The following is a 144,179-nucleotide window of genomic DNA, read 5'->3' as shown; positions in this document are numbered from 1 at the left end:
TGGAGGAGGTGGGTCCAAGCAACTAGAGGAGGCGGAACCAAGACGTCTGATTCCTCTACAATGTGATTGGTTATCTCCCTGAACCATCATCAACCATCATTGCTCCTTCTGCCATCAGAACATTTTTGTGTAAGTGAAACTCCCATGAGCTTGCCTGCAAAGTTGCTGTTCGGTAAAAGCTCTCGGACTGGGGTGGTGGCATGCCAGGTCATTCTGCGAGATGAGCCCCAATCGATAAAGCGTCTAAGAACCTATTAGCCTCCCTGAAGCATTTAGCTCAAGCTGCCTGCTCCCACCTCACCCCAGGCAGTCAATAATGTCTGCCAGTATTATGCGATTAGCAGCACTGTCCCATGTGAAAGTTTCACCTGTGATTTGTGCGCCCTTAGGAGAAGGGAAAAGGACGTTTTGGGATGCGCTGGAGGTAGGAGTCAGAGTCTTGCGACTGACAGCACGATTAACATTTCACATTGGCGTGCGAGTCCTGCTCTTTCTATGTGTGACTGTTTGTGATAACAGCACAAGTCTTAATACCAAATGAAATCCTGTGAGACAGTACGCATGTACTATTAATAAAAGACGTCACTATGAGGAATGCGGATTTGCAGCAAGTTCCAAGCTATAAATCTAAAGTAAACTTCTCTAACGTGAGTGGTATGACTGAGGGAAATCATTAAAAATATTCCAGGTCCTTAAAAATTCACTGTCTGTCTATTATTGGAAATACACTGTTTGGTATTTTTACTGTCATGTATATAGTTTTATAATAATAATATCCATGATTTATTATTGCAGTTTAAATCATATGAAGAAAGTGCTAATTCACACAAGTCTTTTTGGTCATTTAACTTGTAAAGCTTGCTCAAAATTCCATGGGGACAGTGACTGTTTTAAGAGAAACATAACTGGAGAATCTGCACTTTTTCTCCTGGCCATTCAGTAGTGTTGGAATCCCAAACAATGCACAACCTTCAGTGTAACTTCAAGGTCAGCAAACATGTAACACAGAAACACTGAGACTAAAGTTTCTGTGCTGGAAAGTGCAGTAGATGGGTGGGGCGCAGGGGCTGCCTGGATGAATCTGTCTGTCTGTGTATCTGTCTGTCTGTCTGTGTATCTGTCTGTCTGTCTGTCTGTGTATCTGTCTATCTATCTATCTGTCTGTCTGTCTGTGTATCTGTCTCTATCTATCTATCTGTCTATCTATCTATCTATCTGTCTGTCTGTGTATCTATCTATCTATCTATCTATCTATCATCTATCTATCTATCTATCTATCTATCTATCTATCTATCTACTGTATCTAATCTATCCATCTGTCTATCCATCTGTCTGTCTGTTTATGTATAGCTCTCATTGCCTATAGAAATGCTTTCCCTGTATGAGTAGACATTTTTATTTACCTTGGCTCGTGTTTTTCACAGGAGCCCCTCTTTGCTCCAATTTAAAGTCTTCAGGCTCGACTTTGATTCTAAATGATACTTAATTAGGTAATTGACATTTCTGGTTCAGCAAGTCTGATTGTCAGGTATCCAAGCCCATTTCATTTTCACTTTGCGGTGAAAGATTATGCTCACCCAAAACATTTAAAGCTTCCTGAAATAATGAATCTCCAAAATCCTGTTTGCAAATTACGCAATTACTGAGTTTGGCTTCGGTTCGATTAAAGTGTAGCAGATGACATGGGGAAGAAGGAGATCTTGGTATTTTTCCATTCTTAATAAATATGCATCTTAGTGAAGATGTCATTTTGCAAAGTATGTACTTCGAAAAGTATGTTCCCTGCCCGAAGTATCGCACCACTAAATATACACTTTAGCAATAACTATGCATGTACTTTTCGAGGTGTTTACTCAACATTTGAGCTTCAAAATTAAAATCCGACTTTCATTATGAACAAAGCAATGACAGGCTTTTTTCGAAGCAGACTTGAGTCATATGGTGTCCTCAGAAAGTCTCCAGAATTTAAAGAATCCAGTTTATATAAACACTGCAAAAGTAGGACTGAAAGACTCCATAGGGATGACAAACAATTCGCAGATGGCCGGGCACGGAAACACAGGCCAAGAAAGGAAAAATAAAGCTCTTAACTGTGGACTGCAAAGATCACTTCAGCCAACACTGACTGAGCCAGCTGCCAGAAGAGCAGCCCAGTCTCCAGACAGCAGCCGTTCGAAGACGCCGTCAGTGCTGTTTACTGCGGCAAGTTCCACTGTGCCAGTGCACAGCTGGCCCTTAGCTGCAGTTCCAGTGTGCGACGCCAGCACTCGGCCGAGCTGCGGGGGGCTCAGGGCTGGGCTGGAGGGGGTTCCTACCCGCCTGCCACAGCCAGTGTAGCAGCAGGAAAAGTTTCCCCTGGGGGAGCACCAATGGGGGCTTCCAGCTGGCGTGTGTATAAACGGGGTCGGGGTCAACACTGGGGAGGGATTCTGGAACCTTTCAGGCCTGTGTTTCCACGCCCAGATGTGAGGATTGAGGAGATCAACCAGGAAGTTAGGTTGATGTTTACTTCTTAGACACTCTAATGATGCAGCTACAATTGTAATTGAACAGCAAATAGAAATTCAATTATAGTATAATGACCAATCAGGAGTGGTAATTTCCTGAAATTATTCTGGGCTTTTGGAATCTTTCAGTCCTTTGTTTCTGTGCAACAGATGTAAAGATTGAGGTAGATGGTAACCCTGAAGTTATGCTGTTGTTTACTTCTTAGACACTTAATAATGCAGATACAATTGCAATTAAACAGCAAATACAAATGCAATTACAGTATAATGACAACCAGGAGTGGTCACTTTCTGGATCGATTAAGGGGCCTGTTTAAAACAGCAGTCATTCAACAGGGATTTCAATTTGACTCTCAGATCAATCGGTTATGCATGTGAGGAATCCATATCTTCATCTTCATTGTAGTCTTGGGCTGCTTTCAGGAAATAACAATTAGAGAATTATGAGTGAGGCCCTTGTTATGTTTGGATGTCAGATAAATTCAAGGCTTGTGATTGAATTTAATGTACTGTGCCGTGCGTCTGCTGACGACCAAATTCAATTTCTGGGCCGGCCGTGGAACGAGGTTGCGAATCCTTGCCAAACGTGGGCACCTGAACGGCTGGGTGTCACAGCCAAGAGCATCGTAATGATCTCAGTTTTAATTGTCACCAGCTGTGACCTACAAGCTGTCACTGATCAGTAAAGTTAATATTGTCTTAGAATTTACTAGAAGGAAGAGGACTATAGACTTGGGTATGGTTCAGGAGGCACCTTTGCAGCCTTATACTCCCAGGGTTGTGGATTTGATTCCTAAAGACATGTCCTCTTGGCTGTTTCCATTTGAAAAGCTTTAATATATGAATATAATTTGGGCTTTTGTTGATAAAGTTTTATCGGTTTTGTATTTGTAGGTAAATTTTATCACAATTGGTCATCACTGAATTCTTAATGATGCTCGAACGTTACCTGAGCACGAACCTTCGATGCCCCCATCGGTCATGCCCCATGCATCCTGGGATACATGCCAAGTCCCCCGTCCCCTTGTGCTGCATGAGGAAGCTGTGCCCCCACATTCCTTCTGCACTCATTCCGATGGCTGTCTCTTTAACTAGGGTGCTGGCGGGGCAAGAAATGGCTGCTCTGATCTTCCACCGCTGTCCCCGGCACCTCGCCGCTTCTTGTGTTTCGGTCCCAGGTAACAGACATAGTCCCTTCCCTCTCACACACAACCCCGCAGCCAAAGCACGGATAAATGCCATTTCCACCTCGCACTGTTTAAACCCAAAAGTCCGCTTTAACGGCAGCGTGCTCGCGGTGCCGTCACTAATAGCTCTCCAATCGCACGCTGCGGCTGCCGACATCAAACAGAATCACACTCTGTTGTAAATACCTCTTTCGGGGCGGCTCGTCCCGCAGGCTGGCTCTGCTGAAGGTGGCTCAGTTTTTAAGGCAGCATCTACTTCCAGGGTCACGCTGGGTTTTATGACGGTTTCTAACGTTTTTATATACGCAGTTTTCTATACCATGGTGACTCAGCAGGTTGCACCATTGCCTCAGACTTCCAGGGTTCGAATCCTGCCCCTCCATGTGTAGAATTTGTAGGGTCTCCGGGTGTTTACTCTTATACTATGCAAAAACATAGAGCTAGCATTAGTGCGTGCCTCATTGGGGTAAAATGCACTCCTATTGACCAGAAAGGTTATGGGTTCGAATCCCCCCTGTTAATTTTTATGCCTAGTTGTTCCAGGGACTGCTTCCAGGAAAATGTTAGTTGCTCTGGATAAAAGTAACCCTTAAAATGTGTGGATGGATTAATGGATGGCTTTTTGCTGGAAAGGTGCTCGTTTCCTATGGCAATGTAACAGCCACTCTGCTTTCTTGAAACAAACTCAGCAGAAGTAATTATAACTATCAGTTGCTGAGATCCACGTCCCCGGTGTAGCAAGATACAGGATGTAAAATGAGGAGACCACAGTGTCACCACACAATCAGCTCGCACCTCGCTGCACAGTGAAGAAAGGAGGACAGACAATGAAGGAGTCGTTTCAATCATCCCCTCACTCTAATTGGTTGTGTGTCCCTGTAATGAGTTTCCTGCCCTTTCGGTTTCCGTGGTACCCAGATTACTCCATGCTCAGGGACAATTCAAGAATTTTTTAAGGTGGGGTGCATACTGAGGGGCCAACCTTATCATTAGCCAATGATATGTCTTAAATTGGTGAGTGACAGGGGAGATTGTACTCAGGGGGGCAATCAGCTTTCAGGTGGGCCAATGCAGCTGTGGCCCCGCCCACGTTTACACCCCTGCTCACACCTGTCGATGGGCTAATGGTCCACAGGGATGCAGCCAGTTGGTGAATGTGGTGAACCTCTTTCCACCAATGGGGAGTGACACCGGCCCCTAGATGCATATGAGCAACCAATGCTAGCAATTTTTTTTATTTTTGGAACTGAACAGATGAGCTCTTAGGATGAATTGAATAATTCTAAGGGTTGATATGGCTCCTTTTCACTGGGAAAATTCTTGGCAAAAAAAAAAGACCAACGTTCCACTCAAAGTAGACCGGGGAGGAGAGAAAACATCATTATTCTGCTGGCTGCTGTCTTTAAAATGAGGCATTAAAAATAACATTAAAATGTATGTCTCTGTCGTGAAGGGGGGGGGGGGGGGGTGAGTTCTCAAGTTTCACTTCATTGTCCGTTGTCAATTGGATGGGGATGTGTCACCACAGCCCAGGAAGCTCCGACTAAGAGAGTGTTCTTCACATGCTTCCGGTTGGACTGATGGATTCTCAAAAATTAGGTCACAGATCATTTGTGGGAAAAACAGTTTATGTTGTTATGAAATGCAGAGAAAACCATCACATCCTTACGGGATGTTGTGCTAATTGTCTTTTAAAGGTTTTAATCATTATTCTGGTAAAATTAGAATGAATCAGCACTGATTTTTGATCTTTAACTCTTCATCTTTAATCACCTCGCTCACTGGGAGCCAAAAAGCTCAAGAATTAAAAAAAAAAAAACACAAATTCCCCCCCCATAAATGGAATTTCTGAGTGTGTTAAACATGCACGACTTTAGAGGTTTATTAATGTCTGTGATGTGCGATAATCCGTACCTTCGCCACCTGTTGCTAAATGAGCAGTTTCATTATTTCCTTTTTTGGGTGTCTATGTGATGCGTAAGGCACGGGGGGCGGGGGGGGGGCGGGGGGGTGAGTACGAGGTATATAATTTGCATGACCTCCCCATAAATATATTTCTCTCCACAATGCATCACAGCTGCAGGCAATTGAAACGTCACGTCAATCAAAACAGCTGCTGAAGGCTTAGCGTGAGCTGAACAGCCATCCCAACCTCCAGCGACGGCACTCTGAACTGAACTCAGTCACAGTCTCCTGAGACGGACGTAGCATTTATCGATTGCACAGAATTTTCACTGAAACACGTTTGACCGTATCATCTATATGTTGGTAGCTTAGATTTTTTTAACCCACTTAACGCTGAATGTTTCGATAGACAATTGCACATTAAGGATGGGCATTCCAGTTACCAAATTGTCCAGAGGTGTGCTTGCGTGAGTGAATGCCGTGCCCGCGATGTGCCCATAGCCTTCAGGATAGGCTCCGGAACCCCTGCAACCCTGAATAGGACAAGCGGTTTCAGAAATTGAATGGATGGAAGGATGGATGGATGGATATTCCTTCCAGTGCATCCCACAGTGCCCCCCTCCTCCAGACCCTGATTAAGATAAGCAATTACAAGACAGATGGAAGATGGATGGATTTTAGGATAAAAACCTTACTCAAGGATATTAGAGCACCCCCCCCCAGAATCCATAGTACATAGACTCCCAGCTGCCCTAGTTATCAGAGCTGCCTCACAGGGATGTTTGTAGCTGCGGTTCTTACCACCACTCAAACCACACATTTCCAGAAGGCCCCTGAGGTTTGGGAGCCCCCAGTTGGTCAGAAAGAGTCACTACACTGGGGGGAGGGGAGTTACTTTTGGAGTAGGGTCCCAGAGACAAAAAAAACTCTTCCCTGGGTGTGTGATGGTGGTGGGGAAGGGTCCAGGGTGGTGGGATATTCATAGAAGAGCTCCGGATATCATTGATAATGTCAGGCTGTACAAAACTCCGGAATATGCCGGAATATGAATAAGTCCTCTTGTACCCGACGCCATCGACACCGTTCAGTCTGTCTGACGTTCCTCCCGGGGCCCGGCACCGTTCCACAAGCCGAGACGAAAGTAATTGTGGATCCTTTTCACGGGTCGGGTCAGCAAAATCATTTTCGCAGCTGTGCTACTGTAAAGATTGCTTTGGGATAGAGTGCTGACTACAGAACCAGCCTCGGTGGTCGGGCCGCGATAAGAGTGACATTCCGCTAGCCGGCCGTTGTCCCACGAGAATCCAATTTAATTTGCTTTTCCCTCTCATCCGTCGCAATTTCATAAAGGGGAAAAAAAAATTATGCAAGATGCCTACACTTTCGTAGAATATCAATCAGCGTGGACGCCTTTCTGGTTTTGTCTAATCTTGCCCATCCATGCTCAGCAATAAGAAATGCAAGTCGGCAAACTTTTGTGTTAAAAATTAGAAAGTTAAAGTCCTCATCTGATTTTTATGGGGGTTTGGGCCCTGCGGCTTAGACAAGATGATTAATGCAGATGTTTTATTATTCCTTTCATTTGAAAAAGGATGCGCAGATCTTAAATGTGTGTGGGGAAACAGGCTAGATCACTGAGGCGAGGCTTTCACACATAAAAAGGTTGGTGTACATGGGCGTGACCTAGTTTAAGGGTGTGAAATTTACAGACAGCCACTGATGTCACTGGTAAATAAATCTGGACAGGAAGTGAGAAGGACAGGAAATGACACCAGGCTCCCGTTTAGCGTAGGGCTAACCCTTGTTTTGGTTGTCTGTGAGGGTCCTCTCGTATAATAGGCAAGCCATGTTCAAATCAGATGTTTTCGACTATTAGTCAACTCTGTGCATCATGGAAGAAAGTCAGTCGGGTAGCAACGACGTTGATTGCATTTCCATTCCATTTATCACGTACACCACAGTTCCTGCTAAGTGGATAGACCTGACCACCAATAACTCGTCGGCAAGGTGTACCTTATCCAAAATCCCTCGGCACATCAAAAATCCAGGTACGCAATACACAGTCTGAGCATATGGCCAATAACAAGGGCGTAATTGAAAGCTGGAGAAGAGGGACTGAATGAATCTGTGTAACAGCGTTAGTGAGTTAGGCCTGATCGTGCTGAACAGAGCCTCGTTTAATGGAATACAAATCAGAAGCTTCAATAGCTCACAACAGAAGGACAGCCATCTCCAGGGAATATTCCGGAAAATAAATTCATTACGGCCTGGAGGGGCCCTCTTGCCAGGCCTCGGGCCGTTGTTTACCTCTGCTCATTTGTGTCATTACAGGGCGCTATTCCGTCGGCGCCATTGTGCTTTCAGCCACTTATTCTGCCTTTAATATCCAGCCGGCCTCCTTTTCATGTCGGGACAATTACGATATGTTAGCGTAGCCTCCGATGAGCACATGGCTAATGCTCTCCTTTGAACTTCTATTTTTTGACTTTTATGTTGCCCAAGTCCACAGATACACAAAAGGAGCGACGGGCATTTTAAAAAGCTTCTCAAACGTGCGTAGATTCCGTGCATCCGTTTTTTTTTTTGTAATTGTTTATTGAGTCTGGGTCACAAAGCCTGACCCTGGGGGTTTGGAAGTGCACACGGGGAGGGGAGGGGGGGGGGGGGGGGACGGCTGCTTGGAACCAGGATACGGCACGTCCATGCAATCAACTTCTAGGGGGATATTAAGAGATGCCACTACTCCAGTACATGGGCTGTAAGAATAGGGTTGAGTACCCCTTGGACTCCCCAATGACATCAGGTAAGACGAGACACTTCGGGGCTCATTCAAACTGGTAACAATGGCTGACTGTGTCATACATGCTTAGTTCAATACAGTATAAATATCACAGGCATTCATAATGCTAGAAATCAGAATAAGATTAGCATCTAAAATAGCAGTATACACAGGGCAACATAAAACAGACACAGCATTGGGTCGAGCAACTGTCGCTGCTCCCAGAAAGGTCCCCGCATGATGTCACAGGCTCCGCCCCCTGTTGGCTCCATTGAAGCACCATTCTCCAGACCAAAGACCGCTCCTGCTGTGAGCTCCTCCTGCCATGTGCTGAAGCCACGTCTTCACACGACAGAAGAGGTCTGTCCATGTGCGCGCTCTACATCCACCTCCAAATAATAGGAATTACAAATGATTAGAAAAATGTTTTACATTGCATACTGTCAGTGTTCTACATGACATTATCCGGGACTGAGAGGGTAGAAGTGTGTTGGGTCTCAGAAAGGCGATGGATCAGGCCATAACATAAAAAGAGTTTAATTATAATTTAGGGTTGAGAATAAGGTTCAGGTGTCTGAGTTCGTCTCCTTACACATGGCAATCTGGAAGAAGGAAGAAGACGATAAAGCACCAAAACACCAAACCTTCCCCCTCTGCGTCAAATTCATGGTGTATGTTAACCCTGTATTCTTGTATTTTTGCTTTCAAAAACAGTCATTTTGGGCATCAGCAGACCCAGCAGTCAGATAACAGGGACACCTACGTATCTATGACTGTATAAGTCTACAATAACAGTCGTGACTCAATCACATCAAAATTATTAAACCTGAAATTACCTCTCATGCCGACTGGATGGAAATTTGCAGAAGACATTTCACAGTCAATCTCCTGGCAGAAGGGCAGCAACTCATGAAAACGCGGCCTAAGAAGTATTTTGATGTAGTCTTTTAACTCATCCTGGCATCCGTATACTGATCTGAAAAATCGGGACATAGCCTGAATTTCTTTTTCTTTTTTTAAACAGACGAGTGCTTTCATGGTAATCAGAAATGTTTAATCTCTCGAGGAAAGCCTTAATCTTCTCCGGTCCAAAGAAATGAACACGGACATCCGGGTGAACAAGTCGCCCAGGCACTATTTACATTTCTATGAGTTCCGAGAGTCGAATATGTGCTTTTGAAGTGAGGTTTGACGCACCCCGGTGAAGAGTAAAAAACAGATGGCTTTGGTGCTCAAGGCATCGATCTTATTTGCCTTCATCCTTTAGAAGCTCTGTTTTTTTTTTTCTCTCCCCAAAGTGGAAGGCCGTCTTCAGATTTGGGGATTTTGAAAAATGCTTTAAGAAACAATTAGCGCCTCTGCTCCTCTTGAGTGTGCAATTGGCTATTTTAGGGCGTCTCCGAAGTAACACTTTCCCCAGAATGTTTACGGCGGGTTAGCTGGCAGCTTTCAGAGATCATCCCAAAAATTTGCAGACCTCTAGGCCTGGCAAAGAGGAATCCCTGCCAGGTTAAATCAGAGCTGGGCATCATGGCCTAAATTATACATCACGGTATAATCTAAAGCGAGGGAGGTAATAAGGTAACAGTATATATCGCGGTATATTGTTTTTCTTAAAATTTCAATGTCAATGCTTAAATAATCAAATCACAGGTATGGCAACTGCATGGCAGTCATCACTGTGTTCTGATCAGTATAGGACATGTTTCACATACATACAGGTATTTTAAGAACATCTGGTAGCGCTTTACAGTAACTGCACATTTATAATGCATTTATAGAACATTCTGTGCACCTTCATAATGCATTCATAGAACATTCTGTGCACCTTCATAATGCATTCATAGAACATTCTGTGCACCTTCATAATGCATTCGTAGAACATTCATAAGAAGCATGTAAGTATACCTTGACATCCTAACATACCTTAACAACTTAAAAATACATTAATGTCCAACATTATTTTGTAGCAACAAACATTATACAGATGGTATTTGATACAAGATATTTGATACTTTTTTTTTATAAATTAGGCTTTGTTTTAATGATTTTAAGGTAGGTTAATGATTTTTGTAGGTTAATGTAAGTGTTCTAAGCATGTTTAAGGCAGGCTAGGCTAGGCTATGGTGTTTGTTAGGTTAGGTGTAGTGTATTAAAATGCATTTTCACCTTATGATAGTTTTGATGGAATGTAACCCAGTCATAAGCCAGGGAGAGGCTGCAATCGTATAATTATATAATGCTTTCTGCTCGTTGTCTAACCAATTCCATATAATGGACGTTCCGTGGGTCTTTTTACCCAGCTCCACTGCAGTGTGTGTAGCTATTTCAGCCTAATTCTTTGTTTAAGCAGAACGGCCTATCACGTTTTCTACATGATTCGCTGGCATGGGCTAACGACGACAGAGTACGGTATTGGCAAATTCATATTGTTATATTTATACCGTTTATACCAACCAACCTTAGTTTGAATATTACAGTCAACTATAATAAAAAGCACGACTTCATTTTAACACCAGGGAATGAGGTAAAGGTCAAAGAGAAATTAAGATTTCTCTCTTTGCGAAGTTCATTGTTGTAGTGCTTTTCCACAGGTACAATCGGAGCTTTAATTCCGTAACTAAGCAATAGATTATTATTCTGTTCTTTTACTTCATTTTGTCCTGATGGTACTTTAAGTCTCCGAAGGAAAACTGATTAACTAGAATTCTTGAGAACTTTGCAGATGGTCCTGCAGCGTGAGCCAAGAACACTGTGACACCATTACTGAGAAGCCCGTCGCCTCGCGCATGGTGCGAGAAGGATGTGCGGTGCTGGCTTCCAGAGTGAGTCCTCGTCTTCGGAGCCCGAAATAGGCCATCGAAAGCATGCTTCATCAATTACGCTCAACCCTTTTTTCACCTCCGTAGGCTAGTATGACATGCTGAACGCTGCCCGTATCTATCACAGGAATGCAACACCCAGATGAGTGGTTATTTATGCTCAATCTAATAAATAAAAAAGAATGAAAACTAGCTAGACGGCATCAGCCCCCTTTTAAAAGCAGGAAGATTATACGATATAAAAAGCTAAATGCCTTGCCTTAAATAAACAATGCAAATTTGCACCAGTTTTATAACAGAACAGGTAATCTTTGTAAGGAATAGAATACATAATGATGGCATTAAATTGAATATATTTAATATTTCATAATTGAAATTAAATATTTAATTTCATTTTGACACACAGAGACATCTCTTCGCTGTTGCAAAGATTCATCTCCACGAGGATCATTTATTTTCTGTTCTATTTTTGTTTCTATGGCTCCAAATGGAATATAAATGTTTAATAAAATGACTAATGCAATTTTAATATAAATCTTGATAATACTGAGACTAGTTGCATGACATAGTTTTAAGTGATATTGTCAACTTTAATAGAGTATAGACCTTTCTATGACATTCTTGACTTATTTAATTTTATTTTTCTCAATGGTGGATAGAAATTAAGTACATTTAAATTGTTACTGTACTTAAGTTCATATTCCACATACTGTATCTGTACTTCACTTAAGTAGATTTAGCTGTGGACACTTTTGACTTTTACTTTGCTACATCTTACAGCAAATATTGATACTTTACTGAATTTCAGCTTAGCGTTGTGTTTTACATTATCATCACATCACTGTCTTTTAATCAGATGACGATGGCAGTAGATAATGACGGGACACACTGAGACTCGTCACATTTTTGTCCTGCCAGCATTCGTGCCGCGTAGAGGAACGCAATGTGTTGTCCAAGTGACTTAATATTGCCATAAAGAGTGTGATATGCAACACAACAAAACAAATGATAGAGTATAGAGTAACATGAAATGATAGACGTTTTTCTATCGTCACTTGTTATATATCGTCATATCGCACAGCCCCATACACACGTATCATTGCCAGAACTGTGTGACTGAGAGCTTGAGCTAAGATGTGCCTATCAGCATTAATCATTGTAGCTGTTAATTACATAAACCGAATTTCAGTCACAATGGAATAATGTATTTCCGAAACTCTTACTCTATCATTTGTTTCGTTGTGTTGCAAACCACACTCTTTATGGCATGAATATTTCAGGTTTTAAATGTTTAGATTTGGAAAACACAACAGCATCATGCCTAAACTTTTGTGTTTATATTTTGTCAAATGTGCATAGAGTAGATACACATAATACCATATTATACTGTTCATCATTCAAGTACTTTTACTTTAGTACTGTAAGTATGTTTAGAAGCGAGTACTTCTATTTAAGTACTTTTATTAGAGTACTCTTTTGCCTGTTTTTTTGTACTTTTACTTAATTAAACTAAATGAGTACATCCCCCAACACTGATTTTTAAATATTATACTGCAAACAGTTTCAGCATCTTGATGCTGTGATGGCTCTTTAAAGTTCGACTTCATTCAATTGCAGAAAATACTTTTTGAAAAATTCACAATGTGAGCAGTAGGGGGTGTTGGGGGTGTGTGGGGGTGCAGCACGTCCACGTGGGGCGAAGTCAGTAGCCCAAGGGAGGCTTCGGCGTCTGCGGACTCAAACGCAAACACAGCTTAGAGCTTTGCAGACAGATGCATTACAGATAAGAGGATTAGGGCCAGATCTGACTTTTATTCTTCCTTTGAGTTTTCAGAGTTCCATCGTTCTCCTCGGGGACGCAGATGATCTGACGTTCATAGCGCAGAGCTTTGCAGCCCCTTAAAACACTGGGCCACTGACCACAGCTGCCCGAATGGATGGATTACAACCAATTACACCGTAGCTTGTTCTGTACCACGGTAAACATTCTGACTGTAATTAGAACACTGATTAGTCACGCATGTGTGGTTAGCGCTTCCCGTGATTGCACACGGTTCCTCTGGGCATTCCCGGTCATCTCCCACATCTGAAAGATTCACAGGTAGGTGGATTGGTGTCTCTAAATTGCCCAGAGCGTGCCCCCTGTAATGCACTGGCATCCCATCCCGGGTGTCCCCTGCCCTGTGCCCGCTGTAATGCACTGGCATCCCATCCAGGGTGTCCCCTGCCCTGTGCCCCCTGTAATGCACTGGCATCCCATCCAGGGTGTCCCCTGCCCTGTGCCCCCTGTAATGCACTGGCATCCCATCCAGGGTGTCCCCTGCCCTGTGCCCCCTGTAATGCACTGGCATCCCATCCAGGGTGTCCCCTGCCCTGTGCCCCCTGTAATGCACTGGCATCCCATCCAGGGTGTCCCCTGCCCTGTGCCCCCTGTAATGCACTGGCATCCCATCCAGGGTGTCCCCTGCCCTGTGCCCCCTGTAATGCACTGGCATCCCATCCAGGGTGTCCCCTGCCCTGTGCCCCCTGTAATGCACTGGCATCCCATCCAGGGTGTCCCCTGCCCTGTGCCCCCTGTAATGCACTGGCATCCCATCCAGGGTGTCCCCTGCCCTGTGCCCGCTGTAATGCACTGGCATCCCATCCAGGGTGTCCCCTGCCCTGTGCCCCCTGTAATGCACTGGCATCCCATCCAGGGTGTCCCCTGCCCTGTGCCCCCTGTAATGCACTGGCATCCCATCCAGGGTGTCCCCTGCCCTGTGCCCGCTGTAATGCACTGGCATCCCATCCAGGGTGTCCCCTGCCCTGTGCCCCCTGTAATGCACTGGCATCCCATCCAGGGTGTCCCCTGCCCTGTGCCCCCTGTAATGCACTGGCATCCCATCCAGGGTGTCCCCTGCCCTGTGCCCCCTGTAATGCACTGGCATCCCATCCAGGGTGTCCCCTGCCTTGTACCCTGCATTTCCTGGCACAAGCTCCAGGCTCCACGACCTTGTACTGGAAATGTGGTTATGATAAGCTGATTAGTCACCCTCCCATTTCTCCGCAGTCCCAAAAATAAATGTTTTTACGGTCTACTGCAGTATTGATTGCATGTATTACATTTATAAATATTAGTTGGCAAGCTGTAGACAGGCAGGGGTCAATGTGGTTATTAGTACAACTTGTAAAATGTCACAATACATATCAAGCTCAGTAGATGAGTGACCTTAAGCTGAGGACAGGGTCCCAGAGTAAGGAGAACCTCAATCCATTTACATCCTCCTGGTGACTCGGGACAACATGAGGAGGTCATGCAGTGTTGGGGAAGTGACTCATAAAAACATTATCTATTAAAAACAGAGGTGGAAAGTTCGGGTCCAGAAAGTAAAAATCCAGGTCAAGGTTTTGTTTCAACCAACCAGCTGAGTTACTCTGTGACTGTGACTCTTTATACTCAACTGGTCGGTTGAAACAAAACCTTGACCTGGATTTTTACTTTCTGGACCCGAACTTTCCACCTCTGTTTTTAATGGATTGCTTTTGTGAGTAACTTCCCCAACATTGAGGTGGTCTGACCTTCCTCCCAAGGCACCAGTTCTCCAAATATTTATCCAAATGGTTTTAATCATTGTTAATCGTGAGGCCAAATATCTCTTTACAGGAGATCACTGGAGCTTGTAAGAAGCAAACATCCAGTATCTCTTTAGATGTTTTTTCATCCCCGTGGCCTTGATAACAATAAAAAGCTCCCAGTTTTCTATGGGAAGCATTTATGATGTCGGACTTTACAGCTTTTACTCTCCACACATGAAGGTCTATGAAGGTCTTAGTCAATGTAAAGCAAAGGCTTTGTCGATGTGTTACATCCGGTTTGATTAGAGGGAACTCTTGAATCTTGTTCACCCAGATTATCAATATGCGCAATATTGTTGCCCAGTTGTACGAATGTCCTCTGGAGACAACCTCCCTTTCCCACAAGCGGTTCATCCTTCATGTTGAGGACTTCCCTCCTTCTCTGGGTCTCGGTAGAATCCCAAGGGCAGACATGGCTTTTTTTTGTGCCATCTGTGACCACGGTTTCCCACGAGGCTAATTAAGCATTGGCTTGTCCTTACTCCTCCACAATTCCTGCATGACATGTCGGATCATGTGCCTGGCAGTCCTGCCCGTGATAGGCAGATGATGAGCTCAGGGCACAGCTTGATTGGACAACCTTTGCACGTGTGTCTATCTTCCTTAAGGCTTCTGGAGAATGGACGGCCTTCCGGAGATGTGTATGAAGATACTCGTTGTCTATACTGGGCTACTCAGTTATTTCACCTTAAGCTCCAAATTACATCAGGGACACAAGGCCTACAAAGGTGCACTACCCGCAATAAAAATTATCCAGGGTGGTGGTGGGGGGGGGGGGGGGGGTGTCCTCTCAGTAAATTTCGCAACCAAGGGGTTAGTTTGTTGAGTGGGGTCAATTGCCCAGTTCAGATTGAACTGTGTTTTGGTCTAGATGCAGACCATAGCTCTCCAATTGAGCCCCTAGTCTCTGCTTATGTCACTCTGCAGTCAAACTGTGCATAAACACATGCAAAATATCATTAGCTTATAGCAGGGCTGGGTTTGATGTTTCTGTGGACTCACTCTAAAAGTCACTTTGATGCCACTGCTCCCCCTAGCGTAGTAACTGGCAAACAGAGGGCCCCCAAACATTGGGGCCCACACACAACTGCAGGGTTTGTGTGGTGGCAAACAGCGGCTCTGGTTGAGAGTACTGTCCTTATCATGACCCGGTGGACAAGTGGATATCAAAGACAGATGGATGGAATATCCCAAAAAACAATTTTGTTTGAGCCTGAAGTTTATCTGAGTTATGCTCGATATCTTCTTATGCCTGTCACTGTTTGGCAGTGTCCTTAATCTCCCATAATATCACCGTGGTACCAGGTGCCTCTGGCTTCAGTTGTTTCCTTGGCGACAGCGAGCTTGAAGATGATTCTTGGCAAACGGGGCTATTTTGTCAAGATCGCGCACGCCAAGGCGTCACTCAGGTCTTCGTTGTGCCGCGGCGTCCACATCCCTCCGCAGCTTAACCCCAGCAAAGTCTTCGGAGGACAGCTGGGCTGGGCAGGAAGTAGTTAAAACAGCCAGGAATGCGCCAGACTGGGCGCAAAAAAACCTAGAATCCAGTGAAGCGAGTCAACAGGCTTGGTGGTAAACACGAGTCATGAGAGGCTGCTCTTGAAGGTGAAGCGGCGTGACTGAACAAGGATGGAGGAATCTCCGCATGACTGGAGAGCAAATTGGGGGGGGGTCGCTTTGAGTTGACCCAGACATCCGGTGCGCAGTGTGTGATGGAGCTAATCACTTTGCGGTGGAGTTCCTAGCTGCAGGAAATGTCACCGTGTTTAGGAAAGCAGCTGCCGGGTAAAGCAAATAAACTAATCAGCCAGATGTGCTTCCCTCTGTATTTATCCCTCAACCTAAAAATAATCTCTAAAAAAAAGCTATTACTCTCAGAAGTCAGAGGGATTTAGTGTGTGGGTGCGGTGATGCTTCGTGGGCTAGGATGTTGTGCGTGTAACCAGAAGGTTGCTGGTTCAAATCCCAGGGCCAGCAGCGTGATTTCCCCTTTGGGCTTTTGAGCAAGATCCTTAACCCCCATTTGCCCCAGGGACTGTCTGACCCCGCTTTCTCAAATTGTGTCTCGCTTTGGACAAAAGCAACTGCTAAATAAATAATATGTTGTGGTTGGTGGCACTATTATAACTGAGCAAACACTTAAAGAGGAGACCTTACGGTTCCCCAACTGGTGGAACATTGGTCTTACCCATCAGACACACCAGAGCTTGGTTATGTCAGTTAAACCTCAGTGTCTCAAGCTAAAAACAATTGTTTCACGACTGACTGCGGCAGGGCTGCACATGTCCAGGTAATTTAACCATCAATACAAGCTACACTTGAAAGAAATCACAAGAAGGCATTTCATATAAGGGGTTTCCACTCGAAAAGGCAATTAGGCATGGGGGTGGAAGCAGACAGGCCACTTCAGAAACCATCGTAGGGTGCCCCCCCACGTCACGGCAAAAATGGCTGAGCTGTATACGAGAGGCTCGTACTTCAGGCCGTCTGGCGACGTCCTCATTTCCCGGGTAGGTCGCCGTCGTGGCGTCGAGTCTTTTGCCGCGGGCGTTAAAAATCTCCTTGCAGTGGATCGGGGGCTGTGGAGAATGAACTCTGAAATGCAGTGCATGTGCAAATTAGGAGTGATTTTTTCCGAGATAATTCTGCGGTGAGCTCCAGGGTGAGTGACTAATCCCATCAAATACGCGAGGCAGGATAAATCGTGCTGAAACGCATGTCCAGCTCCACCAATTAAACCGCTGATACAGTCAGCTGGTCCTCAGCGACAGTAATCACTAAGCCGAGCGTATGGATGAAGACGATGATGGCATGTCTGGGAGCCCCATTCTGCCAGACGTGAAAGCCAGAGTGTTCAGATAATGTGAACCTGTGAAATCCAGGTGATGTAAAAATAAATAAATAAATAAACGAAACTAAGCCCGCAAGCACGTTGCTGAGCACCAGGTGGCGTACTGGCCGAAAAACCCCTCTTGCATCTCCAGGTCTGTATTTTCACTATTTTACGACTTAAATCCCCTGTCAGAGGGGACACTTTGGGGGTGATTTTGCACATTCACAGAACATTAATTTGCTTACTTATAACCCACTGTGCAATACTGTTCATTTCCGAGCCATTATTACCGAATTCAGTACAGTTCTTTCCATGACATTGTTTGCGTTGTTACAGGTTATTGTCCATTATTTATTGGTGCTGTCTATTAATGGTTAGACGTCTTTTCACTCTCTATATGTGTGCATTGTAATACTGTAGGCCAGCAATATCATCCATCTATCTATCTATCTATCTATCTATCTATCTATCTATCTATCGGTCCGTTTGTCTGTCTCTCTGCCTCCCTGTCTCTCTGTCTGTCTATTTCATCATTTCTCAGTCAGCGATGGCCCAGCGTTTGCAGGAACCTTTAATACTGTGACTTTGGGGTGTTCTGTGTGGGGGGGTGTGCGTGTGACGATCCGGGGGTGTATTCCAGCTCCATCCATCTCTGCCAGTGCTGCTCCCATCGCTGGAAGAGCCCCCCCCCCCCCCCCCCGATCCATGTGGGTGAAAGCCCCATAATGACTGACTGCTTAACAAATGAATTCACATCCTATTTACTTTTAATGAGTCCCGTGGTGCGTTCAGTTACCGGGCTCATCCCACATTCGCCGCGCTAATTGCTCCATCCACTCGCGCTGGCGCCATGCCCTGACGCGGTATCATCCATCAGGACCGTGTCATAAACGCCGGATGCGAAGCTCTTTCAGAAACATCTCTCATATAATGATTCCGGAAAAGCTGCTTGCACCCGTCAATTGAGGGTCTGGAGATCATCCACCGCGGGGCGTGGCCCACGGTCGGAGGTCCGGGGGATAATCGTGCTGCCATCAGGGCCACTCAGCACCACAATGCCTGTGGCAGGCGCTACAGATTGCAGGTTTGGTATCTCGCAGAGGGGACCTTGAGGTCGCGATAGCGGTAATAGCGGAATCCACGGCTGTCCCATCCACCTTCCCGTCGGCAAGATTGTAATTAAAGGTGGAGGTTTTGCCCCTCCAGATTCGTCACGGGGTTCGTATGTCAGCCAATGTCAGGATAAGGAGGATGGGATGGATTCAAAGCAGAACCCCATACCTTGATATGTGGCACAGAACTCCTTGACCCAGTGCCCAGGGACCCCCAGAAAGTCCATATTTTTGCTCCCTCCCAGCATGCCTGTACTAGGTATTCGGTGTTTCTTGATTGGCTGGGAGCTGGGAGGGAGCAAAAATGTGGACTGTCTGTGGTCCCTGTGACTGGGCTGAGAAACAGCTATCTGTAGAATGTCATCACAGTAATGGCAGGTCTTTCAGCCCCAGAGCTGGTGGCCATCAGGAGACGGTTCATTCACGTTGCCTTGACGCAGCCAAACCCTAGAGAAACACCCCCCCCCCCCCCCACAGTTAAATCAAACTTTCCTTCACTTTGGTCCAGCACCCTTTCAACGTCCTTGTCTAGATTCATGCTTCATTCTTCCTTTCTTCTCCGGATTATTGAGTGTTTTACAGCTGGCTGGCCACTCAGGGTGACACGCTGGTGCTCTGTGTTCTGCAGAACGCCACTCAAGGCCTGGCCCTCCTCTTCTGCATCTTGGCAAAACTCGTCGCTGTGCGTGGAGGTCGGAGGTTCCAGTGGAGTGGAACAGAGAGCAAAGAATCAGCGTTCCCCCCCCCCCCCTCCTGCCAGTCAAACGCCCCTGACTCTCAATCTGGCAACCGTGGGCAGTCTGCTGGGAGCCAGTCAGCTGTAGCGGTGTGAGCGTCTCGTCTGAGAGCGGCAGAGGAACAAATAACCCTTTAAAGACAGCCCCAAAATTTATTCCGCAGCACTGTTACCTGTGGGAAGGACATGGGCAGTGTGTGCCTCTTGGAATTACTCCGCAACTCATTTCTAAAACGGGAGCCTGGCTCTGAAATTTTATTTATGAGAGCCTGTGAATTTCGCCTTGTGCCGGCGAACAATTGTTTTGGTAATTAAGACGCCGGCTATCAGCTATGTTGACAGCCTCACCTACCCGGTGGCCTGCGCGGTAATAACCAGTTGAGGTATCACCCGCCCACCTGATTCTTTATGTCTTTTAAATTTGCACTACGATCCTCCGTTACGTTTTTTTTCTCCCGGCACAAGCTAACCTTGACAGCGTTGCCGAGCCCTGATTCGACTGCTGTTCATTCATCCGCCACAAGAAATCGACGTGGGAGACCTTTGCGTTAAAAGGTGACGCCTGTGGGTGGCAGATTTCTACTTAGTGCTCACGAAAATGGTGGAGAACGTGTGTATTTGGTTACATATTTCTCAGTTTTTGAAGGAATAATTAAACATGGCCGCTCTTACAGGAAGCTTTTAAATGTTTTGTTTACTGTCATACAGTGGCCATTTGAATAAAGTTTTATTAAATGAAATAATAAAGAATAAGTAGCATTGCTGTGTATCTACAGTCCATATATGTATCTACATTTTAAACTCCCCCACAGCAGTAAGGGGTTATGAAGCCAATCAGAGGCAGGATCTCGAATCTAAGGTGCTTGTATTGTCCAACGAGGAAGGAGTTTCATAGTGAAGGGTGCATGTTGGCAATGTAGAGATGCCAGGTTACCTAAGTATGAGTTTTGTTAGAGCAGGGCTGCCCGTTCCAGTCCTGGGGGGCCACAGTCCAGCACAGTTTGCAGACTTCCCTGCTCAAACACATCAAAATCAGCTAATTTCCAAGTTTAATAGATATGTTTGAACAGGGAGATCTGCAAACTGTGCTGGATTCTGGCCCCCCAGGACTTGAAATGGGGAACCCCGACCTAGAGGAAGGTCTGGCAACACATGAAAAGCACACAAGCACCACAGATAGAGGGCGGCAGTTGGGGGGGATTCATGCCTTTGAACGTGAAGTGTTTATGTTAACTGTGAGCCAGTTAGATATGAGCCATTGTGCCAGCCTTTACCTGTATGTATCTACAAAATAAGCAAGCTATTAGTAAGTCTGGAGTTATAAGTAAAGATTAAGATTAACTTAATTGATCCCAGGAGGGAATTCTGGATATAATATGGAATGTAGACAGTGTTTGTGAATTTTGAGAGCATTCTGCCGGTGGGGTGGTGTGACTTCCTGTGCTTGGGGGGTAAATTTGGGCTTTCGAGCTTCCCTGCAGCAGGGGCAGGAGTGGTTATGAAGCCTTAAGGTGTTTCAGCAAATCAGAAGCCGGGCGTAGACCACCAACCTTACTCCCCAAAACTCGGGAAGATGAGTATGTGCTGCTCCTGCTCGGCAAGGAGACGCTTTTGCTGTGTTGCTGTCGCGCGACGTGCCGTTCGACGTGGGTGGGGGGGGGGGGGGTCCGAGGCATGGAGGAAGAGCCTCAACTCCTCGCTTACTAAGCCCTCGCTTCGCTAATGTCTTTAACGTTCCGCCACACACGCAATTTCTGTGATACCTGCCGTACTCAGAGCCCCCGTCTGGCACCCTGCCGATTTCAGAGAAAGCAAATCAATTGCCAGTTGATTGACAGCTGACGCAGCAGGGGAGCCTCATACAGCCCAAGCGGGATCTTCAACAAAGGAAAAGCCCAGTCAAGGCTACATCTGTGAGCCGCGGGAGAAGCCTTCAGGTCGCACACGTTCTTCATGAATCGCTGTTATTATTACTTTTTGTGCTATAGAATCTCAGAACACCTTTGGTTCCAAAACCACCTGCAGAGTACAGATTTTCTTTAATGTATCTGGATGTGTGCATGCGCTCAGGGCGGGTGCATGGGCCCAGATGGCGCATTCCTGGGTGCACAGCATTAATCGCCATGCATCCCCATGCTCACGTCGCCCCCTATCAGAGGGGAACGGCCGAACGCGCTGCGGTGGGATTTTATCAGTGCCGGCAGCCTGTCCTTCCTCGCCTGGCCGAGATACAATATGTGGTGCGGGGAGCCAAGGAGTACACAGCAGGTAAAGCTTGGGGGGGGGGGGGAATGGGTCCAAGGTGTGAGTTTGGGGCTAGAAGAAACCGAGTCTGGCCAAGGCAACAGCGGGGCGAGAGAGTGAGCGAGAACTTCAGATGGAAAGTGCTGGGCATCTCAAATGCTAACCCTAGTGTAGCCACTGGATAAAGCACAGGGGAACAGCCTTAAGCTGGAATTAGTTACTTTTATTTATTCATTACTCCCTGGAGTAAGAGTATGAGGCACCAGGGGAGTACCTGAAGTGGGCTACAGTGGTCCTGAAGCCTCCAGCTGTCCATGATGACCTCTGTCATAGGGTCACGGGGTCATGTGGGTGTGGCTAAAGACGAATCGTTCATTCCGTATGGTCACGGGGAGCTGGAGCAGTTAGGAAAATTGCAGAAACTACGTCTGACTGAAATGGCCCACCGGAACAAAACTGAAGTGAACCTCGACGTGTCTTTTCCGAAATTAAAAAAAGGAGGCAAGCTTCAGAACCACACGAAGGCATTGTTGCAGGCTTCCTTCGGCGTGCGCAGAAGGACCAGAGAGCCTCTCTCAGGTAAATTTAATTAGGGGCTATCTCATTTGTACAGCGAGAGACGTGGTCAATAAGACACCCTTCTGAATACAATCAGTTTGCCAGTACAGTCACGAGAGAGGGCGGATTCAGCTTCGCGAAATCTCCTCGTTCTTAATGAAATGGAGGGGAGGCATAATTCAGTGGGCATTGGGGAGGGACTCTTCAGAAAAAAGGCAAAATTATTCACCCGTTCCTGATGAAAAGGAAGCGAGACGTGGCACTCATATCAGAGGCCTCTGATAAAATAAAATAAAATTTAAAAAACAATAATTAAATGTGAACTATGCACGTTGAACAGCTGCCTAACTGAAGGTACAGTCACAGAGTTATGGCAGGTGGCCATAGTACCTTCATAGAAACATTCTTCATAAAAATAAACCTAACATTGGCCTCAAAGAATCTGCTGGAACAGGTTACGCATCGAGTGTCCGGCATAAGCCTCCAAGAAAGACTGTTCCCTTACAAATAAACAGTTCGGACTTCCTCTTCAGGAAACGTATTATATGTTTCAATATACTGTCAGGAAATCCATACTCCTTCGAATCTTGTCAGTCAAATTAAAATCCAGTTTAATCTTGGCCCAGTAAACCTCATTTCATGGTCTGCTTGAGGATGCTTATGTAATTCTGTAGGATGTAGCTTTAGTGGTATAAGTAACCACAAAGTATAAGTGTCCTAACACCCCAACAGTCTGGCGTTTATATTGTGTTATAATCGTGACACCAAAAAAAGAGAAAAGTCACTCAACTATATCTGAGCAGAGCTGATCCCCAGTCAGTCTCTCAGCATATAGATTAATTCTAAAGAGTTTCCAGCGGGCCACGAGTATTATGGTTTAAAATCAAAGTCTGAAGAAAGTCGATAAAAACTGATAACATGCATAAATAAATGGATGAAAACGTTTTTAAAGCCTGGATAAATTCTGGGCTTTTCCTTCCTCGTCTGACACATTTCCATGCAGAACCCGTCGCAGGTCAGACTGCGCAGCAGCGGAACTTGCAGCATGTTCACTGCAGGCGTTTAAGTGACATACGTGCATTTTCCCAGAGATTGGAACTGCGAATGCACATGTTTATAGGTGTGTGTGTGTGTGTGTGTGTATGGGAGATTAAATATGTTCACAGAGCATCGATTAATGCAGATCATCTCTGGCGTGTCATAGTTTCTTGATTTATTTTCCTCCGGAGTGAATCCTTTCATTTTCCCATAGGAATGAAAAAAAGTCTTAATCCTCACAGATATTATAGGCAGATTGGGTATAGTGAATGAGCACATCTGTACTACATCTGGACCTTAAATTCAGACTGCTATGGACCACAGTCACATTTTCATCCTTTGCAGAGAAAAAGAACATTTACCATTCGCTAAGGAGTCATAATCCATTAATAAACCCAACAAAACAAATGTTATTACTGAAATTTATGAAGGCATTATGGCGCCCCCTTCTAAATGCATAACGAACCATAGTTCGAGATTATTATTGAATGTATACCAATTAGGGCTGCCTATGCAAATGTTCAATGGCAGGGAAGTGAATTTATTAATTGAAAAATGCTCAATAGGAGGCAAGCCCAATAAATTATCTTAGCAAAGCATTATGGTCTTTTACTGCGATGGACATGCTTTGCATAGCAATTAGGGTCTCTGAAAATGTTTAGGCAGCTCACACTAAATATACAGCTCTGGAGAGAGTTCCATACCCTAGCTAACCAAGTGTGAAATAGCTTTGGGTAGGTAAGGGGGATAACCATTAATACTGATAAAGGGTTCTGGGTCTTCAAGGTAGAATGTAAGTTCACAGCGAGAAAACTGATTTATGTCATCTTCGCCAAAGGATAAAGTTAAACATCTATCAAGGATCTTAAAGACGAAGCGCGCACGGACCCTCGTGTCAAAACCGCCCCTTCTCAGCCAGCCCCATGCAGAGATACACACATCTGTTTCCCGAGTGGATTCACGTCAAAGCTCCACCACGCCTAGGTTGACGAGTCCATGCGGACCCGACACAATTACAGCCGTTTACAAGAATGAGACAGCAGGGGGATTCCTTTAAAGAGGCCCAGATTGTTATTACGGCAAACATTACCGGTGTACCCTTAACTCCAGTGTCCTCCAGACTGGCTCCATCATACACACAATTACCTCAACTGGGAAGAAAGTTTTTCTTTACCCTTCTTTTGTTTCACAGACTATGTTTTAACTGCCAATCACTACCAGATTCAAAGTTTTTCTTTATTTACTCTGGCTGTGTTTATTGTGGCTTCCACCATCATTACAACTGAAATGTTGAGCTTCTATAGGTTTTCTTATATACCACCTGATCACATTGGCTTGCCAGAGGTGGGAAAGTGACATTGGACTGGTTCATTGCTGGAATCCATCTTGTGACTGGACCTGATGTTTCAGGCCCAGTAGATGATACTTTGGGCTGAGTGAAGCTCCAGTGAAAAGGCAGTTTTGTACTACAGTGTTTCCCAATCGGGGACCCACAATCAGTCATGTTTTTGCACCCTCCCAGCTCCCTGCTTAGAGTGTCCACATTTTTGCACCCTCCCAGCTCCCGGTAGAGCAAAAACATGGGTTGTCTATGTGTCCAAGAGGCCCGGATAGAGAAACACTGCTCTACTCGATCCTACGAGATGTCGAGCGCAGAGCGTGACTCACTGTGCACATTAAAACTCCCACAGCACTCAAAGAGATGCCGTCAGCCTCGGTCTGCAGGCAAAAATTCCCAACTAGGTCAAACGAGGCAAACAGAGGCCAAATCAGTCACATGACCCAGGGATAGGCATTGCCATTGGTCTTGACTCTGCAGTACTTCAGGTTATTGGTCTGTTCTGCATCTGTGAAATCTGTACACTGCACTCAACATACCGATTCCCCTGCCCTTTGCAGTCATATCCACATGCTACTCTAATGCAAATATATTTAAGACGTCTTTGCACTGTATTTGGTGTAAATTTGTCGTTGCTGTTGGTTTTAGTTCTGTGTATATTGTGCAGTGCAGCTTTTCTACTGCATGTCTTGTGATAATGTCCAATACTTCACGTTTGGCACCAAGCCACAACAAATTCTACTCTGCTTGTGCATACTGGCAATAAAATGTTCAGTGTTAAGAGCTACCCCGCGACCCTCAATAGGATTAGCAGTTACAGAAAATGGTAACAGTTTACATGAGGGGACACAAATATTTAGTAGTAACTCAGTTACTACTGGAGTACAAGTGACAAACAAATCATGAACAAATATAGTCGCTACTTAAGATGAAAGACACATCATGATTCATTAATGATAAACACACATGACATCAGTATTTTACTTGTGTTATTTATGACTTGTTCCTTCAGTAGTTCGCTAAGATGTACAGAATTAACAGCTATAGTAACAAATATAATAACGGTAAATGAAGCGTCATGATTCATTAACGGTGAACAAACATGAGATCAGTATTTTACATGTTATTCATTATTCGTTGCTACAGTACTACCTTCATTAGTTCCTTCAGTATTTCATAACGGTTTATATAATTAACAGATATAGTAACAAATACAGTTCTTGCTTGACAATTTATTAATGAACAAACATGAGATCAGTTTTATAACTAACACTTAATTTGTGGTTAAATTCTACATAATACTACATTTTTTGTGTCCTCTCAAGTAACGTCTTACTCAAAAAATGGATGAATAGATGGATGATATGAGCTAATTTACCCCATAAAATGCCCACACACCAAACCGCCAGTTACTCCCTGCAGAATGGTCACAGTTTCTGTGATGGAGCAGAGCTCATTCTGAGGGCGGCACCCAGTGATTGGCATTTGGAGGTGTGATGGCTAAAGAAAGGGAGTCGCGCATTCCGGCTGTGCTTGGCCGTCGATTCTGACATATGTTCCCGTGGCTGTTCGGGGACTTTTATTTTGAAGGCTAAAGACGAATGGCATGCGCTCTAATTTCCTCTTTGGTAAAGGAGTCAAAAGGTCATACAGGTGGACTGTACATGTTGACATTCTTCTGCAAATGGATTGAGGTGTTTCCTCTTACTGTAGGACTCTACCCTCATCTGGCAGGTCTCTCTTCTCCTGCGCTTGATATCCTGATCTGTACGATGACAACTTACAAGCGGTACTAATAACGATATTGGACCCTGTCCAACCAGAACTCATCACCTACTATTTATACATACAGTCAGCGCTGCAGTACTCCATAAAAACATTTATTTTTCGTACTGTGGGGGGGGGGATGACTAACCATCTGCATCACTCAGGTTGTGGGTGGTTAAGATGCTCCACAAAAACAGCATGTTTTGTATATGAGAAAAGTGATTAGCACTGTTGCTTCATGCCTCTAGGGCAGAGGTGAATAGAAAGTAAAAATCTAGACGAAGATTTTGTTCCAACCAACCAGTTGAGTATAAAGAGTTAGTCAGTTGGTTGGTTGAAACAAAATCTTGGCCTGGACTTTTACTCTCTGGACCGGAACTCTCCACCTCTGCTCTAGGGTTGTGGGTTTGAATCCTACCTCCTGTGTGTGTATGGAGTTTGTGTTGTAAACTACCCTGCACTTTAAGGGTTTGTGGGCATAGGTGGTTCTAGACCTTATTTAGCAGGGCTTCAGGCTCCTATATTTTAGTTTCAGCAGTCCTGTTTTTGTATATATTTCATACTCCCTGCTTGGCAAATTTTTCACTGGGGACCCCCCCAGCAAATTTAATCATCGGGATGAAGTGGGTATGTCTTCAGGGTTAAAAGGCACTTCCAAGGGTCAAATCCTAGACTTTCCCCTGGTGGGGGTACGGTACCCTTTTCGGACAGTTATAGCTACCCTGTGCCAGTGAGACCACCTGTCCAGTGACATGAGAAATCGTGGCCCTTTAATCCAGGCTACCACCCAGTCCAAAAATGGTTCCTGAAGAAGCCATCTACGTCATGTGACATTTCGGAGATGAAAGGCTTTGAAGGGTACGTCTTTAAAGTGCAAGCCGGGGATCGAAAAAATGCTCACACCCGTCACCAGCCGGAGGCTGTGAAGATGAGCTTGACGCATTTTCTGCACGGAGAGACTCAGACGAAGCGACGAGTGTCTCCTCACTCTGCCCGGGAAAGCGGAGCACGGATTTTGAAGGGTACACATATTTCACCATTAATTATTAAAACACAGCTTACCTCCCGATACGCTGCCATAAAACCGTATTATCTATCCAGGATTGAAATGTCCTGACAGCTACTCCTTGAACTGTGATTATTCAATTGCCGCGTGAATCATGGGATTCCATTTTACAGACGGATGTTTACCGACAGCGTCCTTATCGGGGAAAATGATAATGTACACATGAGCAATTTGTAATCCGGTCTCCATAGCTAATTAAGAACGATTCAGGAAGGAGCTAATTACAGACCTAAAATAGCGGAAATTTGGCAGAGAGATCTGCTAAAATCTTACAGGGCCTGTTTGAACATAAGAGCCTCAGAGGAATGCTGTTGTGTTTCTGTCATGTAATACTGTGCCCAAAGACCCCTTGACCTCAGTAATGGCAAATACCAGGTCACCCCCACGCCCTCCCCCAGGAAGGGCAAACGGCAGGTCACGCTCCCCCCCCCCCCAACTTTCACGGTATCTTCATCGCCACCTGTCACCATGAGGCCTTCTTGCGTTGCCGGTATCCGAATCCGGCTAATTCTTCCCGCAAGCCAAAGGATTCAGCAGCAGTCGGACGAGACCGGCAAATGGAAGGAGAGGATTATGGGAGTGAACCGAGGCCTCTGGTAACGGTGCCCTTATCTGAGGTGGGAAGCTGTGAAAAAAGGATGGAATTGCGTTTACATTACTGAGACGGGGGTTGGGGGGTGTGAGCATGAGCACGCACCTGGCAGTGGCCGTCTCACCAGATCTGGCCCCGAGAGGCGAGTTTTATTCCGCAGAACCGCGGGGAGCAGGGAGGAGCGAGAGAGAGAGATAAAAGTGTCAATTTTATCTGGAAAAAAGGAAGGGAAAGCAAAAACAGGAAGTCACCCGCAGCAATGACAGACCTGGTCAATAGCTATGGCAGGTGCCAGATTGCTGCCGGGGGCAGTTTTGGGCACCAGGAAGGTAGTCGCAAGTGGAGTGAACGATCGTCACCAGCCGCACTGTGTTTTGGAGCAGAGCATCGCCGTCGTGGGTCCACTAAATTTCCGAAACACCCTGCCTGGGACAGAGTCCAACAAACTGACAGGTAGCTGGTGTCGGTGATGTCAGTCTGCTAGAGCCTCAAGCGTACGCGGGTCCCTGAGGCGCCGTCGTGACATCGCATCACATTTCCATTTATTTATTAAGCAGATGCTTTCGTCCAAAGCGTCACACAAGCGAGGCAGATAAGCCACATCACAAGGATACAGCTGCCAAAGACCTAACTCAGGTACTGTGCTGTTAGGCTGAGCTTCTGATGAGTGACCAGCAACAAGTGCCAAGTTAGCGCTGGTGCAAGAGCCGACAATACACAAGAAAACACAAGCCTGCCATGAGAAGAGCTATTCAAATTAAAACACCAAGCCTAGGTTCCGGTTCCGACAGTAAATTGCAACTGTATCCGGTGTTGCCAAGAAACTAAGACATAACCAATGAAGATGGAGCAGGTCAGTGTTTGGGTGAGTTAGGTGAGGTGATCCTGGTCCTGAGGCATTTGTTGAAGGGTAGAAGGATTCATTAATTAACTGAAAATCACTGGTAAGAAGGAAATCCAACTACTAATGAGCACTTATTGACCAGACACAGACGCCTATCAGCACAGATTACATTGGCCTATCCTAGAGTAAGTTGAGACTCTAATATACAATAAATATAATTAATATACCATATAAGATGGTATATATAAGACCATATAAGACCATATATTGGAGGACCATATTATTCTCAGATCTAAGGCTCCTCATTTTCACATAACTGGGTCAGAAATGTTTATAGCGATTACAGCACAATAACTCAGACTTTCTTATGAAATTTACTGATACTATTTTTTATGTTGTGAGCAGACAACCATTATCCCTGATTACATCTCAGTCAGGAAATGCTGTCAGACTGAGACTTTTGGTTCCTATCCCCAAATACGGAGGTTCCTTTGGTTGGACCTTTGGTCTGAAGTTCGGTCACCCTCTGGGACGCGTACATGTACCCTTTGAGTAAGTTACCCACCTGGGCGACTGCGATAAATATGCCAGTTGCACATAATGGGCTTCAGAATATGTAGAATGTAAGCGGTTTAAATAAGACTGTCAGCTAAGCTTATGAATACAGGAACGGCGAAAAGTCCCCACTTTCCCCTATGGGCACAATCCCTTTTAACGACAGTTAAATCCTTGCAAAACTCAAAGGAGATTAGAAATTTCCAGCGATACCTTCCGGGCTCTTTAACGTTCCATAATCTAGTCACCTGACAGCACCGTTTGCCATCATAACAAATATAACAATATCATTGTCATTATGCAAGTTTATTATAGTACACGCTTGAGGCTTGAGGCTTGATGCGCAGATTGGACTGGGCGCTTAATAGGGGTCGGATTCGCCCCCCCCGGCCGATTCCCATCCAGAGCCGACCCAGATACCGTAGGTGACATGAAAAACAGCCGGAATTTTGCTTCACAGACGACAGATGGGACTTCCGTTCCGGGCTGTCAGAAAGCTGTGCCTGATCAAAGGCCTCTTGGAGAATCGGAACGCCGCGGAGTATCACAGGGAACATCATTCCCACGTGAGGCGCTGCAACGCCATTCCCCCTCGCCCGCCGCTGTCACCGCTGACAGAATAGAGACGGGCAGGCGCCGTGCCGTCTGCCCCCTTCACGGTCACGTGCGAGCCGTGCACAGTCGCTCCTGTTCTGTTTACCGTTTAACCGGGACACACTTTCATCTGAGATGTCTTGTCTCTTTCAGCTTTTACAAAATCAGAAACTAGAAACACTGAACAAATTCAAGGTTAGGAACTGCACAGAATGATTTAACACCAAGCCCTGACCTAGTACTGTAACCGACCTCCGTCCTGCAATCTCTGCTGTTAAAAGGAGCTTCTCGTCAGCAACTCAGGAATAATTACATGCAAGCCGTCGTAATTTGCTTCCTAGGGAAAAGGCCAGCTGGACTGAACTGTCTGTGGGTCACCGAGGACTAGGTTGGGGAACATTGGTATATTCAATGGCACAGTGGTTAGCACCGTTACCTCACATCTCTGGGACCGGCATTTGAGTCTCCACCATGGAGACACCATGCTGTCGTGGGGTTTCCTCCGGGTTCTCCGATTTTCCCCCCTGTAGTCCAAAAACATGCTGATGTGATTTAGAGTTGCCAAATCATCCATGCGTGTGAATGGTGTGTGTGTCAAGTGATAGGTTGGCACCCCATCCTGGGTTATTCCTTGCCTTGCACCCATAACTTCCAGAATAGGTTCTGGAACTCTCTGGAACTCTGTGACCCTGCACAGGACAAGCAGGTTTAGAAAATGGATGGACTTTTATTTTTGTTTAATCACATTTCCCCACTACCAGTGAGGTTTTGCGTTTATCTTTGTTCCCCCAAGCCTGAAAACACTGTAATTAGTTACCACATGGGGCTCCAGATATCACTGAGGAAATCAATGCATCACCAAGGTGGTTTTCTTCTGTTTTTCTTCCTGGGAAATACCTACATCAGCATAATGAGAATGCCCCTGCTGATATCAGGGGGCTTGGTATCATAGATGTTTCCATTCAGGCACCGACTACATGACAAAATCAAACGAGTTAGGGGCTTTTTCATTTTAAGAAAAAAATGAAGGTTACCATGGACTACCTGTGCTAAATGCACCAATCATTAAACCCCAGGACGTGATTTAGCCAATGAGAACTGTTCAGAATTCCCTTTTGTCTCAGTATTCACGTAACACCCCTCTGTATGTTTCTTCCAGTTTGCCGGCAACTTCTGCTCATAATTTTGTAAACAGGTCAGCATTCATTAGGAATTTCTGCTTACCGTTTTCCCATTTGGATTACCTGTAGAGTGCCTTTGCTTTTTTCATTGTGCGTGATGGTGACGTTCACTGTCACAATACCCAAATGCCGTCTTTGCTGCATTTGAATTTGACTAGCATGCACTCATCCACACAGCAGACACCAGGTGAAGTTTGGTTGTTTAACGTGACGTTCAGTGTTAACACTTACGAATCTCATACCTTCTTCACAGGATGAAACAGCTCCGACTCACAAGCATCAGATCCTCTTTGAACAGCAGATGTAATGATGCGGCCTGGAACAAACCTACTAAATTAGCGGCTCTGTTTCCTCTGCACCACGCTATCAATTTCCTCCTCCATACCTGTGACGGCATATTTCATACCTTCCTGCCGTAGGTGGCTATTATCGCTAATGAGAAGTGCTAAATTAGCTAGCATGATGACAGATTGCTTAGTTTCCCTGGTTTATCCTACAGAGGGAAAAATAGAAATGTATGCAAGCTATAATGATGTGTCGGTTTTATAATTTGAGTTTGGAAATTAAACCACTTGGCCCAAATGCACATTTATATTTCACCGTAATATGTTGGCATTGAAATTTTGTCTGAAGGTTAACGAAATAGCTATGCGTCAAAGACTGATAATCTAGTCGCCTATTTCTACATATATAGTGCCTTATGGCAGGAGTTGAACCTACTCGTACCAGTAAAGGTAGGGCATCTACTTTCATCTTGTTTGGGGTGTAGCAGTTTGATTTTAACTAATAATGAAGTACAATTTAGTCATCGAGAGCGCAAATAAAATCTGTGTGTTTATGTTGCTCTGTTGACATTGTTTTTACTGAAATATGTATCAGTTTTCTGTCTGCATGTCTTTTTTAGATATAGATTGTTTTGAGTTACTGTGTATACTGGCTGTGTTTTTCTGGGCTGTTGTTTCTTATATTATTTTCTCAGTTTGCACACCTTTCTCATTATTTTCACACCTTTATTTAATTGTAATTCGACAAAATGTATAAAATCCAAGTCCTTCAATGCCGTGAAACACCAAGTGAGTGACAAGGTTTCTGAAATGCATAAGAACATTAATAATTCTATTATAACAGGGGACTTGGGGGACCAAGCTGGGGGCAGATTTAATAAGCTGCAAGTCTGCGTGTTTTGTTAAAGGCGGGAATGTCCGTGTCACTTGAGATGTGTTTTTGTCTGCGGCTGTGGCATGTAGGCGCCCTCTGTTATCGATTCACCGACAGTATCTGCTGAACAGCAATCGGTTTCCAGCGGATGTAATTGCATTTTATCGCATTTGCTGAAAAGTAGAAGCAAATTCACACACTCAAATGACCGAAATGCTATAATGATCACAACAGAGAAGTGTAATTTATAAGGTAATCAGCAGAAAGGGGAAGACAAGGTTTTTTTTTTTTACATGCACGCAAAAAAAAAACCAACAACAGATTACAAGAGACTTTTCAACCAAACTCACGTTAAAAAATTTATCACGCCCGACAGTGCAAGGAGACAAAGTCACAATTAGTTTTCGTGCTTGTTTGGTTCATAAAAGCAAGAACTCATTCCACTTTCCACTCACAGTGTTTACTGAAAAAAATCTGCCCAGACTGCATATAAGGTACAGAGAGTAAAAAAAGTCAGTATTTTTTTTTTTTTGGCCTGAAGGCTGATAAATAAATTGCATATTTTTGTCCGGTTCATCCTGTTCCAGCTCATGGTGTGGAATATTTCAGAAAACCTTTTTTTTCCCGACGTTCCAATAGTCCCTTGCAACAGGATTACTTCCATTGTTATGGATAGCTAACGGGGACAGGCTGGCTGCCTTGCACACGGCGGGTGTGTGTTTGAGTATTCACACTGTGTCCGCGACCTCGGGGCTCATTTTCGTTGCTTAGGCCCGGCTGCATGTTTGTGTGTGTGTGGTTGTGTGTGTGTGTGTGTGTGTCCAGCGTGCATGGAATTTCATCGCCGGTTAAAGGTGTGATTTCAGAAGCAAACTAGTCTATCTGTCAGTAGATGGGGAAAAAAAACAATAAGGGCTTTGCGTTAAAGTATTACCCTGATATGTAAGGGGAGATAAAAGTGAGAGAGCTGGGAGAGAAAGAGAGAGAGAGAGTGAAAGTTTTTACTCGACTCAGAAAACAACACAAAAGCTTTTTATGCTACCACCATGGATGTGACCACGGGAGGGATAGCACTGAAAGGTCACTGTAGGTCTCACTGGTTTTCTGTCAGAAAGACTGGTCATTATAGTTATAGTTGTTCTAGGTAGGACAGCGACAGATGTTCTTATTGGATCGAAAACTGGTTAACAGACAGGAATCAGTGAGTAGTTATTAGAAGCACAATGTTACAGTGGGCTTGCGTTCATAGTGGGGTACCGCAAGGTTCGATTTTAGGACCACTATTGTTCCTAACTTACATTAATGATATTGACACCAATACACACAGTAAACTGGTTAAATTTGCAGATGACACCAAGGCAGGTGTTGTAGCAAATACTGAACTAGCAGCGCAGAGGCTACAATGGGATCTTGATTCAATTAGAGACTGGTAGATGAAATTTAACATTGATAAATGTAAGGTAATCCATGCAGGGAGCAGAAATATAAAGTACAGGTATTTTATGGGTTCCACTGAAATAAAGGTAGCTGATTACGAGAAAGATCGCGGTGTGTATGTTGATGTTTCCATGTCCCACTGTCGCCAGTGTGGGGAAGCAATTAAAAAGGCCAATAGAATGTTGGGTTACATCTCTAGGTGTGTGGAATTTAAGTCAAGGGAGGTGATGCTACGATTATACAATTCCTTGGTAAGACCCCACCTATCAGGTTTGGTCACCATACCTTAAAAAGGACATTGCTGCCTTAGAAAAGGTGCAATGTAGGGCTACGAGAATGATTCCTGGTCTTAGGGGAATGTCTTATGAGGAGAGGTTAGCTGAGCTGAATCTGTTTAGCCTAGAGCAAAGGAGACTAAGGGGGGACATGATCCAGTGGCAAGTACTATGAAGTGGGGTTACTGGCTTATCGGGATAACTTGTCGGTAACCCCGCTTCGTAGTACAGGCCACAGGTCTATAAGATTCTAACAGGTCTGGATGCTGTTCAGCCAGATGGATACTTCAATATTAGTTTAAATACTAGAACTCATGGCCATAAGTGGAAATTAGTGGGAGAACATTTTAAAATGAATTTGAGGAAGCACTTCTTTACACAGCGCGTAGTTAGAGTATGGAATAGTCCTCCTGTTAGTGTAGCGCAAGCTATAACCCTGGGTTCCTTTAACCCTCTCAGGCTCAAATTGAGTTTTTGTTGCTAAAGGACAACCAAGACCTGCAGTGGTACTTTTGAGTAAAAAAAACTCATAAATTATGTATCTGGGGTAATAGGGTAGTTAGTTTTTAACTGTTGCAAATCAGCAACGCCACCCTGGAGAGGGTTAAATCAGAGCTAGATAAGATTTTAACAACTCTGAGGTATTAGTTAAGTTCTCCCCAAATGAGCTTGATGGGCCGATTGGCCTCCTCTTGTTTGTAAATTTCTTATGTTCTCTTCTATGATTATAAAACACAGGTAACTTAAGTGAATGTGCACCAGCCTTCATGCCCCCACAATCAGCTCCTCAGCCCAGCCACGTCGTGTTTTATTCAGAAATTTGCTGAAAGTTCTTTGGATCTCATCACGTCGTAGTTGACTGCGAATCGGCAGCACTTTGGTCCAGTCTGTGAGATGATCTCCCGGTGACGTCTTCGTCTTCCTTCTCGCCGATCCGACCTTGATCCCCGTTCGTGGTAAAAGTCTTCCTGCACAAGCACGTCCTGCTCCGGGTAAATGCGAGCACCTGACGGGCGGAGAGCCTCAGCGGATTTTACGGCAGCTGGAGATGCGTCATGAACAGAGGCTGTGCTCGGTCCTGCTTCAGCTGCCGATCGTGGTCTTGACGGCACCCGCCGCATTCTGATCTTAACCTGGACTCTGGCTACGAAATTCACACCGGATCCTCGCTGATGTGGTATTTATCATGAGTATGAAGAAGAAAACTAAGACAAGGCTACAGATCCACTCTCTATAGGGGACGGGGAGTGTTTCTAAGCAGAAATCCTCCAATGCAAAACCTTTGCAGGTTGCAGGAAGTGATTTTTAACATTCTGATGTATCTATGGACTTCTGTAATTTTCCTCCCACATGCTACCCGCCTTGCCTTTTGTGTTGCCCCCGGTAACCTGAGCCTAAGGGAAGTTTGGCGGCCCCAGCTCGGATCGGCTTTCCTGTCCCTTCCGAAACTATGACTCCTTTGATTTGTCTGTGCAGTCGACCACTACATCCTCTTCTCGCCCTGAATAGGAAAAGCTTTGTCATAAAAACCAGGTCGGCTCTTCCGAAGTCCCGCTGTCTGCTGATTCTCTCCTCAGACACAGCTGCCTATCTGAGTACACACCAACTCAATAACCTTAGTTCATAAGTCTCACAAAAAAAAAAACTCCGGAGGGACGAGGAGCTCAAGGCAGCTGTAGTCACTTAACTTTTCCCTTAATTTCCCTTATCGTTCACACCAGAGAGCAATGAAACTGAGAATATATTAATTTGCAATACTGCGATCGGACGCGTTTTGATTTCTTATGTAAATATTGAAGATTTGCATAGCTGTAAGGTAACTTTCTACAGCTGGAAACACTTCCAGTGTTCTTGTGCTTCCTCCCAAGTGAAAGACCTGCTGGTATATCCACTTATTTACCTGGTAATCCTCTCCAAAGTACTGTACACCTGAGAACAAGACTGGAAAAGCACCTGAGGAAATAATGTGCATGGCATGCAAATGTCGGCGTGGACCGCGCACTAATCTGTCAGAAAAATACAAGTCTCTTTTTGTGGAAATCGCTTATCGTGCTCGCCGAAGCTCTTTCAGTCCGTGACCTGGTAGCTTGAGGTCCTGGCATTTTCCTTTCTTAGTGCCAGCTGATGGGGACAAGGATACCAGCAATGGTGGAATGTTATTCCTGTTAGTCGTGCTTCAGGGCTATAGGGGTGCCTCTGGGGGGGGCTGGGTTTGGTGACACACCCTGTATTTCTCCTCCCCAGAAGCTATGCAAATCCTCACGACTACGTGTGGATTTATTAGAATGATAACTTGGTGATTTTTTATCGGCAGATGGCTCTGGGACGCGTTGTGAAGAAGCATCAGATAATAAATGTTTAATGTCACTTCTTATCGGGGGAAACGGACTTCAGAGCCGCAGCGTATGGGCGCTTTGCTCAAAAGGCTCGTTCACACGTTTTGTCATATATTTCAAATGTAAAAATCTGTGGCAGATAAATATGTATGTAGTGCAAGGTTGACGGAAACTACAATAAATTTAGGGCTGTGACACTCTTTGTTTTATAAATACAAACCCATATTTTCCCATAATGGCCTAGAATAGTTTGCATATAAGATAACGCATATCATTAAAACTGTAGTATCTATAAAGAATTCCAGGAAAGGGTTTCCGTCACTTTTTAAAGTTGTTTTAAGTTTCTTTTATGGCAGGATTGATTGAATACGCCAGAACGTAACGGGGAAATCATTAGCCATATTTACACTTTGATATTTCAAAAGATCACAGTGCCCCTTTCATTTTAGCCCCTCAAATCCTGACATTAAAGGGATTTAAAAATGGAGAGTTATCAAGCTTCCACCTAAAAGCCAGGCATCTGCTCACTTTTTGCGAAAAGCAGGGAGCTGGAGCTCGATTTCTCACACGCTGGGACCCCCAGATCTTACTCAGCAAGTAACAAGCGCGGCCAGCATGGCTAATTAGCTGGATCAGTGCGGCGCGACCCCCAGGCCCTCTTCATTGTTCTTGACCTTGAACCTTTGAACCCTTGGCTGCAGCATCAGAAAACCAAAATCGATGGCTTTTTGACTGGATTTTTCCATATTCAGAATGTCTTCAAACTAAACTGGTGACAAGATTCAGGTTAAAAATCCATCCTGTGCAGAGGAGTCAGGGGGCCCAGCATTTTACAGGGCCCCCCTGTAAAGCATTATTCATCTGTTTGGTAAATTCTACCATGTTGATGGTAGATTACAAGGCGACTCTGAGTCCTGTACACTTCGCCCATATTTTTGTGTCAGAACCTCAACAACCTTTAGAAGACTCCTGTGGGGCCACATAATCCGGTTACAAAAAAATTGCAGCCAGATATATTTCATGATCAGCAAGACACTGGCATTGAATAATATTACCCTGCTGGATATTTCCGGGTGAATCACAGGTCATATTTATTAAACGTATACCGTCGGCCATTTTGTTTTTGTGCAGCCCATATTCCCTTTAGTCAGCTTGTCCCGGACATGCGGAGGCGTGCCGGAATCATCTGACATGAGCCGTAAAAGCCGCTAAATAAACACGGGCCTTTACGCGACAGCGGCAACATCACGAGTGGGCGACCAGTTTGCAGCTGACAGCAGCGCAGCGGTGCATCGTGGGAGATCCGGACAGCCTGCAGTCCCTTTGAGATGCTGTTGCCTGTCAGCCGATGACCGAACCGCAGAGGTAGCGGGGAGCTGCGGAGCGGGCTGACAATGGATGACGCTGCGTGGATCCTGCCGGGACCGTGTCCTCCGCTACCGTACCTGACCGCGCCGAGTCATGTCCTTCCCTAGCTGTAATTGAAATAAAGGGAAAATCGCTGACAGAGACGCCGTGGTTTATGGCGCGACCTGCTGACGGGACGTTTATAAGCGCTCGGGAATGTTTTTGTCTGCCCCGCTGATAATAAATTCAGCACACTGCCCCCCCCACCCCACCCCATAGTGTGAACCACTGGAATAGGAAAACACACTCATCTCTGCCTTTAATGTTCGCACTTCACAATCGCATACCAACCAATTCAGGGATAATTAAGATTCATGAATTAACGTGCTTGTCCGCACATCATTATGGCTATTAATCTTATTTGCATAACGTTTCACTCAAACCCGATTCTCGCTTCCTGTAATGTGGGTCTTTCAGGACACGCAAACCATCTTGCATGTACGCACACACACTCACTTGAATAACTGCAAACAAAACGGGATGCCCAGCCGTTAGCAAGGCGTCTGAGGGCTTTAATATGCTAATTACTGTGACCTGCCTCGGATCTGGCCTTGCGGCCATCTGTCAGCGACTGTTTGGCCCTAAGAGAATCCAACCTGAGGTCTGAGAGGTCACATGTTCTTCCTCCATGCCCTCCTACGCTGGTCTCATGGCAGCTTGCGGAGGATGGACTGGAAAAGGCAGATACTAATGACCAATGATGGCTGACAGTCAAACACAGCGAGGCTAGGCCGAAGTGTCGCTGAGATTTATGCCGGCAGGGAGGTTGTCCGTGATGCGAATTCTCTCTTCGCTGTCCTTCAAGGAATGGAAATACCCACCCCTGGCCCAACATGTGGGAACTCGGTGAGAACGCCACAAATGTAACACAGAGGAGAACAGTCATTAGATACCACAGTGTTTTGTTTTTAATTTTTCATTCTTTCTCCTGAACATGGGGGCGACATTGATTTAAGTCGAAGGTGAAACCAGGATGCTACTCCAGCCGTCTCCCGTCTCTGCGGGGGTCTGGAACGAGCAGGAAAACTGGCACTGGTTCTCAAAAAATGAACGAAAACAAAACACGACCCAAAGATCAAGGTGGAGCTTAGTTTTGTTTCCAGAACACGCCGGACAGACTCTGATAAATTTTTAAAAAACGTCGCTCGCTTCGCTGCTGAAGCTCTCGCTCCCCTCCACCCCCTTCCCGGCTGCCCCCCGTTTTCTGATTCAGAGACATAACGACTTCCTCTTTAGTATTCTCTGTCGCCCCTCCTGTGCCGTTTCATTCTGGTCTGGAGTGGGGGGTTGCGGAGGCTCATTAAAAATCCGAGGCGCGGCATTTAGCGGCGGCCGGGGTACAGAACGTGCGCGATACCGGCGCGGCAATCATCAGGTGGATGATGAGCTTTCGTAGCTGGCGGCCTCTAGGCTTTGTGATGTAAAGCAGGCGAGGTGGAGGCCGTGCCGCCATGGCAGTAAACAACGCTTTCTCCTCCGACGGGGGCCGTCTGATAAGCACGGCCTTAAAAGGCTTGGGAAAAACCTCCTGCTTCCGCACCATCTTCGGCTCCCGTTGTATTAGTAAAAGAATAAAGGTCTTCCTGCACCCCTTCTCCTGCACCCCCACTCACAAAAAAAGCTATTTCTATCTCAGGCTATTAATGGGATTACATCGCCTGCGCCTGCCTTGCCCGTCTGCCCGGTACAATGGTGATCTTGTCCCGACTGTCAGGAAAGGGATTATCTGGTTAGAGTGCTGTAGATGTTGGCCTTACTTTGAATATTTATACATATTTAATGCCGTAGGACCCATGCCGTAGGACCCGTGCCGTAGGACCCGTGCCGTAGGCGTCCGTGCCGCGCCCGAGACCCAAAGATCAACGCTTTTTTTTTTTCTTTGTCCCGGTGTGATGTTATTAATAAATAAAGGCTAGCAAAGTTGTATCCATTTTAAAATGTCAGTATCCGCTTACGTGGGCTGAATGGCTGAGGCGGGGTCTGTGTGCTGCAGGACAGGACAGACACCTTTTAGTCTGTGGGATGATGCCCTTCCAAATGCTAAAACACTCCAGTTGTCTGCTTTTATGGCTCCGCTGTTGGTCCCTGGTGGGGGGTGGAGGATGCGGGGGGAGGGGGAGGGGGACACATGCACGATGATTTTTAATTTTGCCTCACTTATGGGGGGGTTGGCCTTCCTTTATGCCTCCTATTCAGCCAGGCTACGTGAAGAATGCACGAAACTGTCGTTACTACATCCTGAAGGCATTAACATTTAACATTAATCAAAAATTATGGGCGGAGGGGTCTCTCCACACCTCCCCAGGCTTTGATTGCCTCCTCCCACGTCTGAGACGTTTCAGGAAGATACAACTATTCCCAGAAGTCGTGGCGCCAGGCAATTCCACCGGCCCACCGCTCAACGCCGGCGTCCTTGTATACAGTCTAATCACGCTGCCCAAAGAGCCACTTCAGCTCACGTCATCAACTCCTCAATCAATGCAGTGGCCAAGAAAACAAGTGCATCAAGGACGACCAGCAGGTGGAGTAGTTGTGACAGCACTGGACTTGGTCTTCAGTAAGTCTTCATGCAAGCTACACTAACTAGTGTAGTTGCGTCACGTAGGTGTGGCAATAATAATAATAATAACAAACTGCTAAGGAACTCAATTATATAATATTGTGTTTTCATAACAATTGCTCCTACCAGTATTTTGACACATTATTCCCTGGGTTATACTTCCAAATGCATCTCTTGCACATGTAAATGCTTAAAGTGTGTCCATTGCGGTGTAATTTTATTTTATTTGTTGCTTCGCTGTTATTTATCGTCGGCTCCTGTACTTGTTATTGTTTCGTGTTTATTTGGCACTACGGTCTGCAGGAAGAATTTTATTGCACTATGTACACATGATAATAAAAACCTCAAAAACCACTTGCAAATAATGGTGGTCGTGTAAATAATATAGTTTTTTTTTTTTTTTTTTTTTAAACTCCATCAGATGGCTGCAGAGAACACACAGGCCTTGCTTTCGGATTGGCTGACCTGCCAGGAGCCTTGATTGCTCGGCTCGCCATGGTGGGGGGGTGACATGTCCTGATTGGTCAGCTTGCAAGAAAGCCCGTCCGGGTGGCAATCAGGATTCCAGGCTGTGGATTAACCTGGTGATCAAGATTACTACTGTATAACAGTAGATATACCAAGAGTGCACTTTCAATAGTCTCTGGTCTTTCTGGAGAGGATGTCATTGTGAATCAAAAAAAAAAAAAGATATTACGCTGGATTCTAATTTTTCTGAGCCTAAAATTGCCTCCTTCAGCAGTACTGCTAGGAAACATGAGTTATACTCCAATACACAGCCGTCAATGTTGAGAATGTCTGTTCAGGGTATGACTTTCTCCTTTAGCAGTTAATCGACAGCCTTCATTATTGTAAAATCAATGCTGGGACATAAATGCCATGAATTACTCTGCACAACAGTGGTTTGCCGACCGTGGTTTTATCTGCAGGGGTCATAAACGGCAGCGAAACCCCAAGCCTGCTTTATAAACATCTCAGCTGTGGCGATGATTCCTTTTCTCCTCAAAGCCGACTCGTTTCTCATATTCTGGTCTCTGACAAGAACGATTACGAGATCGAGGAGTGAGATAGCAGTGAAGTTGATATTGATAGACAACATTTAACCCTCTGATCCAGTGTTTCCCAATCCGGTCCTCTGGCACCTACAGACAGTCCATGTTTTTGCTCCTTCCCAACTCCCTTAAATGTGGACTGTCTGGCAGAAAGCTGAGAGGGAGCAAAAACATGGACCGTCTGTGGGTCCCCCGAGGACCGGGTTGGGAAACACTGCTCTAATCTATAGGATGAAACAAGCTGTGCGATGGTATTTGGGTCAGACCCCCCTGTAGGGGATAGGGATCAGCATTTATCATTATTGCCGGGATGAAGGTCTCATACTGACAGAGAACAGCACTGAGGGAGCGCACACACACGCACACACATAGAAGCGTTCCACCATACCTGCTCCCACACAAATTGACTTCTGACCCCGCTCCAGTGCACTAATATGTCAAACGACAGCATGTGAAACACCAAACCGTTAAATGCTGCATCCACAGCATAGTTCCTGCTCCCTGTCATCAATCTTCCCGCTAAATCAGTCCACCAAAGAGTCCACAGAACAATAGAGAGGAGAGAAGACAACCTAAGCGATGGAAGGATGGACGGTGTTCTCCGATTGCCCCTAACATGAGGCCGTGATCCGAATCCCTACGGCAGCGACTACAATAACTGCAAAATTGCTAAGGTCACCAAACACACTGACTGGCAACAGGAAGCTCCTTCAGTTTCCTGACCCCCCTTATAACACCCCCTGACCCCCCTTATAACACCCCCTGACCCCCCATATGTCCAACTTGGTTTCTTCCATGGTTCTGTGACAGAACAAATTCAAAATACTCTGGATCATAATACTAATTCATCAGCGACATTAAAAAAAAATATATCACAGCCCAGAACTATGAGTAGCAGTTGAGATAAATTAGCAAAATGACTCTGCGCCACCTTATATTGCAAGATCTGCTTAATTACCTGTGGGGGAATTAAAGACATCCTGAAAAGTTTGTTGGTGTATATTACAGGCAAATCACCACGTTTGACTGGAGAGAGGGAAACTAGGGGGGGGGGGGGGGGGCACCTTATCAGAATTTAGATTGAACAGACAACGAAAGGGCATCGGGGGAGAATTGGGAGAAATTGATTTTTGAAGGTGAATCATTTATCAGCCGAGGCCACGTCGTGGCCTTCATCCTTTTTCGGAGGATGAAGAGGTCAGTGTAGTCCACCGGTCGCCAAAGGATAAGGCAGGAAAAAAATAAGGTTGATAAGACTTACAATCCTGCCAGACTGCAAGGTCACACTACTAATGTCACGGCGGCAGCAACAAAACAGGCATCATAAAATATCATAAAAACAGACGCCAGAAAATGGATGGTATTATCTGAGTTTGTAAAGAATTTGATTATTGAGTGGATAATGGGGCCGTGCTTCCTGTAATCGGTGTTCCTTTGGGGATAGTGGTGGGGGCCGTGAGCTGCGTCTTTGTCGGCGGGGGGGTGGGAGGGGGGGGTTGGTTGTCTGCATTCATGGCTGTGTCGTAGGGCGGGAGTAAGATTGCATCAGTCAGTCTCTTCATTAAAAGCGAGCTAATTCTCCCGTCTGACTGCGGAAGCAGATGAGCTGTTTATTATTGATCAAACAGAGACTCTTCCAACAGCTCCAGTATGGGGTTTTCCTCTACCAGGATGCTCCGAACATCCCCATTTAACCCCCCCCCCCCCCCACCCACACAACAGCTACTTGTGAGGGCAGGGGGGACGGGTGGCCACCTGCCTTTCTCATACTAAATAGCCCACTTCAGGCTGCGTGTGATATGTCACGCAGTCTAAGGAAGGCGACACAAACCGCCTTCCCATCCTGTAGTAACCCTCCCCCACCCCGTCACAAACAGAATCACTCCGCTTTCCATACTTGCAGGTGGGCAGTAGTGGATTCCAAGCCGCTCGTTCATTTTTGTTTCAGAGACTATGCAGTTAAACAGTAAGCAATAATAAGAAAGAGTATGTAACTATGAAAGAGTATGTAGCTATGGAATAGTATGTAACTATGGAAGAGTATGTAGCTATGGATCAAACAGATTATACAGAAAATGTTGACCTAATAAAACTGTAGCAATATCAGACAGTTCACCAAACCCTGAGGAGAGTTTTCTGTCAGTTTTCATAAGATGAAGCAGTCATTGGTGTCTTCTCGATGGCCGCCGGGATTGTCACTGTCCCCGGCCGGGGGGGGGAGTTGCCTACATGGGGGTCACGGCCTTTGCCTGCTCAGTGTGAAAGAAACAACACGGAGCCACGACCAGACGCGCCATTAACCAACAAAGCCAATACAAACTCATTAACACTGGCTAATGGTGGCACAGGAGGTAGTGAAATCGTTCGGCAACCAGAGGGTTGCAGGTTTGAGCCCTGGTTCCTCCTGACCCCATCAAAGTGTCCTTGAGCAAGACACTGAAGCCCAAATTGCCCCCGGTGTGCAGGTTGGCGCCTCATGGCAGCCTTCGCCCCCAGCGTGTGGATGTGTGTGGATGCTGAATGTGAGGCATGTATTGTAAAGCGCTTTGAGTACTCGTAGGAGTAGAAAAGCGCTATATAAAATGCACTCCATCTACCATTTAAGGCAACGTAACTTGGACAGGATGGACGCAGTGAGGACCATGGGACACCGTGGACAGGATGCCAGTGCACTGCAGAGTACACATAAGAATGCCATTTTGAACGTAATATTTACGCACTACTTGGCTAGCTAGCACACCTTGTGAAAATGGAGCATGTCATAAGTGCTGCTGCTCAAACACTACGGTCAGCACGCCTAGCCTCGTCGCCCACGTAAACTGGAGGAGTGCTGCGGGTTAGGCCTCTGTACAACCTGGTTCTTCTCCTCATAGTGTGTACCAGCTTTGGGTCCAGCCTCGACATCTCAAGGTCTTAGTTCCCCGGGACAGGCTACTCATCATCCTGACCCTAATTACACAAAGAGGTCGTTGGTAGGGGATGTGTACTATATAACATTAGACACAGCGAAAGTAACTCTCATTAAGTCGCTGTATCCAGTGAACCCATTTTGGAATAAAAAGTGACTTAAATGGTGTAAAACCTTCAATCACGAACAATTAACAATCAAATCAGCAAAGCATTTATAATACCTGTTGATTAATCATGGTAGAGTGGCCCTCGACTACAGGAATCTAAAATTATGAACGCAAGAAAATGATGTCTGCAAGCACAAGGAAGTGACTTTATTCATAGCTAGTTACCCACGTTTAACTGGATTCTGGATCCTTGCTTCAACAGTGACCATAGCTCCTTACCACCAAATGGTCCGCTGACTTTACCATAAGCCGACGTCCATTTCTGCCGAAAAGCATGTTTCCGGGTCTCCAAGCACCTTAATGGGCTTTTCAGACAGCCGAGAGGGTCGTACGGGTCCGCATCTGTCTTTTCCATTTCGACTTGCTCGGTTGCTCATGCTGGATTTTCACACCCAGCTCATAAAAAGGGCTTGCATAAATCTGAGTAATGAATTGCCATTATTATTAAATGATGTTTGCTAATTATGACCCAGTTTGCGTGCAATCCTTAGCTTTAGGATTACATTAGTAACGGTAGCAACAATTAGAGAGGCTGTTATTTCCATGGTTATTTTACCAGGACATTAATCCTGTTAAAATAGAATCCAAAGCTCGCTGGTGCCCCCAAGTGGAAAAATTAAATCACTGACATCATAATTAAACTGATTTATTGCCATATGACTAGGCTTTAAACAAACACGCCGTGCTCCCGGTTTTGACATTCTCTATGCTATAGTTAGCTAATTAGTTCGTCATGTATATGTAAGCACGACCGGCAGAATTCTACATCATTTGGTCCGAGCTAAAAAAATAAAAAAAAAACCCACGGCAGCTTATACTTGCATTTTCGCTATCAAATGAACTAGTTTTGAACTGCAAAAGATCTGGAGATTATCACAGGTGAATCACATGGCAGGCAATACCAAGATACCAATACACAGTAACTGTAGATCTTTTATGAAGGGAAAAAAGACAAGTCTCCACGGAAATACATGCAACGCCTAGCATGCATGCATGCATCCATTCATCCATATATCTGTCTTCCAATCGCTTCTTGAGTGTAGGACTGCAGATATTACATGATGTCAACAAACGTATCATTTTATAATTATACTGTGACTTTGTCTGGCATTTCCCCCACACAAGAATGCGTGTTGAAATGTAAAAAGATTGGAATAGTATATTACAGGTACATTAATATTTAAGTAGGTTAGAATCAGCATTGCTTACTGCATAGGGAGTCGTGATGGGGGGTGGGGATGGGGGAGAGCTATGAGGTATTTTGCAGAGAAACAGAAAGCGATCGTATGCATTCATTGCGAAAAAAATCATTATTTATGTCTTTCCCATTTATTTCTTGCCTCTTGCTTTGCTTTCATGGACGTGTTTTTGAACACTTTCCTGAAGCTGCCTTGATTTATAACACCACCGCACACACAAACTGGGATCCTGGTTCTGCCTGCCACTCACGTTGAAAAACCGGTACGACAGGAATGACCCGGCTCCGCATTCGCCACCGCGAAAGACGTTTACGAGGCACGACACCGACACGTGTCGTACGGCGACTCTGGCCTCGCACCTCGCGATCCCGTGACGCGCCGGGGCAGAAAGGCGCCCGGGCGATGCCGCCACCCACCCGAAGCTACCCCGCCCCGTCGCTTCCTGCACGTCTCCCGACAGGCCGCAGCTGGCTGTCAGCCGTTACCAGTGAGGCGTTTACCCAAAGCCGGCGGTCGCTGCCCCACCCTCCCTGCTAGCTGCCCTTTAGGGCTGTTGCCATGGACCCCCACATGGTCACAGCACAAAAAAAGCTATTGAAAAAGGTGCTTTTTTCCCTTCCTGGTCTTTGATAAAGAAATGCATTAGTCGCAGAGCGGTTTCAGTCCTTTCAGACAGCTCAGAATAGGTCGTTTCTCTGCTGTCGCTATTTATTCCTACCTCTGAGTTCTATCGGAGCCCCTCGCCCAGACATTAAAGCATTAAAACATATGGCACAATTCATATAAACACTTTCCGAATCTTATCCGAAGTCTTTCATTAGTACTTCCTAGCTTATATTCACACTGGCGAGCCACAATGAACCAGCGTGTCGTGCTGGCATCTTATTCTCATCGCCATGGTAGCAGTAGTCAGACAGCGCGGACCTAGCTGGGCTGCTTGGACTTTAAAGGGAATATGTAGTGACAAAGCCATTTCCTCTTTCACTTAGCACCGGTGCTGATTGTCTGCCGGTCCGCTGGGCTATCTCTGACATGCGGCTAATGCGCTTTCTATTATGGGGCCGCCACCTAACCCCGGGCTCTTTTCTTCCCCGTCCTTCCTGCTCTCCCACCTAGCCCCCGCTGCCCCCACCCCTGGTGGCCGTTTCCATGGCGGCATGCTGCAGGGGCCAAATGGAGAAATCTTTAATGAAAGGCCCCTCGTGGGCTTTGTGCAGTGCACCTCTGCGGCCGCTCTTGCGAACTCACAGCCTGGGGTCAAGTTTAAATCACCCTCTGCTGAAGGTCACATCAAACCGGGGCTCGCATTAGCGGCACAAAGCACCTAAAATACAAAATATTACTTGAATTGTGCATGAAATCCCAGTACTTCTACGGCTTCCACTGCAACTCTGAACTACTTAAGAATGCCTCCAGATATATTTCTGTGCCAGCATATATTCTCCGTTTGTTTTTATACTCTTAAATCTTTCAGACACTTTCAGTATTGAATGAAATTTTAAGTTGCTGCCCAATCTATAGGTTATTTTATTTTTCTTCATGTCTCTCGCTGTGCAGACTGGCAGACAGTCACCGAGAAGCTATGAACATTTCATCTAAAACGGATTCGCAAAATTGTATCAGTTCAGTCTCCATCCTGAATTCAGACTGGAGCTGCAACGAGAGTCACATATCTTGTCCCGTAGTAGGATTCTCGGGGATAGGGTGGAGTGAGGGCTCAGTCACGGATCGATAAAGGAAGTGGCGATGTACTGCACGCCGCTGGTAATGGGCAGGCCTTCGTAGTGAGGGCTCAGTCATGGATCGATAAAGGAAGTGGCGATGTACTGCACGCCGCTGGTAATGGGCAGGCCTTCGTAGTGAGGGCTCAGTCATGGATCGATAAAGGTCGTGGCGATGCACTGCAGGCCGCTGGTAATGGGCAGGCCATCGTAGTGAGGGCTCAGTCATGGATCGATAAAGGTCGTGGCGATGCACTGCAGGCCGCTGGTAATGGGCAGGCCTTCGTAGTGAGGGCTCAGTCATGGATCGATAAAGGTCGTGGCGATGCACTGCAGGCCGCTGGTAATGGGCAGGCCTTCGTAGTCAGGGCTCAGTCATGGATCGATAAAGGACGTGGCGATGTACTGCACGCCGCTGGTAATGGGCAGGCCTTCGTAGTCAGGGCTCAGTCATGGATCGATAAAGGTCGTGGCGATGTACTGCACGCCGCTTGTAATGGGCAGGCCTTCGTAGTCAGGGCTCAGTCATGGATCGATAAAGGACGTGGCGATGTACTGCACACCACTGGTAATGGGCAGGCCATCGTAGTGAGGGCTCAGTCATGGATCGATAAAGGTCGTGGCTATGCACTGCAGGCCGCTGGTAATGGGCAGGCCTTCGTAGTCAGGGCTCAGTCATGGATCGATAAAGGACGTGGCGATGTACTGCACGCCGCTGGTAATGGGCAGGCCATCGTAGTGAGGGCTCAGTCATGGATCGATAAAGGTCGTGGCAATGCACTGCAGGCCGCTGGTAATGGGCAGGCCTTCGTAGTCAGGGCTCAGTCATGGATCGATAAAGGTCGTGGCGATGTACTGCACGCCGCTGGTAATGGGCAGGCCTTCGTAGTCAGGGCTCAGTCATGGATCGATAAAGGACGTGGCGATGTACTGCACGCCGCTGGTAATGGCCAGGCCTTCGTAGTGAGGCCTCAGGTGTGTCAGCGTCCCTGGGTGCATCAGACTCCACCCCTTCTTCGGGGACTTCATCGAGCAGTTGTACCTGTGAAACTTACAGCCACCTCCCTGTACAAACAGGCCAACAAACACCCAATTAGTCCAATAACATCAATTATTATTTTTATTACACTTTTACTATTCTATTATTAACAATAGTACTACTAATTCATTGTAGTGTTGCTTCTTAATAGCTGTCATTTAAAGAACCATATTTTTGTTTGATCACAAGTATCATCCGTGCAGGCTGAAGGCTTATGGCGCCCTAGGCAAGCTTATCCACTGGCACCCATGTTCAAAACAAAATGAAACTGGCTTGGTAAGTTGGCGACTCCTTAGAATATTGTGCCCTAGGCACCCGCCTATGCCACCTAATGAGGAGACCAGCACTGAGTATGATTCCCATGTATCTCAAGTAAATCACGAAACATGTGAATAATATAAAAGTGTGCCACAGCCCTCACCTGAAAATCCACGCCTGCATTGCTGAGCGCGATGCTCATGGTGATTGTTGACTTGTCATGACGTGTCTTCTGACTGGCTAGACCCTCTGCGCTGTGTTTGGCGATGAAGTTCACCACGGAGTAACTCTGGAGTGAGAGCCACAGAATGACAACGGGAGGCTTACCGGTCTCTGTGAATGTCTGTAGTTTTGTATAAAGGGAAACCAGGATGCACCAATTGCTGCAATCAAAAATGTCTAACAGAGGCTGGGAGGAACTCGGAATGTCCTTCTAAGGGAGTCATTGCACATGACCCAAATAAACCAATGACAATCATTTAACTGCTCATATGATGGTGCTTCATCCATTTTACAGCTGAACATTAGGCCTGCTGGCTAATTAGGTGAAGCAACCCAAGTGAGATCACATCTCCTCCTTGGACATTAAGCTTTAGCCACCCTGCTACTTGCTAACATGGCTTTCAATCTTCCCTAAAAACCAATAATTCACAAATCAAGTTTCTGAGCTATTACCCACCAACCCCATTTGTAGACGTCCCTTAACAAAGTTGACCGGGGCAGATTTTAGATTACACACACTTTGTTTTGAATATCTCTTCAAAACACCATCAGTCAGACATCTATCTCACTTCAGCCCAAGGGCATCATGAGTTACCTTTGTGCTGTACCCGAAGAAAACCTTTGCAATCACCGGCGAAATGAACTCCCAGATAAAGAACAGCCACTCCTTCTGGAAATTCATCTGTGCCATATGAATGTCGCTTGCCAGAAGGGGCTCATGCCCTGCTGTTAGCCATTTATCCTTCAGGGGGCGTGAGTGAGGAAATAACAGAGGTGAACACAACATGTGGCATAGTGCCCCTTTCCAAAGGCAGCCTCAATCTTCTGGTATCTGTAAGCCTGTCATCACGCTTCACAGCAAAGCAGCCACCACGCTGAGGATTACTGAGACTCCTGAAAACTTTCTACAGGTTTTAAGAAACCCCATTTGGCAGAAAGTTATGATTATAAAATAAAAATTTAAATGAAACACCCAGAAGACACATTCCCTTTTCAGCTCTCCTTTTCATTTATTTTTCTTCAGACACACTTTAATTTAAATTCTGTCTGCCTGTCCTCCATCTGAATGCATCCTTCAGGACCCCAAAAAAAGCCTCCCGATTCAAATTCAAATAAATGATTTGCTTTCTGCCCCCCAACAATCAGAAGCAAACCAGGACACTCAATCGCCGGAAAGGTCTTTGGCTAAAGCTCCTAAGCTAATTTCATAATTAGCCCCATAATTATTAATCTAACGAGACAGTTGTCCTTCCAGCGGAATATACTAACCTAGTTCAGCGTTGCTGACCATTTCCCAAGGTTTTCTGCCTCTCCGACGAGCTCGTTGCAAGCTTTCGCAGATAATACGGGGACCCGAAAAACATCAAAACAGGGTTAAAGAGACATACATACCAAGTAACGATAAGTATAGACTAGGCTGTAAAATTAGCACAGGTGACCTCATCAGACTGCATGTACCACTGATAAGACATATACCTGCTCAATGATGTCCTCTGTGAAAATTCTAGAATATTCAGGATGGATATATTTTTCCTTCCAGTCCTGTAATCATTAACATAAAAACAGCTAATTTTTCACTGTAAAACATAGACAAGATGCAGAACAAAGGCTCTTTTATCTCCATGCTCATGCACATGTAAGTGAAGTGATTAGTTCTGCAAATTACAGCTCCTTTGATGACAATATTAGGACAGCAGGTGGTTAGACGACAGGGAAAATGAAGCAGTCAAACACATTACAGCGGCAATGGCCCATAATGAACTTACCGCTGGGTTTTCAAATATCTGCCACAAGTCGCCGTTGTAATGCGATGTCTTATAGTTAACGGTGGAAATCAGTCTTCCAATTTTGTGGCGGTTTGTGACGTACATAAAAATGCCCTTTAAAGGAAACGTAAAATGCAGTACAGGATGAGCGTTAAAGTAAAATACAAATAATACACATTACATTACTAGCAGGGCATAACACACAACGGATGGATCAAAACATCAAAGCTGGTATTTGTAAACTTTGGCTACTTTGAATAAATCCCCTCTTACTCTTCATCAGAGAATACTGATTTTTATATTGTAATAATAATATTTAATACCAATGCCTGACCATACGCAGTTATGGAAAATGGATGGGAATTTTAATAATATTATTTTAGTATTTGGCTCACAGTGTTTGTCCAGAGAAACTTACAGTATATATATTTTTATATAGATGAATATACTGTATATTTCATATCTTTTTACTGTAAGGTCCAGGAGATGAACATAAGCTTTCAGAAACTTTTCAGGTTACAAATCCAATAACTATCTTATCTAGGTTGAACCATATCTAAATCACCATGGCATCCAGGCTGTTGTGGTCAACTTGGGGACATGATGCTAATTCTGACCAACAGGGTTGACCTCTAACCTTTGTCCATTGCAGACAGTATGGGGTGAATCTTAATATGCGTAGTTGACCATACTTGTGTTCTCTTGCACCCATTTTATGTCATCTTCCATTGCCGAAAACCAGTTCCAATACAATGAACACAAGCACAGAGGACGGTAAAAATCCCTGGATATCGTTCTCGCCCCGCTGCAAATATCAAGGATACATTGGTTGCATCCTTGCCGACCAAGACCAATCCCAGAATTCATTGCTCCCCAAGTTAGTTCTTGGAAGGCAAGTTAGCAAGACCAGTCTTGCCAAGACTACAAATACGATTCTTGGTACTGAGTTTCACCTTACTTTGGCTGATGAAACGACATACGTCTGGAGGGACAGAGACAGCGCCAAACCCGGTACCCCAGAAAACCCTGGCAAAGACGTCGAGTGGGAGCCTCTGGCCAGCTGGTGTGCCGTCCTGCACAAAGCCATGTCCGAGTCCATTCTCTCCAGGGTGAAGGAGCTGCCGTCTCTCAGCTCTGCTCTCAGCGTCTCCCCTTTTATGAGGTAGATATGAGCCACGTACGGAACGTTCCACACACCCCTGGCGGGAAATAGACAGAGGAAATAAAAAACTGAAAGAGAGCTTTAGCACCATCTTCATCCATAATTTATAGGTTTGGAAGAAAAGCCTTTTTATGGTGTCCTTCATATATATATATATATATATATACTGTATATATATGTGAAGTGCCATGCTGTTATGTTGTTTCATGAAACAAGGCCTATACTTTTCAGCATACTGATACACTGTCACTCAATATTTGGCAAAATATGCATGAATACGGGCACAATTTGTGAATGCAATTATTTTTCGGTCGTTACTTTCTGCTCTTTATTCTTCATTATCTGAAGCTTGGTGACGCCATTTCCAAGGCCTGTTTTCAGGAAGGCTGGGACACAGAGCTACAGGAGGCTTTGCAGCACAAACTGGATCGAGTGCTCCGCTCTCCTACCGTCCAGCATGCATGCGACACCCCGCACTCACAGAAACACTGTCGCTCACACGCGTCGTCCACGTACGATGTCCAGTTAGTCCTCGGACCTTGCGAAATAGCCATCCGCGCTTTGATGACGTCTTACCTCACATAAATACTTTGTTCCTCAGTTGTATCTACCCTTTCTAACCAGCCTGCTCGTTTAGGATTAATATTGGGATATTAATATTATACTTATGGAAAAGAAGGTAAAATCAGAAATGTAACCGATGTCTTTACATTGTGGGAGAAACTCTAAGTAGCCAATGGAATTTCAGTGGAAGACAGTGAGAATATGGCCACAGCCAATGGCGTCAGAGAGAGTTTGAGACAACTTAATATTTAACACAAGTCTGTTTATTGGGAAAGATGAATGAAGCCTAATTAATTAATTATATACGCCCCCCGTCCCACAGCAATGAAGCCAGATTCCAACCCATAGCCCAAAGGTCTCAGGGAACAACTCCCTCACCCCTTGTATTAAAAACCCACATACCTCTCTAGTGGGCAAAAAGCAAGTCAGACTCATCAGCTATTTTCTAATATTCCCTGCAGCAGCAAGAAGTTGTTTTACACTTGATTTACCCATAATGCACAGTAAGAGAACCCTCAGTTCTTCCCTGACATTGATGGGAAAATCCATGTTTTTTATTTATGAGTAGTAGGTGACTTCGGCTGGAGTGTTCAGTGCTGTTCTGTAGACCGTGTCTCATGCAGCCTAAATGGGTCGATGGGAGTCAGTCGTCACATGACGGCGCACCTATTCTGCCCGATCAGGAGCCGCAGGGTCCGATTATTTGTTAGCCTCACGTCGGCATCGACGCTGAGATAGTAGCCGCATTCCGTATTCCTGCGGCACAGGTCCCTGGGGAATGAAAGATTAACATTCATGCATGAGAAGCTGGTCCATTCTGAAGGTAAAAGAAGAAGAATTCCTGGCATGATAGCTTGAATTTCAAAGCACAAATCACACCCTTGGTGCTGATAGCTGAGTGTATCGCCTCCATTATCAGGGTGAGGGAAGGTCACAGAAAAATAAACACCGTCAGAAATACAGCGTGGCAGAAATACAGTCCGACCACTGAGCACCACGGTGGCCGGTGACAGCTTCAGGTCGTGGACCTGAAAACGAACGTTGAGTCAAACCTCATCAGTAGGTTTTAGATTAGTTTAATTCTATTTAATTTCACAAAAGATGAGAGTGAGGTGTCTTTGTGGCTCTGTTTAATTACACTGAGGATTTAGGGCTCTAAAGGCCGGTTGGCGTTCTCCAACGTTCTTGGTTTGGCCTTTGCTCCCCTAATGGCCACCTAGCAGAGCACTAGCCACAGTCAAATGAAGCTGACGTGTGGTTGCATACATTCCCATGGCCCGTGCCTCTGCTGAGGTCAACTGTTTGCCGGGGGGCCATGACTTCAAAGCTCTGGAAGACCTTCCCATTCTCCACCCAAAACCTCTGGATGTGTTCTTCATAGTAGGCTTCCTGGGCAGGGGATGTAGAAACCTCTTAACGGGTCACAATGTTTGTTAAAAAACACACAAACTGGAAAAATATTTTTGCATTATTCCTATTCTTACTGCAACCTCTTCTGTTTGTACGTTGCACTATGGTGCTGAAGGAATGTTGTTTTATTCCACTATATACGGTACCTGTATGTTTCCTTTCAAAGTAAAAGCATGAAGTGTGATAGAATTACAGTATGTAGGTGGTAAGAGGTCATCATAAACTCAGCTGGGGAGACTGTCCCAGGTCTCTCTGGGTAACACACTTTATGTAAGGCAGCTAAGAGCCTCATCTACGGACAACGAGGAGGAGAAAACACGACTTAGACAGCAAGCCAGTGCCTCATCATCCTCACTGAACAGCCGGGCCTCTTCTCACCCGCCAGCCAGAACTCCCACGTCCACTGCACCTAAGCTTTTAAACGGGTCATTCCCAAAATAACAAGGACCGGTGTGACTGTCACACCTGGTAGTGAAGATTGATGCCTTTTGTCGAGTTGATGTTAACAAAACATACACACGTATAAGTGTTTTCCACTTGGTTTCATTTTTCCATTTCTGGGAGCACAGAAAAGTACTGTAGCGTACCGCAGCGTCCGTATTCAGTTCTTTTGGCTGCATCCCAGCAGCCTTTGCTGCATGCATAACGTCAGTTAATGTTCAGTTTGCTTATTCACTCAGTTAATTCGTTTTATCGATGGTTATATTGTACTGGCAGTTCTGTGATTGATTCTGCCGTTGTACTGTGCTGTTTACGCTGAGCCCCCTGTCATGGTGGGATCAAAACCGGTAGATAAAATGACAGAACTCCTAGAATAAATCAACACAGATTGGCAGGGGAAGGCCTGAAATGGACGGGGGACTAAGTGTTATACCTCCCTTGCGTCCTTAGAGGTTCTGCTGGGAGAATGGTTGCTTTTCCTGCATTACTGCAGCTGCCCTGACAGTAACCCAGTTCCACACTGGGCGTTGGACCCCTAGTAGCCCTTATTGGACTATCGATGCCTAAATGCTGTCATCCAAAAGTATTCCTATCCACTGCCCCATATTGACGAGCCCCTAAATCACAATGCTGGGTCAGGCCGGTTTAGTATCCCTGTCCTCCATAGTGGGCACTGGCAGTTGGACCTGGCATCCAAAGCTATGGGCTTTACCATTGGCTAGGGACTTTGTTAGTTTCTGGTGATGCCGTTTGGACTCGGCGGTGTATCTTAATGGGCTGTTAGTGCATGCAGTGACTTTCAATGCAGTGATACACCACCTGCAGGAAGTCTTTGGCAGGCCTCCACTTTACGTAAGGCCTCCATGTAAAGCAGGCCTCCACTTTAACCTTAAGAAATGTACCCAGCTGTGGCATCAAATATTGTCCTTGTGCTATATAGTAATTTTTACTGTTGCGCGTGTTGTTTGTGTAGTCTCCATGTCAGGGTGATGATACTACCCCATGACAACTAGCGTGTTCGAACAGCGTGCTGTGAGTGTGAGAGAAATAATAAAAAGTGTAGTGCTGGTTATCAGTGTTTATTGGAGCAGATTTTCGTTTTACCAAAGGATCATAGAAGGACACAGAGAGAAGAGGGTTTACTTCCTGTTACCTGAAAACTTATCTTCATAATCATATTAGATCTATAATGAAAGGTCAGTGTTATGATGTTTGACTCACTTTGGAGCTGGATAGGTCTAGCGTATCCTGATTGCAGACACGGCAGCCATCCTTGTAGGTCCAGATGTTGGGGATGTAGTTGCCCAGCTGCTTAAGGTTCACCTATGAAAAAGTCCAGTTCATCAAAACGGTACTGTCAGTCTGAATCATTTGCCTTCAGAGAATGTTCTGGAAACAGGCATGATGTGCATTACTGATTTCAGCAGTATGCTGGAAAGTGACAAACTACATGCTCTGTGCTTTGCTGTTCTTCATCAACGAGGGTTATATGACATACATGACAAAATCCCACAGTCAGTGTACTGCACACATACAAGTCAGTTTACAGCCACATATTATATCTGAATTCACATCAGACTAAAGCTGTTAAATTCTCATTACTTATTTGGGATTAAATGCTTAGTTTAATGATTAAACTTATACAATGCAACTGTACTTTTTGTGACTTCTGCTCTGTGTATGTAAAATTAACATATTCGTTCCACGTCATGGAAACAAATGTTTCCTCTGGGAAACATTCCGTGTTCCTCCCACAAACCCGAAAACACACAGTTTCTAAATGGTCCATAGTGCATGATTGTGCCGATGATGGACTGGCTTCCCATTCAGGATCTAGGCCTCTGATGACCTCAAACAGGATACCTGATCAGAAGATGGGTGGATGTACTTTTCATTGCTATGTATGGTAAAGGGGTGAGATATATTCCCAGATTTCAATTCTTTTTTCTCCAAAAAAACACCCAAGTATTAATAGGTTCACAAATATTCCTATTTTCTATTGAAACCTCACCCATTGGATTGATCTTCTAGGTTGGTGTGGATACTGTTTAACAGCAAACCTACAAACCAGCCAGATCTGCTAACCCTCCTAGTGTCACTGTCATCCCTCCAACACGCTTGTGAAGCCTTCAGCTCACCCTGGTATTCCTGTTTCCTTGAATGACCACTGGCAAGGTGTCATAAATGGCGTTCCTGACCCGCGTCTCCTCCGGTCCACATTTTAACAGATCTTCACCTTAGCAGGAGAAGCAGACATTGACAGTTACATCACTTCAAAGGAATCAGAAATTCAGGGCAACGTTTCCTGGAATCTCATCTGAAAAAGTCTCTGAATCTGCACTCACCAAGTTCTTCACTTAAGGTCTGGAAAATCTCACACCTGTCATCCGTTGTTATGTTGAGACGTTCCTATAAATATGCTCAAAACAAATAATATTTTCCTTCAGATTCACTCTTGGTCAGATTCCCGTTTCTCACTTTCAAAAGTTCAACGGCCTTGTTACTGGTGTAGCATGTTCTGACGTTGCTACTTCAAGTTCCACTCACTCTCAGAAGCGGATCCAGGTACTCTCTGGTCTCCTTATTCTCCAGAGGATCCCAGGACTCCAATGTCCGGCGTATAACCCATCATGCCCAGACCGCTGAACTCCGGGATTGCAAAATAAATCTTATTCACCAAACTTGACAGACGAAGAACTGGTTTAAGCATGCAACCCAAGTGTTCCAGTTAAAGCCACTGTTAAATTTCTGAAAGAATAAAAAAAGAAACTTACTATCTGGAATTGACATGGTTCTGTTGAGAAATGATGGAACCATTATCTCTGCTTTTATACGGTTTTAACACTGGCTGAGTCCAATACTTCAATTCAGAGCAGTCACATTATTTTAATCCTTGACGTGTTCCTAGACTATAATGTGTACCAGCTGGTTGTGGCCTTCTGTTGAACCAGGATATCTTGGGAGCCATTTTTCCACTACGGGACGTCATGCCTGTCAGGCCTGATCTCTCTCAGGCCGGCTGTAGATCATCTCGCATTAGCTGAATGCATGAGGCCTCGATGACTGACCCAAAAAGCAAGTACCTCCTATTAGTTATGAAAGACATGCAAGCTGTTCTGGGAGGAGCTCTGAGGGTGGAAATCCATCCATCTTCTTACTCGACTGCTTTGCACAGAAAAAGGTTTTTTCAAGCAGCTTTCAGAGAGAACTTCCAAGGTCGAAGTTGAGAGACTCCCAGAAACCAGCCTCCCTATCACCTGTGCTCTCAAACCCACCTCCCAAGGCACCGAGGGGCCGCTTTCTGTTAAACATGACAGGAAATCCTTCAACCGGATGCTCGTTCAGCCAGACCTGCCACCACGACCTTGTGGTCGAATTTTCGGCATTTCCTGAGACAATCCTCAGGGCTTCCAGCCAAAATGATGTCATTGCTGTATGGATAAATGGGGGTCAGATAATAAAACGACCATCTAAACAAGCATTTGGCTTGGGAATCTTTTTGCCTGTCTGGCCACTAGCGTGAGAAGAACAAATTAAGGTCTGATACTGAAGAGGAACACCTGTGCTCATGACCTTTATGGTGCAATGATTTATATTCTATTTCTGGTAATATTTAAACCAATTTCCTTCATATTTTGTCAGTAAATGCTTTGGAATTCTTGTTTGAGACAGAAAAGAGACATGCTAGTCTAAGACACCAGGTGTTAGTACATGTGTTAGATCTTGCACAATAGAAGTCATCAGGCACCGGTAATGCTTCAGCAGCTCCCCCTAGTGGTCATAAAGGTGAAGGACATTAGCACTGCACCCCACCTGTCCAGAATCATGACCACAAGGCTGTCCTGTTTTCTTAGCTTCGACATCTCCTTCATAACGCGGCCCCTCCAACTGTTGCCTGCGGGCTGCCCCCCGTACCTGTGGGAGAGACTTCCTGGTGATCTCTCTCAGTTGGGGGTGGATGGCTATTTTATGAGGCCTCGGTAATCCCGGGGGTAAAGACCGCTACAAACATGGGCGGCTTTTAGGGTAGCAACCAAAACGGTTTCAGATTCAAGTCTCGGGGGTAACTCCATTGTCATTTTCTTAACAAAACAACAAGCCCAAATGACCTCAGTAGAGTCTCTAACTACTGTAATAGGCAAAATTGCAAGCGAAAGCATCTGCAAAGTATAGATTTCAGCAGGGATTTGACACATAATACCTCCAGAGGCAGAATAGCCATGACAGTTTTGAAGATATACCTCCGCAGAGTAGTTGTAGTAATTTGCCGACTGCATGAAGCAGAGGAAGCCGTCGCTCTCGGGAGCAGCGGCCACAAGGATCAGCAGTTTATCTGAAATCAACAAATAAACTTTCACCTCAAAGATTTACAGTGGAGATGGGGACTTCAAACTGAACAGTGCTGGCGAGCAAGTAGCTTAATGACCTATGTAATGTTTATCAGACTAAATTGGGCGGCTGATCCCTCCGCCAGCCGACGAATTTCAGTTCCGCTGTTCGGCAAAGATGAGAAAGTCAGGAGGTTCAGCACAGTGGTATTACTGAAAAAACAAACTGAGGAATGGGGACGCATCAGAGCAGATCTGCAGTCTTGTTTTTTTATCCCTTTTTTAGTCCTGGGTAGATTTCTCCCGAAGAGGGAGTACAGAGTCGAAAATGTGACTGCAAGCTAATCCAACGAGTCAGTATTTATACAGAAAACATGGCTGAAATGTCCATGTGTGGCTGTCAGGCTGGATGGAGGTCAGATCGGGAGGTGGAGGGACGTTTATTTGAACGTCTGGCTTCGTTAGTCTCCCAGAATGTTGAACGATCCAACATACACATCCCTGCTGGCAGACGGGGGCCACGTCTGCCATCGTCTGATGCCACCAGCTTAACCTTAAAAGAAGGCTGCAACTCTAATTATTGCTTACATTAAAACCAATTTATTTCTAAGCAAAGCAGCATAACCACATCTAAAGCAGACAGCATAGATGTAGAGCAAACAGCTCAATTTCTTGCAATTTTCATGTCCCTTTAAGTGTAAGTGATATTTGATATTTTTGTCTCCGGGGCAGGGGTGGAGGGAACACATGAATTCAAAGTGTGGACTATGAATAATCTTTGAAGAGCTACCTGGACTCAGTCCTAACAGACTGCAGACACAATCATTACACACCCCTCACAACCCGGCCGGGTCTCTGCCTGTAATGTAACGCTGCTTATCTATTTCCTGAAGGAAACCAAGGCAGCCCAAAGAGGTTTTTTTTATGGATGGATGAGTGTCATGACCTGCTTCAAGCCATGAATACAGAACAGCCTTTGGAATGACTTCTTGGAAATAGATTTTTTTCCCCCTTTTTTCCCTGTGGTATTAAAACTTCTGTTATTGTTAAAACACACTGCTGCTGATGCTGACATGCTTAGAACCGTGAGTCTGCACTGTGGTTACAGGGGCGGTACTGCAGGGGCTGTACTGCAGGAGCGAAGTATGAAAGCAGCTGCATTTGCCCAGCTAATGTAAGCGTAGCACAGAGGGAGCAATCAGTCTGTGTGATTTCACTGCATAATTTGTAAGTCTAAGACCATCCATCCATCCATCCATTCATATTTAGTCTATCTGCTCATCCAGGGCACAGTCACAGCCTGGAGTATTTTCCCTCCAAAAAACACCCTTGAATTATGTAACTGATTTACAGTAACAGTTTGTTACACTTAGAGCCAGAATGTTTTTGTGCAAAAAGATTTTTTAACTTCCTGGGCAGGTCCTTCATTGAGGTCCCCTATTATGCTGTTGTTTAAGTAAGTGTTAATTAGTATTGGACGGAAAACCGCTTGTAATAATAGAATGTAATTTTAGTTACTGGAATCACAAATAATAGCGTCCATATGCTGTTAAATTAATGAGGCAATTTAATACGGATGAAACCAACAGGTGTCTCTAATCCAGCAGAAACGAAGGTGGGGGTGGGGCGTATTTTTTATATAAAAGCGCGGCACGAAATCGGTGCTGCTTGTTTGTTAGATTGTGGATAGGCAGAAATTGTATATTCTTATATATTCTTCTTGTGGTGGAAGAAATTTCTGTTTTCATTCCAGTCCTTGTTATTTTGGTTTAGCTGAAATAACAAAAGCGTTAGTGAATTTGTCAGTAGCGACATTATTCGAGTCTTTCTTGCAAGCGTGTAGCAGCCGTAGCAGATTTATGTGCTGGGTCGCATCAGAGGCTGCTTCCGTAGCTACCAAAGACGTACATAAAATTTTATCTAAACTAAGGGAGTATAAACTGATTGCATGTTGCATGTTGCTGCCTATTTGACGGCATCTACAGAGTAAAGCCTTTACGTCAAAGAAAACTATTAAGGTTATTTAGGCAGAGCGTAAAAATGTAAGGGGTTACTATAAATTATTTTTACTAGGCGCAACAACCTCTTGCAATATAAAATTTTAATTGGACTACTTTGTTTCTCCACTTGAGACTGAGAATGTATGTTTAAAACGAGACCGTAATTCACAGCTACATTTGCTAGTACTGTTTTCTTTTATCATTTCATACCAAATCAAATGTTGACTTTGCATAAGACTTGACACGTCTCTTAAACAGCACTGGGCCACCATTCCAGCCGTGTTTCCTTACAGCCATTTGCGTTACTGTTCCTCTGGCTGGGTTTTCTACGTCAGTACCGCAGGTAGAATAATCAGCTAGCATAAAATATATTAAACGGTAATGAAACATCTTGGCCCAAAATTGTCAGGAAGCTAATAGCATCCATTTATTGAAAAACAAAAACACAAATTGCTACAACTACAACAGGAAGGGCGTTTACAGGAAATTCAAATTATCCTTACCTGTCGGAACCGCTACTTCAGCATCACCGTCGGCGTTAACAGTACGCAGTAAGCCTATTTGTGTGCAAAAACAAATAAAATTTGACCCTTAAAAACCAAACCTAAAAAGTCCGTCACCAAGCTTATTTCTGGTAATAAAATTTCATAGGCATCTTAACTACTTTAACACAAGTTTTATTATTTTGTTTTATTCTATTGCATTCAAGACGTGAACCGTAAACACAAATATTGCGAGGAGGAAGAGAGACTGTCCGTAAATAAGCAGCCAAAGTCACGAGTTTTCTGGCGCACGGTAATAGCACGGAGGTTTACAGGCGTGGTTCCCCAATGACTACAGACTGTTTTGTTCTGTATTATAAGAAAATAAGAAACGTGTCCCAGAATCCCCAATAAGGACAGAATGGCGAATAATGTATAAAACATAATCCTAGTGAATGTGCTTGGTAATGTTTTGCATAAAAAACACATTTTATTTACCTTCCATTATTTTCTTCAGTCTGGAACCAGAAAACAATTAAGTGTATACTGCTGTATATGCACCTCTAAGATTAGACATAGTTTAAATGTGGCCCCCAATACTTAAAATGAACAAAAGATCTCATCAACCAAAAATTGAAGTACCTTTGGATTACACTGGAAAGGAACATGTTTATTAGACAATGAGAACAGTCACATGTTTTAGCTATGATGGGATGTTTGGGTTTGCTTTACATCCACATGTGTTAAGCTGTGCCCATTGTATATGTCCACACGGTTACGGATTTTAGTTGAATATGACCAGAAAGATCATGATTCTGGGCTTTTTCGGCTGAACCTCAAATGGGGGGGGGCAGGCGGACAGACCCTCCGACAGATTAGGTCTCTGTGCTAAACCTCTGATGTCTTATAATCCTAGAAACATTCCTCAATATGACCCTATAGAATTTTCTGGAAGTGCAACATATTGTAAATAGATGAGACACGAGTAACATGTAACTCACTCAGGAGCACAGAAGCAATCATGAACATCCTTTTTTTTGATGGTGGCATTTGTGGTGCATGAACAAGGCAAAATCAAAGCTGGAATTATTTATTTGTATTTTATGACCTTATCAACGGACCAATCAGGGTAAACGAAGTGGAAAAACATAATTCTGCAGCTGATCTTCACTTCATCATGAGTGTTGTTGGTCAGCGTAGAACAGAAGCTGAAGTCACTCCGTAATTTTACAAGACAATTGCTCAGAGGAACTTCAAAGATATATGACACATTCTATGTTGATATGAACGGGATCAGTCATGCACTGATCAGATAAAGCAGACTCATGCTGCATCACACATTTTCCCATTTTAATTCACATACATGTTCAAAACCGATTCATCGATTACGCAGCTGTTTATGATGAGATGGGAACACAGTCACAAAATGCAGAAGCGGAGAACCTGCTTCATGAAGGAACACCAGGACATGCAAGAACATCACTATTCAGTGGGCCTTTTGCTGCATAATTTGCATAGTGCTGAATGTCACATTTTCTTGTCAGCAAAACACCATCTTTCCCTCAGTAGATCAGCTGACATACTTGACAATGCAGAAATGGACAGAGAAAGAACAGGTCTGTCCAAACTTCCAAATTTCCATTTGTGTAAAGAACTGAAGGGATATACGTCAGACTGAGAGACATGGAACTATGAAAGCTAAATTGGGTATGGCTAAGATCATAATTAAGCCATTCTGCTTTGTATAGCCTATTATTACTACTATTATACCAAACAACTTATTAACACAAACGCCGGTAACAGTTTGCGTAAGGCCATGTTTTTAGTAACTTTGCATTAGAAATCTGGCTATAAATATTAATCAAAAGGCATAACGCATTACAGCCATGTGTATTTTGCATTATGAATGTTTTTTGCAACACTCCTTCATACCTTCATAATGCATTATAATGGTCCGTATAAGCATTAAGGATGCTTTGTACTGCATTATGAAAGTATCTATAGTGCATTATAGATGAGAGCTTCAGAAGGCCTTCATAATGCATAATAAACATGGCTATAATGTGCTATGACCTGACCCTGGATGTGTAATGAAGGAGTTTGCATGTTCTCCCCAATGTTAGCATAAGGGAAGCTCCCTTTGTAAGATGTATGGCTCCTCAGTGGTTCTGAGGAGCCACTAAACTTGTCACCGTGTGTCTCCCCCACTTCCCGCACCCACCTTGGTACTCGTAGGCTCCCGTTCGCCATGACCACGTCAGGATAAGTCCACTATCGGAAATAGATGGCTCTTGGGATATTTGGTAGCTGAGTTCAGCTTGTACTCTTATGAGCTATTTGGATGAATCGAGGTTACGTTCCGGTATTCACATCATGATGCTAAACCTGAACGCAACCTAGACAGCACACACATGCAACCTAGACAGCACACACACATTCCCAGAGCTAGAAAGCTGGCCTGGAATCAGTAGAGATTAAAGTTTAATATTAATGCATGACCATACAACGGGCTGGGTTTGCTCTGTAACAGGACATGAACTGGGACACAACAGTATATTTATTATAGTGCTGTGACTGTAGTGTTTCAGCTTATAATAAACTTACTTTGATTAATTTAAAATAGAAAATACCAAGGAAAAAATATTTCTGCTTAATATATCTGACAGTGTTTGAACAGAAGAAATATGTTAAATACATTATAGAAATATTTATGTAAATATTTTACAAATTAGAATGTTTATATAATATCATTCATCTCTGCTTTAGTGCAAGTGCTCAAGTCCGAATACTGCGGCAGTAACCAGAATTTTCCATATACCGTATTAATGTTTTTTTTTAGCTCTGAAGAGGGTATCTTGCGCCCTCTTGTGTCTAACCATCATATTCCACAGCAAATGTCTGCATCGCTTCAGTACAAAGGCAAAATAGGCGATTTCCTATTTTGCTAATCGTTCGACTCCCACAGTAATCCCTGGTATTCTGCACTTGCTCATTCCTTAACAGCATTAAAATAATGATCTTAGAGAATGTAAGTAATAACATTTTGGTGTAGAATTAGCTTGCTTCCAGGTATATTTTTGGTAAGTTTGTGGCTGCTCACAGATCAAAATAAAAACCTAGAACGAAAGGAAAAATGTAATGAAGCTAAAGGGAACATCACACGCACTATGATGGAATAAAAAGTGGATTTTACATCAGTGCTGTATGAAGATCAACTTACACTTTACGGAGTTATCCCGTCAGTTATGTTCAAAAAACATAAAATCCTGAAACATGAATAAAAGGTTAATGCATTCAGGAACAAAATTAACATAAATTTAAGATACTACTTATGTCATCCTTCCTAGAACTTATTTAATCACAAGTAGGGTTGCAAAGGGGTGGAAAACTTCCAGAAACTTTCCATTTCATGGGGAGTTAAGCTGGGGAAGTTTTGGAAATATTCCAGGTTGGAAACTTTCCATGGGAATGAACTGGAGTGTATGGGAATTAACGGGAAAATTTCAAGAATTTTGCAACCCTACTGAGAAGACACGCAAGCCTAAAGCTACTTTTTGATGATCTGCCGTACGTTTCTGTCTTCGGGATCAGAACTCCTAATTCACTGGTTGCAAGGCAGCACATCTCGAGCCGGTACGAGAAACGGTGTTTTCCGTCACGTGAGGGAGCACAACGAAGGCAATCAGCTGCTACTTACTATGAGGAAACAGGCCCCCAACAGGACAGCCTTCATTTTGACGTCCAGATCTAAGGGGAAGCTGATGCCGAAACTATTCGCATCTGTGTAAATTTCACGCAGGGCTCCCGTCCACTGCTTCGAGATCCTGCCCACCATCTCTGTCTCGTCCAAGGACATGACCTGCAGATGTCAAAGAATCACAGGCATAATAAAGAGGGCCCTTTGTCCCATCTGTTACACAAGGCCATGTCAAATACCAGCGTGAGCACAGCTGATACCTAGAAGTCAAAACAGTACTTTGTTTCATTCAAAGAAATTTGGACTGTCAGGCTAATCTCATCTAATAACTTCTTTCATCCACAATAACTTTTATTGCAAAATAAATACACAAGCAAGCCAATATATCCTCCTGAGATCCAAGAAGTCAATTTTGTCTTCTGTAGAGTAAATTATGTTTCTGTTCTTTTCTTTCATATACTCAATTATGTCTGTTTTGTTAATTAAGACAGTTGGGATATTAAGATGACATCATACATGTAGGGGTGTGGCCTGGCCAACTTCCTCTTCCTGTCAAGTCTTTAATAGTAAACTTTTTCTTCCCTCTATATCTCAGGGAGATATATATGGGGGAAAACACTTTGTTCACGAATAAATAGTTAACCTCAAAATTCACGTCGACGCAGCACTTGCAACTCCAGCACGGACCGACGATTTTCAGCACAGGGTCCTTCTCTTGGTTCAGGATGGTGAATTTGGGGAGGTACGGGTGCCAGTTCTGGACGACGTAGCCGATGGGGACCCCGGGTGGCGCCTGAACCTCCAGCTGGGGACGAGCCGGACGTATCACACATCTGAACATGTGGGTGTCTCCCAGAACATCGCTGCCCATCCGATTTTACCTTCTGCAGACAACAGGGGCAGCAGCAACTGCTGCACATGAGAGGCCGGGTGATGGTGAGGATCTGCTGGCCAAAGTTGTCCTGGACGTGCAGCACGAAGGATCTCATGGATCCACAGCAGGACCGGTTACAGCAGCTGTTCTCCTCTGCTGCGTAGAACACGTGCTGTCCCAGGCTATTCTTGATCTGATACTTGTTGTTGGTCTCCCAGCCAAGTATAACTGAAAAAGTGATCAAAGAACTTTGGAGGAACCTGCTTGAGAAGCTATAACTTCTAACTAATGCTAATATTGACTTCAGTAGCTGGCAATCCAGACTATCTCACTGAACACACTCATGATTGCCCGCTACTAAGTTGGTCATGTTCATTTTTTTTCTTAATTTTCTGCCCACCACTACCACCCCTCTTCGGAGGACAACTTTATAAAGGTTACAATGTAAAGATATATAATTCCAGTGTGGCCATTCCGAACTCACCCGCCCAGTACCGTGATTATACACAGGAGGACACAGAAACGACAATCAAAGCAATAACAGACATTAATCACCATGGAGAAGGAAAGAAGAAGAAATAGAAATAATAAGAATAATAATAAAGGTGGGATGGAGAAAGCAAAGTGTAGGGGAATGTAGAGAACAAACAAGCATAACACACATAACACTTATTAAAAGGACGTCAAACTAAAACACAGTAATGGCCGGCTAATGATGACAATAGAAAATTACAATAACAATAATATCAACAACCATAATAATAATAATAATGTTACAAATAGGTATTATATATATATAATACCTATTTGTGGATTGCTGGGATTGCTGCGAGAGAGTGGTGTTGAGCTGCAGCGATTGTTTGGGATTGTTTTTTTGGAGTGTTTTGAGTGTTTGTGTGCTTTACCTGTTTACGTGGGTGGCTGTTTATTTCTATTTATTGTTCTTATTTCGGTCAGCGTGAGTGCTTGTCTGTCCTGTCTGTTAATCAACAGCGCGATTATTACCGACGGAGAGCTGCGGGTGTCGCGTGCGCGGCGTTTTTCTGTCCGCGTTTAAACTCCGTAACGAACACCCGCGGGGCGATTATAACTAACAACATCTAACGTCGGTATCGCTACCAAGCGTCGGAAAAGGACAGTTGCTCCTGAGCTTTGCTCGGTCGCCAGTCGGGGCCGGGAGGACATTTTCCACTTTTTTCCCGCTCCGGCAGTAGCCTGCTGTGAGGGGGTTTTTGTGGTTTTTCGACCTCCCAAGAGCAACTTCGATTTCGCCTTGTTTTTAGTTCATACTTGGTTCAGGCAGAAGTTCTTCTGGTAAGTAGTAGTAAGTTTATCAGGTTTAAAATTTTTAATAAAATAATAATTAAGTTCCGTTTTAACACAAGTAATAACTTATTTTAGTGTACTCCGCACGTTACTGCATTTATTGTTACGCAAATTAATCTTTATAGTTAAATACACTATATAAATTTACTGGGCTGGGAGTACGGGGTCATAGTGAGTTAGTTAATTATGGGGCCAGCTCAGTGTTGCGTTTGCAAGATGTTTGCCCTTCTGGACGTTAGTGTCCAGTCGGACTTCATCTGCGAGCGATGTAAGCTAGTGGACTCACTCATGGTCAAGGTTCGCGACCTTGAGGAGCAACTGGCTCGCATCCAATGCAACAGTGAGTTAGATGAGCTAGTTGATACGCCGTTTAGGGAGACGGTGTGTACGCCACTAACGGGGGGGAGGGAGAATGAAGAGCAGAGAGGTCGAGAGAGCTGGGTGACCGTAGGTCGTAGACGCAGGAAAAGGCGTACACACGTTACAGAGGCGGCATCACCTGAGGTGTCTGTGTCTAACAGGTTTCAGGTGCTTCCAGCTTTAGAGCCGGAAGGGACTGGGGAAGCAGGTGGGCCCTTGGGCACTGAGGAGCCCCCTCCCCCCAGAAAGAGGGAGGTTGTGGTAGTGGGGGATTCAATTATTAGGGGAGTAGACAGTTATGTGTGCACGCGTGATAGAGGGTCCCGTACGGTGTCTTGCCTGCCTGGTGCCCAGGTAGGAGACCTTCCAGATCGTGTGGACAAGCTTTTGGCCCCAGCTGGGGTGGATCCAGTTGTCGTGGTGCATGTTGGCACCAACGACATAGGCAAGGGTAGAAGGGCTGTTCTGCAGGATAAATTTATAGAAGTCGCCAATAAGCTTAGAAGCAGAACGTCCATGGTGGTATTTTCCGAAATACTCCCCGTGCCACGCGCAAGTGAGGCTAAGTTAGCTGAGATAAGGAGATTAAATGCGTGGCTAAAAGGATGGTGTAGGAAAGAGGGGTTTAGGTTTATGGGGCACTGGAGGACCTTCTGGAACAGGTGGGACCTGTTCAAGCCGGATGGGTTGCATCTGAACCGGAGGGGAACCAGTGTACTGGGAAGGCGTATTTGTAGAGTAGTTGAGGAATGTTTAAACTAGGGACTGGGGGGGCAGGGAGGTTAGTTAAGTATGTAACTGGGGGGAAACGGAAAGCCCAAAAAAATCATATTATAAGTAGGCACTGTAATAAGCCTACCCTTTGTTGTCTGTATTTAAACGCCAGGAGTATTAGGAATAAAATTCATGATTTAGAGGCTCTTATCTCATTGGACTCTTATGATATTATAGCAATAACTGAAACGTGGTTGAGTGATAAGGATGGACAAGAATATAATATGGATGGTTACACATTGTTCCGTAAAGACCGTATAGGTAAGAAGGGAGGTGGTGTTGCAGTATATGTAAAGGAAATCTTGCAGGCAAGGGAGCTTACTGATATAAGTAAAAGTACGGAAGCTATATGGGTAAAATTAGATGCTACAAACTCAAATAGCCTAATTGTCGGTGTTTGTTACAGAGCACCCAATGTAGCTGCTGAGGAAAGCAGATTGTTATACAGTGATATTAGGATTATGAGCAATAAAAATGATGTGGTAGTTATGGGTGATTTTAATCTACCGGGGATACAGTGGGACATTGTTGCTGGCTCTTCTGAAAATGAACTTGAGATGGTGGAATTAGTACAGGATTGTTTTTTTACTCAGTTTGTTAACACCCCTACCAGGGGAGATGCCATTCTTGATCTTGTTTTGTCTAATAACCAGGACAGGATTGGTAAATTAGATGTTTTAGAACCACTTGACAGTAGCGATCATAACATGGTTAAATTTGAGGTTAAGTTTAGTGCCCGAAGAGCAAAGTCCAAATCAAAAATATATAATGTTAGGAAGGCTAACTTCAATTGTATGAGATTAAAACTAGAAACCGTGAACTGGATGGAGTTAAATAACAAAACTGTTGAAGAGGCATGGGAATTTTTTAAAAGCACATTATTGCAAGTACAAGAGGACTTCATACCTGTTTCTAGCAAGAATAAATCTAGGAAATTGCAACCTAGGTGGTTTAATAGGGACATAAAGTATAAAGTAAGGAGGAAAAGGGCTTTGTTCCAGAGATGGAAAATAACTGATGATGACATAATAAAGCAAGAGTATCTAAATCTACAGGCTGAATTAAAAAATGACATTAGACGAGCTAAAAGGAATGTCGAAAGGAAGATCGCATTGGAGGCTAAGGATGACGTTAAAAGTTTCTTCCAGTATTTTAACTCTAAAAGAGCTCTAAAAGCTGAAATTACTAATCTGCAGGATAGTAAGGGTCTTATAATTGAAAACGACATTGACATAGTAAATGAGTTCAATGATAGTTTTGCACGGGTATTCACTGTCGAGGACACTAGTAACTTACCAGTTCTTATTACTAATTCAACATCGTCTATAACTAATATATATATAACTGAAGCTGATGTTTTGCAAAGCCTAGCTAAGCTCAAAATAAATAAATCACAGGGCCCTGATGGCATCTTACCTATAGTGTTAAAAGAGATGAGGGATATTATTTGCCGACCCTTAACATTACTGTTTCAAAAATCCTTATCTGAAGGTGTGGTACCTTCTGATTGGAAGCATGCCAACATAACGCCCATTTTCAAAAAAGGGGATAGAAGTAATTTGTCAAACTATAGGCCAATCAGTCTAACTTGTATAACTGGTAAAGTTATGGAGGCTATAATCAAAGAGAAAATGGTAGATTACCTGGACTCAAATAACATTTTGAGGGATAGCCAGCATGGATTTAGGAGAGGTAGATCCTGTTTAACAAATCTGTTGGAGTTTTTTGAGGAAGCTACTCAGGAAGTTGATGATAAGAAGGCCTATGATGTCATCTATTTAGATTTCCAAAAGGCTTTTGATGTTGTTCCCCACAAGAGGCTCTCACTTAAACTCAAAGCGACAGGTATTTTAGGAACTGTAGCGACTTGGATTGATAACTGGTTAACGGATAGGAAGCAGCGAGTAGTTATAAGAGGCTCGATGTCACAGTGGGCCTGCGTTCATAGTGGGGTACCGCAGGGTTCAATTTTAGGACCACTTTTGTTCCTAATTTACATAAATGATATAGACACCAATATATACAGTAAACTGGTGAAATTTGCAGATGACACCAAGGTGGGTGGTGTAGCAGATACTGAACTAGCGGCTCAGCAGCTACAGCGGGATCTTAATTTAATTAGTGACTGGGCTGACACCTGGCAGATGAAATTTAACATAGACAAATGTAAGGTACTCCATGTAGGGAGCAGAAATATAAAGTACAGGTATTTTATGGGACCTACTGAAATAAAGGTAGCTGATTATGAGAAAGACCTTGGTGTGTATGTTGATGCTTCCATGTCTCATTCTCGCCAGTGTGGGGAAGCAATAAAAAAGGCCAATAGGATGTTGGGGTACATCTCCAGGTGTGTGGAGTTTAAGTCAAGGGAGGTAATGCTAAGATTATACAATTCCTTGGTGAGACCTCACCTAGAATATTGTGTACAGGTTTGGTCACCATATCTTAAAAAGGACATAGCGGCCTTAGAAAAGGTGCAGCGTAGGGCCACAAGAATGATTCCTGGTCTTAGAGGAATGTCATACGAGGAAAGGTTATTTGAGCTAAATCTGTTCAGCCTCAAGCAAAGGAGACTGAGGGGGGACATGATCCAGGTCTATAAGATTCTAACAGGTTTGGATGCTGTTCAACCGAATAGTTACTTCAGCATTAGTTCAAATACAAGAACTCGTGGCCATAGGTGGAAATTAGCGGGAGAACATTTCAAACTGGATTTAAGGAAGCACTTCTTTACACAGCGTGTAGTCAGAGTATGGAATAGTCTTCCTGATAACGTAGTGCAAGCTGAATCCTTGGGTTCCTTTAAATCAGAGCTAGATAAGATTTTAACAACTCTGAGCTATTAGTTAAGTTCTCCCCAAGCGAGCTCGATGGGCCGAATGGCCTCCTCTCGTTTGTATAGTTCTTATGTTCTTATGTTCTTATATATGTATCATACACACATGTGATCATACACATATACACATATATTTCAATTCCTATATCTATAAGTTACTTTAAAGTAATAATAATGATAATGATCGCTCAAGCTGCACTGATTTGTCATTGGATGTGCTGGTAGATGATGCCGTCGGGGGGCGTGACCGTGCCGGGCCCCTCCCCACTGGCCCTCGAAGCCCTGGTGTCGTGTGAAATGTGGTGTCGGGCCCAGGGGAGCAATAAGGGCGTGCCAGGAGTGCCCCCCCTCCCCGCGCAGGGATTAGTCCCCACACAGCCGGCAGGGGCAGCCAACCGGGGTGCTTGGGGGCGCCACAGGCAGCCCGGCAGCAGAGGACCCCCCCCAGGCACAGACCGGAAGAGTCCCACCCCACCACGCACGATGGGGCCCCAGCTAGCAGACAAGGACGGGACAACCCCAGACCCACCGGCAAATGGAGAGCCGGTCCGGCCAGGCGGGGTGACCCCACCCCCCGGCCCCCCCCGGCCACCCCAATTAATAATTGGAGTCCAACTATGTTCAAATTATGTCAATTGATTGTTCTTACAGGCAGGCATCCTCTCCATGGAAACAGTCTAAGAGTAGATTTTTGAACTGAGTTTTATGTTTAAACTTTCTTTTGACTTCCAGTTCAGAAGGATTGTTTTCTTGGCAACGGTTAGTACTGTGAGAAGCATGCAAGATTTATTCATGTCTATTAATGTTAGTGAGGTCCCCAAGCAGGCAGAGTGAGGGGGAGGGTGGGGTGGTATGCCCTAGGTGTGTCTAAGTAGAGGCACACGTTAGTCTTTAGTGTGAGACACACTTTAATCTTTAGCGTGAGACACACTAAACCTGCCAGTGAACCCGAGTCGTGGCACAGCTAGGATTTCTTTGTAATTGTTCATTGAGGGTCACGGGTTTTCGTTCCACAGCCAGCCGGTACCTTCAGTGAGGTCAACTTTCTGATGAATGAGCAGCTGGTCAATCTGTAAGGATACAGGTGTGACGTGGTTAGACATGGCAGCGGCTGGCCGAGGGCGGGGTCTGGAATGTGGGCGTGGCCATATTGCCGAGCTTCTACCAACGTAGCATCATCAAGTGCTTCATCTAGCCCTACAGAATGACTAAAGCTTGACAGAAACAGCCATAAATCTGAATGTTAAACAAACAATGCTGACCATTACAACACTGAATACTTTTAAAAATTGTATTTTTGCTTATTACTATTAATGATGAAGACTCCACCCACTGCATTTTCATTGGATGAAACATCACCATAGCAACGACAGCTTCTGCTATAGCAACAAGCAGTACAAGTCACACCTGGGTCAGGTACTCCAGTCCTGGGGGGCAGCCGGGGGGGCGCTGGGGAATAGGCATTGGCACTGGTGCAGATGGGGCCACATAGCCTTGGAAAAATTTGTGGGGGGAGGGGGGGGAAGAGAGTTAAGGATATAGGAATGGAATGGGTGTTCAAGGTCAACCCCAGGAGATCTGAAATTTACCTGGTGGCCCAGGAACCTTGGAGGCAACAGAATTCGGACGCACAGCATTTCTCTTGGGGTGCCTGTCGACAGTGTTAACTGCCAACAAGAGTTTAAAATTAAGACCATTACATGGAGTAAAGAAAAATGTACTTGTAGAATGAAAGACGAGCAAAAAAAAAACAACCTTCACAGCACCTTTCTGCTGGGGCACAGGTGTCAACTCATATTACACTATCTGAAACATTATCTACACTGCGGGAAGGCAACAGATGTAAGATGATCCTCAAGCAGTCAAGACGTATTGGCGTTATACTCAGCAGGGGATCTGGACGGCAGCTCCTCGTCTAGCAGACAGTGTCAGGCCGGTTTATGTCGAAACACAGCAGCACGAGCGTATTCATGCACCTGGAGTCGTAAACCCCCTTCATCCAAATGAAGGACGATTCAAAATCCAGCAGCTCTTAGCTTGTTGGCTCCCAGATTGTTTAGTTGCCCAGGTAACGCTTTTAAGTCAGGCAATAATGAAAAACCGAGAAATCCGATAAATAACATCCAGCTGTTACATACAACTCTGTTTCCAAAATCAGAATGCAATGATTTGCTAATCTTATAAACCAACAATCGATTGAAAATGGAACAAAGACGACACATCAAATCTTGAAACAGGAATGTTAGTTTTATGACAAATATATGAAATATACTCTTTATCTGAATTTGATACCAACAGCACCTTTCAAAAACGTTGGGACAGGGGCATGTTTGCCATGGTGCTGCATCACCTCAGCTTTTAACAACACGCTGTAAATGTTTGGGGACTGAGGAGAGCAGAGCTGGAGTTTTGAAAGTGAAACATTGTCCCATTCAGGCCTGATATAGGAGTTCAACTGCTCCTTTGTCGTATCTTTCATTTCATGATGGGTGACAGGTCTGGACTGCAGGCAGGCCGGTCGAGCAGCCGGACTCTTCCACTGCAGAGCCATGCTGTTGTCATGCGCAGAATGTGGCTTGACATTGTCTTGCTGAAATATACAAGGCCTTCTCTGAAAAAGACGTTGCTCCTGGCAACATATGTTGCTCCATTCAGCAATAATGGTGCCTTCTCAGAAGTGCAGGCTATCCAAGCCCTGGGCACTAACGCAGCCCCACACCATGACGGATGCTGGCTTTGGAACTGTCCGCTGATGACAAGCTGGATGGTTCCTCTGCTCTTTATCCCAGAGGACGTGGCGTCCATGATTTCCAAAAAGAATCTGAAATTTTGATTTATCAGATCAAAGGACGGTTTTCCATTTTGCCCCAGTCCATCTTAAATGAGCTCAGGCCCAGAGAAGTCAGCCGCGTTTCTGGATCATGTTTAGATCTGGTTTCTTCTCTGCAAGGCAGAGCTTCATCCTGCAATTGTGGATGCAGTGATGAATTGTGTTCATAGACACTAGTTATTGGAAGTGTTTCTGAGCCCACGCAGTGATTTCCACTATAGAAGCGTGTCTGCTTGTAATGCAGTGCCTCTTGAGAGCCTGAAGATCATGGCAATCCTATACTGGTTTTCGGCCTTGTCCCTTGCGTACAGATTTCTCCAGATTCTCAATCTCTTAATGATATTGTACCATAGATGATGGAATTCTCAAATACTTTGCAATATTACGTTGAGGAGTATTATTCTTAAATTGCTACACTATGTGACAATGCCTAGCTGTGAACCTCTGCCCATCTTCACTGCACAGAGCAGTGAACCTCTGCCCATCTTCACTGCACAGAGCAGTGAACCTCTGCCCATCTTCACTGCACAGAGCAGTGAACCTCTGCCCATCTTCACTGCACAGAGCAGTGAACCTCTGCCCATCTTCACTGCACAGAGCAGTGAACCTCTCCCCATCTTCACTGCACAGAGCAGTGAACCTCTGCCCATCTTCACTGCACAGAGCTGTGAACCTCTGCCCATCTTCACTGCACAGAGCAGTGAACCTCTGCCCATCTTCACTGCACAGAGCAGTGAACCTCTCCCCATCTTCACTGCACAGAGCAGTGAACCTCTCCCCATCTTCACTGCACGGAGGCTATTTTTATACTCAATTATCTTACTGTCTGTTGGAGAACGCCGTCTCCACCGGGTCAAGAGATTCACAGCTGACACGTGGAGAAGTTGCAGGTCACCGGTTTATTCCCTGACAGATTGCAATCCGGGAGCGGCCGTCTGACATACATTCAGCATGTACAGGAGGGGGCTCTGCCATATGTATCAGCTGTATCCCTTTTAAAGCCCTTTGGGCATCTCCCCCCCTCTCTCGGTACCTTCCGTCTACTTGACAACCACATTTTTGACACTTGCTCTAGTTAGTCGGTTAGTACTTGTCCTTGTGGAAGGCTACAGATACGTAAGGGCCGCTGACGTTTTTCTGTCGCTCCCTCTATCGGTCCCGATTAGGTAACCTTGCCCTGCTGGCACCAGTCAGTTCTCGTTTCAGTTAACTGCATTTTTTAGAATGAACCCCCCCCCCCTTTCACCATGCCCTGCTTTAAACTATATTCTCCTTTTCCTCTATTCATTGTATGTTCTTTATAATTCTATTGAATCCCACGTCCCAATTTTTTTTAAACATGTTGCTGGCAACAAACTCAAATTGAGCATAACACATCGTCATAAAACGATACAACTCAGTTTCAACATTTGATATGTTGTCTTTGTTGTTTTCAATTAAATATGGGTTTATATGATTTGCAAATCATTGCATTCCGTTGTTTACATTTTACACAGCCTCCCGACGTTTTTGGAAACAGGGTTGTATAATAGAAGTCTTTCTCGTATTGCCTAAAATAACTGCAAGGCGTCTAACGTGCAACTGCAACGGGCAAAGCAGCAGTCGCTGTGTTTTATGGTTAGTAGCACAAGGTTGGGAGCCCACCATTACAACAAAGCAGCCCCGTCGTATTAAGCGGAATACACGTGCGCTGTACTTAGGCTGCAGCTAACTTTAAAATTTCAGTGTTGGGTTGAAACGTTAACTTTGGCTATAACTATGTTTTTCACACTGTACTTGAGACGCAAAACGGACAGAAAAACAGACCAGGTCCCCCGAATCACTCCTCTTACTCTGTGCGTCCATGGGAATGTCCTGACACGTCCTCTGAAAACATAAATAAAGACATTTTATCCTTTTATAAAGGTTGCAAAACCAGATTAACAAGTTTACAATTGCATTACCTGCATCTTATTGGTTTTTCATTTGGCAAATGAAAAGCGATGCTTCCCCAGCCGGTTAACCCCCAAACTCCATTAAATAATACAAAAATATAAAAATGTAATCAAAATTTACCAATAACAATATTCCCTAAAATGAATTACAAGCAATACGAAAAACAACAATGGATTCCCGGATTACATTGGAAACAGTACAGCGCATTGTAAGAAGTTGCATTACTCAGATGGAGCGCTGAGGGCGCATCGTTATAACTAAAGAACTGATACCTTTTTTTCCTCAAACATGCAGTTAAATAAGGTTCAGATTTTGGAATACTTACGAGTTGAAACAAGGGCTAAAAATGAGAGGGAAACCAAAACGCAGGGAAAAGGCGATGACTAGCGCAGGTCTACAGGGCTACACCTGTGTTACATGGCGTTTTAACACTGGAAAACGGTCAGAAACCTGTTCGGCAACGTCTGGCCGGCCGGCAGATAAAGGTCTGCCAGCGGCGACCAGAGGAAAAACTATAAAGCTCTCCAAGCGCCAGGGGGCGTGGCGACTGGAGTCCGGCTTCACCGACTCGATGGTTGCTAGATGTAACTGGCTTGACGTAAGAATGTTTAATGGTTTGTAAAGACTATTGATAACAATTAAATAAATATTATATATTCCCATGTAAATTAATCAGGAAAATGCGCAAAACAAATATCAACTTAAAGACTTAGTCCAATTTCTTTTGCAATATATTAAAACAAATGTACCTTTTAACAAGTATGTAAATCATGTATATAAATTTACTTAAATATTTTTATTTTAGCTAAATCAGTTGGTAAGCGGTATGGATCTGTGTGGAAATATCTCGGGTCAATAATGCTTATAATAACTGGTTTTTAGTAAAATATTATTTTTGTTCGGCAAAACTTCAGTCAGATGTATAACTATGTATTTCAGTCAATAACTAGCAATAAACAAACAATTGCTCTGTGTTTGGCGATCACAAAACGGCATAGCCTGGGCACCAGACGTATAAGACGCGTGTCATTTCATCAGGGGTTCTCAGAAGCATTTTGAAAGTGGGGGGGGGACACACACTGGAATAAAACTAATATTTTATGTTAAATGTGGGGGAGACACGTCAAGTTTAATGGCGGCGAAGCCCACGTTTTTCTTAAAGTGACTACGGACCCCATGTTGTTCTCATTTTAGGGGTGTTTTTTTTTCCGTTTGTGCTTATGACTGTCTCTCTGGTGCCAAATGTCAGTTAACACAAATTCATGTAAGATTTTCCTATAAATGCCTTATGGTGACGCCCACTAATGGCGAACAACATTCCCAGCTTGATCAGTAGAGCTGAAGGTCCTCGGGTGGACAGCATGGAGGTATAACGATTCATTTAGCGATTTATTAACACGAATTTTTATGAAAAAAGTCAGACTTTTTTTTACTCTGCATGCTTTATTCGAATTCTGTAAAAAGGTCATTTGACAATATGAATATTCTGTAGAGGAAACTATAGAACACCTTTCTCAAGGCATTCTACTGGGATAAGCAGACTAAATACATATAAAATATAACAGAAAATGGACTTTCTGAAGGACTCTATTTTTCTAATCCTCCATATGCGTTAATCAGCTGTACATCTTATCTACCTTTGGCAAAGCAGTACTGTGAGTCACATATCTGGACTTCAAAAACAAGCTTTTGCAATTCTAGGGATAGATCTCACTCACGTACATTTATGACGGCAGAGTGTGTTTGGAAGGTCCTGCACCCCACAAGGATCTATACTATTGTATCTGTGCAAAAGCTACATACCTGATGAAGTGGAACAAGATCAAAACACAATTGTATCAACACAAATGAATGACCCTGAAAACACTGTCACTAGCAACTCCCGAAACTTCAGAAATTAAATGAATAACTTTGGAAGCATCGCATCTTTTCCGGATCTGCAGTCCTGCGAATGGAGAAAAAGAATGCTTAGTCATTGTTGCAGAAAACAAAAACTGCTCGTGAATGCACAGGTGTGTACTGTGGTGTCGTGGAGAAAGAAATACTCACATATCCTCAAATGGACTCATCTTCAGTTCTTATAATACATAAAATCCTATAAACAAAAAACAAAACAGTCCTGAAAGTTCTCTAATGTAAGAGCGCCCAACTGGTTGGCTGAAACAAATTCTTGGTCTGGACTTTTATTCTCAGGACCTGAATTACCCGCCTCTGCATTTTAGTCACTGTGAGAATAGCAATGGGACAGCCATTACTTACGATGAGAAAACATGCTCCGAGTACCACAGCCTTCACTCTGACGTCAAGGTCCAGAGGGAAGTGCACGGCAAAGTTGTTGGCATTAGTGAACAACTCTTGGGCCAGGCCGGCCCAATGTTTGGTGATCCTGCCGACCACAATGGCTTCGTTCAGAGATTTCACCTGTGGACACAATGTTTAGTAACTGATTACACAGATTTACCCTTGAGATTAATGAGACTATCAAAGTATTTAAGGTATGCAGTATGTGTTTGAATGGACCGACAAATTAATAGAATGGTAATAACACTTAATGCCTTTATTCAAGGCGACTTATAGTAGAGGGAAGGGTTACAATTTACATGTGCTGGGATTTGATCAAACAACCTTCATGCTGCTAGTGCCACAATTGAGCTACAATAGCAGTGCATACCTCAAAGTCTGTGTCACATCCACATATACAAAATGGCCCAGTCAGTTTCAGTACTGGCTCATCCCTCTCATTCCTGATCATGAATTTAGGGAGAAATGGATGCAATTCCTGAGTGACGGATCCGATGGGGTTCCCAGGAGGACACTGGACCTCCAGCTTCATACAAATGGAGGACGGGAAAGAGACTTTGTGTGATGCATTTGGGTGATGCAGGCAATACATCATCATGTAAAATTGAAACGATAAAATGAGAATCATCGATAAACTGTCGGTAACATTATTGATAGCACATATCACAGAAATGAACACAATTCCAACTAATCACACATTTGATCTTTTAAGAACGGACAACCTGGGCACAACAAAAGTACTGCAACGTTGATTGAGTTAGCAGAGCCATACGCTGCCGTTTCGGTAACATCCTGGAAGATGGAAGCCATTACCCCGAAGAGACATCATTTAAAAAGGAAATTTTATGGAGAAACAAGGTAAGAATCAGAGGTTCAGTGGTACTTCTTGCAGTTTAAAGCCCAACATGCCACAGACTGGTGCTGTGCACTGTAAACTCAGGCAAAAACCTGTGCCAACAAAAACTGGAAATTCTGTGAACTTTTTTCACCACTTGAAATACTGGCATCCAGAAAAACATAAAGAATGCAGATGCTTACAGTCACAAACCCCAGCTATTAGGTTTCTGGAAAAATACGGGACACATTGCATCCCATATCAGTTAAAACGAGACACAGCATTTTATTTTTCAATACAGTAATTTTTCAATATGGGTTTCCGTAAAATATAGGACAGGTGACGACAATCTGTGACGTCAAACCTGTTCCTTTGAGCAAGCAATGAGGCAAGCAGAGAAGATTCTAGCAACAAACTGTGCTTTTGTCATTTTCTCTTGGCATGCACTATTAAACTTTTTTTGAATGATTTATTAAAATCAGTTTACAGTCCATAGAATTTGTTGGCTTTTTCATGCTCTGAACCTGTTTCAAGGCAATTCTAGTGGAATTTTAAGCAAAAATTGAGTTGAACAATAGGTCCCCCTTTTGGGAAACTCACTGGGAACCGTCTATGATGCCTGAAATAAAGAAACATTGACTGAGCGAAGTTAGTCATCACATGGGTTTTATTTCCATAACCAGAGGGTGCTACTTAAAAATGGAATACCAGTGAATACCAGTGAATACCAGTTCTGTCAATTTACTTGGTCTGATGTAACTTCCTGTATAACAGAACATCACATGTTATGTAGATTCACAATTATAGATATTTGTACTTTGCAGAGGACATAATGTTGTGTCTTTTTATACTTTTTACCAATTTTATGTGCGAAATTAACCTAAGATTTGCCAGTTTTGCAGACACAGCAGTTTGGGCTAAGTTGTCTCTTTGATTTTGGGGGAAGCTGCCATGTGGATTTTACCCATTTTGTTGAACATGACCGGTACTAAAAGGAGACGAAGCTGGTTCTACTCATGGACAATCACAGGTCCCATCTGTCCACTGATGGACTAAAATTTGTCAAGGAAAATGAATGAATGTTGCATTTATATAGCATATTTCAAGGCACCCAAAGTGCTTTAGAAAAGCAATGGGGGGCCACTTCAACTACCACCACTGTGCAGCCCCCACCTGGACCATGCGACAGCAGCCATCCTGCTCCATATGCTCGCCACACAGTAGCTAAGGTGGTGAGGGGGCAGGAAAGAATTTACCAATCAGATATAGGGGATGTTTAGGAGGTCAGATTTGATAGGGCCACAGTGGGCAGTTTTAGCCAGGACATCGGGGTACCTCCCCTACTCATGCCCAGGGATCTTTTACGACCTCAGAGACTCAGCATCTCTGTTTTGTCTCATCCGAAGAATGGTGCTCTTTTTACAGCACAGTGTCCCTGTCGATGCACTGGGGTATTTGGATCCACACAGACCACATGATAGGGTCCCAGGGTCCACACAACTACAGGAGGCGGGACCAACCAATCAGATGTCTTGATCCCACCTCCTCTATTTGCTTGGACCCACCTTCTCGACAGTGTGATTGGTTATCTCTCTAAACCAATCATTTTTCATTCTGCCCTCAGAACATTTTTTTTGGTAAGTAAGCTCCCACAAGCGCACAGTCCATTTGGCCACAAACTGGTCCCAGAAAAACAGGTAGTCAATAAATAAGACAATTAACTGCTATGGTCACTGAAACACCAGTGTGTCACACCCACCCGGTCCTGCCCACGGATGATGGGACTCCCCGGGTCTTCGACCCTTGGACCCCCTCTCAACTACGGTATCTGGACACGTTTTGGCTTCAGGCGATATATACGGACAGATTCCTGGAAAGACCTCGCTATGACCTCTGACCCCTCTCTGTCTCATCCCTAATAAACTTGGTACTGTAGCTCGGAATCTTCTGTCCTGGTCTTATGTTCCGGTACGAAATGTTCTAAAACAACAGAAGTGTGTAATTCAAAGAAGCCAAAGGACTTCTTTTGTGTAATTCAAAGATAAAGGACTTCAGATGATCAGATGAAGATAAGTGTTAGTGCCTTGTTGGCGCAGAGCCATTCTCTCAGGCAGTGAGCCCACGAAGAGTGCATCCCAGGCCAGATATTTTATGTGTACCAGAACTGCATTTCAGTTAGTCTGATTAGTCAGGTCTATTCTAGAATAAAATAATGCAGGTAGAATTATAATTTTAATTTGAATGTTTGAAATCCATGTCAGATTACTTTGTAGGTTTTGTACTTAAACCTTTTTGACAGGAGTGTCAGAAGCATTTTGAATATGGGTGGCACACTGGCATAAAACTAATATTTTATGTTAAATGTGGGGCTGGGGAGGGGTGGTCCAAACAAATAATTATTTAATGGCGCCGACACCCATGCTTTTTGAAGTAAAAAAAAAAAAAACTTGAACTGTTTGTGTTTTTATTTCTTGCAATAATTGGTGTGAAATCTTACCCAACATACTGTGACAACTTAAGCACTGAAGGGGAGAATTCACAATAGTGAACAATGGCTATTTAACTGCCTATAACTCTGTACTAAAGTAAGATATGAAAATGTAATGAATATAAAACTTATATCTGAGACTATTCATCTAGCGCCGCTCTCCCCTGCTGCATTATTAATGTAAGGAACCTTATTAAACTGATAAAATAAAACGGGGGAAGAAAATGCAAACACACACAAAACGGAGGCAGGATTTGAACGATCAATTACAGATATTGACAATGTACAATTTGTCTTAGTTTTTGTTTTCTAAACTATGTAATGTCATAACTCCTTAATTCGTGTTTTGTTTGAATTTCCCGACATGTTTCATAACCATGTAACGCCCTCTGGTGGACAAAAAGTAATGGTACATTTTCTTCGGTCGAACTGAGGAATCGAAACCGAGAGCACAGGTCGGGCGATAACTTCAGGAACGGAAGTGCTCCTCACAGAAGTGATAAAATCTGTAGATAGCACTACTTAAGGAAATAAGAGAAGATAACAACATAGTCATAACAAACTGAAGATTGATAGCGTCCTACAAGTCACCGATCTACTATGAAAATATTACTTCAGTGACTTTAAATTGAGTGAATGTGTTTCTGCTGCGTCTTACCTCTTGCATGCAGCAGTTCAAAGGCCGTGATATCCTGATGACCTCCTCTCCAAGGTTATTGATGACCCTTAGGAGGAACGGGCGCTGGGACCCACAACAAAATCTGCTGCAGCAGTCTGACTCCTCCACCACGTAGAAGACCACCTGGCCCAGGCTGTTCTTGATTCCATAAATGTTGTTGTAGTGGAATGCAGACAGGGCTGGACAGAGTTTTACCAGCTGTCACTGAGTATGAAGTGAGCAGGTCATTTTTCTATACGACAAGGTAAGCCTATAGTACATCGATCAGGGTACCCTACTAATGGGTGTCTTATTGGTGATGGAGGGAGCTTAGCAACTGTGGATGGGCCATCTTCTAAATGATCCACAAAGGATGGAGTCAGTCAGCCTGCAACACTTTACTGCGGCATTCACGTGGGTACTCTCCATATGCCAACTATTTCCCGTTTCCTGTTATTCCACTTTCGTCCAATCAAATCCCTGCAAAGCCGAGTAGCTAAAGGTCTAAGTACCACCAGCATTGAAATAAAATGAAAGTCAATAAATCAAACAATTCTACTAATTATCTGACAACTACTATAAGAAACTAAAATTCATGTCTTTTTATTTTAATTAATCAGACCATGAAACCAAAAGAAAACACCTTTTTTAAAGATTCATAAATCTGGTGGCTAGCAGATATAAATCACAATTATAACTGCATATCTACTTATCAATCTCTGATTGCATCTGCTATGTCTACTGTGTCAAAATGAAAGACAATTAATTGCACTACCTTCCGCAAAGTCCACCTCCCCCTGAACAATCAACTCATCGATCTGGAGAAAACAAACATAGTGATAAATTATCCATCCTCTTCTACACCCGCTTGTCCAATGCTGGGTTGCGGGTGTCTGGAGTCTATCCCAGGGGACACGGGACCCAGGCATGGCGCTGCACACACATCATTCACGCCTACAAACAATCTGACAGCTCCAAATCATCGTGGCATGTTTTTGGACTTTGGGGAGGAACTCACACGGGGAGAACATGCAAACGCCACACAGGTAGCACTTGGGGGGGGGGGCGGAGATTCAAGCCCTCGTCCAAGAGGTGCGATGCTACTGTAGGCTACTTATCACTGCAGCAACGTGCGGGCCCCATCTGCATAAGTATCGCTTAATTTTCAGAATTATCTGAAGTCGGAGCTGCACGGCAGTGCGGTGGTTGGCACTGTAGCCTCACCCCTCCGGGACCTTGCTTTGAGTCTCTGTGCAGGTTCCGTGTGTGGAGTTTGCATGTTCTCCCTGTGTCATTGTGGGGTTTCCTTCAGATACTCTGCTGCCCCCCCCCCCCCCATAGTCCAAAACATGTTGAGGTTAATCGGAGCTGCCAAATTGCCCGTAGGTGTAAATGGTGCAGGAGTGGATCTGATGTCATTTGGTACAGTCTTACCTGAGTCAGGTATTGCAGTCCGGCAGGACACCTTGAGTCTGTTTAAAAAATATAGTTATTGGGTGCAAGAAGGTTAGCTTTATCTGAAGCTGATAAAATGCAAAATCCAAGTAAATTAAACAATTAAATACGAGTGAAACTCTGTGGCATTCAATTATATTAGCTTTATATGTTATAGTATTGCGGATGCAATCTCAAAGTTTTACTTTAAAAAATTCACTAAGGAGGTTCATTAGCGCTCGATTCACCACCGGAAAAGCGCCAGGCGGTTACATTTTTTGAAAGCAAGGAAATGAAAAGGGAATCGATACTTGAGAAATCGAAACCTAAAGGTAGCCAGTGGCGTGAGAAAACGGATGAAAAGAAGAAATGGAAACTAAAGTTAGCTCGTTTGACAGACTTTTGTCTATTTACTTTTGTTGTACACTTTGTAACAAAAGACAATTTTAGTACCACAGCCTACCTGATTGTTCCATTGGCAGATTTAAGAACTTCAGAAGAAAGCGGCAAATTACCTGTAATCCATAGAAATGAAACTGCACTTAGACATTTAGAGCCAGGTCCCGAAACACCACGCAGGCAATATTCTGTCCTGCATCTTCTATATGATCAACTTCGACACTCACGTTTATTCTTCTAGGTTTACCTATGCCCAGCGGTGGTCCTGGGGTGGGCAGGGGGGCAGTGCCCCCGTGACAATATGCATACCCCCCCTGGCCCCCCAAATACGTATGCTGCTTGGGTCTTATATAGAGCAGAATAGATTTCTTATTATTTATTATTATTATAATTATGATTTACAGTTACCTTTATATGTGAGGCTAAAACTGTGCGCTGGAAACAGGCGAAACACAAAGTTAACGACAGAAAAAAATAGTCAAGCTTGTGGAAGCAAGACAGTTTAAACAAGAGATCAGAGTAAGTTACATGTTTGTAAAAACTGTACAATGTAACTGCAAAGCACTGCATAAATAAATTATCGGTTTTCAAAATTGTGTTTTGCTTAATGCTGGCAATCTAGTGTAAGTAATACGTCTGCTCCCCCCCCCCCCCCCCCAACATAACAACTGGCCCCAGTCTGTCCCCCTCCCAAATATGAAGTGGTCTAGAACCGCCACTGCCTTTGCCACAAATGCATTATAAGGCCAATAATACGGAGCATCCTCAGGGTTATGATATGCCTGAATACATGAGTAGGGCCATAATAACGAGCGCACTCACCGGGTAAGAAGGTGGAGATCTTCACTTCCTCTGTCTCCAGTGAGACGTACTGCAGCTCCCAGTCCTTATACGCCCCGTCAGAGGAGGAGAGCCCCGTAGCGTTTTGCGGTCACACGCTTAACCATGTTTTTTTTTTTAAAGATTAATTCGGAATTATACAAGTGAAATATTCTAAATCACCGCGCGCGTTATATTACAATAAATTCAAGCAAGTGTTTATCATTAAAAAAATTCAGTGGCACTCCATAACTCACTTAATCTGAATTTATTTTTATCGAATATGGATTGGAAAACCATGATAAAACTTCATAGAAATCAGTTATATTTAAACTTAACGTTTCGCCTTTAAATTTCAACACGTTTCGTATTCTTACGGCAATACTACGCGAATAAGGCGGGTCAATGTATTCGACCGGTTTATCGGTATAAATTTATATTGGAAAACATCCTAGTATATTGATTTTTAATGTACTTAGAGTCGTAAGTCTTCGGAAGGGCTTGCGTTCAACGGGCCAAAATGGAAACGTGTCATTCCTGTACCACATCAGTTTAGATCAAATCACGCAGGACTTTACTGGTTGATGTCCAGCTGGCAACATGACGTAAGAGAGATTGGCGTCCATCTCGTGGACGCCCTGGAAAGGGGGTCGCAGAAACCACAGAGGCTCTACCTCAGAGGGGCAGAATCCCATGGAACCCTAGAAAGAGCTGTAACCCTGTATTTCTAGCCTCTGCCGAAGGAGAGAAGCTCTGTATGCCTTTCTGGAGGCCATGAGCTTTTAAAGAAAAACATCTGCTCAGTGGCTGCAATCACACAACCGGAGATTCCAGCAGGGTGCAGATCAGAGCTATGCTGCGTTCAGTGTGGGTGGTAAAGCGGGCAAGGTGCCTGTCAGGGCCAGACCATGGCAGCAGTGGCAAAGGAGAAGTGAGCTATCAGGTTCTCGCGATGCTACGCTCCTTCAACCCCAGGCCCACGTGTGTCGACTCTGGGCATGACTGTGTTTGGACTCCGTCTTGAGCCCAGAGTTGTCCCAGACACAGCTGCCTTCCACATCAGGACAGAGTTCCATCTCATCTGTTATTAGCCTTCACTGACTTTTAGGTCACTTTTCCGTCGCTCCTTGCAGGTGTCACACAAAGACCTGTAGACCCTTTTCTTTCTGGTCCTTCTCCAGGTTGAAGTAGGACTACAGTGCAAGGAGCAACAAAGATATACATCAACGACAGTGCAGGGAAACAGCCAGGTTTCAGCAGCAGCAGATGGTGCTGCAGTCATCCGCGAGCAGAGATGAGCAGAGCCAAGACAAGTAAGGAGAATCTGGAGTCGGCTCAGGGAAGGCAATTAAGGGCTCTGTCGGACGAATTGCTCAGTGCATTTGCAGAACCCGATAAGGTCTGCAAACTGGCACCAGAAGTCTGGCCAGCAACCTCATTTGCATATTCCTTCGTTTACTTGCAATAAGAAAAATGGAGAGACAGAAGATCCTAGAAACTTCTCTGAGCCACTGAATCTTCTGATATCTGGGCCGCGATGCCTATATTTGGGGCTAATATCTAAGTGCTCGGTCATGCTTTTTTGGATATGCATACAACGACTTTGAATGCACACATACAATCACTACATCCAACATTGCAAGGTCAATATGTCTTCAGAATCTTTTTTAGCCACATTCAGAATGATGAGGATGATTTTCGCCACAATGAAGGCATTTTTTTTTTCACGATTAACTGTAGTTACATTAGTAGTCCATCTGGGGCTTTTATAAAACAGCAACACCTACAGGCTGATTTCTGTATTGCAGCTTCATCCGTGTGTGTATTTGAACTTTTGAAGTAAGAAAGTCACAGCAAAATCCCGGGGCACCCTTAGATTTTGAGCCCCCTCCCAGACCAATTTAATTAAGTTCCATTTTTTTAGGGCCTCTGTCACTCACCCTATATCGTGACATTTCAATGGGCGATCATGCAATTGTCGCATTGTGAACGGATGCAACGCAAGAAAGATTTTGAAATAATTTTTAAATTATCGGTATAAGATTAACACTTTAGAGTCCAGTTTCACAACTAAAAATAGCTTTGTTAAAAAAACCGATCCATATAATAAAATGATTTTGTCTGCCAGTTGTACCTTTAGCTGTAGGTAATTGTACCTTTTAAGGTACAGAAATTGTCTAAGGAACATTTCTGTACCATTGATGGTACATTAATGCTGTCTGTACCTTTGGGATGCTCCTCAGAGTCCATTTCTGTAGCTTAAAAAATACAATTACAAGGGTACAGCCCCAGTGACAACCAGAGGTACAGATATTTACCTTGTTTCCTGAGAGTGTACCAGTTATTTTTTATACATTCGATTTACTAAACGGCGGAGTGCAATAGCATTTTTTTGACACAAGAGGCAGTAGCAGCCAAAGATTGCGATTTAAACTAAAGCAGACTGATGTGGCTGCCAGTGCCACGGCGTGGTCCAACGGGTCAGGGTGCGGCAGGCATTTCTGCGCTGCTTTTTACGCTGCTAATGAGTAAATACCTAACGAACAAACAAGTGCTTTGACGCTTTCACACAACATCATTATGTCTCAATACGTATACCGTGGCATTAATTATACCCCAGTGCATGGATTTTTAAATGAAAGAACAAACATTTTAATTGTATGATTTTGTAGCAGTTTTATAACTCATTTGAGGATCGGATGAGGAAACACAATCGACTCTTTCAGTAAACAAACACTGCTCTCTTGATGCAGTAGTGAGTATGATTAAACATATCCGCTATTGTACAAAACCAGGCACACTCGCAATGAGTCAAACGAAACTCCAACATCGGTATGCACAATGACTCCAAATAAAAATAAACCGCACAGGAAAGCGTGTCTTCGCTCATGGAAATTGCTGGGAATGACAGGACGAGGCTTATTAGGACTGTTTTAAATAATAAATTATTCCCCAGAAGGCAATCATTGATTTTTCGGCAATGCTCTAATGAGAACAAATGAAGATTTCACTGCAGATGAGGCAGGCAAGTCAGATGCAACCACGACGGCACGGTTAATTAATAAATGACTAACGACGTTATTCAGACTACATATGCATAATTTAGAATAGATCTGCCAATGTTGTGCTTTTCAGGGGAATTATTTATCATACGGTGCGAAGCATTCTGAGCATTTATATTGCTCGCTGAAACGCAATCAGACTGAAAAATGTTAAGCTATAGTCTTACACGTATGGAAGGTGTTAGTTTTCTGTTTGTGAAAGTTTAATTGTCTGCTAAATACCACTACGAGCGTGATTAAGACTTAGGACATAAATCCTCGGATCACCTGATGCAAGTTGTTACAGTAATTGTAAATGATATGTATCTGCAAAGCTACGTAAATAGGAATTTTGCTGCGGAATTGATTGACTTTTGAATTGGAATGTCGCATTAATTTAGATCAGTTCTTTAGTCATGTTTTGCCTGTCCTAAGTTTTTCAGTCTGCCTGGGTTTCTGACATTTTCCATGTTTTGTTACTGTACAGTACTGAACGGTTGGACTACAGCATTAAATGTTATGTCAATCTTCATCGCCGTTCTTAAGTTCTTTGCAAGCAATTTGGGAAAAATATGGAAAAAGGTTCTTTATAAATTCCTTTGGAACAAATTGGCTTTTTATTGCTTGCATACTTGACGTTGACCTTTTACCGTAAAGATCAGAGCTGATCAGACTGAAGTGGTTGGGCATAACGGCGCTGGACGTCTCCTGAAAAGTCAGCTGATGAGCATTTTTTTAAAGAATGACCTTCTCAGCCTCCCAAGAGGGCTAAGTGCTATGCAGAGGATTAAACATAAGGCCCTACGAAGGCCAACCAACTGCCCCCCCCACCCCCCCAGAAGTCCTCCCAGATTTTTTTCTCTGGTTTATATGTCTGACCAAAAGGATTTTAAAATAAGAATCAAAACCAGCTTGGTCTGGCAGAGTTATTTGCAAGAATTCACAGTCGTGCCACCAGGGGTCGCACTGGCTAAGGAACTGAAGTTGTGTGAGAACCTCGCTATTCTGTACCTGTACATAACGTGTCCATGTTGAGTTGAAAAAATGAGTAAAACTATGACGATCTAAACACCTCACTTCTGTGACAAAACACCCACGGGCTATTTGGTTTTATTGGACAATGCATTAAAAAAAAAAGTCTGGTATTTCAAGCGCAATATTTACCACATTGACTAATTATACATTCAATTTGATAATCTTGGTCGATTTCACTGACTGGGGGCCTGAAGCAAATTTCGACGGGGGGGGGGGGGGGGGGGTCAAACCAAGTGCCTTATTTCATACACCGAACTCCAGAGCACTTTATATCAAAGCTCTAGTCCAACAATAAATAACAATACGGGCCATCTGAATTATTTTAGTGCAGGTAGGTACTTGCCGATGAAATAAATGGAGGAGAAATAGCAGTGAGGGAATCCAGCATGAATGAAGCCAAGCTTACTGGAAATGTGCTTTTATATTCATTTGGGTAACGCAGAGTTCATCCCTAATGAGACTGTCATGCAAACCAGGTAATGAGTTGCAAAAAAGATCGATGCTAAAATGATACAGTAACTGCAGTTTCAGCATAAAATGACTATATGTTACTTTTGGCCTAACTGACCGGGAGCCCATGCGTGTAGCATGATCATAATTTTGGCACGGGCGCATTTTCTCTTAGCGCACGGGATTATTGCTATTAAACAAGGCGGGATGCCGCGGTGACGATGGCAACGAAGAGTCAGGAAACTGTGCGCGGGGAACAATGCAGGACAGCTTTGAAATGGAAATCTGGGGTGGAAAATCAGCGCAGTGGTGGTTCCGTTTGATTGCCGAACAGCCGCAGCTGTCCCGCCGCACACACACATACACACACACACACGCCGGAGCGCAGTCTCACCGCGCTTCATTTGGTGCGACTTTCTGTGCGGTTATCTGCGGCCCGACAGTGAGCTTCACACTGTCATCCGACGTCGGTTTCCAAGGCGACTTTATAATTGTCCTGGCAACGATCCAAACGCCACTGGGTTCCGAGGCAGTATTGATGTCAGCAGAAACACGTATGAAATTAGAAAATCCGCGCAGGCAGGTGCTTGGATGTACAGCTTCACACGACTCGCTTGATGCGTCGGTTCGCGATGATAAACCTGCGTCGCGTGCACGGGTTTTTCGTGCATGCTTCATAATTTGGATGCTACTTTACATAGGCCTATTCATATTTTATTTGGAGGACAAACAAAAAGCACAAAACATCGCACACCAACAGAATTTTTCGACAATTTATGAACTATTCATTATCTGTCATTTATTTAGTTTATTAAACTATTTAATTATCGTCATTGGTACACTTCTGCATTTTTTATTATTATTTTTTTTGCTTGCCTGAGATTTTTGACAAAAAACGAGTTGATTATTTTTCTTTATTTATAGTACACCTTCGGGCAGCTAAATCCCAATTTTTGCAAAGTGTCACCCCAAGAGCCACCCCTGGCACAGGACAGGCTGCTCGTCCAGAGCTGACTGGAGGAAGGGGGGCAGTGGGGGTGGGGGATTTGGCTTATCTGGTGGATTGGGGGCCCTCTAAGCCGTGGGATCCACAGATTTTGACCTACAGGCAGAATGTTGTCATGTCGTATAAGCCGAAACATAAAGCACCCTTGGCACATACGTGCTGTTGGGGTGTGTGGTTGTGTGTATACATACTGCTTTACATACAAACTATTATTTGCATTCCCGAATAGGATTGGCGGTCACCAATGCTATCCTTCTAACATTAAAAAGATGATTAAGCAGCTTTTAAACCTCCGCGTGCTTTTATATTAAGCTTACACGAGCTTTCCTTGCATTAGGACGGTTGCGTGTCTGGACTGGAAAAGTTATTAATACGGTCTGAAAGCTAATAACATCGGTGAGGTGGGGCATATTAACCAGAGGAACCATCACTTGATGTATTGCTCGATCTGTGGGAAAAAAAAAACTTTCCGGGGTTTTATGTAGCTCGATTCCTCTCGGCGTGATGTTCCACCAGAGCAAGTGTAAAACATACAGCTTTATTTCTTTACGGACTTTTTTTCTTCTTTTTTTCCTGACGGCTTGTCTTCCGACGCGCAACTTGGTTTTCTTCCACTGCCGAGCAGCGTCCGTGGCCTGATGAAACAGTAAGTCTCGCTCCCCACTGTGCTGTCATCACCTGATCGTACAATGGCGGGAGGTTTGAAGCCGCCGAGTGGCGGACGCCGCGGATCCTCCGCGCAGTTCAAAGAGCCTCATCTCCATCTGTGTTTGGTGAAGGGTTCTGGGACCTCTCTGCCATCTGCCGATCGCGCTTCGTCTCTTCCCAACACTTGGAAAAACAAAGGTGTTACTTTTCAAAGCTGCTTGCCCACCTCCCGTGGAGGCTCCGCGGCTATGGTTCAGGGAAGGTGGGAAACTTCAGAGGCCATGCCCTCCTCCTTGACAACGCCTCCTCCGGAGGCAACCTTCTGAGGATGCCATAACTGTGGCCTCTGTAACATGGGTTACTGCCAACTGAGGCCCAGCCACAGCTGAGGAAACCTTTTAAGAAGCGCCTTTCATGGTCTGCGTTAAATCTCTGCAGAAGCAGACTGACAGTCGAATAGAGACTCTTCGGGCGCTATACCATGTGTCACTGATAGAGGGCGCTGCAAGGCCGTATTTCAGTGCGTGTTAGTTCTTAAATTGGAAAAAAAAAATTACTCTCCATTTTAGCTGGTTTTGAATTCGAGCGATTTGGTCTTACAAAATGAGTGCTTATCGCCTTCGGGACTATGACTTAGGAGTTCCCTGGTACGTGTTCAGAAATTTCTTTAAAGCGGTGAAATAATAGATAATAAAATGAGGTAATATCGCATTGTTTCCTGTCAACCCATCAATTGCGTGGGGCACAATGTAACATTAACCATCACAATTATAGTAATACTATGTGAAATAGTGAATGATAAGATCTCATCATTCTTTGAACTATCCCCTCAGAAAATTGTATCACTTTCCTATGCAATAAAACTTAATTGTCAGGATAAGAACCACGCTGAGCAGAGAGATTACTACTGCGCTGTCGTTATTAATGTCGATAATATTACTTCAGCAGGTGCAGATATATATTTACATTGCTTCGTTTTAAAATCATCATCAGTGTTTTTGCATGTAACAAATTCTACGTTTTAATAAATCAAGGTTTTGTAAAAGTAACTGCAGAATTTATATATAGTTATTAAATGAAGCATTTGGTTTTGTTAGTTTTACGGGTTTTCATATAATAATTTCATGAATCATAATAATTTTATGTAAAAGTGTATAATTAGTGAATATTGAATCCTTTAATAAATCGCAATTTTCTAGTAATCTAATACTTGTATTATAGCATTATAGCAATACTGTTTATCTATGTTTAAAATATTAAATTATGTACTGATACAATTATATGGATTTAAAATGCATGATATCTATAGTCTACAAATGTAAACAGCGACTTTAACATTTATCTGATTAATATATACGTATGAGATTACTTATTCTTGAGACTTGAAGTTTTATTTAAAAATTTCAAATTTGATTATCTAGGAAATGGGGGATATATATATATATATAATATGCTGCAAATAGATATTGCGTGTCGTCGTATTCAAACGTCGTATCCATTCGAACATGGACTAACTTTCACATTTGCATTTATGCACGTCATTATTTAAATTTTCAGGATTACCATCCTCACACGCATTTTTTTTTTGTTGTTTAAGATCTTTATTTATTGTTGTTTATTTATTTATTGCTTGCGCTTGATGGGATGGATGACCACACACTGTATCACTAAGGTATAGCTTTGCCATCGTCGGGGTTTTGGCAGGACACGGATCGACCGCGGAGGAGGGATGCGCGCTGATGTCACCGGCTTGGCCCGGGCTGCGGCGCGTCCCGGTTCGCCGAGGGGGATCGGCAGTCCACGCGCGATCTCCCGACGCGGAGCGTGGCGCTGCTGACGAGAGATTGGCAGCGCGGTACTGCGGTACAGGGCCGGGACGCGGGGAGGAGGGGAGGTCTCGGTGCGGTGGACGGAGCACTGATAGGACGCACAGGGCGCTGCTGCTTCCACGCAGCATGGAGGAACGACCGCCGTCAGCAGCGCCATGGCACATCATCCAAACAAACTAGGAATCATGCCTTATTAACACCTCTCTGCAAATCTACCCACGCAAAGAGAAATATATGAAATAATAACTGGTTTTACACTCAGTAACTAAATTTTGCAGTAGCGTCAATCGAGAGAATCCAAATTTTGACCGAAATGATTCACTTGGAAGTTTCTTGGCCAAGGGATTCATCTCACGTTAGACTGCGGCATTATTATGTATACCAAAAACAAAAAATGACAGTTCCTATTCAAAAACTGACTTCCACAGAGGAGGTTAAAAGTACAAAGGTCAACTTAAAAGTCATAAATCGGATACAGTAAATAAAACGAAGTGCATTTGTCGTCATGATATAAATGACGTATTTACAGTGATGCATCGTTTTTTGTTTTTATCCATAATGCATCCCTATTGATTTGCCCGAGTCACATAATGTGCGAATTACAGTTAAAGCAGTGGCGTGCGGAGCTGAAATATGATGCTGTCAGGACTGAGGAGACAGGGGAGAAGAAAGTAAGTACGGCAGAGGTGAATGAATCAAGGCACTTGACATCGAGCATCCATCTACTTTTGTTGTTCCTTAATCCAGTTGATTTGGTCAGGCAGTGGACGACTTCAGCCTGTTGGAAGGGCTCCCCATCCATGATGGATGCTACTGTCAGAAATGCCAAGGCCAATATTCAGCGGCCAGAGTGAGAGGACTTACTTATTTCAAAGCCCTGCTCGTACATCATCGACGCTTTTTTGACTCTGCTCCTTCCCCCTATAATAACATTCGGCAGAGAGACTCACCGCTGTGCTCCATCCTATGTACACGTGTGCATTTCAGAACGGGTCAGAACCGTGCCGGAAACCCCCATCGCGTGCTCGTCGTACCGTCTGGGCCCTGCAGGCGAGCTCTGGGAGGACCGGCACTCGGGTTTCATCCGAACGTACATCAGGAGGCCGACACCAGTTGAACCGGGCCCCAACCACACCCTGACCGCAGTCGGTCCCCAACCAGGATCCAAAATACACACTCCCTACATGTAATAGACAACAGATCATCCCATGCTGGTCTCCTTTCCTGTCACCAGCCTTCCCTGTAGCTAGCTTCCCTTCTCCAAAGCCATGTTTTCAACCTCTTTTACATAGACAACGTTGTTCGGTTTTCATAAAAGCCATATGGATCCCCACTGACACAGAAGGAATCTGCAGGCATGGGCACCATAACGGGTGATAGTCAGGACGAACCCAGGGGCCCCTGAGTGACAGGGGCCCTTTAGAGTATAATGAAATTGGTCTGAGTTAGGGGCCCAAAGTAATATGCTTTCATGGGGCCCAAAATGTGTAACATCCTTCCCTGCCTGTAGGTGTCCTCAGTTCTAATATGGCGTGGTTTATATTTTGCACATATACTAATCATATGCATTCACATATGTAAAATGTTGTCAGTGGGTGTTTACTTACCTTATCTTAATTGTCCACGGCTGGATCACAGTGTGCTCATTAAAAACACTTAAATGGATTCAGTCCTGCTTCTTTATTTATTTACTGGGTGAATATATTAATGTTCTTTGTTTCTGCGGAACATCTCAGTATGGAAGAACGCGCCATTCCATCTTCTCGCTGATCCAGATTTATAAAACGTGTCCTACTGCTAAATCCCACACGGATGGGAAATTGCTGGCTAGCAAATGACCAGGATGTTTCGTTTTGAACTGGAAAAGTGTATCGAGGGGGAATCCGCTAATCCCGTTATCTTCTGCCAGCCGGACGAGCCCATTTGGACTGGTGACCTTGGATTTTGCCCTCACCTCCGTTCCACCCTCCATTGTGCCGTGACTGAAGACAGGTCTTCCTCTTCCTAGTCCGGAAGAACACTTTTCCCAGATGTGAAGCATCCCTTTGTTTTGACCACTGAGATAGCCCCTTAGACCTCCAGGGTACCGAGTAAAGAAAAATGGAAAATCTAGACGGGCACTAGGAATAATCTTTTATTAATATTCTTCACAGACCTCACAGAGCATTAGATCTCTGGGGAGACAGAAAAATACCCGATGTTGTGGAAAATGACTTCAATTAATAACTATAACGTTAATCGTAATTGCTCGGAACAAACCTCAAGCTGAGAATTCCCGTGATGGACGCTGATGTAATTGCTTGAGCTAAAGCAATGAATATCTCTCGGAGAGTTACTTCCCTGGGACTTCACACTGTACACAGCACCCCATTTGCGGTCTTAAAATATCTTAATCATTCCCAGTTGTTGTCTTTACGCCTTATGCTTAGAACGTAAGAGTAGAAATGCACACATTTTTTGGTTAATATACCTGGAGCATAACAGTTCCTGAAATAGCTTGAGAATAATGTATGGGTCCTTGGTGGTGTGGCCTGGCTGTGGAAAGGTACTGTGGGAAGGGTACTGGCAGGGGAGACACGGCCCAGGGAAGTTCCAGATGGATGTTTGCTTCAGTGTGTTCTGAGAGAGGCATCTGAAAGTCCTAGGAGAGTGAGGTCAGCTGATCTGAGAGTGACACAGCGAACCATATGGCCTGAGAGAACAAGGGCTCTTTTTTTCACAGTGAAGCTGTTTCATCTGGAAATCTAATCACAAAAACAATTCCTGAGGACGCTGATATACTTCCCTACCTCAGTGTTTATGAGGCCTACAGGACTGGCCATAATACAGCAGTAGCCTTCTCTTTTCAAAACCCAAAATATTAACCTCACCTCACTGCTTGTGATTTAGCCAAAACAGGACATCAGAAAATCTGCTTGTATTTTTTTTTTTTTCCCCCACCCAGAATCGTGGCTGAAACATTTATACGCAGGGAGACTTACAAGAAGACCGTACTATCAATCACCTGGGATGACCGTTATTGGGGTCTTTGGAGCGTATGTGGTGAGCTAAGACGTGATCTTGAAAAGCACACACGTTTCAGGGCAAAGCAGATATTGCTCACAGTTTATTTGCTTATTTTGTCCGCCGTCTTCTGCCAGGAGACCTTCCTGTTCCTGACCAGACAATCCAAATCATCTCTCGTTACACCGTGCATCACGCCATACGCATCTTCTGTGTTACCCATTGTAGCACGACTCCGTCGGCACAGCCGCAGTATCAGAAACCGAGCCCCGATAGAGACGGAGGAGAATGGGAGAGCCAGCAGGGGGTGACATTTTGGTGGCGAGGCACATCTGCAACTTATTTTTTTTTTTTTAATGCCATTGACTTCCATTACTATATACTTGGCTTTTTCTTGTCAAGGTAGGGAAAAATGGGAAGAATAGGTTTTTTATTTGTGAGATGTGTCTTGCCCCTTTAATCTCTCGTCTTGCCTTTTCAGCTCCGGCAGGTGCCCGCCTCCCTGCTGGCTCCCAGAGAGGACGCCCCCCATGGGGAATTTTACTCAGCGCGCTGGCGTGGCCTCCGCAAGGCCTGATGAACACTAAGTAGAACCTGTCACGGGAGTATTTGCGGGGAAGGCCTTCGTCCGGGCAACCAAAGATGCTGGGGGATGTCATTGTGGGTCTCATAATAGTGACCAAGAGCTGCCTGTACTTGAGCGTCCCGTGGCGAGCCTCTCTATGACAACGTCCCCTGGGCCCCCCGGGCCCCCCTGGGGGACAGGTCTAATAATTTCATCTCTGTGGCTTATATCTCTTCAGTCGAGCATTGCGACTAGGCATTGTCACTGATTGGTCGCCTGCTTTAATCCCTTCCCAGCACGTTACTTGTTAGCATAATCACAGGGAAGGTAGCAAAAAGAGCCATTATGCTTCAGTTTTTTTTTTGGTGTTTATCAGATGAAAGAGGAGAGCTTATTTCATGCTCTAATCCAGCCGTCGCGTGTTTCTTCAAACAAAATTGCCATCAAGCGCAAGTCTGATTTTTATTCTCAGTCGCCATGATAAACCAAAAGAGGTCTCTGTGATACAGCCTTTCAGATTTCGTGCCAGCCGGCTTCCCGCGACTCTAGGTGCCATTATCACGTCTTTCCGCTGCGTGTTTCTTTAATACTTTTTAAAGAGTCGATTTATTCAATTAAGCTCTTGAAAACAAGTCTAGACGGATGCTAAACTACCGATTCCGTAACGAGATCTCAGACGATACGATTCGGGGAGCCCGAATAACACGGCAGTCCTTTATAACGATTTACCTCCTTCTGCAAAGGTTTGGCTGTCACACCATTTGAGCCGGTTCTGGAATAATTTATCAGTTAGGCTCATTACTATGATCCTAAGGACGGCAAAAACGTCACATTAGCGCCACGGTTTATTTCATACCTAACGGATGAGAGGGACCATTCTGCAGCTTCCGCGGAAACGGAAGTTCCGGAAATGGACAGATGGTCGGCCAGTACGCCAGGCTATAAAGATACCCCCATGAATGTCTGAGACCACTTAACTCCCTGTGGTTTACGGTGCTGGAAGGTAAGGGCAATTTGGGCTGCGGGAGTCTTCCTCCAGTGCTAATATCGGCTAGTGGTAGAAGTTGCAAAGTTGCGCAAGTCCAATTCGAACGTCACCTGTCAAACAGATGATCTTTATTCGGTGGGGAGGTTTGGGTACATTTTGTGCTTTGGGTGTGGAATTGTCGGTTTGGCCTGACGGAAGCCGTGGAAGACGTGAATATGAAAACCTTCTATATGTTCCAGGTTAGCAGGAGTCATCGTCTGTGACGCAGGCTAATTTAACGGGTCCAACCCCGGTGCTGTAATGCTCGATCGGCATAAGGGGCGACCCCTCACTGACCTGTACAAGAAGGAGGCAACGTGTTCCAATATTCTGCTTGAGCTGGCTGGATCTCAAGAGGGTGGAGGAAATGTGTGTGTATGTGTGTGTGTGGGGGGGGGGGGCGGGGCGGTAGCAATACGCAGATGCATTGACCCGTATATTTAACTCGGCACTTCCTTTGCGTCACGTTGAGAACACGCAGCTGAAATTTGCTTTTAAAAGTGGGGGGTAACTTTGGGAGGGGTGTCAATGTTCTGCAAAGCATGAACTACCTATACTAGTTATAATACTTACCAAGAGAACACCCTCAAAGGTGTCAAGCATAAACTATCGCACAATTGCATTCAGAAAGTAAAGTGTTGGGGTTTTTTTTAATAGGGAGAATTTTGAACGCTCATGGTCAATAGAATTTTAGGCCCCTACCAACGCAGCGTAACTTTAACACCATGTTCCCGCTGCTTTATAGATTTCTTCCCTCCCACATTTGAAACATGCCTCTGGACCTCATTACCGGCTCCGAGTTTTGAGCTTTTTTCATGGGAGGGAATGTCTGAAGTCAAACGAGAACCATGCCGAGTGACTAGGATAAATAGATATGTTTTGTTTACCAGCGTGTTCAGGTTAAAAGCGGGTAAGAAAGGCAGAGCCGTGACCTTCTATGGGAACAGAGGCAGTGGTGGCTGCAATGAAGGCAGGCCTTCGTGAAGGTGTATCCACAAAGAACAGACAGGATGAGCCTCATGGCAGGGGGTTCCCCCTTTATTTACTTTTCCCCCCAGCTGTTGGAGGCGGAGGGGGGGGGGGGTGCAGTGTCAGGGGCCACATGCCAGACTCCCCATGCAGGCTGGCCTTTCTGCAGCCTCCCCACATCCCCTAGCCAGAAGGCCAGGGTAACCTTGTTTTCCCGGTGCTCCGCTCTGACAGCAGCACCCAAAACTACAGTCCCTATCTATTCTATTGTCTTTACTGCATCACCCAACTTTACCGTCTGTTGATTATACTGCACCACCCACTTGTGACATTTCTTCCCCACTTTTGCCCACTATCTTATTCCAACCTGCATTTGTCCCAACCTTCTCATCAATAGTTCACAAATTACTTGGTCCTCTGGACCAACTCAGTGGTCTGCATATTTTCCTGTTCTCTACTCACATGACTGAATTCATAGTTTAACAGTTTGTTTTATAAATGATGTACTCCTTTCTACATTTAATTCTTGCACATTTCTGAGTCCTAAAGCAAAAAAAGCAAAGAAAATTGCATTCAAATGGAGGCTCAGATCTAGGGTGGTGACTGAGCATCACAATTGCATGCGTCAATTACAAAATCAATCTCGCATCGCAAGATGCATTAAATTTTAATCCTAAATAAACGTAACATCATAATTTGATTTGCGGCCATTTTGGAAAAGCATGTAAAACCACCTGATAAATTATGCATTTCTGCAACTTTAGTGCATAAATAAACTGGAAATTAAAACCAGGATTGGAGCAAAAAAAATTGCTCAGCATTTTTAACATGTTAATTATTCAAATTAGAGATTGCTGAACTATACCTGCCCCATGTTTTCTGTCATTCTGGTGATTAATAAGGCCATATTACCATGGTAATTCCATTGTTACTGTGCAGCAACAATATGATTTATTTATTTTTGCAATTATACTATGTGATTAGAAATGCAAACATAATTGGATTTTGAAGACACGTGCAATTCTGATTAGTGCAGCAATAACTCTTCCCTACTAATTTAACCCACAATCTTGGGTGACAGTACAATTTAACCCCTCTAGTAGCAATTGAATAACAATTCAAGTCTCCAGGAAGTGAGTCAGCTACACAAAGTCAACACCAGTCCAGCTAATTGATTGTAAAATGATAGTAAAATCACACTGGTTTTTATAACGATCATTCAGCTTTGTCTCCAGCTTCACACTGCCCCCACCCCCCACCCCCACACCTTTTCCAAGACTACGCAATGCAGCAAAACTGACTGTGCTAATTTAACACTCGGGGTGTTTATCTGATTCCAGCAAATAATTCCCTTACCAATCAACACTCTCAGTGTCAAATTAATATTCCCGGCTTCCATAACTATAGTCACTGAAGTTCAATTCAACTATTAAAGTACAAATTAATAATAATTTAATCAGCAGGTAAACTCAGTAGGTGAACAGATGTCATGCTTTTCTGACTGTTGCACAATTTCTTGCTCTGCGATGTTTTCCACTATTTTAAAAGGCGGATTTTGTTTGTATATGTGAGAGGCGGTTCTGTCTAATGCAGTCACATTTTGGTTTGTCATTGCAGAAGATTTCATTGGCTATTCCTGAGCATTGCGGCCTGGCTGCTGTAACAGAGCGTGCGCCTGACTTTTTGTTGCAAATCGAGTGAAGATATGCAGTTCTTCGCACAAAGTGAACTTGTAAATTCTTCTGTAAATGCTGAAAAATGAAGTGCGATAAAATCTCACATCCCCATCTTGTCCGTGTCTCCTTTTTCATGTCCCTTGGTCTTCGTCACTGCCGGAACCTCCTGAGGCGACTTTATCGAATCCCCAGAAGCCTAAAATCAATCCCGTCCTCAGTAAAGGTCACCTCCCCCATCATTTGCAGAAGTATTTTTTTCCTGCAAGGCTTTATAGCCTGCAGATTTTTTTTCATGGTTACTCAGCAGAGAAACTGAAACACTGCCTTCCCTGATATTAGCTGATCAGTGGTTTTCGATTAAGGCTAAAGTAATAAGGCTCATTGTAGGCAAAAATAGCACGTGGGCATATTAAATCATAAGGGGAAAATTTAAGCATTTGGAACGTTTACGTGGAACGAATTTTGTTAATTTTGTTGTAAAGAGCGAAACAGGCTATATATTATAATGAATCAACACAGCGGATTAGCACGCTGACCTGTCCCACGCTGACCCTACGTGTGACCACGTCCGCGTCGCTTGTCGCTTTGTCCGGACACGTAGCCATCAGAGGGCACCAGAGGACCGCATCAATCACGCCGCCTCTCGGCCAGCGGCTCCAGCGCGCCGGACACGGACAGATATGCGCATGTCGGCGTATTTTTCCCCGGTAATATACCACAGGTAGTAAAGACATAAGTATGCGAGAGACGTTGCCTAAATCATGTTAATGACACATCAGCAACGCGTCACATTATGCGACAAAACAACGCGAGAAATAACTGGAAATGTTATTGCATGAATAGCCTCCAAACGAGCCCAATCTAGTGCAATTCGAAGTGTATCGGGTCATGTAGATCAAGTTATAGGCCAGTGCTTCATTAGATATGCACTGGTATGTTATGTTACTACAGGAGACGGACCGGAAACCTAACGCTATAACTATGATGTTTTATAAAAAATAAAAACCTATCTCTCTGCGGTTTCTGGCTGCCTGCCCTTGTTCCTAGTCAGGGATCCCTATCTTTTGCATTGTCCTACGCCATGTGTATTAGATTATTATGTAATCTGTAAATATCTTATGTGTGAATCCGCCCCCCCCCCCCCCCCCCCCCCCACTTCGTCCACCTGGCAGTATGCTTCTCTGCTTGTGTATAATGATGCATTATATAGTCTTTCAAATGAAAGTCAATATGCCCTTTAAATTTAATGATTACGGTATATATATTGTATGGTAAATGTCAAGTTTTTACAGTCTATTAAGCCTTGTCCCGATGTCTCTGTTATCCGTCAGATACTTTAGGAGCCCTAGTGGAAATGCTATCATTTGAAGTGCGTCTAGTCTTAAACGCTTACACGGGAACGGAAACCATCAGACCAAGCTAGCTGTTAAAATCTAAATCCAGCGTTAGTAGATCAACAGGCATTCACAAAGGGAAGCACGCCGTTAACTTTCCACGATAAACGTGCTAATTTCACACGTCTATCCCTCACAGAATTTTATGAAATTGAGTTGTCATCAGCACCAAATGATATACTGTATTTATGCAAAACGATAAACTGAACATGCACAAACTTATGTAATTTTTATATAATGATGCATGGAAAATTAGCATTTTCAATTCATTTATGAAAAAAACGTATTTCATGCATTTTAGCAAAATTCTTTTAAATATTCTAAAATACCAATCATTAAAGAACTGAATACATTTAAATGGAACACTGGATGCATTTAAATTGTAACTCTAAGCATTTTTATTTAGACTAATTAAAGTTACAAACCAGTTAGGCTACTGCAGGGTTAGGGTGTGGATGAATCGTAACTACGAAGAAGTCTGTAATGACAGAAAAAAACTGATGATTGATTTCTTTATCTTTTTTCTGCGGCTAAACTAAGGAACAAGATACGCACAGAGGGGGAGATTTATCGAACAAGTGCGCGAATATAATATTGCTCAAGCTATGTAAATAAAACAAGGAGTGATAAGCCTTTAAACGGCTCATCACGCGAGAGTGACCGACGCAGAAGTGGTCTGGCTGCAGGGTTTACTTGATATTCATGTGTGCTTTGTGCTCTTCATTAAGACACTGCAGTCGGAGAGTCGGGGTCCCAAGTGCAACGCTACAGCCTTGACTGTTCATTTATGCACTGTGAAGGGATGCTGTACTTGCAGACCGCGCTTAGAAAGCCGCGTACAACCCAGATGGGGAGGTGTGCGCTCCCCGAAAGGTTTATGCAGCTTTGTTTTTGTGTCTGGCTGTGCGATTCAAGGCGAAGTGTATTTCGGACCTTCTGGTGTCCGCCTTGATTCACATATCAGCTCGTGGTGAACTTACTGGTGCGGTCCTGTACTTAGGGCACACCGCGCACAAGATTTCGGCACGTTTACGACTGCTGAACCCTTATGGCATTAATCATATTTTATATGTCGCCCAAATATAAACATATATATCTTCCAAAATGGGTTATAGATGATCTTTTTTGGATAATGGTGCATTAATCTGTATCCCGATATTATTTTATTTGTTGAAATGTTTATTTAGATCATTTACTTAGCATGGTGATAATGCAAAACATGGTTCCTTCATGGATGTGCCAATCATTCCATTTTACCGTCCCTTCGCCGATTCCCTTGACACTTGTGAAGCTGCAACTTTTTAAAATTCATTTTATGCCCTTTTTTTGTTTATCGTGGGTGCCCTGGGGGGCAAAGCAACCCCCTGCTTACTAACTGGCTGATGTTGTTGTCCCGGTGTGACAGACATTTGTGGGAATACAATGCAGGAATCACTGCCCTCGTAGCTCTTCCCTAGCGATTCTTCTGCCCCAGGCGCCTTCGTCCCTCCCCAGGTTTCAACAAATACCAAACGGGCACCCGGTGACGCCTCCGATCGCCTCCTCTCGCTGCACTCCCACACTTCTCCTCACTGAACCCAAATGCTTCTCCAGCTAACCATATTTAATCAACTGAATCACAGCTAGAGGCTCCGGGGCCGATGTTTAATGTCATTCACATGTAATAATAAATGTGAAATTGTTTTCTGGAGGTTGAATAATCGGGCGTGATGTATGTCCTGCGTACTGATGATGTGTTGGATACATTACTGGCTCTACTCTAGCACTCGCCGGTCTGCCTGTTGTATGTGGGGCCTGTCGTTGCTCAGTTTCCGAGACGATATTACTGTCTCCTCTCGTAACAGTGTGAAGACCTCAGTTCGGCGGGTGGTGGTGTTATATGATCCGTGTTTGTAAGCTCCCGGGGGAGAGATGACACGTTTACGACGTCCCGGCCCCTGCCGCCTAACCGCCGTCCGCCGGGCGCGCCGTAAAGGGAGCCCATCTCCCGCGTCATCCTTCAGACGGGCCGTCTTTACCGCTACGCCCGCGGCGTGATTCAGCAGCTAGCTAGCTAGCTGGCTAGCTAAAGGCACGGGACTCTGCTCCAGCACCCGGAGCATTGTGATGGAAATGCAGGCTGGGCATAACACCAGAGGTTCTCTAAGAGGATTGTAGAGGCCTTGTTTATCAATCTCTTTTTTTTCCTTCAAAGAAAAAAATAAAAGAACTTCAGTATGCAGTCCTCAAACTGTTGTCAAATGTCAGTAAGCCACTAATTCTCTGGCAGACAGACGCTCTGCAGGCTTTCTCCGCAGAACCCGGCCCGCCGAGCCGTTTCATCTTTTCACATGAGCTTAGGGCGAGTATGGAAAGGCAGTCTCCCAGACGAGCTTGCCTTGGGCCGGGGGGCCGGTCTTACTGCCTGCCGGGAAGAGAGTAGGCCCCATGACCTCAAATCCTGTTATCCGGTGAGAGGGCGGCACAAGAACCCCGCAAAATATCGACCAACGACCCTTCCGTTACTACCATTGTCTGCCCCGGGTTTTTACATATTGTTTAAACGTGTCATAAATATTCATGAACAAAGGACCGTCTCAGACGCTGATCCTGCCCATAATGCAGGGTCTCGCGAAAGAGGAGATGGCTTCAAGGAAGGAAGGAAGGCCACCGGTTCTTGGCCACAATCTCACTTGCGCATCCGGGCCTAGGAGGTAACGGCGGGTGCAGGATGCCGTTTGAGATCATCGTACAGTAATCCCGGCTTTGCCGTCGGTAGTGTGGCGTTGACCGCGACATAGTCGCAGGAAGACATTTTGCGCTCGGCTGAGAGTCAGAACTAGTAGACATTACTGAAGTTCTGCTGTGTCGTTACAGGCGACCCCCAGATTATGAACGAGATCTGGTTCCTAAGTCTGTCTTTAAGTCGGATTTGTAGGTAAGTCGGAAAAATAATACAGTAAGATAATAATGATAATACAGTAATAAAAGTGACTATACACGATACGGTACTGTATCTCGAGCTGACAAACCGTTGAAGCCATACAATGTTTTCACGAGCTTCACAAAATGCATGCGATCGTTATTATGAGCGATTGTGTTAAAGCTGATGTTTTTAACATGATAGGCTTTACGTCAGTCCGTTTGTAAGTACGAGCGTCTGCTAGTTGGACGCTCTTAGCCCTGCCTGAGGGAGTCATCAACTAACAACGATAGTATTTTTGGAGGGAGAATCGTAAAGTCGCCTCTGCGTCCTTGTGAAATAAATATCATCATGTCATGTTTTTCTTTGATGAAACAGAAAAGAGGGGGCAGCTGAGGGGGGTCAAACCAGCTCAGGGCCCTGAGATGTTGGTGGGGGGGGGGGGGGGAGTAGGTAGGGCCCCAACAATGTCTTTAATCCAGGGCCCCTCCCCGCCTAAACTGAGTTCAGGGGACAGTGTGCTGTCACCTGGAAATGTTGATTTTGTCTTTCGTTTTATGTCAGTATAGATTATTTTATTTCCACAGAACAGATTTAGACAGTCAGTCCAAAACTAGTGTCTTCATTCAAATGAACAAAAAAAAAATCACTCTGTATCAAATCGCTACATAATCACAACTTTTCGTGCCCCACTGCTGCTAATACAGCAAATCCATACCGTCGAGATGACAGAATTAATTTGACCCCTCCAATCAGAGCTCATCCCGTGTCTCATCTGGCCAATCGCAGCACCAGACGCTGAACCCACCAGACTCCTTGTGTCATCTGAGGAAGGAAAAGGAATGGATTTCATCGTACGTGTCGAATGCGTTTAATGTGCTAAAGGCTTGTTTAATTACACTGTAATTACGTGCAGCGTTGCATGCTGTCATTTTATGTTTAATATTTTATTAATATTTAAATGCATTTAATCATTTCGGTAGCTCAGCTGGGAAGGAGATATTTGTTGGCATGATTGTTTTTTCTCTTCTGTTGTCGGTTGCTGCTAGACATTTGACATGCAGACATGGCCGAAAATAGTTTAACACTTGAAATGCCAGGCTGCTAGAAGTACAGTTTAGCTACAGTCAGCCTCTGCAGTAGCGCCGTACAGCTTCACCAGCTTCTCCATTTTCTCTCGCACTGTACAGCTCATTCAGATGTAACCTTTTCCTCATGTGTTTAGAAAGGAAAACCTGCAGCCACTTAAATGTCAGGATCTCCCGTCTCAGGCCTTGAAAAAGACGCACATCTATCTGCCAGGGTAGTTAGGCCTCCTTTGCCGTCATCATTTATGCTTGCATTTATTCTTTGCTTAGGCCTTTAACGTGTGCAAATAAACTTATTAAATGTGAACCTCAAACAGGGTGATTTAGGCTTCATGCATCTGCATTCCTGAGGCGTAAATCACTGTCATCGCTGAACTTTTTTTTTTCTTAGTAATTGTGAGTTCAGTGTATTAATCCTTTTGACAGGCTGATGCTCAGAGAGCATGAAACGTCAGGTGTAGGTTACGTTAAGGACCGATAAAGCATTCCTTGGGAAGGGGGGAGGTAAAGATGGGGTGGGGCCCCTCTGAAAACATATCACACGGACTGTTCTCATTATACCCGGTGCATCGGGTCAGGCTGTTTAAACCGGAGCGTGACAAGCAGCACCCCATCTGAATAATTTCTGGAGCGGGGGTGGCTGAGGGGGGGTCGGCGTGCTGGGAGGGGGGGGGATAACGAGGCGAATGATGAAGAAGCAAGCAGAGGCGAGCGAGAGGCGGCCCTCGCATCCTCCCAGTTTGAGTCGACTTCAAAGCAAACCTTGAGATGCAGCCGTGAGTAACTGACAGCACTGCGGTCTGCAGACATCAGTGGGCCGACTTCCTGCCGTGCCTGTTTTGGGGGCGACCGTGGTGGATCCCTATCGAACTCGACGAGCCCGACCGGTCAGGGGAAAATGCGAGTATAATTAATTACCTGAGAGATGTTTAAGTCCACACGTACTCTGGTGTTTGCGTGTGACTCTATCTGTGCCTGTGATGTGAAAGAGTGACCAATAATAGTGAATTCTGTGGTAGGTAAGGGTATGTGAAACATTTGTGTAGGACTCTGCTTATATTCAGATGGTTGTTGGTTCAAATCCCACGGTCGGCAGAGTGATTTCACCATTGGGCTCTCGTGCCAGGTCCTTATCCCTGAATTGCTCCAGGGACTGCTTGACCATGCTTTCTATATCGTACGTCGTTTTGGATGAAAGCACCTGTAAATGTAACCGAAATGTAAAGTAAAAAAGCTTTCAGCAGCTCAAAAGAGTAAAACGGAAAAGGCAACCATCAATGGCCTATATTTTATGCGGTTTCACTCAATGGCGGGGGCTGTCGGTGAAGGTTCCCCGCATGCAGCCGGACCACATGCCCGAATGAATCGTCTCTGAGCTCATTTGCACCTGCCGCTGGGCCCGTACGAGCGAACGCCCTATTTGCATGTAGCAGAACGCACTCAATTACCATTGAAGCCGCATTAGCGGAAGATGAGGCTGAATCGATAGGAAAGACTCAGTGGCGTGTCCCCGCGGCTGAAGCCCTTTTTGTCTCCGAGAGGATCATCTGTAAAGGATTAGCTAATTGAATTTGCCGAGGAAAAGGCTTTTCAAGTCTCAATTATGCGGTCGCGCTAACTGCTGTACAGAGCACTGCCATCGCCTTTGTCTGGAGGGTAGTTAATCTGTCGTGATCGGCCTTTTGGGAGCAGTCGGGTGAACCATACGCTATCAGAGCTTCTGCAAACAAACTGACTATTAACTTTGGGTTAGAGTGGCACCTTTTACAACCTCCACGCAAACCGTAAGCGTTTCCCGGCGTGCAACCAGGGGAACTTTGGCGGTTAAATCGTCGAGAGGCATCAGGGGCGTTGGGAAACAGGGAACGGCTCCCCGTCTGTCTTGGGTCGGTGGTACAGCCCAAAGGGTCACGGAGAACGGTGCCCAGCGAGACTGCACTGGGGTGGGCGGGGTGCTGCAGGGTCCTGCGTGGATGTTGTAGGTTTCATGGACCTTCAAGCCGTGGACTTAATCCACATGAGATTGATGTAACTGACACTTTGCCATTTTAATAGTCAAAGCTGAACTTATGCACAAAATAACTTGGGTTGTAGCCCAATATGTAGGGGGGGGGGGCAATTTTGTTTGTGTTACAGGGGAATTTTATGCTGTAGGTAGGGCTCCAACAATGTCTTTAGTCCAGGGCCCCTCCCCACCTAAACACACAGTGTGCCGTCACCTAGAAATATTCATTTTCTCGTATGTTTTATATCAGTATAGATCATTTTATGTCCACAGAAGGAGTTAAACAGTCAGTCCAAAACTAGTATCTCCATTCAAATGAACAAAGAAATCACTCAGTATCGAGTGGCTGTATGAAATGGATTTATTACTGGAGAAACTGGTGCCTTGAGATGCTGGCATCTTAGGTAAATGTAACTCAGTGTGAATAAAGGTAATGCTGATGCATATGCTGTGTGTGTGTGTGGGGGGGGGCATTCCTCCCACCTCCCGCCTCCCAGCAGGGAGGCCATTGGTATCCTGCCCCCCACGGGACCCACATCCCACCACCCAGCCTGCAAACGCCCCTAATCCCCAGGCTCTCAGTGGAAGCAGCCCACGGCCAGCCCCCGAATAGCCCGCCTCCTAACCCGTATTCCACTCCATCTGCCACCCCCCCTGCCTTCTTCCCGGGAACCACCCGGGGACCATGCTGACAGTCTCCCCCCCCCCCCCCCACTCCACTGAGAGCCCCACCCACCACTCAGTTGCCATGGCGAGGACGCCCCCTGTCTCTCAGGGGCGATCTCGCCGCCGCGACCGCTGGGTCTGAGGGCCGGTGACGCTTCTGTGACACAGATACTTCCGCGCCCACATCTGCTCCGGCATTAACGGGAGGAGGATCGGGCATCTTGCCATGTGCCGGACGCGTTTCCGATCATCTCGCGGCTGTTTCCCCGTGGCTGACCAGGCCCTGGGTGCTTTAGAGACGCTACGGAGGCCCCTAAGAGAGATCGGGACGTCAGCCAGCGGAGCCGGGGGCACAGTGTGGCGGGGGCCAGGAGCATTGATCTCCCAGTACCGATGGAACCTGGGTATTAGGGGTGGGGAGGGGGAGTTTGCACATACTGAGCCATAGAAACATCCTTCGAATGGAGCCTCATTGTCGTGCCCCCCCCATTTAGGCCAGTCGGACGGTGGATTAACACTTTGTGACCTTTAGGAATGTCAGCTTAAAATCCATGCTCTCACACACACCAAACATGTCAAATGTAGCCGGGTCAGGCTTATTTACAGGCAGAGATTGATAGTAACCCCCCCTCCCCCTCCCCCTCTGCGTTTATTGTTTGTTCTTTCTTGCTCCTCAGATTTAAAATCATTGTTCTCTGGAGGACAGTGTTTTTCCCGGATCACTGAAGGATCATCTTTTGAGAGGATTCGTTGCATTTTTGCTACTACGGTCTGTCCATCTCGCCTGCATATTTGTTTCAGTTTTATCTTACCATTTACTCCCCGCCTGGCATTCCGGGCTGTATTCTGTTTAGGCACAATGCCGGAAAGAAAACACAAAAATAAAACAAAATCGAAATTTAAAAATATATGAAATAAGTCAAACTGCAGCATGAATCTGAACCATATGTCACGGGCTCCAGGAAAGACAGGGAACTAAAATAAGCAAAGTTTGAAAAGGAGAAAAAAAAAGCCAGAACCAATGACAAGAAATGCCTTCTTGCCGCACTGGAGCAGCAAAGGCAGTGTCCATGACTGATCACGTTTCTGTTCTTCCTCTGCTTGCCAGGAATCAATTCCCTTCAACTCCTGGTTCACTACAGGAAGAGGGGGAAAAAAATCTCACTTTTGCAGCGAGAAGAGGAAGCGATTGGCAACTGAGAGTAATTATTGTGAGGGATGGAGGTATAGATGCCCCCCCGTACATGAACAGATTATTTTAGAATTTCAATGTTTTCTGGTTCTTTTTTTTCGCCATGGAGGAATATGCTTTATAAATCACTAGGGAACCGTAATCTCTCAAGCATATTTTGTGGCAAAACACCATTTTTGGCTCAACAATAGGGAGAAAAGAGCACCCCCCAGCCTGGTCTCCGCCAGCTCCATCGTCCGGGAAGCGCCCGGTTCCTAACCAAACCCCCCACCCCCCTCCCGAAGTCTCCCGGCTTTCCGACGTCCCAGTTGGCCCCCGGGGCCCCCGTCCTGCCCGCCGCGCCCTGTCGCACGGCGCTGCGCCCGCCATGGGACAGTGCCGCGGCAGCCTGGCGTCTCCAGGCAGCTCTGTGCTTCAGAGACGCTCTGAGCATTCGCCTTTCATTCAGGAAGTACCCGGGGGGGGGGGGGGGGGGCACACCTGAGAGCGCGCAGACTGCCTGCGGTGGCTCCATCCTCCATCTGGAGGCATTGCTATACACACACAGGAAAAAACACAGAAACCACCCCCCCCCCCCCACACCTTCCAGCAGAAAACGCTACAGAAAGCCTTTGGCTGCAAGCTTTCTCTCTAACAACCTGGCCTTCATTTTCAAAACAATAATGACTCCATTCCGACTATCAAACTACCAAAATAATAGGATGATGGATATACAGGCTAAGGGGCGAGCAGACAGACAGACAGACAGAGAGACAGACAGACAGACAGACAGACAGAGAGACATTCACACACTTTATTAATCCCAAAGGAAACTGCAGGTTTGCAGTAGCAAAACACACACATTTAAACATTAATAGAGAGTAAAAACAGTCCAAACAATAATCGGTATCATCCATCCGTCAGGCTTGTGACTGGTAATGCGCACACAATGCATCTTTAAGAGTTGTTAAAAAAAGAAACTTTGTCTATTGTTCATTAACATATAACACGCTGAAATCACCACCAAAAGTAAAAGCAATTTTTTTTAACTGTCATGTAATATGAAGGATACAGACGTGAATTTGCCATGCGGATGATGACAAAGGATTTGCGCTTAGAGACCAGTTCTAAGGACGGGAGGCATCGGTCCTGGAGATTTCCTGGTGGAGGTTTACAAGGACCTTTCCGGAATATGGGGAAAGGCAGCAAACCGTTCTATAGACAGGAGCTAGGGACCAAAATAGCCCCGTGAAATATTAATTTGATATTTACTCACAGGCAGGTGTCCGCAAACACTCAGAGGGACACTGCATGAGTGACTGCAACCCCCACATGATTGATGGGTCTGGGACATGAAGACAAAACAGTCCAGTGCATGATGGGTAGCCCGTACTATGCCAAGATCACTTTGCTGTTTCAGCCAGCACTCGCCAAAAACAGGAACTTTGCAGTGATTACTTCTGTGGCGTTTTTTAAAAATTAAATTCTGGTGATTTCAATAAAATATTTGTCCAAAAAACTGGCTTCACTTTACACCGCTAGCTGCACCCCCCCTCGCCCAGATAACGTAAGCAGGCCCCCTTGTCACGCTATTCGGTTAAAGTCTTAATCCTCCCGGGCCGTTTTTCTTTCCGATGCGGCCAAGCGGGATACTATGGGATGGAAAAAGAAGACTGAAAACTGGAATGCGGAGCGAACTCGCGACGGGCGCGTCTAACTCACCGACATATTTCGTTTCCACGGGAGGTGGTTGTGACAAATTAGAAGCCTAAAAATGTTCTGACGGTGTAAAGACTACAGCTGTCGCCGGGGAGATAGCGATCAGATTTCCGAGCTGCAGGATCTCTCGGCACCACTACGAGACCCATATGGACACATCCTAATGTGGAACCTAAGTCTGTTCAGCGCTTCCACCCAGAGTAAGACAACAAAAGAGTTGCCCCTCCGGCCTTGACGCTTCATTCCATCCACGAAAATTACAACGAGTCTACTACACGTGCGTCGGAAGGACTTGCGGCACTAAGCAAAGCAGGATGTGCTGTTTCCAAGCCCTTTAGAGACGCGACATCCCCTATGTTCTGACAGCCTCTAGAATGCCCATTTGGGCCCCCCCCCCCCAGACCACCGGCACACGTCTCTTTCAGCGTGGCGTCAATAAAGGATGGCGGTGTTTAATTCCGTCTGCTCGAGACCCCGGCGCAGGGGCCATGTTTAAGGGGATTAGGGTTCTTTAACCCGGGAGTGTGACAGACACCGTCTCCTCCCCCTGCTTCCCCCACCTACCCCCATCCGAACAAGGACAACGGTCCACTGAACAGCTCTACCAATTTGGGGGTATTCCCGTAGCGATCGGGGTTAGGAAGAGAGGCCAGCAAGGGGCTGGCTTCGCATGTCTACGTGGTAGCTAAGAAAGTTGTAGTGCGATAGTGTAATATTCATCAGGATTTATGATTTAAATATGTGATCTGAGACACTTTAAAAGCAAAAGATCCAGTAGGCCCATATAGGCCGTGTTGGTTCCAAAAACCAACAAATAATCTCAAACGGAAACAGTGGCAGGGGAGGGTGGAGTCTGTCTCAGGTAGCATGGGGCACAAGGCTGGGTACACCCTGGGGGGGGGGTGCCAGGCCATAGCAGGGCACATACCTACATACAGTCACTCACAATGGGCAGTCTAGCGGTGCCAATTAGCCTAGCTGCATGTCGTTGGGCAGCGGGAGGAGAACCCAGAGGAGATGCGGAGAACATAGGGAGAACATGCAAACTCCACACACGCAGAGCGGAGGCGGGATTCGAGCCCAGAAGGCCTCACACTGAGGGTCCCTGCCATCCAGATCATCGTTTGGGAAGATAAAGAGCTGAAGCGAGGGTTACCAGGAGACGAGGACGCAGTGCCCCGGGCTGCTCCGCCATCACAGGCATCAAAATCATTCACCGTGGCCCTGAAGTGAGGTAAACAAAAGTCAGAAAATGTCAAGCTGGCATGTCGAAGCAGGGGGAGGCTGTTAATTGAAGTGTCGAAGAAGGGATATCCCATATTCTTAGACGTCTAACCAAGTTGAAGCTACTCCAGTCATAAACGGAAAGCTGGCTGATAGTGTCTTGCTCACAACACTCAGCTTCTCCCACCTCCTTCCTATTTCATTATGCATTATTTAATCTGTGACAGAACGACATTAAAATGTAATTATTTTTATATGGTCCTTAATACGCTTCAGATATCTGAACCAAAAATGTGATTCTATTCTATAGTCAGACACAGTTGATGCAATAAATAACGACAGATTTTTTTGACACCGATAATTAATTACCGTGGCAATGTGCATATTTCAAAGAGCCATTTATTATTTCAACATATGTCAGTTATTGGTTTTCTGGGACTCTGGGAAAGTTTTCCATTTCCACGGGGGATATAAGGATGCTGCTGCTCGTGTTATGAACTTTTGGCCTGCGCACCATTTTAAAGGAGCAACTTGCGTTTGTGTAATCCATTGCTGGGTTATATTTTTACGGCAAAACTCCGCACAGCCATACTTAGCCTGTACCTTGTTTTTGTTACAAAAGACTACAAACTTTACCCTAGTTTGTTGTTTTTTTTTATTTTTGTGAAAAATGCACGGCACGACGCAAGCCTGTGCTAAAATTAATTTTGTGTCGTCGCAAGAAAAAAAAAGGGAAATTACATCCAAAACGAGTGACGCACGCTCGCCAGGGATGCGCCGCAGAGATGCGACAGCATTGCCCCAGCGAGGATGCATGCCTGCGTCCATAAGGGATTTTTGCATCCAGAGAATGCTGGGAATTTTGATGAAACCAGATTAAACTGGCATTAACGGGCAGCTTGGTGTTCGGCAGCCTGGGCGAGAACACTGATGATGCAAAACGAGAAACAAACATCACCAGCATATGGCGGACATATGGCCAGTTTGAACGGATTCCTACTGAAGTATCCACTAGAATCCTCTTGGAAACGGTATCCGTCTACGCAGTGGAATAACACAACACAGATGACCGTTCCACAAGATTTGCAGCCTGCCTATGGGGCTGGCGATTACTCTCCCTCCTTTTCCCGTCTGGTATTTCTAAATTAAAGTCGTGTTTTAGGTGAAGCAAAAGCATGGCTAAATAAAAGCAGGAAATAAAAGATGGAATTTAAGGGCGGCTGGTTAGCATTGCATGAGAAATGATCTCGGGAGGTCCAGTTCCTGCGGAGAAGGCTGGGTAGCAAGTGAACCCAAGTAGTTCCTAATTAAGCTGAGGTCTGCACTGATGTCACGGACACGGAGAGGGGGGCGGAGGGGCCCGTGCCAAAGCACCTGTTGTTTTGGAAAGCCGTGTCTGATGTCATTACCCGCCCCCGGCAGGCGGCCCACTGTCCTGCTGTTTCTCGGACGGCCCAAATCTCGCGCCCAGACCTGGGGGCTTCACTGTAGCCAACGGGCACCCGGCACTATCGGATCAAAGGGCGACGGGATTATCCTCCGATCTGCCTCATGCACACGTACGCGCCCGTACGCACACACACGGCTACTTGGCCCTAATTCATACTAACCCCCGCCCCCTTAGACGCTAGTCGTCTTACACCCCCCCCCCCCCCCCCTTGCAGGGGGAGGCCTCCATAGGATTTGCAATCTCGGTTTAATCAATACCCTCCTGCCCTGGCTCCCCACTGCCAGCGAGCCCTAGATATGCCAGGCAGGCTTACCTGACATCAATGCTCACCCAACATGGCGGAAGAGAGAACCAGCTCTGAGCGGTGAGAGAGGTCAGCGAAGCGCTGCATCGTGGGCCGTCAGAAATGGCCTCTGCGATACCTATAGCCGAGTTCGACGTCTCCTTTCCTCAACCTTCCTGTTTGTGTGACCCCCCTCCAGAGGACAGTGGCTGTTCGAAAGCTGCCCGTCCACTGGCCTGAACAGGGGCTATAAATCCAGGTGCCATTGCAGAGCAGGGCCAGTGCAACGACCCCCCCCCCTCCCCACCGCGCATCCCCAGCCCAAGCGCTCCCTCCTCCTCAATCAAGCTAGACCTCGATGCCACAAGACCGTCTCCAAACATCCATAACTCTGTTGAGTTTTGGGAAAATATGTAACCCTATACCTACCACAGACTAACCTGGCAAGCAGGCGCATTTGTCCAGGAACTAGCTTTGGATTTTTAATTTCGCCTTTTCCGATCCCTGTAGTACATTCTCTCCTCCAACATCACGTTCCAAGTGAGATTCCACCTCGCAGCAAGACTTGGCTATTAGACATAGACATAGATAGATAGACAGAGATAGATGTAGAAATAGATAAATACAGATACTGTATTAATCCTGAAGGAAAGTGCAGGTTTAAACTAGCATGATAGACATGCAGACAGTAAAAGACTTTTAGACGTTAGACTCGTTTAAGCCATTTGCTAACTGCTTCCCTCTATCCCTCGTTCCCTCGTCATTTTCTGATGCTACTTTGATTTCCTGGTACGGATCAGCTTCGCCTCGCTCCCCCGTGAGCGTTAGCTGTTAGCAGGACCGTTAGCGTGGCCCCGAGGGTGTTGTCAGTGACGAGGTTAACAGGGCCGGAACGAGACGCGAGGTCCTCATGGACCCCCCCTCCCCCCCCCCCCCCCCTCCGTCGCAGGCGTTTCCAAAGCCCAGGAGTAAAGGGAACTGATTGACTACGGGAAATGTCATAATCTGCTTTCTGCCAGTTCCAGGGCCCCAAGGCAAAAGGCCCCCCCATCGCTGTATAACCTTGACTGCCTCCCCACCCCACCCTAGTCCTGACCCCACCCCCAGCAGCTAAAAGTGACAGAGCAGGCTGGCAAAGTATGACTTTTCTGGATGCAAAAAAAAAAAATCACTGTGGTGCACATCTGGATTAGGTTAAAGAGGCCGTGGCAAACGGGCCGCTGCGAGGGGCCGAGCACTGGGGTGAGAGCCAGGCCCCGCTGCACCGTGAAGGGGGCTCTCCATCACTCCGGCTCCAGGCTTGACAGGCCCGGCGCCCTGGGCCACGGCGAGGAGAGCTGGGGTGGGGCGCTGAGACTTTAGCGCACCGTCGCTCCCAACCTGACGATCAGGGTTATGCGCTGGATGGATTAACCCCACTAGGGTGAAAGCTTCCTGACAGACGACATCATGCCGCCGGGCTCGAAGCCCACGCGGGATCGCGCTACATGGCTGTGCGTGCAGACGGCGCGGCGGGTGTGCTGACGCTTCAAGCCGCGGCCCCCGGTTTCCCCCCTCGCGGCACATATTTACAGCTGGTGAGCAAGTCACCAGTAACGATCAAGATCTTTATGCCCCAGAAGGATAAAAGTCCCCCTTTTGTTGTCAGACATGAGACTAGAGAGAATGAACACTGTTGTCTATCATTATTAAAATAAAGAAATACTGAAATAATAATTTAAAATGAATAATTATTTGATATATTTATCAGCCATCCATTTTTTCCATTTATGTTCTATACCTGCCTGTTCTATTTTGAAACTAATAATAATAAATTGTTGTTATTGTTACTATTGTTATTATATAATAAAATGGAAATACACAGAATACTGAAATATTGTGTGGACACATGACTAAGCCCCAGCCTCCCCAGCCCCAAGGGCCCCCAGCTCTGCTGAAGCCTCACTATAATTTTAGGGTCCCCTGGAGGGGAATGGGGAGCATTTGCCAGGGAGTTGGGCGTTTTTGCCGTTGGCAGTCCCCCCCCCCCCCACCAGAGACCATTTCCCGCACCCCATCCCCCCCCTGACACGAGTCCCTGCCGTCTGCCATGCAGATCTTCACACTCGCACGGGGATCCGAGACCAATGAGAGCCCTGTGCCCCTTTCCAGGCTCGTTAGCGCTCCGAGGGATTTCGTGCGAGAAACACTGTCGTGACACATAATCCCGCCGCACGCCGAGCCCCTCTCCCGCAGACCTCACCTCTCTCGCACAGGCCACGCCCCTCCCACACAGACCACACCCTCTCCCTCAGGCCACGCCCCATCCCACAGACCACACCCCCTATATCGGCCACTCCCTTGTCACGCAGGCCACGCCCTCTCCATCAGGCCACGCCCCATCCCACAGACCACACCCCCTATATCGGCCACTCCCCTGTCACGCAGGCCACACCCTCTCCCTCAGGCCACGCCCCATCCCACAGACCACACCCCCTATACCGGCCACTCCCCTGTCACACAGGCCATGCCCCACTGTTGCCAAGGCATTCCCCTGCAGAAAAACATAGCTTATGCAATCTTCCCCCACAAATAATTTTTTGGGAAGGTCCTGCAGTGAGCAGCCAATCGGTGTCAGCTTTATTAAGGCTAATTTATTAGCGTCACTGCTAATGACCCATTTGTGCTCCGAACATAAAAGGTCACGAGCAGCTGGTTGGGAGTGGCGACGAAGCGGTGGTCCGAGGAGGCCGGGGGGGTCGCATTTAGCCACGTGGCGACGAAGCGGTGGTCCGAGGAGACCGCAGCGGTCGCATTTAGTCATGTCACTCCGAGCGTTTGTCCAGGAAGCGGGAGCAGAGGTGGGAACCTCCAAAGGGTTTTAACCGCCGGCTAATTGACGCGGCCGACCTGGCGCAGCAATATTTATGCCTTTAAATAAAGAAAATTCTAACCTCCGAGTGGCGCTGGTCAACCCGTGCAGATATTTACCATCCGGCAAAAAAAAAAAAAAAAACAAGAGACGTTAATTAATCCGTTAGGCCGAAACGGCACGTTATCATCGCTTAACGGGATAGCACGCCTTTTTCCCCCGACGAGATGTGGGAGCGGCCGTTAATCTGCCTGCTCGCAAGTCACGTAGAGGTAAACATTTCGGGGAGAATAAATATTTTTATCTCCCGTAAAGCAACCCCCCCTGTTATAACCTACAGTTATTTACCATTGAACCTCATAAACCAAGGTCCTTATGGGACTGTGGAGAAACGATCCATCAAGCGCACCTGGCATGTAGCTAAATAGCACAAATATAGCTGCCTAAATATAACGCCGTGCTGTTGATATTCACGATAAGCGGCATTAGGGAGACGGAGGTAGCTTGCCCAAAGGGTCTCAGGCTAACAATCCTGGGATGTGCTGCTCTGGGCCTTGGTCCAGCTGCTTTCCCATCATGCACTTCTCACACATTGTCGGGGGGGGTCTGAGCAGCAGGCCGCCCCTGCTGTCACAGATACGCGAGGTACACACTCTGAGGGCTCGTTGGGCAGCCATGCGTGCCCGCACGCGCCGTCGTGCGCACCTGTATGGGCGTCCTGTGGAAAGCACGTGCGCACGGACAGACGCCTGCACATCCCAGGAGTGATGTGCAGGGGGCCCCTCATCTCCCGGAGAGGTCATTCATTGCCCCTTAGAGGTGCAGAGAGCGGGGATTAGCTGACTCCGGGGCGACCGTCACCGCTGCCTGCCCGTCGCTGACACCTAGCAGGCAGCTCTTTGGCCAGCCTGTCTCTCACCTTGCTAACCTGGGGTGGGGGGGGGTCCTGTAAGTAACTGCGGAGGTGTGAGTATGTGCAGCATTACAGCTACTAGACACACACACACAACCTCGCGATGGGGTATAGAAGCCCCCCGAAGACAGAAATCACTGTCGTTTTAAAAACACCCCATTGCTGATATGTCTGCCTTTGTCATTAGCATCACTGACATATTTCTGATTCCTAAGGCATCGCGGTACCACTGTACCCAACGCCCTGGGCTGGCTATACGCAAACATGAAGATCTCTCTATCTCTCTTGGAAATGTAACGTGCAGTGACCAATTTCCTCTGGTGGCATAGATACGGACGCCGGCAAATTTTAAAAAAACAAAATTAAAGTCATATTTACTATTAGAAGACACCTTGAATATGCACACTTGGATCATACGCCCCACAGTGACAGCTTTTAAGCCAATCATCTGCTTTTTTGTGGTCTCGGTTTTGTAAGAATTAATTGCATGATTTCCGCCACGCTTCTGGCGGAAGCTGAAGCTGGCTTCCTGGGCAGGGATGCTGGTCTTACGTCCGCCGGCACAAACCACTTGTGTTTTTTTTTTTTTTCTTTGTTATTTGTGTTTTGTTTATGAATTTTGGAATCACATTTTTTGCCCCCCCCCCAAGAGGAAATGCTCAAATTCTTTCTTCTCCCCCCGCCCCCCCCCCCCCCCCTGCAAAGCACAGCCATTGGAGCGATTGGAGATGATTTCTGTGGGACGACAACGGTCCAGGACGTCGACTTCAAAGGGGCGAAGGCGCTGAAAGGGCGGGAGCAGCTGCCTCTCTGGCCCCCAAATTAGGCCCTCCGTTGACGAATGGTATAAAGGCACAGGAGGAAAGCGGGGGATGGGGGTGGGGTTGAGGTGGGGGCTGGGGGCAGTGGAAGGCACGAGCAGCGTGCAGGGGGCTTCGGCACAAGGCCGGTCCAAGCTGGCATGTTTTATGCCATGCCCTGGCCCCAACCTATGGGGCCACCAGGGGCCACAGGCGCCCTCTTCTCATGGCCCCTGCCATCTCCATGCCATCCCGTTGCTATGGTCACAGGGGTGTGGCCTCTGACGTATGATTCTGGGGGTCCCCTCGAAAGGCAACCTGCTACCCAAAATGGTAACATGATAATTTCATAAAACATAAATAATAACAATTCAATAGTCAATAGTGACCCCAGTTAAATGAAGGCAGACTAATTAGGGATCTGATGTAAATTACTGCGTAAACTCATCGCTAAGCCGAAATGTTTCCAACTACTCTTGTATTTTTCATCATTTGGAATTTCTTAAACCTTTTCCCTTAGCAGTATCAAGTAAAAGGCCCTTTTCCATTTGGAGAATTAATTTGCATAAGAGGCAATACACAAATTATATTTGCAAATATATTCTCACATGTGAAGAAGTACATGATTCAGTCCATCTAAGGACATGTCTTCCATGGGAGGAGCTTAGTAATACCTGTAAAATTTATAATCTAAAGTAGCTCTTTTGATGTAGTAGCTTTTGATGTAGTTCATGGAAAATTTGTGGTTTTCGCCTGTCACGTCCTGAGCTGATGTTCCTCTGGTGGCCATTAGAGGGCATGAGAGCTCAACGTTCCGCTTAGGCCTAGAGGCAATGCCGACAGATTCCTTCCCAGGAGGCGAACATTTGGGCGATTATCTGACGCACATTTAAAACATAAGCATCATGTCAAAGAACGAAACAGATTTTCGCAAGGCCCAAATTGGGGAGCCGCTCTCGGCTCTGGGCCGGCGTTATGTTACGGCCAAATGGCAATGCAAATGAATGGAGTGGTCTGTGGTGGGGGGGAGGGGGTGCAGAAGGTGGCATGTGGATCTCGGACGAATCTGTGACATAATCTGGAAGCCCCAAGGAGGGGCGGGGGACCCGTGAGGGAATCAAGAGTCAGGTGACCTGCATAAGTCCATCATGCCTCATCTCTTCCCAGAATGCACCTGGGCAGGGCAGCGACCATTCTCTCAGCCCCCCCAGCTATCAACCGCACCAATGCTGTCCGCCCCAGTGTTTGCCTGAACTTTCTGTTCTGTTGAAATCAGCAGAAAATTGATTTGAATAAATGCCATATGTCGACTCAGTCTTGTGTTCCCGCAATTATAGTGTACACAGTTTGTGTGATTGTTAGAGTTTTTTTTTTTCCTCCATCCCATATGCTCTGATTAAGTCACGGGCTTGCTGATACTAGGCGGGTCTTGGATTATGCAACGTTTCAAAATGGTTTCTAAGGTGTTGAGGTGTGTCACACAAAGATAAGACGGTCCTGGAGATTGGCCAGCTTTCGAGCCTCAAGCAGCCTCATTGATGCATTGAGGCCGGTCCACACTGAGACTGGAAAAGACCCCCACCGGAACACATACCATAGACACATACCGGGACCATAGAGCAGAGGATGCTGCATTGACCAGTGAGAAGTAGCCCAGGTGACCTACCGACTGATTTAATTGGACGTGAGGCTCATGCCACCGCCATGATTGGCCGCAACTTGTCCGCACATATTTCCTGTCAAGTAACCCGCGCTGCAGGTGACTCGCGGGACTGACTGAGGAAGGGAAAAATGTGCCGGGCCGTTTATCGTAATCACAGCTGTTCAGAACGCAACGCTATCTGGGAAGAGGGCACCTAGTGCAGCCATTTTTTTAAGCTTCATTCATCTCCATAAATATTTAACGGAGACTTGACGGTTTTATAGACTGCTTGTTCTGTGAGGCAATTAGCTGAAGCACCGTTTAAGGCAGAGAAAAACGGGCGTGAACGTCTGGCAGAGCACCAATGCATTCCAGAAATGTCAGGAAACCGAAGGCTGCCCACCGGCCTGGACCTTCCATTTAGAGGCCGTGTCCGCACACGCCGTTCCCGAAGCTTCTGAGAACGCGGCAGGACTATCTGAAGCCAGAAACGGGCCGTTCTGGAAAAACAGGCAATCTGCGTAAATTTGTGCGCTTCTGAGGATGGCGTTGCCATGAGTTATGGCCTCACATTTATTGCGACGAATTCCATGCCTGGTTACGTCTCCAGATGTTTACATGTTTATTTTAACGAGCAGCCTTCTGGATTTTTTTTATGGAGCCAATCAAAGCTCCACTGAGGTCCAAATGGAGTGATGCCTCAGACCGGGGTAACGCGTCACCCTTATGTGAGTGTCGCCGCCCTCCAGGCCAAGCTGGGCGCTGCATCCTGCATAGAGCGCTTCTTCCAAGCTGGAGTCACTGAGTCATTGTGGCAATATGGCCTCACCCTGCCATAGGAGGGAACCATACATGGGGTGGGGGGGGGAGTATACCGATGAGGGGAACCAAACATGGAATGAGAGCTAATGAGTTGGCCTCTGTGAGTTTGAAACACAGCACACCCCTACCCCCACCGCTATTCTGGCCCCCAGCAACAAACCATATCGGTTAGCGGCCAGATTAAGCTAGGAGCCTCCGACACCTCCGCACGAGACTGCCTGTGCACACACATGCACACATGTCCACATGCACACACACACAGGTTTGTAATTATATCTTTGTGGGGACTGTCCATTCCTTTCTATGGGGAAAACTCTAATCTCAATATACTTCATGTACTACATTCACACACTGACTAGGTCATATACTGCACATACATTTACAGGTGTGGGAGATGTGGACAGGCATGTGGAGACAGGGAGCTCATCTCCTGTCATCTACGCCTTGCCCCTGCCTCCCCTTCCCATCCTTCCCATTAATACTATTATGCCCTGCACTTTTTCACATTTCCCCAACCAGAAGTCCTCTCCTCTCACACTTTTCCTTTTCTTTCTTTTCTTTAATTAATCATCCTTCTTCTCTTTTTTTCCAGCCCATCCGCTCCTGCATGCTTCCACTTCCATCATGCTCTCTCCCTCGCTCGCTCTCTCCCTCTCCCTCTGTTCTCCCTGCTTTCGTTCCCCCTCTGGCACTTCCACTCCTGCAGGGGCAAAAAAAAAAAAAAAAACGTTCCCGCACAATGGACATTCAGCCGGACTGCTTCCCATAGTGCTTTGCTTTCATTTCATAACTGCTCAGGGCTCAAACTGTTAATCGCTCATTCATGTAAGGATCATTATGTGTGTGGATTCTACTACTCACTTCATAAACACTTTATTCTGAAGGCCAGTGGATTCCAAAGGCTCCCTGGTAGGAGATATAGAAGCTAAAGTTGTGCCAGCATTTGCTGACACATACCAAATCTTTACCATCCTGGTAACAACGCTTACTGAGCCTTAATAAATGCTTCACTTAAGCGGACCAAGCTGTTCCTTGGACGTCCACATGCCGGCAAGCCTTTCCCCGTATTGAAAGCACATGTTCAAACTTTGGAAAAAGCCAGAAACATATTTGTGGAATATAAGAATGAAGTTGTAGATGGATCTCTTTGTCGTGCGTGTTGTGGGAGATGACGTGCGGACCCTTGTTGTCAAGCCAGCAGCCATGACACGCACTCATCCTGAAATTGGCTCGGAGCTGCCATGGGATCCTCAGACACATAAATATTGTCCTGCTGTCACTTACTGCTGGAGTGCAGATACGAGTGTGAGCTCATATCCAAATGCACAACCACAGCTCCTGACTAACGGACAGACAGTGCTGTTAGGCTGGCTAACGTGGACAATGCCTTGCCGTGCACAGGTGGCGATACGGATAATGTGTACATTTATTTATTCATTCATTCATTCATTCATTTGTTCGCTTGTTTTGTTTGTTTGTTTGGGCGGGCGTGCGTGCATGTTTGCTGGTTATGTTTATGCTGACTCATCTCCTGTAAACCAAATTTACTTACAGGTACAAATAAAGTAACCCGCACCTCAACCTGAACCTGAATGTAGTACATGAAGGATATTGTCTAGTTACTGTGTAAATGTAGTATGTGAAGTATATTTTCTAGTCAGTGTGCAAATGTAGCGTGTGAAGTATATCGTTTAGTCACTTTGTAGCCATCGGACAAGCAGTCTGTTTGTGTGTGTGTGTGTGTGTAGGTCATGTATATATTACATTGTGGGGACCAAATGTGCCCACCCTATGATAAAAAAGGGACAAGGTACATCACCACAGATTCTTAGGGCTGTTTGGGGTGACATGAATCACATCATTTTCATGGAGAAACTGCACTAGGATGACAGACTATTCACGTTTTTGTTATTGTGGCAAAGAATGGTTATTTTGGCTGTATTATTAGTGCACCTTCTGGGTGTTTCACGCCATTTGAAAGGTAGACAGGCCCAGTTTTAGTGGCGCAGGAAGCTTTTGACTTCCAGCGTGACTGGAGGGCCGGACTCCAGCCTGACAGCAGAGCAGCCATCTCGGTGATGTGGCCCCATGTTGGTGTTTCGGTGCTTGAGAGGTTCCTGGTCTAATCTGCTCCCTTTGTCCTCCTACATTCTCCTTTTGATTAACTCATTTTTCTCCCCCTCCGAATGAACCTGAAGACTCCAACTACACTGCGGCTAATACGCAATACTCCACATTACGGACGTAACGCAGATCTGTGAAAGGACAAGAAGGCTCCTCCAATTAAATTTCGCCCCCCCCCCCTCTCTTCCTCCCTTTTTTTTCCCCGGTGCTTGTAATTGACCATAGACAGCCCTGCTCCTAACAAAGACCTGCGCTGAACAAGTTGGGTTCCTGTTGCAATTACCGCACACACATCTGATGAAATCTGTCACACTCTCCTTCTCTGTGCCCCCCCCCCCCCCCCTGCTGTGGTTTGGGTGCTTCTAATTAAAGTGTTTTGCGGCCTCGCAGAATCACCTATAATGAAATGTCGGGTCTTCAAGGTCACTCCTGGATTTTTTTCTCTCTTAATTGAAAAAAAAAGAACAAACATCAATTCAGATTGATGCAATCTGTTAAGATGGGAGTTTTTCCCTGATATAATTGAGATCTTAAATCTCCGATTTGGACTACCAAAGGCAGGCATTCATTGGGGGAAAATGTCACGTTAGTACTTTGCGATCCTAAATTTAAAAAGGTACATTTCCTGTGAACCCCAGTATGGTTCTGACAATATGACCTGCACTATATATTTAGATAAATCATTCGTATTTTGTTTTTCTAAGAAAGTTACTGTGCTTTGTCTCATTTTTGTGTTTAAGGTGTCATCGTCTTTTTCCAAAAGAAATGCATATCAGTCAGTATCACTCTTAAAGCACATAAAGGAAGCTATGCTTTTTGGATACGTTTCAGTGGCTGAGTCATGGTTCCCTTAAGCCAAGCAGGAGCATCTCCAAGCGACCACCTTTATGTGAGTCTGGAAACAGCAAGAGGTTAACTGTATTCCAACAACTTGCCCGAAGGACCAGAGAGGCACATTAGACACCTGGGAGTGAGGAGCTGCGGGGAGGTCAGCAGGCAGGGAGACAGAGGAGTGTCTGGGCCGCGACAGGCCAGGCGAGCCCCAGGCCCTGTCGCTCAGCAGGCCGGCTCTTCCCCCGCCTTCCCTTCGAGGGGAGCGAGGGCAGTCGTTTCCACGTAACAGATGCCACTCTCACACTGATCAGCCGTTGGCAGCTGGAGATGCGGATGAGTAAACAAGCTCCTCGCCAAACGGCAACAGGCCGTACACGTGCCTTAGAGTGCTCCGAAATTTAGCATGATTAATCCTGAGCGACGCGGCAAACTTCGCTGCGTGACCAGGGCCGGAGAGCGGAGGTGCGCCGGCACCATCGTGGTCATCCGTGACGGCGACGCGGCCCGCCAGAGCACCAGGTGGAACGTTGCTTTTTCTATTACCCCTGACGAAAGCGAAATAACTTGTTCTGCTCCAGCGAATTTACAGCTGTGCCAGCCGGGCCCACAGACGCTCGTCCGCAAGGCTCCGCACCAAAACTACACCCTTATCCTCACACTCAACTTTAATTCTTTTTATTTACAAATGTATAAATATTATTAAATATATGATAAGTACCCCATGACCCTGTCCTGGAAAATTTACTGGAAGGGTGAACAATCTTTTGTGATTTCATTACATTTAATCTTAATATAAATCTTTTAAATATTTAATAAAAATGAGATCTTCAGTTCATCTAACCCCTTCAAACATCACAACGATGGCTGTGGTGCGTTTCGAATCTTACAACCATTAAGAAAATATATATTATTGTGTGTGTGTGTGTGTATATATATATATATATATAATATATTAAATGCAAATTTATATGCAATGTATAGCTCATTATAAAAGAAAAATAAGTTAATGTAGCGACTCAAACTGCTCATATAATGCAAGTCAGGCTTTCAACAAATGTCAGAAATCCTCTGGCATCTTATAAAAAAACTGTCCTTTGTGTGTCAAAGACAACCATTGAATTCTTGTTTGTGGAATTATTAGTATATTTGCTGTTCAACAAATTCAGCCTAGAAGAAACATGGATGTCAAGACCAAGTTTATTTTATATTTTTAATTAAACTTTGTTTTTCTTTTGCATCAAAGATTAAAGATTAAAGAACTAGTCACTTAAACCAGGGATTTTTCATCTAAGGGAGATTGTTAGCTGGTTGTAGGAACCAGGGGGATTTAAGTTGGCTACATTTGTCCCTAATAAGAAACACAACTTTGCATTTAGATCATTAACCTCTGCCCCCCTCAATATCAAACTGTCTCCATGCCGTTGATTGTTAGCACTTTTTTAAAGAATAAGATGCAGACGTAGATTAAATATGTAAAATCACCGGACTCATCATCAGTTTTACAACGTTTTTGGTAAATGTGGCAGAAAAGCCATGTGCCATATCGCACTGATAAATGCAGCTTAATTCCAGTGACGGAAGATGGGGGGGGTGATTAAGGGGGAGGGGACTTCGGGACGAGCGAGGCCCAGCTCACTGGGACCAGCGACCAGCCTGTGTGACTGGGAGCCTCACCGCTGCCTTTGTCACCGCCAGGCTGCCCACTTTTTGCAGCCCCCCCCCCCCCCCTCGCATCTGCATGTGGGGGTGGGGGGAGCATTCGGCCACAGGATAAAACAACCCCCCCCCCCCCCCCAGCAACCCTGTTAGTCTCAGGATTAGGCTCCTTGGCTGTGCAAGATTGCTTCCGCTCAGTCTATACACACGGTCTTTCAGCAGTGGGGGGGCATGTGTGCTTTCTCTCAGGGCATCGCTGCAGGAGATGGGTCTGCCCTCCATCGATTCCCCTTCCCCCCACAAACAGGACGTCTTCTAGAATAGGAGGCATATTCTCAAGATAAGATGGTTTTAGGGCAATTAGGTTCTGTGTAAGAAGTACAATGTATTGGCTGATACTGAAATTCATTGTTTTTGAACCTAGAAGAAGTGAAACGTGAGAATGAGAGTCCAGTGGCGACGGAGTCCCGCTGAGGACAAAGAGGTCTACATATTTTGATTGCCGTGTCCTTTGACGTCTTCAGCTCCGCCTCAGAGGTCACCGGGAATCCCCGCGGTTCAGGCGGTCGCCGCCCAGGGCTGGAGGAGCCGTCGTCATCTTCTGAACGCCCCCGCTTCTCCGTTCTAGGGGACAGTTTATGGGAAACAATGTATCTGAGCGAGGAACATCTCTGCAGATGGCCGATCAAACAACAGCAGAGCCACGGACCCCTCAGGGGGGCGGGCAAGGGATTAGAGGGGGACGGCAGGAGCTGCCCCCGCTTTGACCTCCTGTAAAGAGCAGCCTCGCCTCCGGCCCATGGCACCCGCCCCCCCCCCCCCCGGCACCCCCACTGTAAACACAACGCAGGCCAGCCGCACTGTATTCCAGTCCCACTCACGCAATGTACTTACAGTGTAACACACCGTTACAGTTCCGTTAAGGGGATATTTACTTGCACAGTGTCCAAAACTGGTCAACTTATTTATTCAGTTCCTATCTAATAACATTTCATTTTCCCATGATGCTCTTGTAGGCTGAATTTCAGCATTCGCTGTCCAGGTTAAGCTAAGAAACGCTTTACATCTGCACAAACTTCAGCGCGATGTTGGATGTGGATCATCTCATGGTGTGGTTGGAGAGCATGATCAACACTACAGTGATGTTATAGGTATCTAGCAGGCGCTTTGATCCAAATCTTTTAGCAAAACAGGGTTAGTCAGTACCTGGAGCATCAGGGAGTTATGCATCTTCAGGAAGGGCCCAGCAGTAAAATCACTCTGCTGACCCTGGTATTCGATCCGGCAATCTTCCGATCATGGGTCCAATGTTCGTTGGTTTCTGTTGGTTGGTTTCTGCCTGTCTCTGCTATCGTGTGATCCGGTCGTGCATTGCACAGTGTCTTCCGGTGGTGGTGGTATAGTGTAAAAGAGTGTAAAGGGTGACCACACTGTGATCGATATGCCGAATGTTGCCTCCATTTGGACCCTCTGTGTTTGAGAGCTTTGGGCTTCAGCGATAAAGAATTAAAAGTTCAGAACAGCTGAGCTAAGGCAGCACTGAGCTGGGACCTTGACTGTCCAATAGAAATGCTCCATGGCTAAACTCGTGACCTCTAGCTTAAGTCAACCCAGCTAACTGAGACATCTTGCTTTGTGGAACACCACCCTGTTTAGGTACGGGTACACTTGGATGCCAAGTTCATCACGAAAGACGCTTGAAGACAATCAAACACGTTGGGGAATTTAGAGATACCAGCTAACCTAACTGCATGTCTTTGGACGGTGGGTCTACAGAGTAGAACCTGGTGAAATTTCACACAACAAGGAAAGAACATAAGACAAATTATTATTACAGTTATTATGATACAAATGTGTGAGAAATCAGCATTTGAAAAGTAAACCATCAAGTGGCAGTTAATGAACGATGTAGATTTGGGTACAGACAGGAGAACTAGGTGTTTAGGTGGTAGAGACTGGGGCTGATTTGGTCCCAATCAATGTTGAATCCAAACCTACGGTCTTGCAGCTAATATAAAACGATATGTTTTAGCTAGATGCATTGTAACTGATGAAAATTAGGATTTCGCCATCTTGTTCATTTGACTTCCTCCAATTGGCTCCCCTTTGATTCTGGTTCCTCCCAAGGTTTCTTCCTTCTAGGGGGTTTTTTCTTGCCACTGTCACCTGTGGCTCGCTCTCTGGGGGCTTTGGGCAGGGACAATGTAGAGCGCTTTGAGACGATGTAATGCTGTGAAAATGCGCTATACAAATAAAACTGAACAAACTCCTGAGCATCATAGCAAACGCATGATCACTGGGATTATAGCCAAGACCAAAGCAGTGTGCAAATAAAGGTACGTCAGGGAACATACACGTGCTGCCTGTGTAGGTGTAGGTTCTGTGTCCCCTGGTTACTCCACCTGCCCGCCAGAGTAACTGTCTGCCTAAATCCCCCCGCCCCCCCCCCGCCCCACACAGATGTGGGGACTCATCACGGTTCAGCCACAGCGCCGTTTTATTTTTAACACCCCCACTCCAAGCACAGTGCCGTCCTTATGTGGAGGGAGTTCATGAACTCTTCGTTTTCGGACGAAGGTCAGCCTGCTTCGGGGAGGGGGGGGGTTGGGGTGACTGTCAGAGAGAGGCTGATGGAGAACCCATGACCCCCACAACCCCCCCGGCTCGGTAGCATGGTAGTCGGCACAGTTTCATACCCCGCCATATGTGATTTCAACAGTTGCATGCTGAAGGCGGCTATGCAGCAGCCTGAGATCCTGACAGCCTTTGGCGCTGAGCAGAGGAATTCACCATCACGTTCACTGTGGCCTGAAGTGTAGCTGTCTCATGTTCCTGCTATGACGGGCGTCTCCTTCACCGCCCGCATCTCCATCTCCTCCAAACTATCAAGCCGTTAGCAAGTTCTCATGCACTTCAACTGCATTTTTATAACTAATATTTATTTTTCTGACTGTTATATGCCATGTCCCAGTACACCGTGTTTAAATTGTGAGATTGTCAGTGTCAGATAGGCCAATCCTACCTATTCTTATTAATATGCACTTTATCACTGTTTTCCTTACACTATGACCAACAAGGACATAGGACCCTTAGTGAAGAAAATAGACAGCTTGTTAAAATGTAAAATGAGGGTGTAATTAATAAAGTACTTAAAAATTTATATCAAAATGAAGTATTTTATGTATATTCTAATTATAAGCCACATATACATTTAACTTCTCTAAAAACATTTTAACAATGAAACTTTTTATCTGTGGTGACTGTGTGACACAAATCCTGTGACTGATAGCAGCAAGGGGGTGCAGTGGACAGCACCGTCACCTCAAATGTGTGGGACTTGGGTTTGAGTCTCCGCCAGCGTTCCATGTGTGCAGAGTTTGCATATTGTCATCATGGGGTTTTCTCCAGGTACTCCAGTTTCCCCCCCTCACAGTCCAAGAACATGTTGAGGCTTATTGGAGCTACCAAATTGTGTGTGAGTGAGTGAGTGAGTGAGTGAGTGTGTGTGTGTGTGTGTGTGTGTGTGTGTGTGTGTGAGTGAATGGTGTGTCAGTGTGCCCTGTGATGGGTTGGCGCACCGTCCTGGGCTGTTCCTTCCCTTTGCCTGAAACCTCCAGGATGGGCTCTGAACCCCCAACCATGAACAGGATAAGTGGTTTCAGAAGATGGTGTGATAGCTAATTAAGTATAGTACGCCGCACTGTTTATGCGGGTGATGGAAAATCTGCAGCAAGGAGGGAGAGTCTGCAGGGCTGAAATGTCTTCTGCTGGCTGGCTGTCGTATTTCCTTTTTCGTTATATATTTGGCTGCGCCGCTGCCCCGATGCTACAGCTGTTAGCGGTTTTACGGGGACCCCAGTAGCTCGCTGTCGGTTTCTGCCAAAACAGAGTCTAGCATTAATCTCTGACTGCGGCACTTGGGAATGCCGCGGAGTGAATGCGCAGCTTTGCGAGCCCCGACTTTTATACACGTCTTGAGTGATTTATTTTATGTTTCGCCTGTATGGAGATGTCCCGTTCTGACAGCGTTTTAAGGGTCTGTTCTGGGTGTTCCATGAATACCAGAGAATATTCCAGAGCTCCCTCCCCCCGCCCCCCAAAAAAGGATATATGATATATTTTGGAAGATCCTGAAATTGAATCGCTTCTCTGGACGTGCGAAAGTAAAATTTATAACGGGAAACAAAAATGCCTCCATTGTACGCTCTGCGCGTCGGTTCGGTTCACTCAAAGTTTAAGCAAAAATACAGAACTGGGGATTTTGGTAGCAGAAAACGCTTATTTAAAAAAAAAAGTTTATTTGGACCAAGGTTTTTTTTTCTTCCTTGGTTTCATGTGAACAAAAGTGATTGTGTTGGCTCATTAAGAGCCCAGGGCAAAGAATATGACCTAGTTTGGGAGATGGAGAAAACGACTGACTGCTAGCTGTAGATGGTGCAGTATTTTACAGGTGCTACATGCTGGTCTGGTGGACATGGACAGCCTTGATTTCGGGGTTGGGGGGCTGTTTTTATACCAACAGATGTTGCAAGATGGGAAAACCGAGGCGGACGTCTTTCCAATCCGGTCTGTGTGCGACTGGCATATTTACTATTCGCTCACATTTACGATCGCGGCATCGCAGTTATGATCATATTTTACGGCCGTTTCCTTCCTCTGTTACACGTACAGTCGTTTTAATGTGTTCGTCTGTTTTATTTTATTTTATTTTTTTAATGTGTAACCCTCAGGGACCTAACAGCTGTACCCCCAAGGAGGCTGAGAACAGTTTGAATTAAATCTTTTAATACTTTTAACGATGTGTGGTGTTCAGGCTGTCCAAAACACACAGGAGATAAAACCAAGGACTGTACATGTAGTATGCATCAGACGCTGTATCTGTTGAAGATCAGGTTTGTGAGGAAACCATTATAATCCAGAGGGAACTGCGGAACAGACGCACCCAAGGGAGAGAAAGAAGAGAGGATAGAGAGCTGGAAGGGACTGTGATTATCTCTTCATGTGTAGCTTGGAAATCTGGGTAGGAGCTGGGAATGACAGTGACAGTCCATTTCTGGGGGAAGTGAGATATTATTCTTGGGCACATAAGGCAAGGGGGAGCATAAAGAACACAGCAGAGCGGAGAGGTTTATACTAGCAAAGTGCTTTTGATTGTACCTGACAAGAAGTCATTTGAGGTGCAGGGCAGGCTGATTCGACGGGCCCTGATTATGCTGGGACTTGGTTTGTCAGCCGGTATTTGAGAACGGTTCGGATCCCGGTTTCTGTGAAGGCGAGGCAGGTGGCTCTGCTCGGTCCCCCGAGAATAGGCGGTCTCACCTGCCCCAAGCGAGCTAGCGAGCCTCCAGTGATTAAAACCTGTGACTTTTGACCTCATGGGGACCATTTTTTCAGTCCTCACAAGAAGGAACTCAATTTTATAAAAATCAAAGAACTAAAAATGCCAAATGGTTGGTTACTTATGGTTACGGTTAGGGTTGGGAAGGGGTTAAGGTTGTCATAGTTGGGATTAGGGTTTTGCCCATAGAAATAAATGGATGGTCCCCACAATGATATGAATATAAGTGTGTGTGTGTGGGTCTGTGTGTCTGTGTGTATAATGAAACATCCAAACAGGCCAGTTTACAGAGGGAGCATCAATGTTTTATCTTTTTCATTCATGTGGTACCAGGTTACCAACACATTTCTGCTACAAGAATCTACCAGAAAAACATACTAATAAAATTATGTTTGACATATTTCACCAAATTGCAGTGAATAAACAAAAGAAAAAGATTTTCCCTTAAAGTGCACTGTATGACTATAAAATACCAAGTTCTTTGGACAGTAGGTTTGTGTTTTATTTTTCCTCACAAATAACCAGGAATAATTGACATTTACAGCATAAACTGCAGGAAAGCAAACATAAAGGCATCCATCTGTTTGCAAAAGAAAGAAAGTCCAGAGCTGGTGGTTTTGTCAGGAGTGAAAGTGGGGGTCACCGCCTGGGCATAATTCTCCCCTCAGACTGTCATCTGGGAATTAGCTGTGAATTTTCCGTCAATGTTTCCATCACCGGAATAACAGCAATTTCTGAAGTCACCATTATCACAGTTCACTATGGTAACCGCTTCCTATTTGAGTAAGTGGGGGGTTATCTTCGTGGTAGTTCCGCGAGCCAATTGGCTTGCACCTTTAACAGTCTGTGGGAGGGGCACCGTCAGATCAGATCCACTGTGGACCCATAATTTGACACCAACAAGGTGCACCTGTGGCCCTCGCACCTGGGGGCCCCGACAGAGAGAGTGTGAGCCGCTGATCCCAGCTGTTTGGCGCCGGCGTCCCACGTCTCCTGTCCTGACGTTGTCCGAACACGGAGGGCCTGTCAGAAAGCCCATTGCAGCCCGCCTCGAGTCAACCAGCCTCCCAGACAAAGACTGTGCAGTGTCTAAAGAGCAAAATAAACCTTCAAAGGCCTGATAATTGTCCCATAAAATGTAATATAATTGGACGCGTGTAGAAAGATGCCGGCCAAAACGATGACATGTGCTGCACTGCATATCAAGCACGTACTATATTTCCATACACTAATTTCCTAGTATTATATAGCATGCCTGTTCATTGTTTGTTTAATGTGGAATGTATGTTACATTGTTACATTACGTCACGTTACGTTACATTACATTACATACATGGGTATTACCATTCCCTCTATCTCCCTTTCCCTTAAATTATTGATAATTATACAGGATTTTTTTTTTGCACTACATTAATTATTCCAGAACTCTCCTTAGCACTGCAATAACTGACCTCTAATGCATGATCCACTGTGGATCCTGGAATAATGCTGTTTCCTTTCACTGTGTATTTGTACATAAACTCCAGTGAACTAAAGTTTAGTATTTTCAAAGCTTAGATGAAAATACTGTGTTTTAGGCAGCGATGTAGGAAACCTGCATGCAGGGGACAGTCAGGGGTGAGGGGTGTCTGTGTGACATATACAAAGAGAGGGAAACAGTCCTCATTCCCAAGCATTCACATCTCCACGCCTAAACAGCACAGATTTATTTAGAAATATGAAACAGGGGTCGTGCCCAGAAATTGAAAGAACAAGAAGAGAGTTAAGTGTTATATTCCCAGAGGATGGGGACGTGTCACAAGCAATAAACACCGCTGTTTAATGTACACTCATGCTCCATCTCCCCCCCCCCATCCATTACAGCAATCTCCAAACCGCCATCTCACACTCGCTCCGAGGCCCCCTGCTGGCTCCTCTATTTATTGAATACATTTTTTCGCTCTAGCATTTTTTCCACCTGAACTGGCAGTTGCAACTTTTATGGTCCTGCTGCATGCGGGGCTTCTTGGAGTTTATTTTTTTTTTCCTTCTCTTTCCATTTTAGCCTCATGCTTGAGTGGATCCTACGGTGGATGGGGGGAGGGGGGCGGGGGTGAAGGGGGTTCTACCGTGAGTGTACAAACAGGAAGAGTGTTCTCGTTATTTTTTTTTTTTACTCTATCCTTTGTCGTTCTGCACTGTTTCAACCGCACTTCACAAAAAAAAAAAAAACAAACCGACAGTGTTTTGAACCCCAGCTGACACAAGATGTAAAATTGCCTTTCGAAGGCTAAGTACACTTGTCCTGGTTAACATCACATTACTCAATGCCATTTGTGGTCTTGCATAAGAATGACACCATTGCGTGTACACAGTTCTGGAAAATAACCACAGCAAAATGTTAAGTTTCACTCGTTTCTTGATATATGGGCATGCATCAGTGTAAAATATCCATTTTTTTTTGCAAACTGCACCCTGGCTCTTCCCTGCTTCTCATTAATGATGGGCTTCTTCCTTGCTTCATGAGTCTTCAGTCCTGCTTCTAGGAGCCTGATACAAATTTTTCTAGCAGTGCACTTCACACCTGCACTTAATGTTTCCCATTCATTTTGAAGGTCACTTGAGGTCATCCTCTGATTCATGAGGCACTGCCGGACAAGTTGACAGTCATCTCTGGCATTAGAAAGTCGCTTCTGCCCTCAACAGCGCTGGTTTCTGGTCGTTCCCAGTGTCTCCTGCTTCACCTCGTTCTTATGTACTGCTGCGTTAGAACCTTTGGGCCTGGAAGCATCCTGCCTCGCAGTGTAGCCTCTGCCAGCAGAACCGGGATTAAACCAAGATTTAAAAATGCAGATTTTTTTTTTAAAACCTGTAGGTTTTTTCCCCTTTTGTTTAAAATGATATTGGCCTCTTCAGAGGTCTGAATATCAGAATCCTTGAAATTTTATTGAATGATTCAACTGTCACTTCATTTGTGTATTGTGTGTGAGAGTGTGTGGGGGTGGGGAGGGGGGGCATACCAATTCACCTAAATAGGACTATAGGAGGAAACCCGTGTGGGGTGAGAGCACAAAATCCAGACACAGAGAGCAGAGGTGGGATTCGAACCCCTGACAGGTGTGCGAGAAACTGCGAGCTGTTCAGTTAACTTAAAAAATCAAGCCTTTTTCTGTCGCCTAAAGGGTCGGTCTGTAATAGAGGTGGGAGTACCAGCGAGACCTTGGGTGAACCCGGACTGGATGTGAGGTTAGAACCCACGGCGAGCACCGTCTGTGCGTGGCATAGGGGGAAGAGGAGACGCAGGTCAGAGGCTGAATGGGCTTTGATTGGCTGGCTCCGCTGCCAGCTGCCCCCCCCCCCCCCCCCCCACCACCACTCCCTCTCTGGCTGCGGTAAATGAGGGAATAAAACGCAACATTAGGATGCATCAGAGCCGCAAATTAAAGCGCGGGGCCGACACCACAAGGTGAAATTTTCTCACCCCCAGGAGAACGTGATAACGACACCTATTGGGCCAACTCGGTGCGATCGCTGAACCCGAGTCCGAGCCTTTGTTTATCCACTAGTTTATTGATCTGTTTATCCATTCTGGGCAGTTGTCTCAGTCATTATCTTCTTATTATCGTGTAATAAATTATGAATGTTGGAACGCCGGGGGATCGTCTCAAACAAACGCCCCCGCAAGGCCTCTGTTTCCGCACATACCCTTTATTTGTTTATTTTAGGGACAGGGAGGAATGGACAGAGGGACAGAGGGTCACCGGGCAGGATGTTTCAAAAAATGTCCCAGGGTGGGACAAAAAAACACGACACGTGACCCCCCTAGCTCTCCTGCAGCCGGCCTTCATAACTTCTAAACGAAATAGGCGACATGTCTCCCACTTCTCAATCGGGGCCATGTCACTGCGGGAAACGTCCCAAATCTGTCCAAGCGCCGCGTCTGGCTCCTGTGAGGGACTCTTCTTTGTGGACGAATACCCCCCACCCCCGCCCCCCAGCAGTAAAGAAACGGGCTGTCTGAAAGACACATCGTCACGGCGAGGTAGCTAGCAGTGGCTAGCGCAAGGCTGATCCCCGGCGGGGGTGTTGGCATGTCTACCCCTGCCCCCCCCCAACCCCCCCCCCCCCCACAGCTGACGGCGACCAGCAAAACCCAGATGCAGAGCTGATCGGAACAATTACGCGCGCGCAAACACAAAGTTACCTCTCAGGCAGTCGATGCTGAGCATTCATCAAAACGCCACGTCGAGCAGCTCGCTAACGTGATTCAATTAGAGATGCGGGGCGGGCGACGAGAGCCGTAATTGAATATTAATTAGTCGGGCGGAGGGGACAATTTGTGCAAGCGACTTTGCGAAGACGCCCGCGCGACGGCTGTCCCCGAAGCGATGGCGGCGGCCTCAGCTATCAAAAACGACGCTCCCTCACCCCAAGCGTCACACTCTGCCACAGCTTAAAACCCGCAAATTGATCCATGCTCTGCTTTTACCATGGGCTTCCTTCCCTCATTAATTTTACTCGGGCATCCAGATGGACGGCAAAATATTAATTTTATTCAGCCTTAGGCATCCTCCACTATTAAGGTATACAGTAAATCATGCCGTTTTATGAAGCATTAATACCAGACCCCAGCCACCCAATTGTGGGTAGAGGGTTCATTTTGTCATAAGTATAATTAATTGTACAACAGAATGATTAATCTATCAAGACGTGGTAATGTTCAGGGCAGACAAGGCCTACGAGCTGCCAAGTCTACCTTAAAGACACGGCGACACTTCCTGAGTTATGCAAATTAATCGGCTCCTACAACGTTGCATTAAAAGTCTGGTGCATGGTACATTAGCTCATTCAGCCGATCAAAAATGCATCCTTTCGCAGGGAATCCTGGAGTCAGAGGACCCTGAGACAAAATTCAGCCTCAGATCTATACGTCTGCTGGCTTTAATGCTACAATCTGCAAACTTGATAACAAAGCAAATTGGCTCTCGAGATTTAACAGCAAATGTAGATATTTATCGCATAGCAGATGGGTCCCCAGTTTGGTTCCTGGAGAGTCTGTATATGTACAGTTTCTCATTTTCGTACGGACCCCCTACGCACTTGGTAAATTGCATAACATAGCCTTCTTTAAGAGCACTGAAGTATCTAGATATAAATTTGTTATCGCTTTATTATCGTGCAACCAGTTTGGTTAAATGATAAGAATTCATAGAATAATACTGTGATATTTAAAATATTAAATTATCCCTTGATAAAAGAGGTGGAACGATTAAGCCTTGCCTATTAAAATACTTTTGATTGAATAAGGAGTCTCCTAAAACAGTTTTCTGTCTTAACCATACGAACTGCATGAAGTATCTTTGGTAATTATCTGGCTGATTCTGTAGCTTAATACAAGTCTCTGGTAGACTTAGCTTCAAAGGAAACTAATCAGACTACATCTTTCTCTCATAGATTGTAACTGCACTCTTTCTGTTTAGCTTTCACAGCTGAAACTGCACTAACACAATTCACATTCGGTACTTTATAAATACATGTGGACGTCTACTCCTGAGAACTGAACCTAGAACCTCCCGGTCATAAGTCTGTAGCCAATGAAACCTTGGCTCCTGTGAGTCGATCCTTCATGCCTTTGTGGGTGTTATTTTTCCCAGTGAGAAAGTGAGTCCATTTGCTCCTGGCGGTCCTGAGTGTGCTGTACTTCCTGGACGCACACGGCCATTCAGAGGTCTGGCCTGCAACCCCAGCTCTCTGTCTGCATCTCTGTGGGGCATCTTGAGAGGATTTCACAGCGGGGATCCTAAGAACTGCCAATCCAGTCAGACCCCAGGTCCTCAGAACTACAGAAATAGTCAAACACTGACACTGAGGAATAGCTGGCCCATTCACACTAAATCAGTCTAAGAACTTTCCCAAAGACCTAAGAACGGGTATTTAGATTTAAAAACAAATGGTCTGTTTTTTCGTTTTTTTTTTTGCCAAACAAATCAAAGACCTGTACCTAAGACCTGCTGAATTGGTTCAGGACATAAAAATGGAACATCCAGAGAGATCCACAGGCAAATACCGAACCAATCAAACAACAGGGTGTCAAAATGGATTATCCAATCAGACGTCTGGAAATTCTTGTGGCCATAGGGCAGCAGGATCGCACCTCATTGCCAAATTACAAGCTGCTGCTCGCTTTCATTCGCTGATTCCCTTTCTTTCTTCTTCACGCACGTGTCAGCGAGCAAGTGATAAATGGGGCACATCAATTAGGCAACCGACCTGTCGGCAGTGCTGTTATTAACTGGAATCGGTCGGGCTGAGTTTAATTGCGTGTGACTTCAAAGTCAAGAGACTGATATTTGGGGTGTCGCCGGATCTGTTTGATGTGGGAGATGTTGGCGTGAAGGCCATCTGGAAACACGGCTGTGACCAATGAGCGGGAAATATTGACACCCATTTACGCAAAAAGAACGTGCGCAATCCGGTGCAGCGTCGTTTCTGTGCTGACAAATCGTTTCCAAGCAAAACGTTTTATATTCCGCATAACGATTCCTTTCCCCTCTCTGTTATTCTCACTTCTTGACAGTGCTGGGAGAATCACACTCCTGTGCAAACACCTAACACGAACTGCCTTTCCCCGTTTTGCCTCCATTAGATCATTGCACCGATCAATTGAACCCCGTGACCTTTTCGACAGACTCATTTTCCGTGAGATCCCTGGATACCTTCAACATGCAAGTTTATCTTATGCCACTGTCCATTCACCACAGACGTTTACCCAAAAAGCCAATGGATCCCCAGCATAAAAGCCGGCACTGTTACTCTGAATGAAAGGCATATTATCTATGTCATTCTGAGGAATTAAGGAATACGAACTTTAAAATGGTCAATAAGAAAAAGCACCAACCGCTGATCGTGTTTCCTTACAGGTAAAGAACAGGTTTTCTAACAGGTCTGGATTCTGTTCAGTCAAATGGCTACTTTAATATTAGTTTAAATACTAAAACTCGTGGCCATAAGTGGAAATTAGTGGGAGAACATTTTAAAATGAATTTGAGAAAAACACTTCTTTACACAGCATGTAGTTAGAGTATGGAATAGTCTTCATACTAGTGTAGCACAAGCTAAAACCCTGGGTTCCTTTAAATCAGAGCTAGATAAGATTTTAACTGAGCTTTTAGTAAAGTTTTCCCCAAATGAGCTTGATGGGCCGAATGGCCCCCTCTCGTTTGTAAATGTATTATGTTCTTATGTAAGGGGCTTTTAAATATTCCCCACTTCTCATCCTCCCCCACCACCACCCCAAATCCCCAGTCAAAGCCAGGTGTCCACATACACCATCAACTGTAAAATTACCACGCAGGACCATTAACCAGTATCCCACGACGGATCACAGAGCTGGCGGAGCGATAAAGCCCATCCTGGACATCGTGGATTCCAGAATCCCGTTAAAAGCGCTGTAGCCCGCCCGTAACCTCGGCCGCCGTGCACTTTCATAGGCTGCCTTGTCTCATTCCAGCACTCAGGATAACTCTAGCATCTGCCCATCGCAGTAAGTGGCTTTTATCATTGGACTCTCGACGGCAGAAGTGGCCCCGGTGGACGTCTCGCACGAGTCAATTTAGACAAATCACGTCACGGGTCTGCCGAAATAAATCTGGGGAGGATGATGTAGTGCTGTCATAAAATGGTACCCCGGTGCACGGGACACACGGCGGCCTAATCTGAACTGAAAAACGAGCGAGCCCGTCATCCCATGGCTCGCCCAACGTTCCGAGTGGCCGCAAACCCCAACTGTATGCCGTCATATTTCATCAAATCGACGGGGTTCCAACGAAACGGACCCGGGTTCCTAACCCAGTTAGGATAGTTTTCCAGGCTATCGGTACAAGCAGAGGGGCCGTTGTGACAGAACGGGTCCCTGGTCACACTGACATGCTGAAATGTGGGGGGTGAAGCCTGTAATGCGCGGGTGGTGATCGCATGCGCTGCACGCCAACTGCTGCCGCTTAAAAGACACCAGGCGCAGTTGCTCCGGAAAAACGAGGGAAGGTCAGAGGAATCCGACTGCATTGCTTCCCGTCAAAGGCTCGCTTTGGGATTTAGTGTTGAGATATTCAGACTCAGACTCAGAGGCAAGGTTTACACCATAGAAGGATGTGTTTGGGATCTCGAAAAATTTAACGTAATTACATAAAGTAGCTACAGAATGCTGCTAAGCTCAGGGAATCTTAGCTTCGTTTAACATCTTAGAACTGTGAGGAACAACCGTCAGATTCTTTTGTTTTTGACAAAATGGGCTCGATGTAACAGCTACATGAGGGGAATGATGAATTTTCTTGTATAATTGGAGTGGAGTTGTTAAGGTGACGAATATGTAAATGAGAGTCGGCTCCTATTCTGTCGACACGCACCTGGCTAAGACGTAGCGTGATTAGCGACGGAAGGCAGAGAGACTAGAGAGTTAAATGAATGCAGGTGTCAGCGTCGTCCCTGGGGGTCGGCGGGCCACCATCTTCCTGGCGGAAACAGAGCCAAAAGCTGAAGAAGAGCCGAAACGAAGGGAAAACAGACTCCTGTGTCCAACACAGTAATCACCATGACAGTGCAGAGAGAGGAATATGCATATTGATCAGGTGCCTCACCGGAGCCCCCAGTTCCCTGACGTGTTACAGATTGGACCTGTAATGAGTGGGGATTATCGCTCGCGTTCCCTGCTCATGCCTGCTCACATTTGTTCACGCACACACACAAACACACTTGCGCCCACTCGCCCCGCCATGGCCCTGGGAAATGTCCCTCGTGGAACGCAGGAGGGAGAATTCCAGCAAGAAGCATACTGACATTAATTAACAACATCAGACACAGATGCCTTGTTCGTGCTTGCGCGAGAGGTGGTCTGTTACCTTATTACATTTTGGCTATTTCGTTATCTTTTTCCCTCTCTTGCGCTGACTTTTTTCCTCTAGATACATCGGCGATGCCAAGATTAGTCTGGCTTTGAGTGCAATTAAGTTTCCATTTGCTGGGTGTCATCTTTTTAATTTCCGAGAGAACTTTTTTTTGTACCAACTTCCTAATAAAAAATGTACAGAAATGTAACTAAATGTGCATTCACTCTTTGTCGCGGTCCCTTGGCCTGTTCTTGTGACGGTGTTAGATGGCTTTTGTTGACATGGCCAAATAGAGTGAGGACCTACAATTTCCAGAACACCGTTGCCGCTGTGTCCTTCAGCAAAGCACTGGAGCCAAACTTTGCCATTGTAATATGTGTGTTGTTATGTAGCACAACACACCCATGTAGTGCGTCTTGGGTCAACTCAGTTGTGAAAGGTGATATATAAAATTGAACTGAATTGAATTGACGGTTCTAGACCCTATTTAGTGAGGCTTCTGCCCCCAGTTTTTTACCATCCATCCATCCATCCATCTTCCAACCCGCTAATCCTACTGGGTCGCGGGGGGTCCGGAGCCTATCCCGGAAGCAATGGGCACGAGGCAGGGAACAACCCTGGACGGGGGGGCAGCCAGTTTTTTACCTCACCTACTGCCGTTTTTTTTCCTAAAACCATTTAGCCATGTGTCCCATATTTTTGGATACATTTCGTAGTATCCCAGCTCAGCAAATTTTATCATTGGAACCTCCATCTTGCTCTTAAAATGTAAGTGGTAGGGGGTGGGGCATCCCGTATTTTATGAGAAGACCCCAAAGGGTCAAATCTCAGAACTGACTAAGCCATGTGTCTGTGTGTAGGAGAAGTACTGTAAACTGTGTCAGTAGCCCCAGTGAATGCTTTGAAAATCAGTAATGTAACAGTAGGAGGAAAGTGTGCATGTAGATAAAGCAGATAAACATTATGATGCAGAAAGACAATGGTAAAACTATAGTAACACCCTTAAAAATCATTAGCATTTTCTATCCTTAGCTAAGTGCTAAACCTCAGTAGCATTCCCTTTTCCTGGCTAACAGTGCTAAACCTCAGTAGCATTCCTCATCCCTGGCTAACAGCGCTAAACCTCAGTAGCATTCCTCATCCCTGGCTAACAGTGCTAAACCTCAGTAGCATTCCGTATTCCTGGCTAACAGCACTACACACTAATATTCCCCATCCCTAGCTAACAGTGCTAAACCTCAGTAGCATTCCTCATCCCTGGCTAACAGTGCTAAACCTCAGTAGCATTCCCTATTCCTGGCTAACAGCACTACAGACTAATATTCCCCATCCCTAGCTAACAGGGCTAAACCTCAGTAGCATTCCTCATCCCTGGCTAACAGCGCTAAACCTCAGTAGCATTCCTCATCACTGGCTAACAGTGCTAAACCTCAGTAGCATTCCTCATCCCTGGCTAACAGTGCTAAACCTCAGTAGCATTCCTCATCACTGGCTAACAGTGCTAAACCTCAGTAGCGTTCCCTATTCCTGGCTAACAGTGCTAAACCTCAGTAGCATTCCCTATTCCTGGCTAACAGCACTACACACTAATATTCCCCATCCCTAGCTAACAGTGCTAAACCTCAGTACCATTCCTCATCCCTGGCTAACAGCGCTAAACCTCAGTACCATTCCTCATCCCTGGCTAACAGCGCTAAACCTCAGTACCATTCCTCATCCCTGGCTAACAGTGCTAAACCTCAGTACCATTCCTCATCCCTGGCTAACAGCGCTAAACCTCAGTAGCATTCCCTACTCCTGGCTAACAGCACTACATTATACTAATATCCCTGACTAACAATGCTAAACCTCAGTAGCATTCCTCATCCCTAGCTAACACTGTTAGTAGTAGCTTTCGCCATCTCTGCCTAACGTGGCTAATCCTCGCTAACATTTCCTTTCCCTGGTGAACTGCGACACTCCCCAGTAGTAATCACCATTCCCGCCTATCAGAGTTAAATTTCGATATCATTCCTCATCTCTGACCATCAGCATTAAACTCCAGTATCGCTGGTCCTAGCTAATAACCTCAGAAATATCACAGATCCCCTGCTAATTGCAGAAACCCCCCAATCACATCACCCTTTCCTGGCTAATGGAGCTAATCCTCGGATACTACACCAGGAGGGTGGGATGACATATTTTCATGCCTACTAATCAGCAAATAAAACACCCAGGACGAAAATAGACCACATGACCCACGTTCGCCATTGTTAGCGGACGTGTTGAAAAGTGACACACACGCCTCTCCCTTTATTGGTGCCCCTGGGGTTCTGAGGAGATCACACAGCTGCTATGGATTTAAGGGCACCTCTGTGGAGGCGTGGAAGGGAACCAGGATGAGAGCTGTGAAATATTCCAATGCAGGAATTAGAGAAGGTGTCTAATCCGCCGACATTTATGACTCGTTGTCAGCATGAGTACCTCTTAAGTCACTGGTCATTTGAGAGTATGTGACCTAACTCTTTTTGCCTGACCTAGCAATGACGATTACTATCGTATATCACATGTTAAATGACCCGATATCCATTTGCCCTTTATGATGGCCACAGTGATCGTGATGATGAGGACGACGAGGGCCTTGCACAGATCATTTCCAGATGACCTGCAGAGGTTGTAGATCCAGTCAGGGGTACTTCATGACGTACACGATGTTAAGCAGCCAAGAGACGGAAGAGGGATGGGATTAGTGATCGTTAAAAAGGACCAACATGATAGCAGTGAGTCACCCACAATGTCACCTCAGCAGACATGCAGGGTCTTGACTCTGATTATGTTTTTGTCTGTCTACTCGTTTTTCCTTGGGTAGGTCATCGTGGCTGAAGGTGACAGAAAAACATTTTTCCTGGAAATGCGTTTCTGTCAGTGGCTCACAAAACAAAATATGGTCCAGGTCCAAAATAAATGACAAGAAGACATCTGTGAGAAAGTTATTTGGGGTATTTTGGTGTGTCACACTTTAAAATCAAGTGTAATGTGTCTCCCTATGTCCAAATGTTTTTTTTTTTCTTTTGGTGAAAATTGTATGTCTGAGAAATGTGTGTACTTAAGATAAACATAAAGAATTCTAAAAGTCTTTAATTTTGTGTTTCAATGGTGAAAAAAAGATTTCAACAATTCCCTGTTAAAATTATATCTTTGTTTCCTAAACACTGCATCATTGTTGCTTCAAGGCTGACTGCTTGACTTAACAGTTATTTAGCATAAATTACCTGTCAAACCCCACCCCCTATCCTGTCTCAGTTCCATTGTGGGTGGGGTTGCTGAAATGTCACAAGATCGCCACCTTCTGGCCAGATGTTCCAGTCCTCCAAACCTACAGTCCACGAGCTGTCAATGAGGGTCAAGAATAATGGCTTCCCGACTGATCTACAGATTAATACTTTCTTTCAAAAGGTCTTCATTAACTCTTTTTTTAATGTTTCCAAAACAACAGGGGCTGTTTAATAACGGTATATGCAATGTTATAACACAACGTATTTCTTGTTTTGCATACAATACCTAAAAAAAAGTTTCAAAAGTGTTGTAACTCTAAATAACGGTATTCCAGTGTAGCCTGACATCACGTGACCTTCAAAATGCATATTCATCTGCATAAATACAATACAAATAGATAGATAAATTAATTAGACATAATTACGTATTAATTTCAGAACTGCTGCTGTTACTACTTTTGCTGTTTACAATAATGCTGATGATGATGTTGCCGTTGTTTAATTGTGAGATTCGCGGAGAGAGACCCAAATAATAAAACCCACATGGTTGGAGATCTTAAACCCAGTCTTTTTTCTCTCTATTGTTTTTTTTTTCCTGGCAATTATCCACACAGGAGGAACCCCCACCGCCAGACTCGCCCTTAAAGAAATAATGGTTTTATCCATAAAACATGGCATTGTAATCAACGTCATTCAAAAATGGGTTTCACATCCGTTTTCTAATGATACGGGCATCCCCGAAGGAACAGACATCTGCTGGCACCCTAGGTTGCTAAGTAGTTGTCAGAAACTGGTGGAGGTGGCATCGGGGCCCAAACTGATAAAGGCACCCGAGGGAGGGGGGAAGGGGGGGCTATTCAACAGAGGGAAAAAACATCGATAGGATTACCTTTTAAAAAAATCATAACTACCTCAAAGATTAAAGGCTGTATCCCACACCTGGGATGCATTTTATGGATTTTCTACCAACAATAAGAAGCCTGCACTGTACGGCGGTTTTTAAAACAATGCCCACTACATATAATGGCGGTTTAATTGTTATAATTGTGCGGCCACGCTCTGTTTTATTGCCGCTAAGTGGAATTATTCAAAGTTTGGCGACAAGCATTTTTAAATGGCTTCGCTTGGTCACAGCTCTTGTGGGTCGGATTTCTGGTGGCAGGTTACCTAGTTATTTTGTTGGCTAGTCTTACCAC

General features: G+C 45.2%; 2 protein-coding genes and 1 pseudogene across 3 annotated transcripts; all 3 read right to left on the bottom strand.

Moving 5' to 3' along the window:
* Window positions 1–45,491: 45,491 nt before the first annotated feature.
* On the bottom strand, window positions 45,492–61,520 carry LOC111850501 (procollagen-lysine,2-oxoglutarate 5-dioxygenase 2-like; annotated as a pseudogene).
* A 722-nt stretch (window positions 61,521–62,242) lies between these two features.
* Window positions 62,243–76,291, bottom strand: LOC111850502 (phospholipid scramblase 1-like). The gene is made up of 10 exons (XM_023824451.2): window positions 76,126–76,291; window positions 75,698–75,731; window positions 72,625–72,702; window positions 72,443–72,528; window positions 72,063–72,105; window positions 65,747–65,967; window positions 65,509–65,670; window positions 64,866–65,027; window positions 64,389–64,434; window positions 62,243–64,284 (listed from the first exon to the last, which is right to left on the bottom strand). Exons 2-9 carry the CDS (start codon window positions 75,708–75,710, stop codon window positions 64,408–64,410), a joined length of 792 nt encoding a protein of 263 aa, XP_023680219.1. The 5' UTR covers window positions 75,711–75,731; window positions 76,126–76,291; the 3' UTR covers window positions 62,243–64,284; window positions 64,389–64,407.
* Window positions 76,292–77,240: 949 nt separating this feature from the next.
* On the bottom strand, window positions 77,241–84,808 carry LOC111854653 (phospholipid scramblase 2-like). 2 transcript variants are annotated; one of them, XM_072704110.1, is made up of 9 exons: window positions 84,738–84,808; window positions 83,980–84,031; window positions 83,517–83,554; window positions 82,858–82,900; window positions 82,083–82,282; window positions 78,472–78,627; window positions 78,060–78,221; window positions 77,850–77,895; window positions 77,241–77,745 (listed from the first exon to the last, which is right to left on the bottom strand). In XM_072704110.1, the coding sequence occupies exons 2-8, from the start codon at window positions 83,990–83,992 to the stop codon at window positions 77,872–77,874; spliced, it is 636 nt and encodes a 211-aa protein (XP_072560211.1). In that variant the 5' UTR covers window positions 83,993–84,031; window positions 84,738–84,808; the 3' UTR covers window positions 77,241–77,745; window positions 77,850–77,871. The 2 variants fall into 2 exon arrangements, with proteins under 2 accessions (XP_072560211.1, XP_072560212.1); XM_072704111.1 differs by lacking the exon at window positions 84,738–84,808 and adding an exon at window positions 84,324–84,342.
* Between the last annotated feature and the right edge of the window lie 59,371 nt (window positions 84,809–144,179).

This window comes from Paramormyrops kingsleyae, chromosome 21 (genome assembly GCF_048594095.1).
Source record: "Paramormyrops kingsleyae isolate MSU_618 chromosome 21, PKINGS_0.4, whole genome shotgun sequence".
NCBI lineage: Eukaryota > Metazoa > Chordata > Actinopteri > Osteoglossiformes > Mormyridae > Paramormyrops > Paramormyrops kingsleyae.
Note: the sequence above shows the minus strand (reverse complement) of the source record. Positions and strands in the feature narration are given on the sequence as shown.

Coding starts and splice junctions, on each gene's coding strand:
- LOC111854653 (XM_072704110.1), bottom strand. Junction 82,283..82,857: donor GGAGGTGGACTTTGCGGAAG/GTAGTGCAATTA, acceptor AACTCTGTCCAG/CCCTGTCTGCATTCCACTAC. Junction 77,896..78,059: donor TCGGAGCATGTTTTCTCATC/GTAAGTAATGGC, acceptor TTTTGTTTATAG/GATTTTATGTATTATAAGAA.
- LOC111850502 (XM_023824451.2), bottom strand. Junction 65,968..72,062: donor GAAAGTTGACCTCACTGAAG/GTACCGGCTGGC, acceptor TCACTTTTTCAG/TTATACTTGGCTGGGAGACC. Junction 65,671..65,746: donor GCCCCTGTTGTCTGCAGAAG/GTAAAATCGGAT, acceptor GCTCGTCCCCAG/CTGGAGGTTCAGGCGCCACC.